We start from the raw sequence: 144,179 nt of genomic DNA, 5'->3' as shown, positions 1-144,179 counted from the left end.
TAACACAGTGAGTGGATAAGATGCATCTTAGATTCACTCAGACAAAACAGAACCGCAAATTAACTTATTACGTCATCAAACACTTCAAGAACTTATTACCTCATTAACCACCTCCAAATACTTATTATACCATTAAACAACTCCAAGTACTTATACCATTCAACAACTATTACTCATTACTTCATTAGACAACTGTTGTATTATTTCTTTGACAAGTAAGATTTAGAAATGACTACACACTGTCAATAACACTGGACCCGCAGGTCTTACTTTAACAAGGAACAAATTACCTCCTCAATTCTTGGTTATAACTTCATACTCTCAGGTATCCTTTCCTGGTCACTACCGACGAATACATAACACACTGGACAACTCCACAATTATAGTAACATACAATACCTCCTGTTAGTTCGCAAGGAACAACCTGGTACCTTGAACTCTCTTTCAGTGGTTCAATACTTAACCTGGGATGACTATATTTCTGCTAGTCATCCCCAAGCATGGATATTAATACGGCTCCATACATATAACCAAGAACAGTAGATAGACCATGATCGTACGCTCGCTCGCTTGCTCGGAGCGCCTGGCCCGGGAAAGGTTGACTCGTGGCGGTGGGCAGTGGCGTCTGCCAAGGAATCTCGCCCTGGGATTCTAATCTCGCCACCTTAAAGACATCCTTCGAGAGACATCGTGCCCATAGGCGGCTCCCGAACTTCAGGAGTGTTGCTAACCCCGACAACAGCGTCTGGAGACGTGGAAGAGAAATCGCAGAGGGCGTGAATATTTAACTTCACTATACAAAACATACGTCTGGCACCGGTCCAGACGATAGCTAGATCTCTACTTTACTCGACTCAATTGGCACGGAAGTTACCATGTTAAAACATGAACACTGATATTCACAAAATTGACTAAGTTAAACTGAATTAATATGGCGGCGTGGAACACACGTGAACATACCTGGAGACGTGGAGGAGAGATCACAGAGGGAGCGATTTTTCCTCGCTCGCCGGCATATATACGGGCCTGAGGGCATATTCCTACTAGAAAGACTAATTTTACTAACAATAGGCCCTCTATTCAAAGTAGTCGTTGGACACCTAGCTGTGACCGTCAGCGTCACAGATCAGGCTAATTATCTACATCTATATTTATGATCTAATCAGAGATTGAGTTTGTCAGTAAAGAGGTGAAATGGAGTTATATGCGTTCGCAACTCTATTGGCCTGACCGCAAACCACATCCCAGGTCAAACAGCCGTTAAGTCTTGGAGAATTTTGAGTTTGACCGGAACTGTTCAGGAGATTAATGAATTTCTTAAATAAACAACTGACACTAACTAAACTATAAACATCAGATTCTCTGATGTCGGGGCGACAAAATAATATAACTTCAGTAACGATCAGAAACTCATGGGTATCCCCACGGACGACCTAAAATACGCCACTCTAGCTGGCAAACTCGACACTAGCTTACTTGACACGTCTTATTAACAATAAGGACAGTTGAAGCATTCAACACCACTTACAATGGATCTTGAATGTTCCAACTGTAAACAGACATATCTAAGTTGACTCAAGACAAGGGTGTTCTCTCTCACACTCAAATTCATTTTATAGAGAGGTTGGTTTCAGTAAGTCAGAGAAAATGGGATAACGGAGAACTGAGGCGTCTTGAAGTGATGAGAAAACGGACTCCTCAGATGGAGGACTCAAAATAAAAACAGAGTTACATGTTTTGTGGCCTATTGAGCGTAATATGAATCATTTGATTTTGGCGTTAACTGACGTGTATGACCGTGGTCGTTACAGAGTGTCCTTACTTGGAGCTGACGGACGCTCGCCCCACAAGGGGTCACAGCTCAAGCTTGAAGAAGCCACAAGCCCAGAAAACTGTGAGGGCAAACTTTTTCGGAGTGAGAATTGTTAACTCTTGGAACAATCTACCAGAAAGTGTTGTGACGGCACCGAGTGTGAGCTCTTTCAAGACAAGACTTGACCAACACTGGAGCGGGTTCAGGTACATTGAGGAGCCAGTGCATGCCCAGTACTTGCCAATAATGCGTAACAGAGACGTGACCGATCGCCCAAGCGGCTAACGAGCCGATCATTGGTGAATAGGATAAAAAAAGAAAAGAAAGAAACCCAACTTAGTCAAGATATTTGTGTTTTTCCTGGTTCTCCTCATTGTTATGAAAGTACGCTTTCCACGTAACAAGTACATTGCTGAAGTTGTGTATATATATATATATATATATATATATATATATATATATATATATATATATATATATATATATATATATATATATATATATATATGACTTTAATCAAAGAAAATAATTCCTCAATTAATGTTGGAACTGTCAAAAATATTTACTCATGTATGAATACTTATTAACACTATTCACCTGTAGTTGTCATGACAACCAGGAGGGATCTGTCGTAAACACAACAGGTTCCACTGGCTGGCGAGTGAATGAAATTCGCTGTGATTCCTGAAATATCATGAATTAAAAAAAAAAATTTTGAAATAAATGATAGTGTAATTGCATATATTTTTCAATGGTAATACACAAAGTCTTGTAAAATCCTCAAGTGATGTGTACGACAACTTCCTGTAATGACGGCATCGAAGTCATCCAGGTTTTAACAGATGTACGCAACACCATCGACGTTTAGTGACTACTATTTACCTTCTGTACTGTACTAAGGTAAGTCTTCAATACATTTTGACATGAGTTTTGCTTCAGTTTTTTTTTATTAAGCAACGAGATCCATATTTTGTAGTTATTTTTATTTTTTATGGAGACATAAACTTTATAATGGTTATATAAATGTTATAGTGATTTTTAATGGAATGTGTCATGTAATAAGTCAAAGTTACAAATTACTGTAAGATTTTGGAGATTAAACCCAAACTAACCGATCAGTGGCGAAGAGGATAAAAGTAAAAAGTAAAGTTGTCTATTTATTCCGAAAACAATATTTCTAATGACCGTTGTTGTATATCTGACCTATTTTAATCTAATGTTCATAAATTCAGTCTACTGTATACAACACATTGGTCCTATTAGTGTTGCAAAGTTGACTTGGTTATTAATATTCACAAGATCTTTCTCAGAATTAATGTCAATGAATATTATTTCAATACCTTTTTAGGTATCAATAAGCAATAAAAATTGACTGACCTTGTATTAGAGTACAGTATTGACACATTCCAACCATGCATGCTACTCTAAAGAGTCTTAATGGTTACTATGAATTGTACAAGAGGCCAGACAAACCCTGCAGTCAATGAATCGATGAATGCCAAGCCAAAAAGTTGAATCAATCTACAGATGCTAAAATCTAAAATTAAAAATGTTTTTAATTGACTCTTTTGTCACATTTGTATATTTCCAATGCCTTTTAGAAATCTTTAATCATACTGTACGTATTTTCAATAATGTTACACAAGAACATTACTGTATCAAGAATATATATTGAGTCCACTTTTAATGTAGATCCATTTCTATGACTAAACCTGGAGGTTAGTAACCATTAAAGTAAACACTGAGCCTGCAGATCACAAGCATATCCCTAAAAGGGGTCTTCAGAAGCATCAACCACAAGGTAATGGGTCAGTGGGTATTGGTGGTACAGAAGTAATACATTGTGTCCTGGGTTCAATCCCCTGCCCATGACAGATGTGAGAAAGGTGTTATCAGTGTGATCCTACTAAACATTACAGCTTTTCTTAGGATACTCTACATTTACTTTTATTGTCTTCACCACTGATCGGCTCATTAGCCACATGAGCGGTCAGTTATGTCTCTGTTGGCAAATACTGGGCACGCAATGGCTCCTGAATATATCGGAACCTGCTCCAGTGTTGGTCAAATCTGGTCTTGAATGAGCTCACTCTGTGCCATCATAACGCTCTCTGGCGGGTTGTTCCAAGAGTTCACAATTCTCACTCCGAAAAAGTTTGCCCTCACAGTTTTCTGAACTAGTGGCTTCTTCAACCTTGAGCTGTGACCCTTGTGGGGTGGAAGTCTGCCAGCTCCAGGTGTGTACATTCAACCGAGTAATGCCCCCCCCCCAGATGTTTCTACACTTAAATTAAGTCGCCCCTCGCCCGTCTGTCGTATAAACTAGGTAGTTGCAGGCACTCCAATCACTCTGGGTATCTGAGGTACCATAGAGCAGGCACCAGTCTAGTGACCATCCTTTGGATATTTTCAATCAATTGACAGTCTCTAGCATACCTCAGGGATCAGATGGGGTGACGGTACTCCAGACGGGGAAGCACCTCACTCTTGAAGATCGTGACGAGCGATGGACCATACAGATACAGTATCTCAATGACCTTTTACGACCTGCTAGTTTCGTTGTCTGAGTCACCTTCTTTTCACAATGGTCCGAAAACTTAAATTCATTGTCGACATACACACCCAGGTCCTTTTCACATTCAGTCTCAATTAATGCAATCTCTTCTTTCTATTGGGACATGTGATACGCCTTCCTACCGTTGGTGCGACCCAGGTGCATCGTTTTGCACTTAATGACATTGAATCTTAGCAGCCATTTCCTCAGCCATTCTTGAAGCTCATAAAGATCTTTCTGTAGCTCTTCACAGTCTGCTTGGTTCTTAATTTTCATAAATAACTTGGCATCATCCGCAAACATTTGTATGGAGGAGTGTATAGCTTCTGGCATGTCATTAATGAAGCAGACAAACATCAACGGGCCCAATACACTGTCGTGTGGTATCCCGCTTGTCACTGGTACACATGATGATTTCGTACCATTTATCACCACACAATGTTTGTGGTCATGCAGAAAGTCTCCGATCCACGCGAGGACACTTCCCTGAATCCCATACCCTTCCAATTTGATTCTCAGTCTTTCATGGGGTACGCTTTCGAAAGCCTTGGCAAAATCTAGGTATATAATGTCGATATTTCTGCCTTGTTCTAGAATTTGAGTCCAAAAGTCATAACAAATTAATAAAGAACAGACTAACTGCCAGAATGTCCAGTAAGATGATAAGTGGTGAAATGATAAATAATAATACTGTACTGTAGCATGAAGGCAGCCTGTTTGTCATTCAGGTCGATCATTTTGTATGTCAGGCACAATCATTTAGTCTCAGCAGAGTTTCCTTGCTACCCACATGGAGGATGAGAGCAGGCAGGTCACTTAGCTCTGGGCTTGATCATAAAGAGAAATTTTAAGATCAATCTTCCATATATGGCTTGATGCCCCTTACTAAGTGAATTGTGTAACTGAAATCTGATTGAACATGGGAGGCAGCGCTAACACCTCCATCAGCTGATGCAATGATGCACCCTACTGGGGGAATTAAACTTACATTATTCCATGTTATTGTAAATCTCGAGGAACACTCTCTCACCTAATTAACTCCACAGTGAACACCTACATAATTATCCTCTTTGAGTACTGGAGTCTAGAAGACCTCCCAAGGATGTTCAATCATCTGATGACAATGATACTTGAGCCAGAATCATGCAGATCATTAATTGACACTTATAATAGTGATATCTCCTTTAGCCGGAACAATTGGTGCAGAGCACTTCCAGAAATGAGAGATTTCCGGGTAATGAGACTACTTCCCAGAGCCGGTAAAAAATCTCTCATCCCCGGATTTTCCAGGTAATGGAAAAATGTTCTCGAAAGTTCCAGAAATTGCCTATTACATCATCTCTCAAACCTGGAAAAATATCCCTCATCCCTGGAATCTTCCAGGCGCCGGAAAATTTTTCTCGGAATTTCCGAAAAATGTGCCTGATTTTCATCTTTCAAACCCGGAAAAAACTCCCCCATCCCTGGAATTTTCCAGAAAATATGCCTCTTAGAAAATCGTTCCCAAAGCCGGAATTTTCTGGAAAATTCCAGCTTTGGGAACGATTTTCCGAGAAAATTTCAATTCCGGCCATCGGAGAGTTCTGGGTTTGAGGGATTCCGACTAATGGAGATATCACTATCTTGTGTTAGCAAAGGGGTTGCATGACATATTTTGCTGCACCAGCAAGGATAAAGGTAGTACAGTATACTGGACTGTACTATACCTACTACTGTAGTTACAGTGCAGTTACTGTACAGTACTTGAAATATGGATGGATTAATAAAACTGTATTGACCACACTGTAAACATGTTAAATTCCAATGTTTCCATTTGTAGTGGATTGATTGTAAAGATAAATATTTACAGTATTTAATCGTTGTAGCTACCATTATTTGATTGGCTTTGATAACATTAGCAGAGTTAATGAATAAGAGATTCTGTATTCCCAAAATGTTTACTATACAGTATTGTGTTTAGGTATTGTACATGAAGTGCAAAACCTTGCTATACCCCTGATACTGCCATCATTGTCATTAATATCATGAACATAAGTTAACCTTGTTTGTCCAAGTCCTATTTTGTACAGCATCTCAAATGTAATAATTACCGTATTTGCCGGCGTATAAGAGGCACATAAAAAAAAGTATTCTAAATTACCCTGCGTCTAATGCGCCAGTATTACGGATGGGAGGCCGAGCGCCGTAGGTGGAGATGCCTAGCTAGGGAGTCTTGGATGAGCAGTAGTCCACTAAGCACAAAAATTGTTACTAATAATAAAATACTGAAAAACAAGCCAAATTATCACAAACTTAAAGCAAATTTGTCGAAGACGTAAATAATGGCTTACATTGGCTTAACGGCAGAGAGAAGCTCACAACATCTCGCTGTACCTCCTTCCCCATCATATGTAACCCACACCAGATACATGTCTTACATTATTTAACAACTATGTTACCTTTAAGAAACATTTGTTTATTATCTAAATGAAAAATGACCCTAGAAAGAATAAAGAAATGTTAACAGAAAGTTCCGCCGCCAGTCAGCCATTTGCAATGAGTCGATGACGCCAAAACAATAGCGATGGTGCTACACCCTGGTGGCCGATCGCGGCAACACAAAACATCACAGCCAAAAATATGAGTTTCACATCCTGCCGGTAATTCTCTTGACCAAAATATAAACAAGCCACACAGCTGCTCTGATCAGAGGTAGAGTTGGGTTAGTATAATGTTACTATACCCTGTATATGATTTCCTACTTGATTCCAGTACATATTGTATTTACATGCACAAAATCTTATGTTTTCCCCTACAAAACCACTTTCAATAAATGGATGATGAAACGTACTAAAAAAACCATTTCCACAAAATATCCTTTTAAAATAGGGGTGCATCTTATGCGGTGGTGCGTCTTATACGCCGGCAAATACGGTATATACACCACTGATGAGCTACATTATTTTCAGATTGCTGTTGAGAATAAAGTTCTGATACTGTATTAGTTATTTCATGCAGATGGGCCTGGGTGGTGATTTGGTTGCATTATGGGAGGTTCCACTCAATGATGGTGTCCACAAGGTGGGATTTGAACATGGCACCACCACAGGTAGAAGAGTGCTGTGGGTGGATGGAGAGGTAAGGATTACTGTATTGTGAAATACTGTGCAGAATGTGTTTAGTTCTTCTCCAGAAGAAAATGTGATATGTTTTACTGTACTGTACATTGAAAAATATATACAGTATATGGCATTTTTAACCCCTTCACTATGGGAACACCACTTTTTGAAATTTTATTTGGCTAATGCCAGATAATTTTATTCAGCACAGAGGGGATCCCAAACACAAGTGGTTTAGAAGGTGTTGCCTCATTTTGGCAACCTTTGTAATGTTACCAAGAGTAACACTCTGTCACTGAATTCTTTTTTCTTGTTGCCATTTTCCCCACTTGAATTTTTACTTCAGTGTTCTTCATTTAAATTTTCACTTTCTTCCCCATGCCTCACTTAATATTTATTAATCTTGTTTTTCCCCTTTCCTACTCTTCGCCTGTAGTAGTTGGAATTCTCCTTGCTTCACACATCATTTTTACCCCATGTGTGTATTGCCTGATTTACTGCAGCAATTTTCTTCTTTATTTGATAATTTTCTCTCTTTTTGTGTATGATTTATCATCAACATTGAAAAAAATGCAGAGGTTTCTAAATATTTAGAATACTGCACAGTACTATTACAATATTTAATATTTGCATCAGTGACCCAAGATGTTGGGAAGAGATTTCATGTGTCTTACAACGAGACTGAATACTGATACAATTTATATTGTATAAGAATGACAGAGTTATTTGAAAAAGCTTACATGTAGCTTTTATTTTTCAGGAGAGAGTACACCATGACTGGATGTTTAAATTGGTTGGAGCTGAAGTTTTTGAAATAGGCAGTACCAAATGCGTCATAAAAATTGAACCTATTGGTGGGTTTTCTTATGAATATTCCCTTGAGGTAGGTTCTCTTAGATTTTAATTTTTTTTCCAAGGTAAGAAAAGGAACCATAATACAGTACCCCTGTTGATAATTTCTGGCTATGACCCTAAAGCCAGGCTGCTCTCACACAGTATAGGGCAAATTACTGGGTGGTTTACTTACTGAGACAACCCCTTATATTGTCAGCCTGAGATGGTTGTAGGCTACAGGAGGAAGACTGGAAGGAGTGTAAGTTTGGGATGGCATTACTACCTATACTGTATTTACAATACAAGAGTGCTCTGCTAAGCACTAAGTTGGTATGAGAGATAAAGAGCCATGTTAAGACTTTTGGAACTGTTCATGGTAATACAGTAATCCCGTGTTTTTTGCATTTTTTTTTATCGCGGTTTTGACAATTCGCATTTTTTTTTACTAAAAAATTATATATATATATACTGTATATATATATATATATATATATATACTGTATATATATATATATATATATATATATATATATATATATATATATATATATATATATATATATATATATATATATATATACAGTCAACCCTCACATTACGCGGTCCCGCATTCCGCGTTCACCGTTAACGCGGTGCCCTGCCGGAACCTAACATGCTCACATTCCGCGGTCGTGAACCCCATTACGCGGAGAGCGGCTGGCAAGCCGCGCCATTTTTGGATCCAAACCTCCCGCCATCCGCCATGTTGTGTAAGAGGCGCGAAAATGGTGCGCACAAGGTCGCCCAGTCATCAAAACATTACCAGTTCTTCACCCGCCACCCACTACAGCCGGCCCAAGTCAGTGATAGTGATAATTATAGTGAGGATATGGACTTATATGAACTTTGGGGGGTTTGACAAAGAGGCCCTGCAAGCCTCTGTGGTGGATAATGATACAATTGATACAAGTGATACAGGTGAGGGCCAATAATCTGCCCTCTGCCTCGGAACCAACCGCCCATCCCCGTGTGCCCAGCCATCTTTTCTACTCATGTAAGTGTTAAAAAACCTAATATTATTGATATTTCTCTTAATTATTAATTGTGTGTGCATGCCATCATAAAGTTAAGATAATATTTTTACTACAACATAGTTGTGTGTCGTCAAAAAGTGGAGTTTGGGGGTCGGCCTGGACTCTATTTCAATTAATCCCATATGTTATGTTATTCACTTTACGCGTTCCTCACTTTCCGCGGTACCCTCCGGGTTACATTAACTGCGTAAAGTGAGAGTTAACTGTATGTGTGTGTATATATATATATATATATATATATATATATATATATATATATATATATATATATGCAAGTAAATCACTGTAGGTGCGCATGATCTAGGTATATGCTGATAACCACAAGGAAAGAAGAAAACACGAAGTTCCCAAGCACTTTCGTGTAATTCACATCTTCAGGGGTGAGTACAGACTAAAGAGAAATACAAACCAAGGTGTATATATATACAGAGGAGGGTGAGACCAGGTCCACAATGGTCAGGTATTAGGGAATGACCCTACTAATCTTTAAATAGCACACAACGGTTGGTGGTCAGGTCAGATGGTCAGGTGACCCGACCTTCTCACCTTATTACAAATCTTCTTAATTACAAAATTGTCCAGCTTGTACATGTCGTTACTCAAATTCACGTTGAATGCTTCGCTGTTCCTACTATCAATTGAATTACAGTACTGTACATGCCTCCTCAATATTACCATGTAATTCAATTGATAGTAGGAACATCATAGAATCTAGTCTTACTATCGAGGTCATATATATATATATATATATATATATATATATATATATATATATATATATATATATATATCCATAAAATTTGTTTCCGTTTATTCAAAAACATCTTCAGGAGGCAACTGAAGATGTTTTAATAAAGACGAAGCTAAGGTGTCTGTTTCTATTTTCTTCCAGTGATTTTATCAAGATATATATATATATATATATATATATATATATATATATATATATATATATATATATATATATATCCTTTAAAAACAAAATTTTCAATTTCGCGCCACTTCCGATATTTCCCTGTGTGGTGCGGCAAACAGACGCCACTCTTTCCCGCCTCAGACACCCGCTGCTCCGAGAAGCCTCAGTCCACACGTGCCTACCGTACTGTGAACGCTACTGTGATTACCTCTTCTGTTTGTCCTCCCACGTGCATTCCACATGGCTCCGGGACGTAAGCCAGCCTCATCAAAGGCAAATATTACTAGCAAAGACTCCAAAGTGACCAAGAGATCAAGAATGGTGATGACCTTAACGGAAAAAATAGTTTTATTGGACAAGCTCAGAGGAGGTATGAGCTATGGCTCGAGATGTGATGAAAACTGACAAATCATTTGTGTCTTTTGTCAGAATACAAGTCTAAAAGTGGAAGAGGACTGGCTGGCTGGCGTGACGGTGTGAGGGTGGGCAGACGCCAGGACAGCAGGGAGAGGCTGGCAATGCGAGTGTTGCCGACCTCAGCGAAATAAAAAAAAATTATTTACTTGTAAATAAATTTTTTTTGTATATAACTGTGTTTACGTTTTTCCATTATTATACTATAATATGATTAGTTTCAAATAATGATGTTAGCAAATGCCGGTACAGTGCATCAGTGATCAGTGAGACCACTGGCCCGTGAGTGGAGAGCATGGTGTGGTTAAGTGCATGACCTACCTGAGCTGTTTGGTGGCCACAGGTACAGTGATTCCTAAAAGAGTATTCGCAATTTGGTTTTTCGCAGGGATTTCAGGAACGTAATTCCCGCGAAAAACATGGGATTACTGTATCAGTAGGTTTTATAATGGTCAACATGTCAAACATTTTAGGAGGATCTTTAGTAAAGATGGACGTTTTCACACAAACTTCAAGGTTGATTAAGACTGGGGGGCATATTGCTAACTACAGTATTGGGAAAAGTAATGGAGGTAAGGAATATGGGCCAGAAGGTGTGGCAGTATAAGTTGGAAGGTATACAATTTCAGAATGACTTGGAGAATGTGAGCAGACAAGACAGTGCAAGATATGGTTATTTAGTCAGAAAATTTATCTGAACGCAATACCTGTACTGTGATGAGATGCAGCAGGAGGGATTGATGATGAATGAAAGTATATTACTGTAAAGATATAAAAATGCATGAGGAAGAAGAGATGGAGAATGACTAGAAGAGACATAGCTTTTGTTCTTTACTGGATGATAAGATATGCAGTCTTAGATATGATGGAGACTGATTTAGTAGTGTATGGTGGCATGAACAAAAATCATTTGATTTTGGGAAGGTTTTACATAAAGTTTATTGATTTATTTCATGCACTTCATTTGTAAAATGTATTAATATCTGTATCATCATAATTATGATATCTACAGATATGTTTTCAGTAGGAAGGCAAGACCTTGAATAACCTTCAGCTTATTAAGCAGATTAGATGTTGTACTTAACACTGACATGTTCAGTGTAGCAATAACTTACCTTTTATACATATATATTGTCCTTTGCTTTACTACAGTAATCATTTGGCAGGTAAATGGCAAGAGCTACAAAAAATTTACCGAGAACCAGAGTAAAATACTCAAGACTTGGTTCTTTCCACATTTCGGGTCCTTTGTCCGTGTGGTGCTTGAGAAGGACACTTTAGATGTCTGGGTCAATGGAAAGAAATTGGATACTGCAGTAAGTATGTACTGTACTTAATGTAGATAGAGGTAACACTTCAGTTAACATTAATGATCTCTCATCTGTTCTGTATCACCCCCCAAAATATTAACCTCTCCACTATGGGGGATGCCACTTTTAATATTTTATTTGGATAATGCCAGGTGATTTTATTCAGCTTAGAGGGGAACCTGTACACAAGGGGTTAAGAACATAGCATAGGTGAAAAAAGTTTAATTCCACTCCAGTTAACCCTGGGCTTTGGTTCACATCATATGACTGTGCTTACAGGGTTTCAGTTCATTTCATATGATGTTTCATAATTTTGCGGCATTGTTTGAATCACCACGTGGGCCTGGCTAGATTATGTTGCCAAGTAGGTATTTATCTTTTACTCACACATGTAAGCCTCCCAACTTCTCATCTTTTGTGATGTGGTGATCTCACCCATGGACTTCACTCTCCTCACCACATGTACGGTAGTAGAAGACTCTTGACCATCAGTAGATTTGTGATTAATTACTGGAGGCAGTAATAATAATTGTAAACAGAAATTCAAGACGTGGGTTGGGTCAAACGATGAGCAAGACAGGAGGATGTATGCAAGAGCCAGAAACCAAGCAAAGATAGAGTGTAGGAGGGCTGAAAAGGAGTTCCAAAGGCTGGTTGCACGCGAGGTCAAGTCAAACCCAAAGGCGTTTTACCGCTATGCAAAGTCGAAATTGAAAACGCGAGTAGGAGTATCAGACCTGAGGCTTGAAGATGGTAGTTACGCAGATTCTGACCAGGATAAAGCTGAGGCATTGAACAGCTTCTTTTCCTCAGTGTTCACAAGAGAGGATGCAACTAACCTTCCTGCGTTTGAGGACAGACGGTTCGACACAGCACTGACCCACATTGTGTTCACAGAAGAGGGTATTAGAAATAAACTGTCCAGGCTAAAGGTCCATAAGAGTCCTGGACCTGACATGGTGCATCCTAGAGTGCTAAGGGAGCTGTGCAACGAGCTTGCAGAGCCCCTGAAGATTCTGTTTTGTAAATGCCTGGATGAACAAATGGTCCCCAGTGAATGGAAAGTGGCTTATGTGAGTCCTATCTTCAAGAAGGGCGATAGGCACTCCACGAACAACTATAGACCGGTGAGCCTGACCAGCATAATATGTAAAGTACTTGAGAGTATTATCAGAGATGCAGCGATGGAACATCTACTACGAAACAACCTTGTAAAAGATTGCCAACACGGTTTTATGCCGGGGCGCTCTTGCTTGACACAATTGCTCAAGGTATTGGATATTTGGACCCATATTCTAGAACGGGGTGGTAATATCGACAATATTTACCTAGATTTTGCCAAGGCTTTCGACAGTGTACCCCACGAAAGGCTGAAAATCAAACTGGAAGGGTACGGAATTCGGGGAAATGTCCTAGCGTGGATAGAAGACTTTCTACATGACCGCAAGCAATGTGTGGTGATTAATGGCACGAAATCGTCATCTGTACCTGTAACAAGTGGGGTACCGCAGGGTAGTGTATTGGGCCCGCTGTTGTTTGTTTGTTTCATAAATGATATGCCTGACGTTGTACACTCCTCCATACAAATGTTTGCCGATGACGCCAAGTTATTTCGGGAAATTAAGAACCAAGCGGACTGTGAAGAGCTGCAGAAGGACCTCTGTGGGCTCCAGGAATGGTCGAAGGAATGGCTGCTGAGATTCAATGTCACGAAGTGTAAGAGGATGCACCTGGGGCGTACCAACGGTAAGGAGGCGTACCATATGTCCCAACGGGATGAAGAAAATGTACTAGTTGAGACTGTGTGTGAGAAGGACCTAGGTGTGTATGTTGACAATGAGCTGAAGTTCTCGGGCCATTGTGAGAAGAAGGTAAATCAGGCAAATAAATTATTGGGTCTTATAAGAAGGTCGTTCAGATATCTAGACGGTCCGTCCCTCGTGACGATCTTCAGGAGTGAAGTGCTTCCCCATCTGGAGTACTGTCACCCCATCTGGTCCCCGAGATATGCTAGGGACTGTCAGTTGGTTGAAAATGTTCAAAGGAGGGCCACCAAGCTGGTGCCTGCACTTCGGCATCTCAGCTACCCTGCGAGATTGGAGCGCCTGAACTTGCCTAGCTTATACTACAGACGGGCAAGGGGGGACCTAGTTGAGGTTTATAAGCATCTCAGGGGGCACTACTCAGTTGAGTGTCCTTACTTGGAGCTGGCGGACGCTCGCCCCACAAGGGGTCACAGCTCAAGATTGAAGAAGCCGCAAGTCCAGAAAACCGTGAGGGCAAACTTTTTCGGAGTGAGGGTTGTAAACTCTTGGAACAATCTACCAGAGAGTGTTGTGACGGCACCGAGTGTGAGCTCTTTCAAGAGAAGACTTGACCAACACTGGAGCGGGTTCAGGTACATTCAGGAGCGGTGCATGCCCAGTATTTGCCAACAGTGCGTGACAGAGACGTGACCGATCGCCCCGGCGGCTAGCGGACGACCTTTTTGGTGAAGAATATAAAGGAAAATTAGACCCGATCGCTAGCGGCTAACAAGCCGATCAGTGGCGAAGAGGATAAAAGTGAAAAGTAAAACAAGTGTCCTGTACCTCATATTGCCTACAAATAAATGTTGTGTACCTTATCCTGCCAATCTCAACCCACTGCCTCACACACACACGGTGGCGTTTCTAGCCTTCGGAAAGTGGGAGGGCCACTTTGGGGCCAAGGTAAATGTTGGGGGGGGGGGGAGGGCAAAACCAAACCTGTGTACAACTTGCAAGATGCAGTTTTTGGCATTATTACACCAATTTGATTGACAAATGTGAAGTGACGTCTCTCATGACGCCAGCCTAAAATAATCAGCATATGGCGATATAATGGCAACGCTCTTATTCCACTAATCATGATTCATTGGAGTTTTGACACACTTGAACATATCTCCAAAACTGTATTATTGCTCACATAGTCACATAAAGGGCGGGTGTACCACATAACAAACATTGAAAAATATAGCAGTGTCTTTACAATGTATGTACATGCATTAGCGAAAAAATGAATGATCTCACGCTTCACACATAATGGAGATTATGGAGACAACGTTTACGTTTTCAGACATGAGCGCCGCATGCAACTGTTACATTATACCCAATGGCAAATGGCAATGGTGCGGTTTCAGTTCACACGGTACTGTGACAGTAGCAGTATATTCAGTGCAGCTTAATCCTACGATTATTATGTCGGCTGCCAAACTAGTCGACAAAACAATCTAAATCAATTCCCTCAGCGCGTGCACTTTCAATCGATAGTAGCGCGATGTTACTCAGTCTGTCACTGGACATGGAATTTCTTAGGAATGTTTTCACTAATTTTATTTTCGAAAAGCTTCTCTCGCATAAAGCACTGGTAACAGGGAGAGTTACAGCTATCAACAGTAATTTATACAAACAGTCAAATGCAGCCTTATAAGGGCATATAAAAGACATAAATTGCACGAGCGATGAAGGTTGTTTACGTTCCTTCACGAGCAATTTCTTCACCAGAGGTATCTCATGTTGTAAATCACTTTGATTGACTGAGTATGTAACTGCAAATGCCTTCAAATCTTCTTCAGACAAGAATGTCTGTCCTTCTGGACAAAGAGCTGAAATCCCAAAGAAAATTGCACAGGAATCATTGGAGAAATGCCTGTCTAATTCACTAATCAAATAGTCTAGGACTTCATAGAAGATGCCAATGTGCACATGACTCACGTCAGATCTTTGACCGGTCGTTTCCAGCACAATGAATTCATCATTCTGTCGAGGTTTTCTGGTTCGCTTTCGTGTCTTTGTTGGTGAAATGCTGCATTTCTCACAGAGCTCATCAATCTTCTCGGAGTAATGCTCAATCAAGTTACAGTGGCGTTTATCAGCTTGATCTTCACGGAGCGACGAAATGAGCATTGCTGCTTTTCCTAAGTCTGCTTGCTTGTCCTGTAGCTGCTGTGATACTTTATCAACTTTTCCAAGAATCTCTGAGAAAAACTGCAATAAGTAGACAAATTCTGCATCTATTTGCGCAAGTAAACCTCGAGCGGATACGGCTCGTGCTCCAGTGTCTTCTGCAGAAGTCTCCTTCAATAGTCTTGCTATGCATTCGAGACGCAGCAGAGCATTTTCACATGAGGTGGCCCGGCACCACCACCGTGTATCACTCAGATGCTGCAGCTCTCGGACTTGTTCTCCTGGGAACATTTCTCGTTGTATAAAAATGAACCTCTCGTGAACGACAAGGTTACAAGCGAAGATATAGAGTTCTTCAAGCAGACTGAAGAATTCGGCTGCTTGAGGCACATATTTAGCATCATTGAGAAAAACCAAATTGAGCCTGTGTCCATAGCAGTGTACATAATAGGCAAAAGGAGCTTTATCACGAATCCGTTTCTGAACACCACTGATTCCTCCACGCATGACTGATGCTCCATCAAATCCTAAGCCAACAAGTGAAGATCTGTAATCCAAACCGAGTTTTTCCAAACTTTTCAAGATTACGTCCGTGATAGATGCAGCATCCAACGACACCATGGGAGTGAAGTAAATGAAGCACTCCTGAATGCAGTGTGACACTTCATCATAAAATCTGACAACTATTGCCAACTGCTCTGTTTTACTAACATCCTTTGCTTCATCAGCTTGAACAGAAAAGTAATGACATGATTTCACATTTTCTGCAATTTCTTCTCTCACCATAGATGCGAGCGTGTCAATCATCTCATTCTGTATTGCAGAATTGGTGTATTTCTCATTCTTTGAACCACTTTTGACACGATCAGCTATAACAGGATCATGCTTGGCAGTGAATCTAAGGAACTTACGGATGTTTCCAGGATTCAGTTCTTCGTCACTTTCTCTGTGTCCTCTCTGGGCAATGTCCTGAGTTACTGTCAACAGGATTATTTCTCCAAGAGTCTTTATGTAATGACGATTTTCAAGATCTTTTTTCTTATAGGCCTCACTTATACTCTGAGTAATGGATGTCTTCTCAGCGTTATTGCGTTGATAGTCGGCCCATGCAATACAGGAGGATTTGTGGCATTGTGAGTTCAGGTGCTTTCCAATGGCACCATCTTTTCCATTTGCTTTTTTCCAACGTCGGAAGCCACTCTTTACGAATGTGTTATCTGCATTGCCATGAGCTGGTGGTGCAAAATGCCTGCACGGGAAACAGAACATTGCATCACGTTCTTGAGAATATTCAGCCCACTCATATTGGTCAAACCAAGCACCCACGAATGACCGAGCATGGGACTTTCCTTCACTGTGCTTGGGATACTCCTTTAGACAGGGCTGAACAGGGTTGCTAGCAGCAGATTCTGAGATGTCAGTTGGTGCAGTGTCTTCCTCCTTATTTTTCTATTTCTGCAATGAATGTACACTTGCAAAAGTTATAGCATCAGAATCCTCCTTTGACTTCTTTGCAAAAGGGCCCTCAGATTCCTTGTTTTCTGTTGCACAGCATTTATTTTCAATACCAAATTTATCCATATTTGCTTGTGGTAATCCAACCGTTATCTGTAAAAAGACAAAACCTACAAATTAATGATAAATTATTCAAGGTAATCGTAGAAATTGTACCATAAGTCCATAACCTGCGAGGCTGCGACCTATCCGTCATAGCATAATATAGAAGCGTGTTAGCGTGCTTCTCTAGTTAAATATTATTTGCGTCATTATTATATGAATTATAAAGTATGATAACTTCAGTCATTTGCAAATACAGTACTTACTGATCAGTGATCCCTGATCACAGATAAACAATTGCGGAATATGCGTGTAGGTTACCCTATCACTGGTGACTTGGCGAGATGCAACTGACACTCGGTTTCTTATTTTAATGCAATTCTTGTACCTTATTTCATTAATATAGATAATTTTTTAACTATAGGAATATGGAGTAATATTACAATCAGTCAATCATTCAGTTCAAGTCAATCAAGTGGCTGTAGTTGAGCTGGGCTGATTTGCTGAACAGTATAAGACAAATCAGTACAGTCCATCAGTTATATCATTGCAAAATGTAGGCCTAAAGCATTCTCATGACATATTAATTATACATTCTTGTGACATATAATATGTCATAAGAATGCTTTAGGCCTACATTTTGCAATGATATAACTGATGGACTGTACTGATTTACCTTATACAGTACTGTACAGCTCAGCTCAACTACAGCCACTTGAACTGAATGATTGAGATTGACTGATTGTAATATTACTCCTATAGTTAAAAAAATTACTCGCATGTTCTCTCTAAACATACCTCACTTAGCAAGTAGAAAAACCCACAGTGGCACTGTGGCAGACGAAATAGTTCTTCTGGGTAGTTTTGGCGACAAATTCTACAATTACTGTCAGTCTGTCACCCTCCTCAGTGGAAATACAGAGTGGTACTGTTCATGACCGACAAGGCAGTTTGTTTATATATGCCGTGATGTGACCCCACCCCGCATATCTGTACCCTCCCAATTCCTGCCCTCCAGGCTTCACCTCACCTCACCCATGCCTGCATCTGGCGTGCGGTGCGCCCATTGCCTGAGTCACTTGACTCACTTCCTGGTTTTGGGAATGTTTTTGGAATTACAATTTTGAGAATAAAAACTGGGGGGGCCAACCCAGGGGCCAGCCCAAAATCTGGGGGGGGGGCGGCTATGCCCCCCCCCCCGTAGAATCTTCCCTGCACACACATGCCACTTCACGCGCATTCTCAACTCTTCCTAGTCCCTGTGATGCCAACCTGTGGTAAGAACATATATTTTTTATTGTTTATATTATGCATGCCGAGTTTGTGAGATTAGAAATGTTTTTTATTTGTTTTCAAACTTTACCAAATATACCCAAGTGCCTACTGTATCCCGTTGTCTGGGGGTTAACCCTTAAAAGATGACAATCATAAACTGATGAGTGTCTTTTGTCTTGCATTGATGGTGATCAATTATACAATCAAAATTTTCAGCACTATAATTTTTAAGTTTGGCATTTGATTTCTGCTTGAATGAGTTGTTGTAATTCATGGGAACTTTTTCTTCCCCGTGTTGGTCCCTCCGTGCACCAGTAGCATGGAGGAAGTATCTGGCATTTCCAGTGAAGTGTCATGTGGAAAGACCCCTTGTTGCAATAGTGTTCCCTTGACACTTAGAAAAATAATTAAATATTATGGGAATTAGAGAATGAGGGTTAGATCGAAGAAATGATAGATTTTCCGAATGAATTTGGAAAGGATTGCTTCAGCAATAGTGGCACAGATGAACTAGTCATTAGTGTAGGAGAAGTGCTTCATGTGTTCCATGTGGGAGATTGAAAGGCAAGACTGGGACTGGTAGGGTGGTTTCCAAAATTTAGAAATGCCAGTCAGTGGTCAACTTGTATAGTGAGTCAGCTGACAGCAAATCTAAAAGACTCATTCACTTTCCAGGTGTATTTCTTTTGTTCTCTCCCTCCACATTTTCCCTCACTTTAACCATTATATCATTTTTATAATATACAGTACTGTAATACCTGTACTGTTCTATTCAGTGTAAAAAATACAGTGACCCCTCCGTTAACGAACTCAATCCGTTCCAGAAGGTCATTCGTTAACCGAAAAGTTCGTTAACCGAAACCATTGTTTCAATGGGTTTTTGGGTAATTGGTTCCAGCTCACCGAAAATTTCCTAAATTCAACAAAAATGGTAGAAAAGTTCACTTACTTTGAGGTGTGTATGTAGAAGGCTCCTGGATGATGATGATGGGATTTAGAATGGGGGTGGAGGAGAAGGAAAAAGAGAAGGCATTGGGGTGGAAGAGAAGTCACCCCATGGCGCCATTTCACCCATAAAATTTTAGCTCTCTTGGTGTAATTCAAGATTATTTTCTTTAAATCAACACTGCACTGCATTATATATTGTCAATATGTAAAATATATTTCAAAATGACCAATAATTTGCTTGGAAACACAGAAAAAAGCATTTAGTTGAAGAGAGTCTCAAGCAAGATGTTACCTCCAGTGAAAACAGAGAGAGACTAACTCCTGTTTGCTGTGTTAAGAGGCTGGATGCTGCGCATTAAACTAGTCACTTTACCTTCAGTTATGTTCAATAATTGTTAAAATGACTAAAAAATTGAATATTAAACTTTTAAAATTATTGAATAGTATAAACTTCTTGATATTTACTAAAATAGTAAGGAATTTAAGCCCTAGAACCGATAAATGTATTGGCGGACTGATACTAAAGTTGGTTGCCCGGTCAGTGCAAGCGCAAACATGTTGAGGTCGGTTCGTAAGAACTTCGTTAACCGAATTGAAGATCCTTATGGAAGGCAGTTTGTTAATCGAAATTACGTTAACCGAGGTGTTCGTTAAACGAGGGGTCACTGTATATACAGTACAGTATACGAAAGTGTAGGGTGAAAAAGATGTTTGTTCAGTGATGATTTGTTTTCATTCATTGGAGCAGCTCATTCACTGAACTCATGTGAATTACTGTATAGCAAATTAAATGTGGCCGAGTTGTAAATAGTGTAGTGTACTAAACCTGTGTGACATAAGAAATGCTTAATTTATCTATAGTAGAGATCTTAGGATTTTTTTAAAAATATTATTTTATTATTTGATCCTCATCTATGTACAGTATGCCCAAACTTTTACCACAGTATGTGGTGTCTTAGTATACTTGCAATCGTTGTAGCTATGCCTCAGTTGAATCACACTATGTCCTCTATGAATTGGCTGCAATTTAGCCCGATTATGATGAAGCTCACACTGGAGGGTGAAGAAATTTCCTAGATGAAGGCATATAGTATACAAAACTCAGCTGATTGTATAGGAGAAACAAGCAATTGATATCTTAATTTTCTATTTTGGTTTTGACAGAAACACCTCTTTTGGCTAACCAGTCTTAAATTTAATTTCTTGAGTTGTTCCTGAATTAATTGCTCTTTACCTCCTGTCCATTGTTATTACTAATAGCATTTTTTCTTATCTTAAGGGTGAGTTTGTGGATGATGGCACAGAGACTCACTTTGACCTTAATGGTCAACCAGCATACATCAAGGCAGTGAGTAGTGGAAATCGGAGAGAAGGCATCATCCATTCCCTTATTGTTGACAATGCAGTGATTGCCGAGTCATTGGAGTAAGTGTGTGTGTGTACATATTAAGGATTATTTTAAAGCTAATAATTCAAACTAGATGTATGAGTAAAATCTGCTTTTTAGGCTAACATGTTCATACCGCATGTATAAGTCAGTTCAGCTATGTGGTAAGGAATAGGTTTATGGCTCACTTTCTCAAACCACCAACATGAAAATGAGTCATCTTCAAACCTTAGCACATCCATATTGTAAGGGTTAATGAAAAGAATAGTCAGTAGCTTATGGCAACTATGTTTTTTTTTTTTAATGTTATTAAAGCTAGTGAAAAGCTTCCATAAAAAGAAAGGAAATTTTCCAATACAGTATGTCAAGGGATCGAGTCTCAGCCCGGACACAAGTGAGAAGGGTGTTATCCAGTGTGACCCTCACTACCAAACACCACAGGTTTCCTGGTCCCCGGTTTCGTTCTGTACTAACACTGGATCAACCTACTGCCCGAAGGGCAAGTAAGCTGAGAATTGGCAAAAAAAAAAAAATAATAAAATAAATAAATAAAAATAAATAAATAAATAAATAAATAAAAAATATAAAATAAAATAAATAAATAAAAACGATGTCTAAAAAGCCATTGATTTATTTGTAGTATTCATACTGATTACTGTATTCCGCTTTATCAAAGAGTTACGCGATGCATTTTATGGTATGCAATTTGCACAGCTCATTAGTTTATCTTTGCTGAAAATGGATGATAGTTAATGTGCTGTGATTGTTGATAATCAGCATGATACTATAGTGCATTTGAACCTTTAGACCTGATGCTTCACTAAAACTCAGTTAATGTATACAGTATGTAGAAAAAGTTTGCATTGAACATTAAATATATAACTGTTCTTAAAATAAAGCTTGAAGTCCATGGTGCAGCTTAAATAACAGGGTACTGTGGCCTTGTCCTTAGACCATGGCTAAATTAAATTTAATTGGAATATCAGTAATATTCATGACCTCCTTTTACCTGTACCTTTGTCATTAATCATTGAAGCTTCAGTTCTTATGGCCTTTATGTACAATATTCAAAAAAAGAGAACAAATATGATTAAGCTGATCATTATGTTTATACACAGTACTGTACTGTGGAACTTACCTGAAATTATTATATTGTACTGTTCTCTCACTCAGTTTTCCCTGTTCCCACAACTTGAGCAGTTAACTCTTTTGTTACCAAACAACCACAACCATGGTACCGATATATGCATACCACAGCCAGCAGTTTTGATTTACTGTAAAGAAGAGATAAATGCAGTTTTACAGTTGCTGACAAATCTTAGAGAAGGAAAATTATGTATTTGAATACAGTACAGTCGGCCCTTAACATACGCGGGGGTTAGGTAACAGAGATACCCATGAATGTTAAAAATCCGTGTACTATTGCTGCCCCCCCCCCCTCCCCCTAAAAAAACCCCTGGCCCCCCATGTCCTTATTTACTATATATACCTGTGTGCAGTTCGAGTTTTTAATACCAAATTATTTGGCAAAAAATTGGGGGTCGACCTCTAAACGGGTACTAGTTTCGTTAGGTTGAAAAATATTTACCAGTAAACAATGGAAACGACGCACCAACGCACCACCAGCTGTGAGTGTCGGTACAGTTGCCAGGCCAGATCTCTGGCGTCATCATAGCAAGCCCAAAGAAGCCAAATGCATGGTATGGTATGGTATGCACAGGACCATGTAAAAAAAAGTAATCATTTTTTTAAAGTTTATTTATAGATACTGTACATAAATTTTTGTTCATTACATTTAAAACATCAATCTTTGTTAATTAAATTTGAAACACAAGAAAGCTACGATACCGTATTTTCATTAAAATATTACATCACAAGTATATTTTACCTTAACTGTGACTGAATGAATATATTCTCAGAAATAAATATGGAAATGTAATATTTTGCCTGAAATGACGTACATATTACAGTAGGCTCTCACCAATAATGTCTAATAGGTGCCTGAAAAATGCCGTTATTAGCGAAAACGTTATTTGTGTGACATTAAAATACATGTAAAAAGGGTTTATTGGTGCTGCCCCCCCAAGAATTTCACCCAATTTTTCCCCTTAGAAGCCCTGCCTAACACTTATTGTTAGCAGAAATAAAAAGAATTGTTATTCAATCCTCAAAATAAAGAGTTTGAGTAATATAACACTTAGCTTGGGGGAGTTTTTGAGGTGCTTGGTGTGATGATTGTTCCGTATCTGAGGGTCACTAAGACTTGCGCTGTCTTTCTTTCTACAAGCTAACCATTTCACAAGAAAATGCTCTGTTATCACAAACAGCCTGTTCCTATTACTTTTATCATTCATAGCTCGCCTCGCATTTCCATCACTACCGAAATATTTCTTAGCCAGCACAATACTCTTCTTGGTCTCCTCTAAGTTCCTCTTAATATTTCTCACTGTAGACTCAGGACAGTTCAATTTCCTCACAATATCAATGTTCCGTGCACCACTTTCAATGAGCTCAACAATCTATTCTTTATCCTTGACTGAGTAGGCTCGCTTCTTGCGGCTTTGTCTCTTAGCTTTGGGGTCTTTTTTCTCATTCACTTTAAAAGTTCCCGGGAATTCAGGTAGCAAATCACTCCCTCCACCACCTCCCCTAGCCCCCACAGGCACAAATGCATTATTGTTCACTGACCCTTGCAACCACTGGTTATAGAGGTGAAAATCTCACACGTGGGCGCAGCGCTGTATTCCACGGAGCGTGTGTGAGAGCGAGAGTGAGGCGGAGAGGACAACTACGTCATCAACATGGCGGCAAACAAACGGTTGATGCACTCCGACGCTTCCCGCGAAATCTCCGTTATTCATGAGAATCCAGACGTTATTATCGAAAATGGGTACCTATTGTAACTTACCGTTATTGTCGAAAACGTTATTGTGGAAGTCGTTATTGGCGAGAGCCTACTGTACAGTGGAAAGTGGGATAAAATCATGACGAAAACAATGACACGCTTTCTTTCGTTGTTCAAAAGATTTTACCGTAATCGCTTTTCGAATGGTTTTCAGTTAAAAACTGTTGTACCGTACTGTATTACAATAATATTCTATCCTATCATTAGACTCATAATCCCACAACTGAAAACCATTCAAAAAGCGATTACAGTAACATCTTTTGAACGAAAGAAAGCGAAAGTCATTGCTTTTGTCACAATTTTATCGCACTTTCCACTGTAATACGTACGTCATTTCAGCAAAAATATTACATTTCCATATTCTCAGAAATAAATAGTAGTTTTGTTGGAAAGTACTGTACAGTATTTAATATTAAAATGCAAAAAAGCTATAAAAACAATTAATACTGTACACCCGTAATGTACTAGCTGGCATCTCCACTCGTCCCTGCTCCCGCCAGTCACCACTCCTCCCCGTTCTATCCCTCCGCCTCCTCCACATCGTCACTGCTGTTGTATTACAATAATATTCTATCCTAATTCACTTGAATAAATTATAAGATACCATATTTCTGAATATTTTCCTTGTCATCATCTTAGCACCAAACAGCTCCTCCCAGTCTTCTCCTTGAACAGGGCTAGAGGGTACGTGTTTTTCGAATCGTTTTCAGTTAAAAAAATGTTACATCACATGTATATTTTACCTAAACTGCACCTGAATGAATATATTCTCAGAAATAAATACAGGTTGTACCTCTAGTCCAGCATTCTGTGGTCCGGAACGATTTTAGTTTGTCCAATAGGTAGACAGGCAGCATTTTTTTCTTTTTTTTACTTTTCTGAATTATTATTATTATTACAGGAGTATTAAATTTTTGCCCCTCAGGCCCCAATGTGGGTCAGTGACCTATGCCTGGGTGGGCTAATCCCCATAAAAAAACAACAACAACAAAGCCACGAGAAATTAAGGTTTGTTTACATCAGGCAGTTCCACTGCTCTCTCTCTCTCTCTCTTTGCTTGTCTATACAGGGTACAACATTTAACCCTTCAATATATATATGAGCAGTAAATAAGTGTTGCTTTCATATTCTTATGTTGAGTAATGACGATATGTTTTCACATGTGCGCACTTACATACGCGCAGCCTCACTTTTTTTTACCATTAATGGTTAGCTACTTATATTGTTCCATTTATTAACATTAAATTACATTACAGGTACTTCAAACAACCATATTAATTTTTTTACATTAATTTTACTACAGCTACAATCAGGGTCTTATTTTCTTCGGTTTTATATGTAGAACCAATCAGTCACTAGTTTTGTAAGCTTTAACATAAACAATGCCGGCAGCCGTCTCGTCTCATCGTGTGTTTTCATATTCCACGTATTATTAATAGATTGTATTGTTAATTTTGCACACACAAACATTAATTCAATAAAAACAAATTCAGAAACATTAATTAAAATATATATGAACAGTAAATAAGTGTTGCTTTCATATTCTTATGTAAAGTAATGACGATATGTTTTCACGTGTGCGCATGCGCACTTACATATGCGATCTCTCTTTTTCTTTACCATTATCGTTAGCTACTTCTATTGTTCCATTTATTAACATTAAATAACATTACTTAAAACAACCATATTAATTTTACTACAGCTAAAACCAAGGTCTTATTTTCTTCAGTTTTATATGTAGAACCAGTCAGTCACTGGTTTTGTAATCAACGAAAACAATGCTGTGTCATTTCCTCATGTGTTTTAATATTCTACGTATTATTAATGAATTGTATTGCTCATTTTGCACACACAAACATTAATTCAATAAAAAAGACATTCAGTAATAAACAATAATGAATCTTTTGTGCATAAGAGAAATGACGCTGTTTACATGTCGTCTGCACGTTGGCGGGCCGTTCAAACCCGTCGAAATTCAAGTTTCCGCCGTCAAAATTTTTTTTTTTTTTTTTTGTGTGTTCTAATAAATTACGTTGAATTAAAAACTCCCGAAATTTGAGAAGCTACTATACATCATTTAACCCTTCAATATGTCTTCAAAGAGACCATGATGCAGAGAAAGCGGTGCTAGTGCTTCCAAGCATAAGCACAAGTCACTATCTATCCAGGAAAAGGGTGAATTTCCATGGTCCGGCACTGGTCAGGTCCCGAGGTTGCCGGACTAGAGAGGTACAACCTGTAGTAGTTTTGCTGAAACGTGATGAATTTCAATGTAAAATAGGATAAAATACATGACGAAAACAAAAGACTTTACCTAACCTTCCGATGTTCAAGAGATGTTACTCGTTTTTTTAATAGTTTTTGGTTGAAATACTGTTATATTACAATGATATTCTATTCATACTGTGCTTGATATACTACATTCACGGAAATGTAATATTTTTGCTGAAATGACGTACATATTACAGTGGAAAGTGGGATAAAATCGTGACGAAAACAATGACTTTCGCTTTCTTTCGTTCAAAAGATGTTACCGTAATCGCTTTTCGAATGGTTTTCAGTTAATAAAACTGTTGCATCACAAGTGAATGAGGATAGAATATTATTGTAATACAACAGTTTTTTAAGTGAAAACCATTCGAAAAGCGATTACGGTAACATCTTTTGAACAAAAGCGAAAGTCATTGCTTTCGTCACTTTCCACTGTAATACGTATGTCATTTCAGCAAAAATATTACATTTCCATATTCTCAGAAATTAGTTTTGCTGAAACGTAATGTTTTTCAATGTAAATTAGGATAAACTACATGAAAACAAAAGACTTTACCTAACCTTCCGATGTTCAAGATATGTTACTCGTTTTTTTAATAATTTTCGGTTAAAATACTGTTAAATTAGTGATATTCTATTCATACCGTGCTTGATATAATACATTCACGGAAATGTAATATTTTTGCAACTACAATGCTGATGTCAACACAAGCGTGGTTACAGCGAGACTGGCTGAGTGAGGGAGAGCTATGCGTGTGAGGTTGCGGGAGCGGGCGGTGTCCTGTGTTCGGTGCCGCGCGCGATTTGAATGTACTTCAATTACTTCAATGTACAGAATATTCCTCCGGCGGGGCAATCCGCGTATTTGCAAATCCGTGTATGCTAAACCCGCGTATGTTAAGGGCCGACTGTACTGTATAATCCTTTGATCTTACTTGGGGGGATAATGGGATTGGTTGGTGTATACAGTACGCATTTATAATACTGTGTGGTATTAAAAAAAAGTTAAAAGGGTGTAAAGAGGTGATGTGATATCTTTTTGTAATCAGAATTTGGGATTTATATACTGTATTCAAATGTTTTAATGTACTGCACTGTACCTGTACAGTACTTTGGTTTATTAATTTAACATATAAAGACTCCCAAGTCCAACCCTCATGAAAAAAAAAAAAGGAAAAGAAGGGACATGAACCCTCCTCCATTAATGCTGGCAGCTGTCCCTACAGCTAACATCCACTGATGATGACCACTGTTTAAAGGTTGAAGGAAAACTAGAGGCAAATTATTTTTCTAAGCTTCACCCATAAATGTCAAGTTTGATAGTAAGTAGTAGATGTAACATAGTGTATTTTAACAATGAGAAAAATTCATTAAACAGAACCACTTTTATAATACTGTATTTAATGGATAAGTGGAAGCTGAGAAACATCACCAAGCATTGTAGAAATAAATATTTCATAATTTCAAACTCCATTGTTAAAGACAATACAGCAGTTGCCTAAATTAGTGACAGTAAATTAAATGATGTTAATAACTACTACTGTATATTTAATTATTATTAAATACATTGTCAAACACAAGATTGGGAGGGCAGTCTGGGGATATACTGTACCAGGTGACCTTGCTGGTCAGTCAGTCACCTGTCACCCATGAATGTATGTTTACGGTCACTACCGCACCACTTTGTTTTTTATCTCAAGTTTTAATATACAGAATTGTTTAATATCCATAATACATATCGATCATAATTATGGAGTTGAAATAATTTTTTACCAGTAACTACTGCAGCTTGTTTTGTTGTTGAAGTTGACGTAACATAAGAAGCAGCTCCTCTGCTGACGTCACACCGAGTACCTAAATGTTGAGTGTTACCATGGTTGTATTTTAATTTATATAGAATGCCTCAGGTTTTTTCCGAAGAGTTTATCTATTTTATATAAATAATATACCAACAGTAACAGTGAGGGAAAAATGGATTGGCATTGACCTTTAAACTTAATTAATTTATTGATTGTTCTTTAAAAAATATTTATACAATACTGTACTGTATTGTAAAAAAAATATTTGTAGTACAATGTAATGAAGAGCTGGTTTGTGATAGGTGGTTCTGCCTGTAGATTTATCATTAAACTGAAATTGCCCTCAAGCTGTGGTTCAGGTTCTTAATTCTGGTCTAATAAACATGATTCAAAGTGAGTGAAAGAAAGTTCCTTAAGTACTCTGATGTTAATAGTGTGTAATAATTTTTTCATCAAGACAGTGTTATTGAAAAATAGACCACCTAAATTCTCAGAATTGTATGTGTTCATCTTTATCCTTATAATGCGTTCTGTAGGAGATATGGCACACTAGCTTTACATTATATTATCTTTATTTCTAAGCCACATTAGATTATTTAAAAAAAATTCTACAAATTTTATAGCATTAATGCTCCAGAAATGGTTGTGAAACATGGCACAGTGTGTGTGTGTCTACTGCGCTGTGTGACGTCACGGGACGCAGCTGGAGTGGTGAGTCAGCCACTCCACACACTCACTTTCCACACAAACATCCATGCTCTTCATGTCTTAAATTATAGTTTTATATTATATTATCTTTATTTCTAACACAGAATATTGTAATGATTTTTTCACGTGTATAGCATTACTGTCGACTTTTAGTAGTTGTGGAACACATCCTAATTTTCCCCTTAATGTTTATGTACAGTATTCACTATACAGTCAACCCTCACTTTATGCGGTCCCACATTCCATGTTTCCAGTTTACACGGTGCCCTGCCAGAACCCAGGATGCTCACATTCCGCGGTGGGTGTACCCCTTTACGCGGGTGAAGTATAATTTTTATATTTAGCTCATAAAATTCATACAAATTATCCGGCCAGAATATAATCTACATTGCTGGAATTCTTACAATTTGATGATCATTTTGAATATAAACATCATAGATTTTGCATTAGACATACAAATTTTAGATGTAATGTTTACTCTGAGTAAATATGTTATCTTTTGTGCAAATTATATGACATTTATATTCAAAATATTCCTGGTCTTACAAGGAATCCAGCAATGTCAATTATATTATCCTAACTTTAGTCTGATTTATTATTTATTACTAAAAAGGTAAACAGTCTGGTATTCCCACACATTTATCTGGTAGGGAGGGTTGGTGGGGGGGAGGGAGGGACCGGGACCGACCACCTGGCATGCGTGAAGAATATTTTTTTTTTATTAACTGAAGATATTTGTTTTAGCTCATAAAATTCATACAAATTACCCGGCCAGAATATAATTTACATTGCTGGAATTCTTACAATTTGATGATCATTTTGAATATAAACATCATATATTTTGCATTAGACATAAAATTTTTAGATATAATGTTTAATCTGAGTAAATGTTATCTTTTGTGCAAAATATATGACATTTATATTCAAAATATTCCTGGTTTTACAAGGAATCCAGCAATGTCAATTATATTATCCTAACTTTAATCTGAGGTATTATTTAATACTAAATGTTAAAATCTAAATTTTTCACCCACCCTTTCTCTTGAAGGGAGGGTTGGTGGGGGGTGGGGGGGAGGGTTGGGACGGACTGACCATCTGGCTCGGTTGGAAGAGGGGGGGAGGCAAGGTGGGGTACTTTGATTGACAGATAGTGTTGTGAAGAATATTTTTTTTTTTATTAACTGAAGATATTTGTTTTAGCTCATAAAATTCATACAAATTACCCAGCCAGAATATAATTTACATTGCTGGAATTCTTACAATTTGATGATCATTTTGAATATAAACATCATAGATTTTGCATTAGACATACAAATTTTAGATGTAATGTTTACTCTGAGTAAATATGTTATCTTTTGTGAAAAATATATGACATTTATATTCAAAATATTCTTGGTCTTACAAGGAATCCAGCAATGTCAATTATATTATCCTAACTTTAGTTTGAGGTATTATTTATTAATATACCTGGTTTTCCCCCCAAAATTTCTCAGAGGGAAGAGCCAGTGATTTACGCGGTCATTGGAACCCGCGGAGGTCCGCGTAAACAATAAACGCGTAAATGGAAAAACAGAACATACGGAATTAATTGAAATAGAGACTGGGCCGACTCCCAAACTCCACTTTTTCCGACACAATACCTATGTTGTAGTAAAAATAACATCTTAATTTTATGATGGTATGCACACACAATTAATATTTAAGAGAAATACAGTAGCCAGGTTAATGTCCATTCAAATAATGGACTCAACTCCCACCCCCCTTCTTCCCACGCTCGTTGGCTCCTCCCTCTCTGAGAAATGTTTGGGTGAAAACACTAGATTTTAAGGTAAAGTAATAAATAATACCTCAGACTAAAGTTAGGATAATATAACTGACATTGCTGGATTCCTTGTAAGACCAGGAATATTTTGAATATACACATAATATATTTTGCACAAAAGATAACATATTTGCTCAGTGTAAACAAAATTCTTACATTGGATCTAAAATTTGTATGTCTAATGCAAAATTCATGATGTTTATATTCAAAATGATCATCATATTGTAAGAATTCCAGCAATGTAAATTATATTCTGGCAGGATAATTTGTATGAATTTTATGAGCTAAAACAAATATCTTCAGTAAATAAAAAAAATATACTTCACCCAGACACTATCTGTCAATCAAAATACCCCACCTCCGGCTCCCCCCTCTTCCCACTCTCGCTGGGTCCCTCCCTACCAGAGAAATGTTTCGGTTAAAACAGTATACACCTAGACCCCGACTTACGACTATGTGGACTTACGACCGCCTCAGATATAGATAAAAAAAAAAATTTTTTTTTTTTTTAAATGACACGCATTTTCTATACCGAAACGTTTCCAGTTAATGTAGTCTCCATGTATAATTAGAAAATTATGGGGGCCCCATGTGCATTCAGCTGACTACATTAAAGGTTAAGTGCTCAGTCACACTGTATCCATTCCTTATTATTTATTACTTTCACTGTACTGTATCCATTCCTTATTATTTATTACTTTCACTGTACTGTATCCATTCATCATTATTCATTACTTTTACTGTACTGTATTTCATTGTAGATTTTTTATTAAAAATTTTTTTTTATCTATGTCGGACTTACGACCATGTCGGAGTTACGACCTGGATTTGGGTCCCTAACCCCGTCGTAAGTCGGGGTCTAGGTGTATTTACATTTTTAGTAATAAATAATACCTCAGACTAAAGTTAGGATAATATAATTGACATTGCTGGATTCCTTGCAAGACCAGGAATATTTTGAATATACTCATCATATATTTTGCACAAAAGATAACATATTTGCTCTGTGTAAACAAAATTCTTACATTAGATCTAAAATTTGTATGTCTAATGCAAAATCCATGATGTTTAGATTCAAAATGATCATCATATTGTAAGAATTCCAGGAATGTAAATTATATTCTGGCCAGGTAATTTGTATGAATTTTATGAGCTAAATAAAAAAATTATACTTCACCCTCGTATATGAGTAGATGCACAGCGTAAAGTGGGAATTCCGGTTCTGGCAGGGTACCGCGTAAATGTAGAAACGCGTAAACGAGAACCGCGTAAAGCGGGGTATATATATATATATATTACACCTAGTTTATCTTACAGTACTGTACAGCAACACTGTCATATTCAAATTTTGTCCCATTCAAGCACCTTACTTTACATCCATTCCTGTGTGTCCATTTAAATTATCACATTGATCATGCATGTATACACATACAGGTATTGATGTTATTAATTTGGCTGCATACTGTTTTATGTATGGGTCTTTATGTCCTGTACTGTACCAGCATTTGATGTTTCTCAAGGATATTAATGTCTAACTAATTTAGCAGCTTTGTGAGATTCACTGCTCCTCTTTGTGTGTATTTAAAGTGTACAGTATCTTCTGCATCCCCCAACAAGAAAAGTTCTGCCCACACTCTTAATAGTACAGCCAGTTGTAAATTAGAACATTGGAGGGAAAAATTTTTGACCAATTTTTCTGTTGAAATTGACTTTCAATGGAATATTGATTTAAAATCAATTTATGAAGATCTGACAATATTTTTATAGAGATAAAAGGAGGCAGTATCACTCCACTGATGCAGTGGTATATTTTATTAACTTCAGTAATACATTGTCATGGCCTTTTCAATAATATTCAATGAATTATAATGAAAACAACTATTTTTTAGTTAAAATTGTGCAATTATGAATAATATTTGTTACAGCAAGCAATGGTTTAACAATATTTTTGCTGTATATAATTTATTTTTAAAAAATTATACATTCTTAATACAGTCTATTTTTTTTTGGTTATGCAAAATCATCTCAAAATTTGTAAAACGTCAAACCAAGACTAAACCTCTAGTATTTATTGAATTCTTTGATGAATTAGTAAGTCTTTATTACTATATGTACATGATGATATGGACTCAAAATACAATAAAACAGGACATACAGTACTAGAAAAACAATCCAGCTGCGTAGCTTTCATTCAAAATTGTAACCAGACTTACTTTAAAAACTTATTGGGTTTGAAGTTCTCAGCCTTCTGTCCTTCACCTAGAATCTAGTCCCCCATTTCATTTCCATATTTAATTTCCCACAGTGACCTATACTTATCATCCCATTTTATGGTCATCAATCCTTATTGTATTACTGTACATTACCTGTACAGTATTTATGGTCATCAAGCCTTATTGTATTACTGTATATTACCTGTGCAGTATTTATGGTCATCAAGCCTTATTGTATTACTGTATATTACCTGTACAGTATTTATGGTCATCAAGCCTTATTGTATTACTGTATATTACCTGTACAGTATTTATGGTCATCAAGCCTTATTGTATTACTGTATATTACCTGTACAGTATTTATGGTCATCAAGCCTTATTGTATTACTGTATATTACCTGTACAGTATTTATGGTCATCAAGCCTTATTGTATTACTGTATATTACCTGTACAGTATTTATGGTCATCAAGCCTTATTGTATTACTGTATATTACCTGTACAGTATTTCATTTTATCCTTGTAGGCCCAAGTGTCTCCTCCCCACAACACCAGATGAAAATATCAAAACAAATGTGGGGACAAGATGCCTCTCACTTTAGCTTTAATCTCAAACTGCACTCTTTCTAATCTCTTAAATTTTGTTACACATTTAGTTTTTTCCACTTTTGTAATTGTTTTTTCTCACATTGGTTTCGAAAATGCTAATACCTGTACTACTGGCCACTAGCCTCTGCTAATTATGGTAATATTTCCACTGTCATTCATTTCCCTTTTGTGTCTTCCCATTCATTTTTCTGTAAAATTTAAAAAACATTGTAGTTTGCTTTTTCTTCATCACAAGTACTTATGTGGAGTCATTTACCATAAGCTTATTGTATTATTTAAAGTTATCGTATTTTATGGCATATGAGGTGCACCCAACCCCCCTTTCAGTTGGGAATACTGTATTAGGAAAGAAACTTGTGTATATTTTCCTCTTGTAGCCATAGTTTTCTTAAAATAATACTGTGTGGAATAAATAAATACTGTACCAATAAATATGTTAAAACAAAAAATACAAGACTATTGTTATTTGGCTACTGGACAACAAAATTTGTCAATAGTTTCACGTGGAAGACAGCTGAGATTTCTGACTCCCCCCTCCCCCCCCTCCTCCTCCTCTTAACACACATAAAAAGTTTATTTTATGTTTCGACTTTATGATAAAAAATAAATAAAAATATGAGTAGTGCATCTACCTAAAATTAGGACTGGAAAGACACCATAACATAGCTAAGAGCTTGGCCTGGAGAGGTAGGGGGATGTGGCTATAGTGACGAGTCTTGTGTTACTACAGGTATTACAAATACAAAACTAATATGAAATACTGAAAAACAAGTAAAACTTTAAAAAAAATGTAAGGACTATGCTTATAGATGTAAGTCAAAAGGCTGAAGCAAACTTACAACTTCCTGCACCTCCTCTCCCAGTATTCATAAACCATATAACTTTCCTAGCTTATGATATTTAACACTCGTGCTACTTCAAGCAACATTTGTATATGATTTAAATGAAAAAAAAATGCAGTTAAAACCACTAAATAAAAGCCAAATGAAAGTTTAACACAATTGCCATTTGCATACACTACCTGATTCGCCACAGCAACACAGACCAGTGGGGACACAACCTCTGCCGACTCCCTAGCAACGCATCTTCCCTACACTCCGTGCTTTCCTCCCGCTCCCCCACTGAACCAGCTAACTCGAGTGCCCAAAAATTATTATTGCCCTTATGTGTTTGACTTAATGATAACTATTTCTTGCACAATTTGTGTAGGATGGCCTGGTGGATACAGTGACAACTCTAACTTGGCTACAATGCTGCCAGCAATGTTAACAGACACAAATGTAAAAAGAAAGTTATCTGTAAAGATAAATGTTACAGGTTTGACATTAATAGATATAGTGCTTGTAAGAATTCAGATATGGTTACTGCTTCGCTCTGAAGAGCTGGGTGCCTGCCATGTTGTATTTTTATGGGCATTAGCCCACCTGGGCATAGGTTATTTTATAATGACCCCCATCAAGGCCTGAGGGGCAAAAATTTAATAAAATAATACTAATCAAAATGATGATGATGATGATGATGATAATAGAATCAATACAAATAAATAATTATAAAAATAATAAAAAATAAAAAATAATAATAATAAAGACAAGTAAAAAAAAATTCAAGAGTGAGAAATGACATGTATGGACACTAATTGTCTCGGGTTATCATCAGCCTGTACAACAGTTATAAATCCAGCATTTATATTTACAATAATTGTTTTTAATAAATTAAAAGTAAACACACTGTACAATATGTTTAAGTAATAACATATAGTACTTTTAATTCTGGAGTTACGCTATGTAAAATTTGGCTTACTGGAGACAGCAACTGGAGAATTCATTAGCCTGTGGGAGACAGCAAACTTCACATTTAGGACACAGGCTGACTTTGTTTAGTAATTTTTCAGACAAAAAAGTGTCTTATATCCCATAAAATATGGCACTTCCTGTAATGAAAATTTTTAGTTGGTTACTTTTTACCAATACAGTATTTAAAAAACAAACTCAAAGCTAATACAGTACTAAAAATATTTTATATTCTGAATAACAAAAAAAGAAAAAGAAAAATTCATATTGTAACAATAATATGCATGTACAGTTGCTTCCACATGAACGTACCATGACCTAGGTGTGTGTGTGAGGACACATTAACGAGATGTGGCAATGCAGCGTCATAGGCATGAGCGTGAAACCGTGTATTACCCTGTTTGCCAGTTCCCTGTAGTTCAGTCCCAGTAACTACGTTGTATCGAAACTGCATAACACATATCACAGGGTTCACTTATCTGTTTAACCCCTTCATCATTTATATCTTATCACAAACAGACGTAATTTCACTGTTTTACGCCCATTCAATTAGCCCTGACTGGTGCTGTTTTGCCACATCTCGTATCCAAGTCCTCACTCACTCCCAGGCTGTGGTATTTTCATGCAGAGGCAACTGTACATTATGACCCATAGTAACCCAACAATACAAATATACAAATTAAAAACTTTTACAATTCAAATTACATACAATAAATATACAGTAATACATGGCATTTTTTTTAGTACAGTATACAGTACTGTAACATATATATATATATATATACAGTATATATATATATATATATATATATATATATATATATATATATATATATCATGTAAATCCACAATGAAAACGTGGATAAGATAAATCTTGATAAAATCACACGGGAAAATGGGAACAACGGAGCACCTTAGCTTTCGTCTTTATTCAAGACAGAGGAGGGTGAGACCAGGTCCACAATGTGGACCTGGTCTCACCCTCCTCTGTATATACACACCTTGGTTTGTATTTCTCTTTAGTCTGTACTCACCCCTGAAGATGTGAATTACACGAAAGCGCTTGGGAACTTCGTTTTTTCTTCTTTCCTTGTGGTTATCAGCATATACCTAGATCACGCGCACCTACAGTGATTTACTTGCATATATATATATATATATATATATATATATATATATATATATATATATATATATATATATATATATATATATATACAGTATTACCCCGCTTAACGCGCTTTCACTTAACGCGTTTTCGCATATACGCGGTGCCTTGCCAAAGCTGAACTTTCACTTAACGCGGATTTTTCCACAGCAACGCGGTGAGTGTCCGGCTCGAGAGCTATTTTTAGATTCGCACCACCCCCCACCCGCCACCCTGCCTGACTGCCTGTTTTAGCTCATAAAATTCATACAAATTACCCAGCCAGAATATAGTTTACATTGCTGGAATTCTTATAATTTGGTGATCATTTTGAATATAAACAACATATTTTTTGCATTAAACATACAATTTTTAGATAAAATGTTTAATCTGAGTAAGTATGTTATCTTTTGTCCAAAATATATGACATTTATATTCAAAATATTCCTGGTCTTACAAGGAATCCAGCAATGTCAATTATATTATCCTAACTTTAGTTTGAGGTATTATTTATTAAAATTTAGTGGTTATCCCACACATCTCCTTGGGACGGTTGGTGGGGGGTGGGGGGGAGGGAGGGACCAACCGACCGACCATCTGTTACCCGGTGAAGAATTATTTTTTTTTAACTGAAGATATTTGTTTTAGCTCATAAAATTCATACAAATTACCCGGTCAGAATATAATTTACATTGCTGGAATTCTTATAATTTGGTGATCATTTTGAATATAAACAACATATTTTTTGCATTAAACATACAATTTTTAGATAAAATGTTTAATCTGAGTAAGTATGTTATCTTTTGTCCAAAATATATGACATTTATATTCAAAATATTCCTGGTCTTACAAGGAATCCAGCAATGTCAATTATATTATCCTAACTTTAATCTGAGGTATTATTTATTACTAAATGTTAAAAACTCTTGAATGGAGGATTGGTGGGGGGTGGGGGGAGGGTTGGGACTGACCGCGCGGTTGGAAGAGGGGGGAGGCAAGGTGGGGTACTTTGATTGACAGATAGTGTTGAAGAATATATTTTTTTTTTATTAACTGTAGATATTTGTTTTAGCTCATAAAATTCATACAAATTATCCGGCCAGAATATAATTTACATTGCTGGAATTCTTATAATTTGGTGATCATTTTGAATATAAACAACATATTTTTTGCATTAAACATACAATTTTTAGATAAAATGTTTAATCTGAGTAAGTATGTTATCTTTTGTGAAAAATATATGACATTTATATTCAAAATATTCCTGGTCTTACAAGGAATCCAGCAATGTCAATTATATTTTCCTAACTTTAGTTTGAGGTTATCCCACACATCTCCTTGGGACGGTTGGTGGGGGGTGGGGGGGGGGAGGGAGGGACCGACCGACCATCTGTTAGCTGGCTGTGTACTGTAGTGTGAGAGGGGGAGGGAGTTGAGTCCATTATTTGAATGGACATTAACTTGGCGACTGTATTTCTCTTAAGTATTAATTGTGTGCATGTACCATCATAAAATTAAGATGTTATTTTTACTACAACATAGTTATTTGTCGTCAAAAAGTGGAGTTTGGGGGTCGGGCTGGGTTCTATTGGAATTAATCCCATATGTTCTGTTATTCACTTAACGCGGTTTTCACTTAACGCGGGACCCTCTGGGTTCAATTGACCGCGTTAAGTGGGGTACAACTGTGTATATATATATATATATATATATATATATATATATATATATATATATATATATATATATATATATATATATATATATATATATATATATATATATATATATATATATATATATATAAATTATTCTAAAAAGATTTGTCACAGTAAGATTATGTCCAAACATCTTGCAAATATCTTTTTTCTATTTGCATCTGAGCTATATATTTTCTAGCATCAACTTCAGTTTGGTTGTTAGTAACTTGAAGCACAGTTACAAAGGCCTCAAAAACATCCTTTGCCATGTTTTTTGCATCCCCACAAACATATATGATGGCTCCCATATTTACTAACAGAGGTGTCAGCACAGCACCATGCTTGAGGATATTGTCTTGAACATATTTTGGACTGTCACAGTTAGTATCATCTCTTGAAAAACTAACAATGAGATGATTCAAAATACCCTGCTCATGAAAACTTTCTAATTCCTCTTGATATAGAAAGTCTTGTTCTTTATGACGGCATCCAAAAAATAACCACGATTCCCCAAAGGCATTATCGGGGTTAACAGTCATAATTTTTTGTCGATGGTGAAGAAAACCCACAAATGGCGCAACACCGGTCCCTGGACCAACCATAACAATAGGAATTTTAGTATTCTTTGAAAGATGAAAAGTTTGGTTAGCACGTAAATATATATTGGCATAAATGTCAGCTTTAGCTTTAATAGTCAAATTATCAAAGGCATTGTTCAATTCCTTGGGGCTGTTTTCAAGTTCACTGTTGAGAGATGCCAACCAGCCAGTGCATATACCTTTCCTCGCAAAAGTGACTGTGTTTTTCTTTGGGATTTCAACTACATTAAAAACAAATGAGATATTCTCGGAGTCCACAAGAGGTGATGATATGATGGAGTAAGCCCTGGGTTGAAGCTGAGGTAGATGTTCCAGGAGGGTTGTGACAGGTGGTTTGCAGGACTGAAAAGTTATTAGCAGATCTAATGTTGTCAGGTTCATTTCACGAACATGTTTGGTGTATTCTGCTGCACCTTCTTTGCTTACAAGTTCCTGCAGTCGTCTTTTTTCTAAGGAATTTGAAGTGTATTCAACTAAAGATCTCATTAGAGGTTTCTTTGGGACAGCTCTAATGTCCAAACAATGTTCCAGTATGTATCTAAGAGAACTTTTCACTGGAATAAAACTGGGCACTTTGGCTACTTTCTTTTTGGTGTTTGGAACAACAGAAATTTCATAAATCTTATCTGCTATATCTGTTATTTCTAGCAAATTCAATACAATTTCTACTTCATATTTTGGGTTTTCCACAATAATCCCAATTGAATCCCCAGGTTCATATACAAATTCATTTACATCACTGGGCAGTTTTAAGGTAACTTCCAAAGCAGTTTTTATAGCATCCTGTCGGGTTAGTTTTCTTACTGATGCTATATGTGCTTGGAAAATCTTTGAGGCTGCACTAGGCAGAGGGGCACCACTCTCAATGGTGCTGGCCTCAAAATTATTAAGGTATTTTAATGTCAAATAAGGAGGGGGTTGAACTGGTAATGTCAACTTTGTACTTAAAGGAAAGGCACAAGCTTTCAAAGGAAGGCACTGGATTTCTCCTCGCGATAAAACATCAATATTGTATTTAAGAATGGTTACAAATGTTTCATTTACCCTTTTCTCCTCTCCTTGATTATCAATATTTTTTAAAGCTATACTAGTTTGATCTATTGTACTTTCACCATTTAAAATGAGCTGACTGTCACTTCCATTAATGCTACTTTTACTGACAATATTGTGTGTATTAGAACATTCATTGTTACTATCCTGTGTACTAGTAGTTCTAGTTATATCATCTACAATATCTTTACCACAAATTTTACTATCACCTTCATCCATAGTTGTATTCTGACCTTGACAGCAGCTTGTTTTACGACCAGTAATATTAATATTCCTTTTCTTGACAAGGTGATTTTTGAGAGCAGGAAAAAGTCCTTCGATCCATGGTTCTATAACTATCTCCAGTCCAGTTCCATCATCAGCCCAGCCACAAGGAAAAAACCTGCCAATAAACATACAATCAGACGTACTGTACAATACAGTATATGATTGATATTAAGTACTGTATTGTAGAACCTCGATAAATCGGACTAATTGGAGCAGACCCCAGTCCAAAAATGGGAATATATATATATATATATATATATATATATATATATATATATATATATATATATATATATATATATATATATATATATATATATATATATATATACAGTGACCCCTCGTTTAACGAACACCTCGGTTAACGTAAGATTAACGAACTGCCTTCCATAAGGATCTTCAATTCGTTAACGAACAAAAATTCGATTAACGAATTCTTACGAACCGACCTCAACATGTTTTCGCTTGCACTGACCGGTCAACCAGCTTTAGTATCAGTCCGCCAATACATTAATCGGTTCTAGGGCTTAAATTCCTTACTATTTTAGTAAATATCAAGAAGTTTATACTATTCAATAATTTTAAAAGTTTAATATTCAATTTTTTAGTCATTTTAACAATTATTGAACATAATTGAAGGTAAAGTGACTAGTTTAATGCGCGGCATCCAGCCTCTTAACACAGCAAACAGGCATTAGTCTCTCTCTGTTTTCACTGGAGGTAACATCTTGCTTGAGACTCTCTTCAACTAAACGCTTTTTTTCTGTGTTTCCAAGCAAATTATTGGTCATTTTGAAATATATTTTATATATTGACAATATATAATGCAGTGCAGTGTTGATTTAAAGAAAATAATCTTGAATTACACCAGAGAGCTAAAATTTTATGGGTGAAATGGCACCATGGGGTGACTTCTCTTCCACCCCAATGCCTTCTCTTCTTCCTTCTCCTCCACCCCCATTCTAAATCCCATCATCATCATCATCCAGGAGCCTTCTACATACACACCTCAAAGTAAGTGAACTTTTCTACCATTTTTGTTGAATTTAGGAAATTTTCGGTGAGCTGGAACCAATTACCCAAAAACCCATTGAAACAATGGTTTCGGTTAACGAACTTTTCGCTTAACGAACGACCTTCTGGAATGGATTGAGTTCGTTAACCGAGGGGTCACTGTAGGTGCGCGTGATCCAGGTATATGCTGATAACCACAAGGAAAAAGAAAACACGAAGTTCCCAAGCGCTTTCATGTAATTCACATCTTCAGGGGTGAGTACAGACTAAGGTGTATATATATACAGAGGAGGGTGAGATCAAGTCCACAATGGTCAGGTATTAGGTAATGACCCTACTAATCTTCAAAAGCACCGCAGCAGTCGGTAGTCAGGTCAGAGGGTAAGATGACACAACCTTCTCACCTGGTTACAAATCTTCTTAATAACAAAATTATCCAGTTTGTACATACCATTACTCAATTTCATGTTGACGGATTCGGTATGTTTAATAAGACTGGATTCTATAATGTTCCTAATGTCAATTGAATTACAAGGTAATATTGAGGAGTCATTATCCCAATCAATGCACTGCTTATTATCCCTCAAATGAACAAACAGAGCATTGGATTCCTGGCCTGTCCTAACACTATATTTATGTTGTTTAAGTCTAGTTACAAGATCTTTACCTGTCTGGCCTAAGTAAACCATATTACATTCCTTGCAAGGAACCTTATAAATGCAGCCACCTGTATTGTTGGGGGAGTTCTTGATTAACATTTGTTTAACAGTACATGAGTTTTTAAATGCCACATTGACGTTCCAGGTTTTTAGTTGTAAAGGAATTTGAGAGAAATTTTTGTGAAATGGTAATACTAAGAGATTCTTATGGTCATGGGTGGACTTGGGATCGGTTCTATAAAAAGATTTCTTAGTAATGTTAAGGCATTTGTCTACGAAAGATCTAGGGTACTTAAGGTTTGAGCCAATATTATAGATATATTTATATTCCTCATCAATGAATTCCGGGCTGCAAATTCTCAAAGCACGTAAAAGCATTGATGAAAATACTGACTGTTTGACTCTATTACGGTGGACAGAATAATAATGAATGTATGAACACACATTAGTAGGTTTTCTATAAATACTGAACTTAAAGGTGTTACCTATTCTGTGGATCAGACAGTCTAGGAAAGGCAATTTACAGTCTTGCTCCAATTCCACAGTGAATTTGATCGAGGGGGCTAAGTTATTAAGTTGTGGCAGGAAAGCTTTTAGGTCCTCATTACTTGGCCAGAGACATAATACATCATCTACATATCTAAACCAGACTGCTGAAGGTGGTAAAATATTACTTAATAGTTTCTTTTCAAAGAATTCCATATATAGGTTGCTTAATACAGGTGAGAGTAGATTAACCATTGCCATACCAAATTTTTTAGCATAATATTCTCCATTGAATTCAAATTTACAATCCTCAATACATAGTTTGATGAGTTCGATGAAGTCATCTTTCGAGACGGGCAATGAAATATTATCCAGGGAATCTATGAGGAACGCCAGTAAATCATCAACTGGGACCTTTGTAAAGAGTGATGTTACATCAAAACTGACCAGTTTAAAATGTGTGGTTATCAGCATATATATATATATATATATATATATATATATATATATATATATATATATATATATATATATATATATATATATATATATATATATATATATATATATATATATATATATACAGTCAACCCTCACTTTACGCGGTTAATGTAACCCACAGGGTACCGCGGAAAGTGAGAAACGCGTAAAGTGAATAACATAACATATGGGATTAAATGAAATAGAGACCAGCTGACCCCCAAACTCCACTTTTTCCAACACAATACCTATGTTCTAGTAAAAATAACATCTTAATTTTATGATGGTACATGCACACAATTAATACTTACGAGAAATAGAGTCGCCAAGTTAATGTCCATTCAAATAATGGACTCAACTCCCTCCCCCTCTCACACTACACTGCCGGCTCTTCCCTCTCAGAGAAATTTTTGGGGGAAAACCACTAAATTTTAATAAATAATACCTCAAACTAAAGTTAGGATAATACAATTGACATTGCTGGATTCCTTGTAAGACCAGGAATATTTTGAATATAAATGTCATATATTTTGCACAAAAGATAACATAGTTACCTAGAGAAAATTTTTTTATCTAAAATTTGTATGTTTAATGCAAAATATATGATGTTTATATTCAAAATGATCACCAAATTATAAGAATTCCAGCAATGTAAATTATATTCTGGCCGGGTAATTTGTATGAATTTTATGAGCTAAAACAGGCAGTCAGGCAGGGTGGAGGTGGGGCAAATCTAAAAATAAGCGTCTCGAGCCGGACACTCACAGCGTATATGTGGAAAAAATCCGTGTTAAGTGAAAGTTCAGCTCTGGCGAGGCACGTATATGATAAAACGCGTTAAGTGAAACGCGTTAAGTAATACTGTATGTATATATATATATATATATATATATATATATATATATATATATATATATATATATATATATATATATATATATATATATATATATATATATATATAGTGGTCCCTCGGTTAACGAACACAATCCGTTCCAGCAGGTTGTTCGTTAACCGAAACCATTGTTTCAATGAGTTTTTGGGTAAATGGTTCCAGCTCACCGAAAATTGCCTAAAATCAACAAAAAAGGTAGAAAAGTACACTTACTTTGAGGTGAGTATGTAGAAGGCTCCTGGATGATGATGATGATGATGATGGGAATTAGAATGGGGGTGGAGGAGAAGGAAGAAGAGAAGGCATTGGGGTGGAAGAGAAGTCACCCAATGGCACCATTTCACCCTTAAAATTTTAGTCCTCTTGGTGTATTTCAAGATTATTTTCTTTAAATCAACACTGCACTGCATTATATATTGTCAATATGTAAAATATATTTCAAAATGACCAATTATTTCCTTGGAAACACAGAAAAAAAGCGTTTAGTTGAAGAGTGTCTCAAGCAAGATGTAACCTCCACTGAAAACAGAGAGAGACTAACGCCTGTCTGGTGTGTTAACAGGCTGGATGGCATGCCAGGAACTAGTTTCTTTACCTTCAATTATGTTCAATAATTGTTAAAATGACTAAAAAATTGAATATTAAACTTTTAAAATTATTGAATAGTATAAACTTCTTGATATTTACTAAACTATTAAGGAATTTAAGCCCTAGAACCGATTAATGTATTGGCGGACTAATACTAAAGTTGGTTGACCGGCCAGTGGAAGCGAAAACATGTTGAGGTCGGTTCGTAAAAAATTCGTTAACCGAATTTTTGTTCGTTAACCGAATTTTTGTTCGTTAACCGAATTTAAGAATCTTATGGGAGGCAGTTCGTTAACCGAGGGACCACTGTACACACACACAGTGATCCCTCGGTTAACGAAATACCTTCCATAAGAATATTCAATTCGGTTAACGAATTCCTTACGAATTTTTCCCAACATGTTTTCGCCTGCCCACCAGCTGTAGTATTAGTCCGCCAATACAGTAATCGGTTTTAGGGCTTAAATTCGTTACCATTTGAGTAAATATCAAGAAGGTTGTACTATTCAATAATTTTCCAAGTCTTATATTAAAGTTTTTAGTCATTTTAACAATTATTTAACATAATTGAAGTACAGGGAACTAGTTTTTAGCACGCCAAACAGCCACTTGACTCACCCTGAATGGCGTCAGTTTGTGTCTCTGCTCAGTAGAGGTAGCATCTTGCCTGAGACTTTCTTGAACATAAACTATTTTTACATTTTTACAGTACAATTACTGGTAATTCTGAAATTTATTTTACATATTGACAATATACTGTATAGTGCAGTGCACTGCTGATTTAAAGAAAATAATCTTGAATTACACCTAGTGAACTTAAAATTTTATGGGTGAAATGGCGGCATGAAGCATGGGGTGATTTCTGTTCCACCACCACTTCCTTCTCTTCTCCCTTCTCCTCCACCCCCACTTCTAATTCCCATCATCATCATCATCAACCAGGAGCCTTCACATGCACACCCCAAAGTAAGTGTACTTTACTGCATTTATTTTAGTTGTATGTAATTTTCGGTGAGCTGGAACCACTACTCCAAAATCCCATTGAAACAATGGTTTCAGGTTAAAAAAATTTCGTTAACGAATCCACCTTCTGAAACTAATTGTGTTCGTTAACCCAGGACCACTGTGTGTGTGTGTGTGATATATATATATATATATATATATATATATATATATATATATATATATATATATATATATATATATATATATATATATATATATATATATATATATATATATATATATATATATATATATATATATATATTACACATAAAGTTGTAAATTTCCACTTAACGCTGTCAATAGAACCCAGAGGGTCCTGTTAAGTGAAATCATATGAACAACAGAACATATGGGATTAATTCCAATAGAAACCGCCCGAATCCCCAAACTCCACTTTTTGAAGACACATAACTATGTTGTAGTAAAATAACATCTTTAATTTTATGATGGTACATGCACAACAATAATACTTAAGAGAAATAGAGAAATACAGTCGCCAAGTTAATGTCCATTCAAATAATGGACTCAACTCCCTCTCCTCTCACACTACACTGTCGGCTCTTTTCCCTCTCTGAGAAATTTTTGGGAAACCAAATTTTAATAAATAATACCTCAAACTAAAGTTAGGATAATACAATTGACATTGCTGATTCCTTGTAAGATTAGGAATATTTTGAATATAATGTCATATATTTTGCACAAAAGATAAATATACTTACTCAGATTAAAAATTTTATCTAAAATTTGTATGTCTAATGCAAAATATATGATGTTTATATTCAAATGATCATCAAATTATAAGAATTCCAGCAATGTAAATTATATTCTGACCGGTAATTTGTATGAATTTTATGAGCTAAAAACGGCAGTCAGGTGGGCGGTGGGGCAAATCTAAAATAGCGCTCTCGAGCCGACACCTACCGCATATGATGAAAAAAAAACCTCGCGGTTATGAAAGTCCATCTGGCGCAGGCACCGCGATATATGATAAAACGCTACTAAGTGAAACCGCTGCTAGGCGATTTTGAAAAGATTTCGTATATATTGACAAATATATAGTGCAGTGCTATTTCAGAAAACACTTTTATTTACAGCCAGTTGTTCTTAAAACACAGGTTGCCATTATTAAATCTGGTGCGTGGCCCAAGGATCAAGAAAAGTGATTTCAATCCAAATAGTTATGGAAATAATAAAACACTAACAAGGTACAAATCAAATGCAGTGTGTTATAATATGGTAATACATGAACAACCTGTGTCAGACAATTCTCTGCAACAAAAGACAAATTTAAGGGAAGGAACGTGAGAGACAACACCCATGAAAATAAAAGTAGATCCTCAATCAGGTAAAATTGAGATAGTGTCATTATCATCTGATGAGGGAAAAAAACAGATGAAAGGTGATTCAGTTCTAAGATTTCACTGTAAAAAGAGCCAGGAGATTAAGAACATTTAAAGACAGAGACTGTCCTAGTTCTTCAGAACAGAATTTGAAGATTTCGGCCAGTGCGCTGGTTCAAAAAAATTTGGAAGAAAAAGAATATTTGGACAAAGAAAGAAGTAAAGTGAAGTTGTTAAAATAAGATAAAGAAGGGCAGCAAAGTTTTAATGAATTAAAAAACTGATGGAAGAAGAAAAATTATCTTCTCATAAGTGCGTTCAATGTTGACTAAAACTGGGCCGTTCTGGAAAAGATGCCCAAAAGAACATTCATCACTAAGGATATTTCTTACCTGGGCATAAAACCCATGAAAGACTGTCCCACTTATTGCTTGGTGCCAATGCTCAGGGATTTCGACTGAAGTTTGCGCTGTCTACCACTCTGAAAAAAACCTCCCAGGTGTTCGCTAAACAGGAAAGTGGTGGCAACGATGCTTGGAGTTTATTGAACTGTAAGGCATGGGTGACAAGACAGTTCTTAATGAATGTTATTGATGTGTTTGCCCTCTGTCAAGAGTTGCCCCAACCACCACAATAAACTTTAAAGGCTCTTTCTCCTCATGGATACAATGTCCCCGGTCATGACCCTGACCATGAAATTTATATAAATTTGACTTTGTGAAAGTGTTGTTTGCCTCCAAACACTACATCACTCCATACAGCCAATGACCAGAATGTGATCAGTAACTTCAAGAAGGTACATGAAGAAAATGTTTAGGAGGTGTCAATAGCAACTCGGCTGATCCTGAACTAACACTTTCAAACAGTTCTCAAAGACACTAACGAATCGCCCTGGAAGGCTGTAAAATTGATTGTGTCATGGCAAGAAGTTCTAATAGAACCTCACCTTCAGGTGCCAGTCCAAGTGATTTTGAGGATTTGAGGATGACATGGAGTTGGACCAGGAGATTGTGCCCATTGGTCAGTCACCAAGTGAGGAGAAGGATGTGAAGAGCTTGTGATGTCTCATGAGAGAACTCATTCTAACAGACTCTGAAGGAACTGGATGAGATGTTACGGGTAGAGGCTGACAGTGGTGAGGAGGAAATTGGTGCGATGACCATATGCGCTAAAATGTAGTTAAGATGATTTACTACTGGGAGGTTCAGGAACTGGCCTGTGCCAATCTGTGAAGTAAAAACTGAACTAATCTTTGTGTCACAAGTTGAGGAATTATGGTCTCCTTCTTTAAACATATTAATGGTGAGGAGGACAGATGCCCACAGACCACATTGACACTTTCAGTAAAAGGTGCAGAGGAACAAGATGCTGCCTCAGCCTTCCACTTCAAGAAGGAGAGAGGATGTTCATGGTGGAGAATCTGTCAGTCCAGAGGTTCCTGATATTTTCATGAAGGGTGACTCTACCCTTCCAAGAAGCTAAGGTAAAATGCTTCTCCTCCACCCTCCACTTCTTCTCTTTCTCCCTTCCTCCTGCACCTCCCACTCAAATGCATCATCATCATCATCCAGAGCCTTTCATACACACACACCTCAAAGTAAAGTAAATTTCATATTTTTGTTAAAGTGAAATTTTCGTGAGGTTGAAACTAATTACTTCCAAAAAAACCCAGTTTGAAATATTTGTTTCAAGCACTTAACGTTTCATAACGTAATCCACTTTCTGGAACGGATTGAGTTCGTTAACTAGGGCTACTTTATATATATATATATATATATATATATATATATATATATATATATATATATATATATATATATATATACAATAATAAAGAAAATTTTCACTTAACGCGTCAATAGAACTGCAGAGGGTCTTGTTAAGTGAAATCTGCTATGGTAACAAATAGAACATATGATTAATTCTAATAGAAATCAGTTCACCCCCAAATCACTTGAAGACACATAACTATGTTGTAGTAAAAAATAACATCTAATTTTATGATGCAGTACATGCAATAATAATTAATACTTAAGAGAAATAGAGAAATACAGTCGCTGTTGTTCATTCAAATAATGGACTCCAACCTCTCCTCTCACACTGCTAATCGTCGGCTCTTCCTCTGAGAAATTTTAAAACCACTAAATTTTAATAAATAATACCCAAACTAAAGTTAGATAATACACTGATATTGCTGATCTTGTAAGATTAGGAATATTTTGAATATAGCCATGGTATTTTGCACAAAAGATAACATACTTATTTTTTATCAGTACTTTTATCTAAAATTTGTATGTCTAATGCAAAAGAAAGAGATGTTTATATTCAAAAATGATCATCAAATTATAAGAATCTCAAGCAACAAATTATATCTGACCGTAATTTGTATGAATGTGTGAGCTAAAACAAACATCTTCAGTTAATAAAAAAAAAATAATCTTCAGACACCATTATCTGTCAATCAAAGTACCCCACCTTGCCTCCCCCCTCTTTCCAACCGCCAAGTCAGTCCTAACCTCCCCACCCCACCAATCGCCCCTTCAAGAGACAAGAAAAACAATTTTACATTTTGTATTAAATAATACTCAGATTAAAGTTAGGATGAAATATAATTGACATTGCTGGATTCCTCAGAAGACTGAGGGAATATTTTTAATATAAATGTCATATTTCAGTGGCAAAAGATATATACTTACTCAGATTAAAAAATTTTATCTAAAATTTGTATGTCTAATGCAAAATATATGATGTTTATTCAAATGATCATCAAATAAGAATTTGTTAATGTAAATTATATTCGACCGTAAATTTGTATGAATTTTTTATGAGCTAAAACGGGCAGTCAGGCAGGGTGGCGTGGTGGGGCAACCAGCAAAATAGCTGCCTGAGCCACACTCACTTATATGATGAAAAAACTGTGTTATGAAAGTTCATTTCATGCAGGCACCACAGATATGATAAAAACGCGCTATGAAACCGCGTTAGGGCGGGTAATTTTTGCACAAAAGATAACATACTTACTCAGATTAAAAATTTTATCTAAAATTTGTATGTCTAATGCAAAATATATGATGTTTATATTCAAAATGATCATCAAATTATAAGAATTCCAGCAATGTAAATTATATTCTGACCGGGTAATTTGTATGAATTTTATGAGCTAAAACGGGCAGTCAGGCAGGGTGGCGGGTGGGGCAAATCTAAAAATAGCGTCTCGAGCCGGACACTCACCGCGTATATGATGAAAAAATCCGTGTTAAGTGAAAGTTCAGCTCTGGCGAGGCACCGCGTATATGATAAAACGCGCTAAGTGAAACCGCGTTAGGCGGGGTAATACTGTATATGTATGTATGTATGTATATATATATATATATATATATATATATATTTAATGTAGATCCACAATGAAAACGTGGATAAGATATAAATCTTGATAAAATCACACAGGAAAAGGGAAACAACGGAGCACCTTAGCTTTCGTCTTTATTCAAGACATCTTTAGAGGCAACTGGATTACATGGACAGAGAGAGGCTTAAATATACAGGGTGAGCTTATTAAACATGAGGTCAGGTCATAATGATGTCATCCACTAATCCCCACACCAACACCAACACACACGTAGAGGAGCTTAAGAGAAGGGGGCGACGTGACTAGTCAGGTCAGGTAAAAAATAAGGGACCCACTAAATATATATCCTACATCTAGATCAAAAGTTTTCAAAGCATTTTTAACCTTGGGCCACTGACAAATAAATTTATGTAACATATTATCAGTTTTGAACTAACCATCACTAATGTTTATTGATTTTAATTCCTTAATCAAACTAGCTTCAACCAGAATAATGAAGTCTCTGGTGCACTGCACTCTAAGATTAAGAGAAAACGGATGACTCAGGCGTCCTGAAGTGAGAGAAAACGGACTCCTATGATGGGGCACTCAAATAAATAGACATGGCTACATGTTTTGTGGACTACCCACTGTACACTATTGAGAGTATCATTTTCATTACTTTGTAATGAACCTAGTCATGCCTATGTGTGTTTATGATATTCACCATAACATTATATATATATTTAGTGGGTCTAAATGGTCGTAAAATGGGAAACTTGGGGTTGGGTGCCTGGAACCACGGACGTATATGCGATCGGACGTTGTTCGGTTGGACGTTAACCGACGCATGACTGTACTAATAATTTTTATATAAAAAAATGCAAAAACATTAAAGAGCACAACTTTCTTGATATTTACTCCACTGGAAACGAATGTAAACATAGAACAGATTACTGAATTGGCAGACTAGCCCATCAGCTGATGCTCCCAACAAAACCTGTTTTTCGTAAGGATTTCGTTAATCAAAGTTTTGTTCATTAACCGAATTGAAGATCCTTATGGGAGGTAATTTGTTAGCCAAAATTTCATTAATCGAACCGTTCTTTAACTGAGGGACCACTGTATATATAAATATATATATACAGCTCCTCCCCGACTTACGACAGGGTTAGGGACCCAAATCCAGGTCGTAAGTTGAAAATGCGAAAATAATACATAGAAAATCTAAAATGGGTGTCTCTTTTTCTTCTCAGCACCACAAAACTCTCACTTTTAAGCTTGCCAGCCATTTTAAAGGGAATTACAAAAAATAAAAAAATAAAATTGTCAGTACACAGCGCAATCAATAACATCGGGACTTGAAAATACGTACGTAATTTGAAAAAAATTTGGTATGACTGGGGCGGTCGTATGTCCGGGTGGTCGTAAGTCGAGTAGGTTGTAAATCGAGGAGTGGCTGTATATATGCAGGGGTCCCTCGGTTAACGAACACAATTCGTTCCAGAGTCGTTGGTTCACCGAATCCATTATTTCAATGGGATATTGGGTAATTGGTTCCAGCTCACAGAAAAGTACACACAAAGTAAAGCCAAAAATGCATGAAGCCAGAAACATTCCTAAAATTCCCCTAAATTGCCCGAGGAAAGAAGGATGTACCATAATGGGTTATTCTAGTGTGACCGACATCCACAGAGAAACGGTGGGCACTGCGGCAAGACGAGTGTTACGAGCCCATGGCCTTGCCGGCAGTACACAGGATGTCAAATCCACCGAACATTGCCTGTAAATGAGAGAGTGAAGCAACATTGCGGTGAAGAGAAAGGAAGAAAGATTATCAACTAAAGGAGGAGAGTTAATAAGACGAAATGCCTTTGAGTCCACCCTATCTAACATTGTGTACACCAAATATTGTCATACAGCCTTCTCTTTCTCTAGATATGCTTCAATCATACTCCTTAATAGAAATATGTACAGTAACTTGACCTTTTTCTTTTCTGAATCCACGATGTTCTTCCCTTAATAAAATCTCGGTATAAGCCAAAATTCCCTAGATGCTAACTACCATGCACCTCCACTGGGAATACTAAACAAACTTGTTCTACTAAAATATTTGCAGTTACTCTTCTTACACTTTCTTTCTCTTGTTTCACCAATACACCCCAAGTGTCAGTGTGTGTCATATATAAACTAAAGCAAAAATGTTGTCTCCAGAACAAATGATCGAGATACATCAGGTATGACAGAGAAAAATGAAGGGTGAAGTAAAGGGAAGTGGAAAATAAAAATAGTAATAATCCATAATAACATTAGCTATGTTAATTATGGATGAGAGAACACATATTGAACTTCTGCTACAATGGCGAGCCAAGACATCCATTTCATTTTCTAATGTTATGCAAGATACTTTATGTTCATTTATAAATACTGTACTGCATTTTACAGTTATAAATTTTTCAGAAAACACAGTACTTTACCTGTGTCCACCAAGACTCTGGAGCTTCTGATCAATAGTCTTGCCAAAGTTACAAAAGTTAGTATAATTTGTATCCCCAAGACCAAGGACTGTGTAAGAGAGGTGGTTTAGAGTGTCACTGGGTTGACCCTTCTTGTGCAGGCGCCTCCAAAACTTGCGAGCAGTGTCTGGAGGATCACCATCACCTGGAACAACAAAGGTATTCAGAAACTTATTTCATAAAAGGTGTTATTATATACCTAATGTATTAATCCTTGTTTTGTATTGCAAATCATCCTGTACAGTATATACCTGGGATGACAGAATGCAATATAAGCTGTCCAGGTTATAAGTCCTCCACATTTTTTTGAAGCTTTGATGAGAAAATAAAGGTGAGCCATAAGATGTGGCGAAGCATGGAATACTTGAGAGAGGTGCAGGTAAATCCTAAATTTGTAATAGCAGATTTGAGATAATTTTTGGAAGAACATTTAACAAAGAGGTGTATATATTACATGAACAACACCAGTGGCATGCCTTATGCTTGCACTTCATGCAAGAATGCCAAAAAATGCAAAATGACAAGAAATCACAAGGAAGTTAAGGAACCTATAGAGAATGATTCAACTAAGGCAGCTTTTAAAGTAAATACACAATTTTAGTGACAATGAATGGTTATATAAGAGTTACTGGTCTTGGAAAATTATGGTAAGTGCAATGCAATACAGTACTGTAGTTAAACAGAAAATATGGGGCATAATAGAGTACAATGCCAGCCAGAAAAACAAAACAAAACAGTAATTTACCATAAGTAGAAGGTTCACCGGGTCAACTGCTTAAAGAAGCATGGTAACAGACACAAGAAGATAGTCCTGATGCTCGAGTCATCAAGTTTTGTTAGGTTTATAGTCATCAGTTTTTGCATGTTTTTACCCCACAGTCTTTCATTTCTTTATAAACTACTGAACTATTGTACCATTTTTTTGGTAAATTTGTATAAGTGCACCCAACTCTGTTAGAAAGTAAAAAATATGTTTTTCTAGTATATTTATGTGTGTTTAGATCGGTCATGACCTTCATTTCCACTGGAAATTGGGCGGGTTTTTTTATAGATTTTTTTTTGGTGGGGCGTTTTCCGAATAAAATTATGGCTAAGCGAATACAAAATACAGTAATACCCCGCTTAACGCGGTTTCGCTTAACGCGATTTCGCATATATGCGGTGCCTCGCCAAAACCAAACTTTCACTTAACGGGGTTCATCTACCCATATACGCGCAGAGTGTCCGGCTCGAGACGCTATTTTTAGATTCGCCCCACCCGCCACCCGCTGCTCCCGCCTGACTCGCGCCTCCTCCTCCCTCCGCCTGGGCAAGCCGCGCTGTAAGGTTGCGCAGTGTGTGTCTTTGTTGCGTTTTCACTGATGTCATATGACATATCGGACTGTGGTTGGCCATGCATCCCTACCCCCCTCTGCTGCTAGCTGTAATTGGTTTAAAGTGATATGACGTGTCCACCCGGGGAGGGAGGGAGGGAGGAAAGAGGACGCTGCCGCAGTAGTTTCATCCCTCCAGGCCACCCCGTGTATACGTGCATCCATTGTTCTGTGAAATGGCTTCCGCCGGACCACCACCGCCACCAGAGAGAAACCTTTCCTTACCTGGACCCAGCCGCCCTAAGCTCAAGAAGACACGCCGTGGCCTGAGCTACGAAGTGAAATACCAGATCATTCAAGATTTGGAGAAAGGAACATGTCAAGTTGATCTCGCTCGCCGGCATGGCGTCAACGAATCTAAGATTCGCACTATTAAGAAGGATTCAGCCAAGATTAAAGAACACATGAAAATCACAAAGTCTGCAGGTGCTTCAATGATCAAGTATTGCCAGAACAGGGTGCTGGTAAAGGTGGAAAATTTGCTGGTGAATTATTTGATTCGTCAGGCGCGACGCAACATGGCGGTGGACACACGCTCAGTGCAGGAGTACACACGTGAACTGTACGCAGCAGTGTCACGTAAGCTGGGAATTGCAGAGCCCAAACCCTTCAATGCTTCCTCTGGTTGGCTGCATAGGTTTAAGAAGAGGAACAAGATCACCAACATCAACATTGGTGGTGAGGAAGCGAGTGCTGACCGTGTGGCGGCTAGAGATTTTCCTCCGTTCTTACGTGAGGTTATGGAGGAAGGACAGTACACTGACGACCAGGTGTTTAACATGGACGAATCTGGTCTTTTCTGGAAAAAGCTACCTTCCAAGACCTTCGTTGTCCAGTCTGCCAGCAAGGTAACGGGTCGGAAGTTGCAGAAGGAATGCATCACCGTCCTCTTTACCACCAATGCCTCTGGTACCTGTAAACCAAAGTTATCGGTGATTCACACGGCCCGCAAGCCGCACGCCTACAAGAATATGGACATGAACAAGCTTAATGTCCACTGGCTAACCGCACGTAAGGCGTGGATGTCCTCTTCTCTGTCCCTCTTCTGGTTTGACGACTGTTTTGTTCCCGACGTGAAGAAATTCTGTGAGCAACAGAATGTTCCATTCAACATTTTGTTGCTCCTTGACAACGCACCTGGACACTCGGCCCTACTTATGGATCGTCACCCCAACGTAAAAGTGGTCTTCCTTCCTCCCAACACTACGTCATTAATCCAGCCCATGGACCATGAGTTGATCTGCAATGTGAAAGCTGCATACTCTGCAAAGAAGTTCAAGCTCCTGAACGACTCTACCAACACCAAGGATGAGTTGCGTAAGCTGGATGACACCGACAGCGAGAGTAAAAGCGACGAGGACAAGGAACAAGAGGTGGCGACTCAAGAAGTTTTCGTCAAACAGTTTTGGGAGAAGTTTAACGTCAAACAAGCTGTAGACTTCTTGGTGGAGGCATGGGGTCAGCTGTCTATTGCTACGATTCGTCACGCATGGAGACATGTGTTGCATGGCATACCAGCTGAGAGGAGTCAACCTGTGACTGGTGAGGTTCAGACTGTTGCAGTAGCAGTGGACCTTGCCAGAGAAGCTGCGCACAATATTACAGCTGAAGGCTTCTCCGAGACCACCAACGAAGACATCCTGGAGGTGATCAGAGATCCTGAAGTGACTGCCGACGAGATGTTGGAAGATGAGCACGTCAGTGAAGAGGAAGAAGGTGCGTCATTCTCCGAAGAACACAAGTTAAGTCATAGTGATATTAAGGGTGCCATGGAGTTTGCAGAAAAAATGAAGTCCTTCCTTTCCCGCGACAATGACGATGACCGCTATGAAGTCTTCCATACCCGGCTGGTGCAGGCTATGGAGCCGTACATCACGGTGTATCAAGACAACATTAACACTAGCCATCACAAAAGCATTACTGAGTTCTTCGCCCGCAACCCACCACAGCCAGCCCAAGCCAGTGATAGTGACAGTGAAGGTGAAGGTGACTTTGAGGGATTTGTCAGGGAGGCCCTGACAACTATAACGGATAGTGATGGTGATTCACCTGGTGATTCACCTGAGGGCCAGTAATCTGCCCTCTGCCTGGAACCAGCCTCCATCCCCGTATGCTGACCCATCTCTTCTACTAACGTAAGTGTTCAACATAACTTTTAGTTTTCCTAACCTAACCTTTATTTTTCCTAACCTAACCTCTTCTATATACTTGTTTGTGCATACCATCATAAAGTTAAGATAAAATTTTTACTACAACATAGTTGTGTGTCGTCAAAAAGTGGAGTTTGGGGGTTGGGCCAGTCTCTATTGGAATTAATCCCATATGTTCTGTTGTTCACTTAACGCGGTTTTCACTTAACACGGTACCCTGTGGGTTCAATTGACCGCGTTAAGCGGGGTACGACTGTACACAAAAAACACTAGAAATATATAAACCTGACCTGACCAAACCTAACCTAACTGACTCTCACCATATGATGGAATCACTTATTTCTTACCTTATTGGCCTGGTTCTCGTTCATTCGTTGGAGTTACCACAATGCCACAAATGTTGGTCTTGACGATATTTACATTCGTTCTTGCATTTAGGACACTTTACTGAGGTCGGGAGAACACCATAAGATAAAAAAAATGCTTTAGTTTCTTCGTTTTTTTCCCAAAAACTCTCAATCAACTCCATATAATTGACGTGATACCCATCACAGACTTCCATGGTCGGAAAAGAGTTTGAATTTCAAAATAGGAGAGACCCCAAAATAAAAATCGAATTTGATTGGGCCAAAAATACAGTGAATTAAACCACAAATCATTTTAATTGGCTGAAAAAAAAGCTTTTGATTGGCCGCGTGACGTGTACGGGAACGCACGCACGTGATGATTTATGAAGGAGACACACAGTGTGGGAGGTGAGGTAGGCGATAATGGCAGATTAATGAAAGAAAATAGAGAAAATTTTGGACACGCTATCTCCGTTATTATACATTTGCGATGGTAATGTAATAGAAGAAAATTATCTTGTAATTAGACGTCTTATTCAAATATGATAATAGATTAGTGGTAGAAATGTCAGGTGCGGAAATACAATAATACCGCTTTTTCACCAACACCACATTTTTATATTATATATCATCACACGCCATGCACACTTAGAGCAGTATGGCAGTGTTATTTTCTGTTTGACAATAGGTTCTTTATATGTAGCATTTAATTCTTAATAAATTTTCTTCTATGGTATTTCTTGCATAAGTTAATATTAATTAAGATATAAACAGTTTTTTAATTGATTAAAATCAACATTGTTAGGCGAGAAAAGTCATTTGGAAAAAGTCGACCAAAGAAACACCAAAAAAATAGATTTTTCTAGTGTTCACTAGACTTTTCTAACCCAACTTAACCCTTAGGCCCTGGGTGACGTTCCAGAACGTCTGCCTATTCCTGCCATTTTTCTTAAAGGTTAATTTTTTTGTCGATTTATCCCCGCATCGAGTGTACTACCATCAATCTTAAAACTACTTTCAATATATCTTCATTAATATTAATTTGCACAAGAAATGCCATAAAATTAAATTTATTCAGAATTAAATTCTACATAAAAAGAACATATTGTTATCCAGCAGTCCAGGTCATGTAGTAAAACAAATATTAACCTCAGGCTTGGCTTCTTTAGGTTCCTTTGTTTTTTTCTTTTGTCATGTTGGGTCAGGTCCTTCTGGTTGGGTTAAGCTAGACATATAATGTACAGTATATACCGTACAGTATATACCATACAGTATATACCATATAGTATTGATATTCGAGTCATCAGGTTTTGTTAGGTTTATTGTCAGTTTTTGCATGTTTTACTCCCTAATTTCCCTCTACTTGAAAGCCCTGCCCACTTTGTAGGTATAGACGTGTTGCTTTATGGGAGTTGTATCAATGCAAACTATCAATATACAGCTGGTGACTGTCAGTGGTTTGGTAGTTATGAAGGGTGTTTTTAGACACAGTTCTGTGTGCTGATTACTTTCACTTCTATTCATTTTCACGGGCAAATGCTTAGTTTTCAAGATATAAGCGAGTTAAGACAGCATCTTACAGTCGCTTCGTAAGCTGTGACGCGGCAGATGTAAATGATGCACTGTACTGTACTGTAAAGGGGCCGTGACGGTTCAGTAATTAAGAGAGACGTGGCCGTCAGTGATTTGGTAATTATGAGGGTGTTTTTAGACACAGTTTTGTATGCTGATTACTTTCAGTTCTATTCATATTCTTGTGTAAAAGCAAGTTAGGATATAGGTTAGATTAGGTTTTCTAAGGTTTGGTTAGGTTAGCAGACGATTTCAGCCATTTTTATATTTTTCCCAACATAATACAGTATACCAATAATAAAATAAGTGAAAACTATGTATTTTTAAACCAACTTTCAATTAAAAACCGGACGATCATTATCCAAAAAATTACCCCCTTTTCTTCAATAACATTTCCCCCTCGCAAACTATAATAGCCTCTGTTAAATATAGTGACAATAGTATTACAGGGTATATAAATTGTTTATATACAATACATTGTTAAATATAGTGACAATAGTATTACAGGATAAATAAATTGTTTATATACAATACATTCTGTTAAATATAGTGACAATAGTATTACAGGGTATATAAATTGTTTATATACAGTTCATTCTGTTAAATATAGTGACAATAGTATTACAGGGTATATAAATTTGTTTATATACAGTACATTCTGTTAAATATAGTGACAATAGTATTACAGGGTATATAAATTGTTTATATACAGTACATTCTGTTAAATATAGTGACAATAGTATTACAGGTATATAAATTGTTTATACAAAGTTCATAAATTGTTTATACACAGTTCATTCTGTTAAATATAGTGACAATAGTATTACAGGGTATATAAATTGTTTATATACAGTTCATTCTGTTAAATATAGTGACAATAGTATTACAGGGTATATAAATTTTTTATATACAGTACATTCTGTTAAATATAGTGACAATAGTATTACAGGGTATATAAATTGTTTATATACAGTTCATTCTGTTAAATATAGTGACAATAGTATTACAGGGTATATAAATTGTTTATATACAGTACATTCTGTTAAATATAGTGACAATAGTATTACAGGGTATATAAATTGTTTATATACAGTACATTCTGTTAAATATAGTGACAATAGTATTACAGGGTATATAAATTGTTTATATACAGTTCATTCTGTTAAATATAGTGACAATAGTATTACAGGATAAATAAATTGTTTATGTACAGTACATTCTGTTAAATATAGTGACAATAGTATTACAGGGTATATAAATTGTTTATATACAGTTCATTCTGTTAAATATATAGTATTGTATATAAATATACATTCTGTGACAATAGTATTACAGGATAAATAAATTGTTTATGTACAGTACATTCTGTTAAATATAGTGACAATAGTATTACAGGGTATATAAATTGTTTATATACAGTTCATTCTGTTAAATATAGTGACAATAGTATTACAGGGTATATAAATTGTTTATATACAGTTCATTCTGTTAAATATAGTGACAATAGTATTACAGGGTATATAAATTGTTTATATACAGTACATTCTGTTAAATATAGTGACAATAGTATTACAGGGTATATAAATTGTTTATACAGTACATTCTGTTAAATATAGTGACAATAGTATTACAGGGTATATAAATTGTTTATATACAGTTCATTCTGTTAAATATAGTGACAATAGTATTACAGGATAAATAAATTGTTTATGTACAGTACATTCTGTTAAATATAGTGACAATAGTATTACAGGGTATATAAATTGTTTATATACAGTTCATTCTGTTAAATATAGTGACAATAGTATTACAGGGTATATAAATTGTTTATATACAGTACATTCTGTTAAATATAGTGACAATAGTATTACAGGGTATATAAATTGTTTATATACAGTACATTCTGTTAAATATAGTGACAATAGTATTACAGGGTATATAAATTGTTTATATACAGTTCATTCTGTTAAATATAGTGACAATAGTATTACAGGATAAATAAATTGTTTATGTACAGTACATTCTGTTAAATATAGTGACAATAGTATTACATGGTATATAAATTGTTTATATACAGTTCATTCTGTTAAATATAGTGACAATAGTATTACAGGGTATATAAATTGTTTATATACAGTTCATTCTGTTAAATATAGTGACAATAGTATTACAGGGTATATAAATTGTTTATATACAGTTCATTCTGTTAAATATAGTGACAATAGTATTACAGGATAAATAAATTGTTTATATACAGTTCATTCTGTTAAATATAGTGACAATAGTATTACAGGGTAAATAAATTGTTTATATACAGTACATTCTGTTAAATATAGTGACAATAGTATTACAGGGTAAATAAATTGTTTATATACAGTTCATTCTGTTAAATATAGTGACAATAGTATTACAGGGTATATAAATTGTTTATATACAGTTCATTCTGTTAAATATAGTGACAATAGTATTACAGGGTATATAAATTGTTTATATACAGTTCATTCTGTTAAATATAGTGACAATAGTATTACAGGATAAATAAATTGTTTATATACAGTTCATTCTGTTAAATATAGTGACAATAGTATTACAGGGTAAATAAATTGTTTATATACAGTACATTCTGTTAAATATAGTGACAATAGTATTACAGGGTAAATAAATTGTTTATATACAGTTCATTCTGTTAAATATAGTGACAATAGTATTACAGGGTAAATAAATTGTTTATATACAGTACATTCTATCACCCAGAGTAATGAGGATCTAAAAATAGAAGAAGCATTGTTTATATCATGTCATATTGACTTGACAGCCCATTAACTTCCACACCAGCCTTTTGTTCATGTCAGCTGTTTTGTTAATGGCCTTTTGAAGTGAGGTTACCATCCAACTCAAAAGTTCATAGTCCAACACGATACCCCAAAAACGTGTTCCGAGACGAGCTCTCTGGGCGGTGAATGGTAATAAAGTCACAGGAAAAAAGTCACAGAAAAAGAGTCACAATTTTAGCTAGGAAAAAAGTCACAGGAAAAAAGTCACATTTTATTTAATAAAACTAAAAATATTTTAAAACAGTTATTAACTGACAATACATAGGTTAAGTTAGGTTAGGTTGGGTTGGGTTAGGTTAGATTTTTTCCGTGCCTTTTTTGTGAATTTTTATCTTGTGACTTTTTTACCTGGATTCCTCTGGGCTATACCTCTCTCTTTCTCAGCCAATTACAAGCTAACAGTTGATGCTTATTAGTCTGACAATACCAAATTATTGTATAAACATTACTATACTACTGTTAATATAGCTAGAAAACTACCATTTGTGTTTAAATTAAGTCAGGGAACATTGAGTGAACAGAAAACTACAAATTTGTCTTGTGTAACTTACAAAATAAAATAACTTCAAGTATAACTGTGGACAGTTGTGATGATTCTAACTACCAATCAATTTATGACAGTACCAAAGGTAGCAGGCCATGGGATTACCTGACATCTCACTAAGCTGCATAGATTAATATTGATGACTGAGCCACGTACGAAATATTTGTTTTATTGTTTAATTTCTAACTTTATTTTCATCAGTGAGTTCTGATATGATAATCATTTCTTGTGCACCTAGCCAGTCTTGTGCTACAGTTCTAGTGCTTATAAAGGAACTTGACTAGAAAATGCAAAGATTAAACCCAGTGCAGTATTGTACTTTTATTTATAAGTTTTTTCTAAGAATGTACTTTTCACAGAAATACTGTGAAATCGAACTGGGTTTGTGTGCAAAGTGTGTTGTATATGACGTATTTCAAAACATTCTGCCGTCCGAGCTGGATCAAAGCCAATGCAGGCAGTTGCTCTCACGTTCACAAAAAAACATAAAATTACACCCTATCATAGTAAGTTCGTTCTGTTTAATATACCGATAAGGAAGTTAGGTAAGGTTAGGTAGGTTTGTTTGGTTAGGTTGTTGAGGTCTGTTTTTTATACCACAATAAGGTTAGGTTAGGTTTAATTTAGAAATAACCACTTTTTAATACATTTGCACAAACTACAAGTATCCACTATAAAAAACAGAGAAACTGGCAATTTTTTAATCATTGGTCAATATTTAGAAAATCACACCAGGCAACTGAATATAGAGTCATATATATGGGGAGATGGAAATAAATAAATAAAAATAATTAATTCTATAACGTTTATGTTGGAAACTTATAGTTTTTGAGTAAAAGTAAAAAAAAGAAGAAGAAAAAAAAAAAGGAAAGTACAGGGTATAATATTTGTCCAATCAGAATGAGTGTTGATGTGAAATAATAGTCGTGCGTGTCAATCATCGTGAGAGCCGATGTGACATAATACTCGTGTAATAATCATCGTTCGCAGCCAGTTGGAAGATGGTGTCTGTGCGAGATGGATGTACATTAGCTAGCTGCCGCATTATTCAGCGCATTTTGGACAATGAAGCAGAAGCCGTTGTCATTTCTAGGCCTCACGGTGCTTTTGTTTCATCTGTAAAGTGTTCGAGATGTAACTGAGTGTCAATACCGTGTAGATTGCCATGCAGGGTACTGTGACAAGAGACAGTCACTGACGAAGACACCACTCTATCCTCCTGAATCTCTCACGTAAGGTAAGTTTCTTGGATAATGAGAGTTAAATTGGCTTAGGTTAGGTCGATTTTTTTCCCTCATAATTTTTTCCAATATCATCACTATGCCTCATTTCCGACGACAAAGAAGGTTATAATATTTGTATTTAACACGATGATTTACACTAGAAAAACCTATTTTCAATATTCAGTTGCCTGGTGTCATTTTGTTCAACAAGTGCCTAGCTAGAACAAAACTACCTATAGTATGCCGGGGGTCCAGGGGGTGGAGCCCCCATTAGGTTAGGTTTGGTTAGATAGTTTGCAAGGGAAGCATTATAGAAGAAAAGTGTCTTAGAACTGTATAAACTATTTATTGCAACCATAAAATTCTCAAAATTCTTGGAGTGACAAGAAGTGGAATTTTACCCGGGTTAGTGGGTAGGGACTCCTTAGATTTGTCTATGCAATGTCCAGTACAGGGTACAGTATCTAAATACAAAATACTAATACAAATATGAAGACTTCTACTCAGTACCACTGGTGTTCTGAAGAGGCTCAACATGCCCACTGACTGGTGCAACCATTTAACAGTAAATTTGATTGTTCCAAGTTTAACTAATATTGATCTTCAACATATCAGTAATATTATACATGTAAAAAAAATAGGTAAAGGTGTAGATAATCAATAAATACAGCAAAAATAAAGAAAATCAACAAACATCAGTAAAGGTGTAGAAGAGGATGACCACCAGAATGAATTGTCCGAATTGGTTGAAATTTTTTCTGCACACTAATATCATGACATTAAACACAAAAATGGAAACGACAATACATAGAACTTGACCTAACATACCCAACCTATGGGTTTGTTAGGTCAGGTTCTATTAGGTTCTGTGATTACTGTATTGTGTTAATTTATGTTAAACAGCTTACCGTAATATTGAGGTTGATATAAATCAGCAATAGCGAGGAGGAATACGTGGGAGCGTTCACCATCATTTATAGGAAACGTCTCTTGAAGAGGGATTCAGCGAGGTAAACAACAAAAATGGTGCGGGGAGGAGAATTGTGAAGCGGGATAGAGTAAATAAAATGATTGTCAGGTTCTATCAGGTTCTATGCATTGTCGTTTCCATTTTTGTGTTTAATATCATATTAGTGTGCAGAAAAAATTTCAACCAATTCGGACAATTCCTTCTGGTGGTCACCCTCTTCTACACCTTTACCAAAACAACTTCTGGTGGTAGCCGTTATCTACAACTTTACCAAAAAAATATAATAAACCAGTTAATACTTCACCTGTAGTTGAGCCAACCAGCACTAAACATGTGACATTCTCTAACTTGAAACTTTTCTCTAACTCACTGCAGCATTTCAATTCACCAGACAGGTCATGTGATTCACTTTTTTCTAACAGATCCTCGGCTATAGCCTTTGCATTCCCAGTTTGAGAGGCATACAGTAACACAAAGTCCACGGGGTCACCTGGGTCACCGTTCACCATGACGTCTTCTCACCCAGTAGGAGTGTGTAGGGTTGAGCCTCATTATTTATATTATCTGTCACGCTCACTGTGCCACTTGTGCTGTATATGCCAGCGAATAGTTTTGAGGATGACAAATATATATAAGATAACTGTTCATAGATAAAGTTCTTGTGCTTTATCAGCTTAAGAAATATTTCTCATTTACTCACCAAAAACCTATTTAAAACGCAAAGATAGATTTTGTATAAATAATTTTTGGCAACTGTACCTGATAGTTGAACATTTGTCTGTATTTTTCGAATTTAATTAATTAAAATAGAAATACATTTAGATAAACCTTTACTGCAGCTTTAAGATAACCCAGATGCATTATTAAAACATAATTTACATTGAATAATTTTTGGGGGAATGTTTTTTGTGTCAAACTATTGAGATAGTTGGTCACATATTTTACAAAAAAAATATAAATCCAAAGTGTGAAATAAACTTAATGATCAAATAATTTGGTAAACTCTCACCGTCCTGATGTCTTATATTAATGTGTTACAACAGAACCATTTATTACTAACAATATAAACAAGACTGATGACACTTCCTTCTACATTTTATCGTGACACGTATAAAATTAATATAAAGAACATGTGCCTCGGTTAATATAAATATTCTATAGAATGCTTGTAACTCATTAAAAATCTAATAAAGCTACTGTATATGTATGATGAACCCACTATTTTCACTTATTGAATTCCTAAATGCATGCATCATACAAACACGATACATAGCAAATAATGTAAATTTTAGCCTAATTTAACAACTAAATATTAAAAAAAATATTTTTAGTAAACAAAGTTAGTATAATTACAGTACGTTTCATTTAAATTTATCAGTGGTTGGTACAGATGGTGCAGGTACAGAGTGTCGTATGCCTTGCCGCGGAGACAGTTCAGAGGAAGATGTTCACTAGACGCCAGACATTTAAATAGCTAAAATCAAGCGTTTTATTACACTTTTGGCATGTTTTCCTCTGTTCAAGTGGTACTTTTGTTTGATGTGAATAGTTTTGCTGAAACCTGCAAGAATGAAAGTGAACTGGAACAGAATGTAGCCAAATTGAAATTAGGATCTTTGAAATTGTTGACAGAATTTGGCGCGCAAACCGAGAAGGGACTTGAAGTTGTTAGATGGGCCTGTAAATATTATGACTCTCTTAACTTCAAACCTGATACGAGCAGGAAAGATTTTATTGATTTTAACAAAAAGTCCTTCGAAGATTTTGAAAATGATCTTACTGATAGATATTGTAAAGCATTTGACAGAAAAGAAACTGGTAGTGAACCTAGTGCAGCCAGCCACCATACGTCAGACTCGTACAGACCTCACTGTTACATCCTCAAAAAGTGTCTCCAGGAAGTGTTGCTTGACTATAATTGGGATACACCAGACATCACTTCCCCTGTCAAGACAACTCGGCGTAAAGTTAAGGCAGGCCACAACAAGCTTATCCCTGAGGATGTCGGCCTTTACAATACTGTCATTGTATGGACCAATGTTCCTAATAATTTGAATGATGCTAAGGAATTTTGTGGTTGTAAAGGAATAGAGGCAAGTGATTTGCATATTACTGGTGATGACTTTATGGCAAGCATTGTTGATCCTTCTATGGTAAAAAGTTTTCAAGAGGATAAACGAATCTGCCTCAATTTTGTAAATTTGCGTGATTGCCTGTTGTCAAACGGAGATGTCATTGATGCTCAAGTTACAAGTGCCATCCAAGGTGGTTTAGCTAAGCTAAGTGGGGGGCTGCATCCAATATGTAATATTGTTCAGACTGTCGTCTCAAAAATTGCCAAAGATGAGGAAATTTCTGCCCCAAGTTGTGTGTTTCCTCCTCCTGCAGCATACATTGCAGGACTCGGTGTACAAGTTTCATGGTGGAAGAAGGCAAAAAGTGGGCGACCACGAAGGCCGCAGCCTGGCCCAGCCTTAATATGGGAGGACTCTGATGGCATATCTTACTTGAAGGCTCAACTGGAAGTTTTAGCTGTTCATGGAAGGTGAGTTTATATTGTATATAAAACTCATGAAGTAGAAGTTAAGCGTTGCAATGATGTAAATTTATTTCATATTAACTTAAGTGAACTTGAAAGGGTAATGCTAAAGTGGTAGTAAACAGGTGAAGAACATAACATTGTTCACAGTGGACAGATGGTAGTGTGGTAGTGAAGGAAGCATGACTAAGAGATGGAGCTTTGTTCCTGGATGTTTTGTTATATCACACTACCAGGTGAAGAGCTATCTTTCTAATGGAGATTTAGAATATAATAACTCTTAGAGCACATTAACATTTTCCTTGTCCCACACCAGGTTTTTAATTGATGTATATTATATTGATCATATCAATGTTAAAGTTTTCAAGATACAGTTTGAAGTAGCACTGCCTTTCTTCCCCTTACAATGATGTACTGTTCTTATAATTGAACATAATCTTTAAAGGTCATTTCATTGTCAAGCTTCTGGTAGCTAAGCTTCATGCTTCTTTGTAAATGTATGAAATGTACATTACAGTTATGCTTTTACCATTTTTCCTTGCTAAATTTAATAATATTTTTTGTTTCAGTTGTTCACGAGAATGGGGCAATGCTGTGGTGGTGGGTGTAGTCCGCAGCAGTGCTGTGAGCATATTAGCTATAGCTGGGGGCATGGGCCACTTGTATGTGTGCCACGCCCCCAACACCACCTTCACAACACTGGTTCATGTGCTGGCCAAATATCAGTTATCCATGGTGAGATGGCACAACTTTCTATCTTTTGTTTGTTTGCATTTTTGGCCTTATACTGTTGTCTTGGTATTGTACCCTAAAGGCTGGTCAGTTAAAATAAGTTAAATAATAAATGTTAAAAATATACCTACAGTATGTGTGTGTCATGCTAAATAGGAATGATTACATAAGTGATCATTTTTATTTTCTTTATATCAAACAAATCTGTTTATAAGGACACGCATGTTGATGATCATAATGTTGTACGAGCTTTAGATCAATAGCATTGTCACTACCCTCACCTAGTAAGGTATACACTAAAGTAGGTTAGTTATGTTCTGATAGTCAATGGTGTATTAAATAAAATCTCTGATTTATCATACAGGAGTACTGTTTAATATAAACTAGTAGTGCTGTACTAATATAAAAGTTAGGCTCAATTGACAAATACATCAGTCAAACCTTTTCCCACATTTTGCAAGCTGGCAAAAAACATGATTAAATCCATTTATTTGTTGTCATCTATTCATTCTTATACCAGTAAAATGTGTATTTGGCTTGGGCACTTCCCTTCCAGAACAAACAAACATCACCCTCTCACTTGTTTTGTGTATGTTACATTATCCTTCCATCTTGTTCTTGGTATTATCGCTCTCTTTACATTTGTCATTTTTCACTTTCACCAACTTTGTTAGCACACATGATTTTAAACTCAATCAACATTTTGTAGCTTTTCCCACCAAACAGTGTCATCTGCAGCTTTGGTGCCCTGTCCATTTGCATCCCATCTCCCCAGTTCTCAATCATTCTTATACAGTATTACTCTAGTTATCATCACACATTTTTGCCAGGGTCCTTTTTTGTTTGGGAATTAGTTTCATTTTCCTGACACACTTCCAACTTTGATGCTGATACAGAAAACAATGAAGCAAATTTGTTCTGTATTTAGAAATATAAAAGACTGAATTGTATTTAAAGAACTGTTGTTTTTCAGGTTTTAAAGTTGAGTTGTGGTGGCATAGCAGTGTTATGTCCATGGGCTGGAGGTGTTGGGTGCTTGGCTGTGATGTCTGCTTCAGGACTGGTCACTCCACCATTAAGCAACCAAGCCAGCAATAAAGAGTCTCGATATACAGATCCTCATCTTCTCAAATTCGTGGCACAAACAGTGGAAAAATGTTTAAATGTAAGAGGACAAATTTTATATTTATCCAAGATATTTTTAAATAAAGTAAACCTGTAACTTGAGATTATAACTGGATGTTATAATTGTTGCTGTAGTATGTTACCCAGTCTTGTCTTGTACATATATTTTGAAATCATGAAAAGGGAGATTGAAATACTTACCAATATGTGTATGTTAGGTACTGCTTAATTATCTATATATGGCTGGATATCTGTCAACCATTATACAATATTTCTAATTTATGACTAGTTCAAAAGTTGTCTCCCAGTCTTCCAGTATACTTGGGCTTAAAGTGCTCTTGTTTTCCTGCTAAAATTGTATCAGTTTGACTAACTTCTGAGTTCTATTTATCAACCATTTATAGCAATCCATACTGCATTAGTGTACTTTTCCATGGCATTATCACTTTTCAGGGAATTATATTTTTATTTGTGAATTTAATTTCTCTGTTTTGAGAATGGTAAGTGGTAGCTCATAAGGTTGCTTGAGTAGCTGTCAAGAACCATCAGAGCAGAAGAGTTAAAAAAGAAAACTATTGCCAATACCCACAGACCTTCTGGTGTCACATCAGCTTAATGGGTCAGCACCCACTAAGTACAGTAATACCCTTGTCTGCCTGTCCATTAACCACTGCACACCATAAGAGTGTTTACCTGCTTCTTAATTTATCTTTACCTCTTTTGATGGTGTGCTGTATTATCTCTTGAGGGGAAAGGCTCATTATAATCTCCCTGAAAAGATTCTAACCTTCATGTATTAAAGGTGCTTAATGGAACACCTGAATCTTTTTTACCAATTCTTTTATGTAATAGCTCAATTAACGCACAGAAAACAGATTAATAATTTGGAAAATAGTTTTTGTGATCAGTGAAATTTTACTTTATGAATCAATTGAAGAACTTGGAGGTCCACATACAATATTGTTGTCAATAATAATACACGATCACTGCTTTAGATTGGATCTGTTAATTATATACGGTAATGTATACTGTAATATAAAAGTACAGTAATGAGGTGGATGTGCAAACAAACTATCAAGAGGAAATTTGATTCAACCAGATTCAGGATTCACTGTTTTAGAAAAGTAACCACATAAGACCAGCAAGAACAGAGTGATCAGAAAGATAATTACAAGTAGTAGGCAGCTGTCAAACAGGGAGGTACTACCGCCTGGGAAGATATTGGAAGCATAATGTGTCGGCTAATGGTAGACTCTGCTGCCATATGGCACCACAAAAATTGTGACCAAGTCCCAGGTTGCTGATCTGACTTTCTGCCTTATTTACACAATTGCAGGGTCTCAATTGTTTCTCTTACTTTGACAACACAAAAATATATGGATTGTTTCTCACTCTTGATCTTTTTTCTTTCTTTTTTAATGATGGTCCTTTATTATTATTATTATTATTATTATTATTATTATTATTATTATCATTATCATTATTATTATCATTATCATTATTATAATTATCATCGTTATTATTATTATTATTATTATTATTATTATTATTATTATTATTATTATTATTATTATTATTATTATTATTACAACATTTTTGCCCCCCAGGCCCCGAAGTTGGTCAGTGACCTGCACCCGGGTGGGCTAATCACCGTAAAAAAAAAAATGCCCCTGAAAATGTAAAATGTGCAACACATTTTACATTTTAAAGGATTTTTAATTTAATACATACCCATGAATATCAGGTTAATATCAAATAGTAACAACAGTACTTTAAGACATCATGATTTTACAACATTCCATCATCATCAGATGGGCCTCACATGTACAACAGTATCACAGTCACAACTTATGTAAACTGTGCACAGAATCCATTGTTCAATCAATTTGACTGGCAATAGTTTGTGCATGAACAGCATAAGAAAAGTTCACACTTGTCCATTACCATAAGTGTAAAAATGTGATCCCAAATTGAAGACTAATTTCACCATCAGTGAGCCATATATCTTACACACACACACTCTGGATGTTTTGTTAAGAGACATTCGGTTCTGTCTTCAATCTGTCATTTAGCACCCGTCATCTTTATTGTATGTGCTACCTTTTCCTATTTCCCACACCTATTCATGTCTTGTTCTGGCTAAATTGTTTATAGTCATCATTTGTTCATAATGGCTTTAAATAACAAAATAGGAAAATAATGCTTCTGTTTTTATATTTGCTACCAATTGTTTGTTTCTTTAAGAATCTTAATTTTTTCTTTATTGGTTTTCCACTTTTAGTATGGGCTGGATCAGGGAAACAAAATTATGTATGATTTATTTTTTTAGCCCACCCTGGTGCATATGCAATATATTTGTATTAATGATCTGATATGCTATTCAACCTTGTATGGAGACACAGAAGCAAGTGAAATGTGTCATGTTTCTGAGAGTGGATATGTCAGTGAATGTAACAATGGTTATTGAATTATAGAGTATCTGCAGGAAAGAAAGTTTTACTATAGATACAGTATACATGGGAAAGTGAGAATGGGGACTTGTGGGGAAATAATTGGGGTAAAATTTTTGTATGAAGAAGGAAGTAAATTAGAAGTGAAAAATTATATGCATGAAAGCAGTACGTGAGGTGAATTGGGTGCAGAGAATATGAAATACAATAGCAGGAAGGAAATTCAGAATTGAGAGGACTTCAGATAGTGGGCCAATCAGATTTGCCTGGGTGATAGGGACATATTCAGGGAAAATGGAATAAAGATTGAATAAAAAAGTATAATTCAGAGATGGATGAAAGAAGACTTCACACCTCTGAAAAAAAAATGATGGAATTATGATGTGAGTGAGGTATTAGGTAGGAAGGTGATGGATATCCAGTAAACAGTGGTGAACATATACAGAGAGCATTGTATTAGGTGGTTTATGGGAAACAGACAGATTTTGAACTAGGTTGTATGAAACAGTGGGCAAACCAAATGAAAGTCTTGGGGCTGTGTTTTGTAAAGGGAACATCATAGCAGAACATATATTTGTTACAATGGTCAGAATGAATGATTGACTATGAATAATGATATAGTCTGTGTTGGTCTTGATTCCAGTCACCTTGTGTTATATGAGAAAGCAAATGGAAGAGAGTGAAACTACTGTAAATTTTTTATTTATTATTTTTATATATAATATAAAATTTATTCCTGTTTCAACACGCACTTTTCCACAGGGTGCTCCACCTCACACCAGTGGGGAGCCAAGTACCACCACAAAGAGGTTTTCTGCAAATCAGACAGAGCGGTGGTTTAAACCTCTTGATGCATGTAGTGACTCCATAAAGCAGATCAGAAAAAAGTAAGAACATGGTGATTCTTGGATGGTAAAGAATATTGAACTCCAACATTTGGTTACCTTTTGTTTCTTTCATTAATTTTCTGTTCTCTCGCGACTAATATTTCATGTCTGATCTTTTCTTCCTTTTCACCACTTCAGTATTCCTTCACCCTCATATCTTTTTGTATCTCTCTCACTCTCCAACTCTTTTGTACCTTTTTTTTTTCTCCTTAAATTGATTCTGTAGTAGGTAGTAGGCAGCTACCAAACAGGGAGGTACTACCGCCTGGGAAGATATTGGAAGCATAATTTGTTGTCTAATGGTAGACCCTGCTGCCATATGGCATCAAAATTTTTTTCACCAAATCCCAGGTTGCTAATCTGTCTTTCTGCCTCATTTATACACAATTGCAGGGTCTCAATTGTCTCGCTTATTATTGACAACACAACATATATAATCGTACTCACTCTTGATCTGTTCTATTCTTTCTGTTCTTTTATTCTCCTATGGTATCAGTTGACAATAATATTGAAGCGGGGCCTTTTCGGATGGATCCTACTGGTCGGGAAAGCTGTGGACCCCAGGGCCAACCTGATGATCATCAAACTACTGGGGCCTCAACTGACGCCACCGCGGTTGCTGGAGGATCGGCTTTTTTCACACTTCATTATTCCAACATTCGCGGCCTGAGATCCAATTTTCCTTCTGTGGAGCACCATCTATTAACCTCTTCCCTCGACCTCTTACTACTATCCGAACTTCAACTGACCAAAGCAGCTTCACCCAAACCTTTTCAAATCTCCACTACATCCTTTATACCTCTTTCCGTTCTAAGGGAGGTGTATGTGCCAACTGCAACACACTTATGTACACCTATAGTTCAACTCACGGATCTTGAATCTTCCCTTTATGATGTCATCTGACTCAAAATATCTCTTCCAACTATGACTGTTTTTTTTTTTTTTTCCTATACTGTTCTCCCAACTCTGCCAACTATTTGGAACTCTGACTATCTCACTTCTTGCTATGGGTCGTTGCTGTCCTCACACCCCAATACTGAGATCCTCTACCTTGGGGATTTTAATATACATCACAGAAAGTGGCTTGTCTCTGCAAGGGATGACCCAGGTGGAGCCAAGGTGCGCTCTTTTTCCTTACTGAAAGATTTGGAACAAATAAACACCCTACAAGCATTCCTGATCGAAACGATCAACTTACTAACATTCTCGATCTTTGTTTTACCTCTAATGCCTCACACTATTCTAACTCAATTTCTGCCCCCTTGGGGTCTTTTGATCACAACCTTATTTCTATTAAATCAAACTGGGCACGACCGCCTCCCCCACCCCCTCTAAACTGGTCCTTAACCATCTGTAATAACTTCTGCACTCCTTCTTTTCCGACCTGATAACTCTATAGCCAACTCTCCCCCTGTTAAAGCCAATCTCTTTGGCACCTTATTCTTCTCTAACTCCACCTTCGATGATTCCAACTCTATCCCTCCTACCCCTGCTGCTCCTACTGAACCTATGCACTTTCCTATAATCTCCACTCGTAGGGTTGCTGGTGTGTTATCCAGGTTGGATGTGAGTAAGGCGCTTGGACCGGATGAAATTCCCCTTCGTGTTCTCAGGGAGTGTGCTGAAGTTCTGGACCCTGTACTTGCTCGCCTCTTTCGCCTTTGCCTCAGAACCCAAATTTTCCTTTTTCTTGGAAGCATGCCTCGGTTCAGCCCATCACCAAAATAGAGTGACCATTCTAACCCCTCTAACTATCACCCCATTGCCCTAACTTCATCCCTGTTAGATTTTCTAAGCTATCTTGAACTCCCATTTTCTCCATCACCTTGAACGCCATTCTCTTTTGTCGGATCACCAATATGGCTTTCACCAAGCGAAATCTACTGGTGATCTGCTCTCCTATTGCACCCATCCTTGGTCATCCTCTCTAAGGGATTATGGGGAAAGTTTCGTCGTGGCCCTCATAATCTCCAAAGCACTTGACATGGTATGGCACAAGTCTTCGCTCTCTAAACTTCCCTCTTATGGTTTCTCTCCCCCACTTTGTTCTCTAATCTCTAGCTTCCTTGAGAACCAATCTGTGGCAGTTGTTGTCGAGGGATCGATCTATCCCTCTTTCTCTACCAATAGTGGTGTCCCACAGGGTTCTTTTCTTTCACCTACTCTCTTCCTTCTTTTTATCAATGATTTACTTCACACTACAACTAATTCTATCCATTCTTATGCTGATGATTCTACTCTTCACTCTTCTTCACATTTTCCCCTTCCTTCTAATTGTCAAACTAGATCTGTTTCTGGAGCTGATATCATTACATCTCTCAATGCGGATCTGTGCAGCATCTCCGAATGGGGAGGTAGAAACTTGGTTAAATTCAATAGTAATAAAATTCAGTATTTACCAATTACACTTTCCAAATTAGATGATCTCCCACCAATCACATTTCAGGTTGCTATCATTCTGCCAAATTCTAAAATAGATATGCTAGGCCTCACCATTTCCTCTAATATGTCATGGAAGCCACACATCCTGAACATTGCTAAAGCTGCCTCCCGAAAGCTGGGAATGCTGTACAAATGCTGTAGCTACTTCACTCCTGAGCAGTTGCTTCAAGTATATAAGGGATTCATTCATCCTAACTTGGAGTACTGCTCTCATACCTGTGGTGGCTCTTCTTCTGTCCGACTGTTAGATAGGGTGGAATCAAAGGCATTTCGTCTTATTATCTCTCCTCCTTTAGTCGACAATCTCTCTTCCCTTTCTCTTCGTCGCAATGTTGCTTCACTCTCTCTCTTTTACAGGTACTTTAACGGTCAATGTTAGTGGATTTGGCATCCTGTGTACTGCCGGCAAGGCCGTGGGCTCGTAACACACATCTTACCCGCGTTGCCCACTGTTTCTCTGTGGATGTTGGTCACACTAGAATAATCCGTTATAGTACAGTGGTCCCTCGGTTAACGAGCACAATTCGTTCCAGAAGGTTGCTCGTTAACCGAAACCATTGTTTCAATGGGTTTTTGGGTAATTGGTTCCAGCTCACCGAAAATTACATACAAACTAAAAATAAATGCAATAAAGTACACTTACTTTGAGGTGTGCATGTAGAAGGCTCCTGGTTGATGATGATGTTGATGGGAATTAGAATGGGGGTGGAGGAGAAGGGGTAGAAGAAAAGTCATTGGGGTGAAAGAGAAGTCACCCCATGCTGCCATTTCACCCATAAAATTTTAGTTCACTTGGTGTAATTCAAGATTATTTTCTTTAAATCAACACTGCACTGCATTATATATTGTCAATATGTAAAATATATTTCAAAATGACCAATAATTTGACTGGAAACACAGAAAAAAAAGCGTTAATGTTGAAGAGTCTCAAACAAGATGTTCCTTCCTCGGAACTGGTAAACAAACTGACACCAAGCTTGTTGTGTTGAGTGGCTGTTTAGCGCGCAAAAAACTAGTTCCCTGTACTTCAATTATTGTATGTTCAATAATTGTTAAAATGACTAAAAAATTTAATATAAAATTTTTTAAATTATTGAATAGTACAACCTTCTTGATATGTACTAAAATGGTAAGGAATTTAAGCCCTAAAACCGATTACTGTATTGGTGGACTAATACTACAGCTGGTGGGCAGCCAAATGCAGGCGAAAGCATGTTGGGAAAAATTTGTAAGGAATTCGTTAACCGAGGGTTTGCTCGTTAACCAAAGTGAAGAATCTTATGGAAGGTAATTCGTTAACCGAGGGATCACTGTACATCATTCTTTCCTCACACAGCCAAACTGTGGAATGCTCTGCCTTCTTCTGTGTTTCCATACTTATACAATCTGTCTCACTTTAAAAGGCTGGTTTTCCAGCATCTTCGTGGTGTAGATTAATATACTCTTTTTCTTTTCTATTTTTAATTTCTTTTTACTCTTATTTTTTACCCCCCAGGCCCCGTTGTGGGTCGATGACTTGTGCCCGGGTGGGCTACTCCCCGTAAAAAAAAAAAAAAAAATCAGGTGACTTTAACTAGATCATATAGACCTTCATAACTTATGTGTGAGTCACCACACCAGTTTATTAAATATAACCCTGTTGACTATACAGTAGTGTGTTTATGATGTACTTTGTGTATAATGTAAATTCCATTTTTTGTCCAGGAGGGTGAACAGGATAGAACGAAAAGCCATGCAAGAACGTCTCCAAAAAAGATATCGACCCCAGATCCCACGACCTTTGGCTACTGGGGAGATAGGCCCATTAGATCTAGTTGACATAACACAACCTCCAGCTGATCCTGCACCTGCAGCCAAACCCACTATGTCAAGAGCACAGCAATTAGTCAAAAAGAGCCATATTGTAACTGCACAGCAAAAAGTTAAGGTCAGTATTTCTCTCTCTTCTGGAATATGGTGGTAATCATGTGAGGAAGGAGTCATGGGAACCCTAGAGTGTCAACCTGTAGACTAGTTAACAAAGGCCTTTAAGAAACAACTTAAGAATTTTTGAAAGCTTATGATCCTGAACAGGGTACAGTGATGGAGAATTACAGGGTGTAGGATGTATTAAAATTAAAGGGTATATGAATGAAGAAGTCAAACTGTCTTTTTTGTGATCTTTCATTGTAATACAGTACAGGAAAGCTTCTGATAACGACGGCTCTACTAACGACAATTCATATTTAAGACCCTGGTTAATTTAGGATCCAATTAAATTTACACCATTATTTCTTCGTATTTATGACAAAAATAGAATAAGAAATAAAATAAAATTACATTTTCATATAAATAATAACTAAATCCTGATATGTATTATTCAAATAAATAAACACGCCTTGCGCGCGAAAGCTACCGGGCTTGTGAGTGGTGACGCCAGCATCACTAGTATAACAGTCGCAGCTTGGCAAGTCTTTTGTTTTCACGCATCTGAACAGGAAAAGGAGAAAAACTTTCACATTTCTAATGGTATTTTTGCGTACCAGTGCAACATGAGCAAGAGATGGTAGTGCTGGTTCAAAAGCTAAAAGAAAGTGCCTAAGCTTAGCTGAGAAACTAGATGTGTTAAAACGATATGAAAAAGGTGAGAGGTCTGTGGATATTATGTGGAGCAAGCAATGAACATATTTTCTGAAGTGGATCCACTAACAGAATGAAGCATTAAAATTAACAAGGATGTGAAAAATGCATATGACCCCGACATAAAGAAAGCAGCTGTGCAAGGTTCTTTTGACAGTTTTAGTATTCAAAGGCCTACACCATCAACTGAAGCTACACCATCAACTTCAGGTATAGCTACACCATCAAATTCAGCAGCAGCTTCAACAATAACTATAGTTTCAGCAACAGCTTCAGGTTCAGCAACAGCTATGGTATCTTTATGGAAAGCTACAGCTTCAGCCAGAGTTGAACCTTATGACATAGGAACTTTGTCATCTGAGTAAAAACTCGCACAACATCATTGGCTGTCCTTATGTTTTTGACTTTACCACCATTGGTGAGTAGAATTTTTTTTTTACATTCGTAAGTACCGTATATACTCGTGTATAGTTCGAGTTTTTAAGACCAAATTTTTAGGCAAAAAATTGGGGGTCGTCCTATACATGAGTAATAGTTTTGTTAGGTTGAACCCGTGCATGATGGGAAGGGCGAGGAGCAACTTTTAGCTTCAGACATGAAAAATATTTACCATTTACTGCCAGTAAACAATGGAAACATAAAATATGTACCAATTAGTAATGAAAAGTTGTGCAGTTCCTTCAGCAAATGAAGCTCACCAACTTACAATAGGCTAAATTACCTTACAACGTGTTTTCAGTAGTCTATGTTGAAGTTCTTAGCACAGACTAACTTATCGTATCATATACGGTTTCACAGTTCTCATTGATCTACAAAAAATACCGGTAATAAAAACCTTTTCGATATTTCACACTTAATATAATACCCGGTAATCTACTTCAACCTCCTATTGTTTACAACGACGCATGACGCACCACCAGCTGTTGCGTATCAGCTAGACGGTACACGTGTTTTTCGAATCGTTTTCAGTTAAAAAACTGTTACATCACATGTATATTTTACCTTAACTGTGCCTGAATGAAAATATTCTCGGAAATAAATAGTAGTTTTGCTGAAACGTGATGTATTTTAATGTAAAATAGGATAAAATACATGACGAAAAAAAAAGATTTCACCTAACCTTCCGATGTTCAAGAGAAGTTACTCGTTTTTTTAATAGTTATTGGTTAAAATATTGTTATATTACAATGGTATTCTATTCATACTGTGCTTGATATAATGCATTCACGGAAATGTAATATTTTTGCTGAAATGACGTACGTATTACAGTGGAAAGTGGGATAAAATCGTGACGAAAACAATGACTTTCGCTTTCTTTCGTTCAAAAGGTGTTACTGTAATCGCTTTTCGAATGGTTTTCAGTTAAAAAACTGTTGTATTACAATAATATTCTATCCTAATTGACTTGAATAAATACTACGATACCATAATTTTGAATATTTTCATTAAAATCCATCAAAATCATTTTCCTTGTCATTGTCTGCAGCACCAAACAGCTTCTCCCAGTCCTCTCCTTGAACAGGGCTAAAGGGTACGCGAATTATCCGGGTGTACTGTATAAACATTAATTCAATCAAATACATGTTCAGTAATAAACAATAATGAATCTTTTTTTACATGTTCTTAATAAGCTAAATGACGCTGTGTGTCCTTGAGTGCGCACGTATACGTTGGCGTTCCACTATCAGTTTCTCACTTTTTTCTTTACCATCAGTGGTTACTTCTACTGTATATACACTAAATAACATTAATTAAAACATACATATTATTTTACATTAATTTTACTACAGCAACAACCAGGGTCTTATTTTCTCCGGTTTCAGATGGATAACTGACATCATGGGTGTAAACACTGACAACAACAATGGCATCCCATCTCTTGTGTGACCATATTATTATTATTGGCTTATATTGTAGTATAAAGTGCATTCATAAACATTAAAGAATATAATTTGCAATTTTCATTAATTTTATTGCTTTATTTTAATTGTAATTAATGATTCATGATACGATGATTCACCTCACACTGCAATATTGGAGGACACATTACCGTCATTATTCGAGGCTTTACTGTACTGTATTTCTTTTTATTCTTGAGTCTTTGACTTTGTAGTTTTGAGTGCTGGTGGATTCTTTAGAAGAACTGGTACTTTTAAGAAAGAAAAGACCAGCTGCTACTATTATTATTATTATGAAATGTTCAATCCATATGTAATTATAATAGGGTTTGTAGTTTCAATTCCTCAACCCCCCCCCCTTTTTTTTTTTACTAGTATCCTGTGTTATAAATATATTTTTATTTTATTTTTTAATATACGTAGCATGAAATTCATGAAGTACAGAATTACAATCTCTTATAAATTGTGAATAATTATTGTAGCATTCATATAGTTTGGAATTGTCTTTAATTGGTGTAAACTTTTGCTTATTGTGAACTATAACTAGAAGAGTTTTGCTCTAGTAACATGAGTTTCCCTAAATTTACAAGCATGGTGTTACCTGGGTCTCCTGCCCCTATATAAAGTGCCCTTTTGATTTAAGGGGCCTTGAATCAAAGTTAAAGGTCATTGTTGTTAAAAACATAGTTGTTTTTCAAGAAGTAATGAGCTTCCATGGTACATTTATACATTCCTCCAAAGGAGATGAAATGCCCTCTTTTTTTCAGAGTTCCTAGATGTCAGCTTTACACTAAAACAAATATTAGTGTATGAACTACGTTTAACATTATTCCATATCCTGTACCAGTACTATGACGTTGTATAGATTCTTTGCCACTCGGGGATGGAAGTTTCCAGTTGATTTTGTGACTACCGAGCTGAAGGTCAAAGTTGTTTTGGTTTAAAAGGAAATCTATTCTGAACCATAACATAAGCTTCTGAGTGTCAAGAATGTGAAATTTAACATGTCTTGTGGCCCAAAAGAAAGTTCTCCTGTTATTTTAGGGTCTATTAAGGCATATGTTGCCTTAAGAAAGGTCCTTGTTTATTTCAGTCACTGGGGCATGTCAAGGTAATTTTATACAGACACTTGGTAAATTTTGGGATTGAATGGTTAATGTTATCATCACCTGATTAAATAAGCAGATTTCTGCCAATATATTAAATGCAATTTGTTTATTAATAATAATAATAAACGGTTTATTAATAGAGTTGCAGCCGGTGGCTGAAAATATACAGACTTATATTTGATTTAGACATAATGATATAATATGTGTTGAATACATTTACAGGGCTGTACAGTACATAAATCAGGAGTTGTTTATTATTTTAACAATAGATGGGATGGTGCTGTTCTTATATCTATCGGTGCGGGCTCTTATGGGCTGAATTTTGTTGTAGTGGCGGACTGCGCGAGTTGGGTGGGGGGCTGCAGATGGCAGGAGGTGGCGATGACGAGGGTGGTGCAGTAGTCCACTGCCAAACCTTTCCAGTGCTTGGTGGTGGAGGTCACTGAGGGATGGCATTTCCAGGGTGGAGAGAGCGTTGGTGTAGCCGGAGTATTCTGCGCCGAGCATGATTCTGCAGGCCCTTTTCTGTACCTTCTCTAGCTGACGTTGTTGGGTGGAGTTGAGAGAAATGGTGGTTGTGTGTCGAATTCACGATTGTTAAATTAATTTTTTTTTTCTCACCAGGAACAACGTGCAGAAGAGGAAGAAAGGGTTCAGGCAACTGAGCGACGAGCTGCACAAGCATCGGAACGTGCACGGAAGAGTCAGGCACTCGAGTCACAAGTTCTAAATACAGTATCAAATCCCGAGGTATATTTGCACATCATTTTACCTTCCCAATTATTAAGAGAGTGGGATGAAATATTTTATCCTTATTATTGTTTGTAATCCATTAATGAACACAGGTTTTTCTTCATTTGATATTTATATCAATTTCTTAATTTTTTCTGTTTTCATTTACCTTGATCATTGGTTTTTCAGATAAGACATATAGACATGAATGAAATGGATGATGATTGCTGTGGTTAATTCATACAGTTGCTAAATGTAACATGGGCGAGAGGTAGAATTACCCTATTTAGGTTGTGGTGGGTTGATTAGTGATAAGGTAAGGGGGGAAAAGTAGTGAGGAAGGAGGAGGTGAGACTGGGAGTGATACTGCTGAACCTGATATAGTACATGTCAGGAGTGGAGGAGATTACCTGAGTGATATGTAGAGTAGAGCTTGTGATGACACACAGAAAGTAATCTATTTTATATCACTTTTATATGGTTAGTGCAAAGAACTATTAACCTGAACTTTTTTTTTGTGCAGTACTCTACTAAGAAACATCACATTTATTTGTATGTTTTTATTTAATTTTTTTCTTCAAATAAACCAGCTTCCTTGCAACAACTACATACTCATCCACAGTCCTCTACAAAGACACAATATTCTGGTGTTTTGAACAACCTACCCAACCCACTCAGTCACATCCGTCACCAATTAATATCCACAACCAAATAAAAAGTTTCCTCATTGAACAGACTGGTCAAATCCCTTAAAGAGACAAGACATTCCTTATTCAGACTGAAACACAGCCACTTCTCCCTCATCCACACTGTATAGACAAAAAATCTGATTAACCCAAAATTCTTGTTGTCCAAACTGCAAGTCAACCCTGTACTCCACAAACCATCTAATAATTGCCTGTCCATCTTTAGTACAATACAATGCATAACTTCTACAAGAGATCTAGGGAAGCTGCCAGTTTTACAAGGACTTGAGACTGGGGAACAAATCAAAACACGTTTCACATTAAGTGTAAATGTTGGACATGTTTCCAAATGTTGTTGAATATGATTTTTTTTTTTTCAGGACACAGAGGAACTAGTGCAATCACTGTTGTGTTTACGTGATGGTGAGGAAATGGAGACAGACATTTTCACAACAGCTCAGACCATCATAAATCTTACCTTGTTGCATGTTAAAAACACCAGTGGAACAAATATGGAGGTTAGAAACAGTTTTTGTGTTAAGGATGTGTTGTATTACATTTTATGACAAGATTTCCTGAATGTGTAGCAAATGTGAAATTGTATATTTGTGTTTGCTTTTCTTTCTTCATTGTAGGGAAATAATTATATATAAAAATTTGAAAAGCTTCTTTCCCTGGAGTAATATATATAGCATCAATATAACAAATTATTCCTTAATGTTACTCAGATTAAATTCCCCTTCAGCATGCAGAACAGGTAGTCAGTCTGTAGTGATGAACCCGTCACTACAGTGGAAAAGGGCTTGCAGTAGTGAAAAAATATAGAATGTGTATTGTCAGTTTCATCACTTGAACATAACTCAGATATTCATATAATGAAATATACACAATGATCAGCTGTAGTCAGGGTCAAAAGTTGGTGTGAAGCAGTTCGGCCCCAAACGAGATAAAACGGCACACCTGCGCCAGATGACAGTGAGGGTATGTAAGTTTGGAGACTCATTCCCATGACTCAGTTTTACTGCTTCACACAAACTGTTGACCCTGACTGTACTACATCATAAGAATTTATTGGCAAATTCCATTTATTATTCTCTAAGATTATAAGGTATGAAGCCATAACAAAATATTGTCCATGAATTTTCTCTCTCACTTCTTACTGACTGTTCTAACATTTACCAGAATGTGTCTTATAATAATGATAATAATACATCCTGAAGCTAGGAGCCATATCCCAATCCTCCATGTTTTCTTCAGTAAGCCATAAAGAAGTCAAACAAATTGGGTTTTGATAAATCCAAATGAACTCTAAGCTGGCAACCTATTAACTTTGGACACTACATGATGAAAAAAAGATATGCTCATATGTTTCCTAAAGTTTTTAATATACCAGATTATCAAATGTTTGGGTTTGTGATCTAGGTCAGTGTTGAAAGGATTGTGTTATTGAACCTAATGATAAATAGTAGTGATATTTTTTATTTATTTTTTTCCCCATCTGAGAGAATTCACATTGTCCTTATGTACAGTCCCCGAAAAAAGTATCATTATATTTTCCGTCGCTATAATTTGAAACGCTAGATGAAATGTTTTGATATATGGTGATCCCCAGTGTATCATCATAACTTGGTATGCCTGCCTGCCATATCAACAACAGCTAGAGATGGGGGTAGGATTGGGGGAGAGAGTCATCCTTGTATGGCATTCGTGATACTTCAAAATACTGTAACAAGAAATCCATTAATCTGTATTAATGTATGTATCGTGCTGGGTGGAAGCAAGGGCGGCCTGTGGTGTAATGATCAGCATGCTCACCTCGCAAGCAGTAATTGGGGACCTGGATATTAATCGGTGTGCGGATCGTATTCCGGGGTAATGGTTAGCCAGTGCAGTTGGCGAGTTGTCCGGTCTTCTCGGACTATTCCTTGACACTGGGTCATGCAACTCCTTAACTTAGGGTGTGGTTGTTGTGTTGGCGACAGCTTCTACACCTTAAACAAATTCACGCCTAGGTGGCCCTAGGGCCCGTTATCCTCGTTACACGAGGGGCAACCATTATTTTTATTTATGTAAACAAGTTACTGACTGATGATTACAATAACACTGAAGTATACGTTAAATGGAAATGTTTTGGAACATCATAACTGAGACTGAGACAGTCCTCAAAGCAGACATTCATCATTACATTGTTGTTTTAACTGCGTTTCATCCATAATGAGTTTCACAATATGCCTACTCATGTTGTTCATGATATTTCTAATTTATGAAGAGTGACTAAGCAAATAGTACTTCATAATAGAGTGAACAGCTGCAGCAATATACAATATATCAGTCTACATGGGATCTGCCATGTTATTGATATGTAAATTGTATCGATTTAAGACTGAAATAAGGTTTCAGATCAAGAGACTTGCAGGCAATAACCCCCCGTCCACCAATGGTAAGACATTTGTGGTTGTAAGCTTCAGTGTGGCACCAGTTGTTTCATCGTGTTACAGTGGGTTTGTTCACCCCAGTCCAGCGTTACGTATACCCTCCTTGTGAAGGGCAATGATAGCACCTCTCACATCTTGCTATGTCTCCTCGATAATTCCTCACTCCATTCGATGTACGATTCCATTGATGACTGGCATGGCATTGGTATCCATTTACGACATCCACTCCAATTCTTATAATACAGCTACTCCCCGACTTACGACCTACTCGACTTACAACCACCCGGACATACGACCGCCTCAGTCGCACCAAAATTTTGTCAAATTACGTATTTTCAAGTCCCAACGTCAGTGATTGCGCTGTGTACTGACAAAATTTTCTTTTGTAATTCACTTTAAAATGGCTGGCAAGCTTAAAAGTGAGAGTTTTGTGGTGCTGAGAAGAAAAAGAGACAACCATTTTAGATTTTGTATGTATTATTTAAGCATTTTCGACTTACAACCTGGATTTGGGTCCCTAACCCCGTCGTAAGTCGGGGAGCAGCTGTATATGATCTGAAGCCTTGGAGGATTCACATCATTCAATAATGTATACTGTATACTCATTCAAGCTCAAAGGTCGCAGATGTAGAACTACCAACCGTTCAGAAACAGTTCAAGTAACATTGCTCCGGAAAGCCTCGAATCACATCAACCCAATGGCTAACTATACTTTTTGGGGAGACTGTACATTTGTTTAGGCTGTACTGAATTAGGTGCAAGTGTTGGTTAATATAGTATGAGTAGTTTCAATTACATTTCCTGTTAGAGTGTGTTATCTTTATATTATGAGAAGCTTGGAAGAACTCTTACCTTGAACCAAAAATATAGTGTATACAGTAGGTCTAGTGGAACAGAAATTTGACTACAGTATTACCCCGCCTAACGTGGTTTCACTTAACGCGTTTTATCATATACGCGGTGCCTCGCCAGAGCTGAACTTTCACTTAACACGGATTTTTTCCACATATACGCGGTGAGTGTCCGGCTCGAGATGCTATTTTTAGATTTGCCCCACCCGCCACCCTGCCTGACTGCCTGTTTTAGCTCATAAAATTCATACAAATTACCCGGCCAGAATATAATTTACATTGCTGGAATTCTTATAATTTGGTGATCATTTTGAATATAAACATCATATATTTTGCATTAGACATACAATTTTTAGATAAAAATTTTTCTCAGAGTAACTATGTTATCTTTTGTGCAAAATATATGACATTTATATTCAAAATATTCCTGGTCTTACAAGGAATCCAGCAATGTCAATTATATTATCCTAACTTTAGTTTGAGGTATTATTTATTAAAATTTAGTGGTTATCCCACACATCTCCTTGGGACGGTTGGTGGGGGGTGGGGGGGAGGGAGGGACCGACCGACCATCTGTTACCCGTGAAGAATTATTTTTTTTTTTATTAACTGAAGATATTTGTTTTAGCTCATAAAATTCATACAAATTACCCGGTCAGAATATAATTTACATTGCTGGAATTCTTATAATTTGGTGATCATTTTGAATATAAACATCATATATTTTGCATTAAACATACAATTTTTAGATAAAAATTTTTCTCTAGGTAACTATGTTATCTTTTGTGCAAAATATATGACATTTATATTCAAAATATTCCTGGTCTTACAAGGAATCCAGCAATGTCAATTATATTATCCTAACTTTAATCTGAGGTATTATTTAATACTAAATGTTAAAAACTCTGGAAGGGAGGATTGGTGGGGGGTGGGGTGGAGGGTTGGGACTGACCGCGTGGTTGGAAGAGGGGGGGAGGCAAGGTGGGGTACTTTGATTGACAGATAGTGTCGTGAAGATTATTTTTTTTTTTATTAACTGAAGATATTTGTTTTAGCTCATAAAATTCATACAAATTACCCAGTCAGAATATAATTTACATTGCTGGAATTCTTATAATTTGGTGATCATTTTGAATATAAACATCATATATTTTGCATTAAACATACAATTTTTAGATAAAAATTTTTCTCTAGGTAACTATGTTATCTTTTGTGCAAAATATATGACATTTATATTCAAAATATTCCTGGTCTTACAAGGAATCCAGCAATGTCAATTGTATTATCCTAACTTTAGTTTGAGGTATTATTTATTAAAATTTAGTGGTTTTCCCCCCAAAATTTCTCAGAGGGAAGAGCCAGCGAGTGTACTGTGAGAAGAGAGGGAGGGAGTTGAGTCCATTATTTGAATGGACATTAACTTGGCAACTGTATTTCTCTATTTCTCTTAAGTATTAATTGTGTGCATGTACCATCATAAAATTAAGATGTTATTTTTACTAGAACATAGGTATTGTGTCGGAAAAAGTGGAGTTTGGGGGTCGGGCCGGTTTCTATTGGAATTAATCCCATGTTCTGTTGTTCACTTAACGCGGATTTCACTTAACGCGGGACCCTCTGGGTTCAATTGACCGCGTTAAGTGGGGTACAACTGTAGTTTTCTTGAAATTAATTATTACTGTTGTTGTTTCAGGAAGGGTTACGTAAGGTTTTAGGAAGTGGAGTTTTGCAGACAACCGCTGAAATTAGTAATAGAGATTCTCCTGATGTTCAAATTCATCAGTACAAGCTACAGACTTTATTACATCTGGAGCTGCTCTGGGTTTTAGGTTAGTTTTTTGTTTATGTAATATAAGCACTGCACTCAAACTAAAGAATAACTATTTGATGACTACAATACTTTAAAAAAATAAGGTAAATAACAAGACAATTAGGAGACTTTTTAAATTAATATTCATGGCTTGGTTGCTACACTCAAGTGTATTGCTTGGCAACCATGTTGGTCCATGAAGCTAATGTACTGCCAGATCTTACAAAGTTAATAAACAGTACTGTACTGTACTTGCATTAGTCAGTTTGTGTCAAAATTATTGCAAATATTTCTTAGATATTTGTAATTAGCATCTGGCTACAAGAAACAATAAATTTATAATAACAGAACTAGTCTGATTTTTTTATGTTTACTCTCAACATGAATGAGACTTTAGATTTAAAAAAAAATTGATAAAAAGGTACGTATTTCATACCCAACTTTTGTACAATGAAAGACAAAAGTCGTGTCGTGAAATTTGGTGAAAACATATGCCGAAGGGCTAAATTTTTGGTGCTCACTGCCTTGTGGTAGGGGGCTCTCGTAATGTTTCACGAGTTATATTTAATCTTCAGACAAAACCGCGACACGACTTTTGTCTTTGATTGTACATTTGATGTTCATTATTGTGCTGGGTTTCATCCCTAGAGAGGCTTTATAATAACAAAATCATACAGTGTAAATCTATTAAGAATTGGGAAAATGTGATCTGGGTGCTGCTGAGATACCTGTTATTGGATGTTTTACCCTATGTCAACTTTATTAAAGCTGCATGTACTATAACAATAAACATACAGTTAAATCATAAAACAACCAGGACAGGTACTGTATAGACTATTATAAACATTAATGATTACTTTTTTTTTCATTGGTAGTGGGAAGATTAAGAGCTAAGTTTTTGTTGTCACTGATGATAGCCATTTGTATCCTGTATAAACATTCTTACAATTCTTACATAGCATTACTTGTTCACTATTATATGTGATTTAACTAAAACTTGTATTGGTCAAAATATGAATGATATACTGTACACGGTATTTGATTTTTACTACCTTACGTAAAATGCATATACAGTACCCTGTACCGTACAATATAAGTATTCTGTGCTATCTGAGTGAGGAGACAGCAGATACCTAGTGTGGTTGAGGTCACTGTTGCCAAACCATATTTGAGAATAGTTGCTAGGCTTAGTTAATACAGTATATCCACACTGTCACTAAATTCCTGAAAATATATCAATAAAAATCATGATTTGAATGAACTATAGGTAAGTTTGCCTTTTGTTTGGTAGAGTAGTGTCATAATGTTATGGGTATATATATAGGCTGATTTACAGTGCGCAAACTCGGGTTGGACAATAGATACTATAATGTATATTGAATATAATTTCCTGCAGGGTATTCATCATTAATGAACATAAATGATGATAATGAAGAAGAAGAAAGTCGGAGCAGCAGTATAAGAGAATATCATGTAGAGGAAATCATGAAAATGTTACGTGCAATATCTCTGCGTTACAACCCAGCTACCATGGCCTCCTTCCTCCAGGAGACAGTCCTTGACAAGTAAGTTGCATTGTATCTCAATTAGTAGAAAAATATTCAATTTAAAACATAGTGCAGGGAAAGTACAGTAGAACCTCGGAAAGTCGGACGAATTTGGGTAGATCCCAGTCCCAAAAATGCAAATATATGGGGGGGGGGGATAACACTGCTTATCTGAACCGTTTTAAGAAGTTCAGTTGATGTTATGTTATTACTGCACTTCAACAACTAAGGTCTTTAAGTGTATAACAAGGTTATTAAAAAGATATTACATCAATAAAAAAATATGAAACAGAACTCTCTGGGTTGAAAATCAGACATACAAGTCTGGTTGTCAACAACTGTTCTCACTGAGATGATTGTTATTTACTATAAAGTGTTATATGTAAGTAACCACAGAATTTGTCTTATGAATAAAGAGAAAACTGTATACTGTACAGTACTATAAAGATAAAAATAAGAACAATTAAGTGCTCTCATATCTGGGGTGGCTCCTCTTCTGTCCAACTGTTAGATTGGGTGGAATCAAAGGCATTTCGTCTTATTATCTCTCCTCCTTTAGTTGACCATCTTTCTTCCCTTTCTCTTTGCCGCAATGATGCTTCACTCTCTTTTACAGGCACTTTAATGGGCAATGTTCGATGGATCTGGCATCCTGTGTACCACCGACAAGGCCGTAGGCTCGTAACACCCGTCTTGCCCGCGGTGTCCACCGTTTTTCTGTGGATGTCGATCACACTAGAATAACCCATTATAGTACAGTACATCCTTCTTTCCTCACAGCCAAACTGTGGAATGCTTTGCCTTCTTCTGTGTTTCCATACTCATACAATCTGTCTCACTTCAAAAAGCTGGTTTTCCGGCATCTTTGCGGTGTATATTAATATAACCTTTTCCTTTTCTACTTTTAATTTTTTTCTATTCTTATTTTTTCGTCCCCCTAGGCCCCGTCGTGGGTCGTTGACCTGTGCCCGGGTGGGCTAATCCCCGTAAAAAAAAGGGTGGCGGGGGGGGGGTATATTTATGGAATACAAGTGTTTATCTGGGAGTGGGGGGTAGCACAGGTGGGTATGCCCTCCCCCTCTCTCCCCCAAGATTCCTTTAACACATCTTTATGCAATTCCACCATAATTCTCTTAAAATTTAGGATCATTTGGTGCCAGGTTGATAAAATATTATCCTAAAAGAATCAACTTTTCTGAAAATAGAATCCCACTTTGAACCGAGTCATTTCTTTTTAAAGAGCAAACTGCTGCTTGGCTCACCACAATGTCTGTCTTCAACAGTACAGTCGTGTATTTATCATCACTTAATAAGTAATATTGTACAGTATTATGCATCTGCATATACCCTGGTTTATTCATTAATCATTTGTCTAAGTGTACAAGTAGCCAAATTGAGCCATCATATAACACTCAAAGGTAGTAAATAACGTTTTTAGGAAGGTATTTTCATATCAAATACTATTGTTGTAAGCTCTCTCACACGAATGCATCTTGAGTAAATAACCTTCTGATACAGCTTATCCTTTATTGTCAAGTTATATTACAAATTACATACAGTATTGTATTTTTTCTGTATTATTAAAATTGTGAGTAGCGGAGCAATTTCTCCCATAAGAAATAACGTAAATGAGGGGGATACGGGCATCGCGGTGGTCACTGCCGTCAGATTTTATATGAATCTGCTACTTGTGCAATTAACCAGGCCGTTCACATATATTTATTATTTGGGTTTAAGTAACGAAACCCAAACGATAGTTCCTTGTTTTATTATAAAAGGATTGTATATATAATTCCTGAGTGTAGATCGACCGTAAGTTCCACTGTATAGGAGTGAATGAGAAAGGGACGGCGTTTATGTATTATAAACGTTAGGTCACGTCCTTATGATATAACTTCCTGTGAGTGACTAAGGAGTGAGGGCCTCGCTCTGCGGGGTTACAGATATGCTGACGATGGGTCTCTCCCTCCTGGGAGAGTTGCCCTCTCACGTGTACTACTCATGTCTTACTCATAGACAGTGGAAAGTTACAGGGTGGTGAATCTGAATATAATATCAGGTGTATTGACCCATTTATATAATATGTTCTGTTGATGAGACAGGGGCCCATTACATCGCTCGGTCACCTACCAGCTGAGCTCCGTGAGGCCTAAATAACTCACAGAGTACAGTACATCCTAGACAACCCTAACCATGTTATAAACAGATATGTAGACACTAAGCTGGGGATTCTACTACTGTAGGGGTATCAGCTACTACAGGGGACCTAGACTTTAGTGTCGTACGGGTTAGTATGTTATGAACAATGTTGAATTTGGATGACACTGCCCTGTAATAACAAAACAGGAACATAATTGCCAGAATTAACAAAATAGAGGGAATTGTAAGACTTGGTAGTGCAAATTCCCGTGACAGGTAAAATGGCAAGTTATTTTTCAAATCAGCAAAATGTGTCTCGTTCAAGAAAGCTAAAACTTTTAATTTCTCTGATACTATTTGAATATCCTTAATAGTGAAATTCATTACAGGAAGTTGAATTAAAGCAGACTTGAGGACTTGAGTTTTATATTTAAATCAAAATGCTGATGAGTAGGCAAGGTTCCGTAATGTACTACAAGTGATTTCATAGTAATCAGGAGCCTTGTAATGACCTTTCACAACTAGCTGCTTAACACCATCATGGCATTTTAAAATGACAGTAGTGAGATTTGGAAAGAACAAATACTGCACATTGTGAAGATGAGCGTGGAACACAGTCTTTAGACTAACTGGCCTATAACTGCATTGCGCTAGCGTTGTGCGTACATTTGGTTGTATGACTGCCAATTCACATATTCCCTCTGCAGCAGGAATAAATGCAAACATGTAGGCTGGACATACGTGTAGGTGTAGATAAGACGACTTACACCGTGACAGAACCTCAGAATCCTCTATTGATAACAAAGAATACTCTTCATCTACTAAGAAAAGTTCTTTAGGCCTATCCAGGGTATACAGTGTGTCGTTTACAAACCAGGGGAAGGGTTCTAAATGCCATGCATTAAACTCATATTGCCCTCGCATAGGAATGTGGATCAGAATTGCATTGTGCGTGAGGCTTGACTCCAACAGTGGGTAATAATAGTGAACCTCATTGTCATTAAAAATAGGAGTTAAATGATGCTGCAACTTGGCTATTTTTAAAGCTCCAAGAAGCGTCTGCACAGGCACAAGCTTCGCGTCCACACGTCCTATCCCGGCATCTACAATGCTATCTATTAGTTCATTTTTAGAGGTTACAATTTTATGAACTGAAATTTCAGCAGCATGCAAATATTCTGTGAAATAAAGGAGCCATTCTAATGTCGGGATTGCTTTCTGTAACCTAGTAACAATCCTCGAAACTTGGTTAGACTCCACTATGATTGCATTAACCTTTGATTCTAGAGCAGTAATCGAGTGAAAGGTTTGAGAAATAACACGATTCTGTTGAGATACAGCCTGAACGACAACGTTCATTCGGTCCCCCAATTTAGCTACATCATCGGCCGTTGCCGTGCCAAACAAGGCTCTTTGGATGAGACCCACAAAATTAAAGAGACCCCTTTTTCGTCGTGCCTGAGAATGCACTTCTTGAGCAAGATCCACTTGAGACGCAGGTAGATTTTTCCCAACATCGACGAGAAACTCGCGAAGGTTCTGGAGACGAAAGTGTGGAAGGTCTATAGTTTGTGAAACTATTGTCGAATTCTTAGAAGCTGTGCTGAGACCATGAAGGATGTCCAATACTGATTGTAGTTGGCCGTCGACATTTTCCATCTGACGCGGAAGTTGGAGTAGTGGATGTAGTTCATACTTGATGTTCACCACGTCCTCAACTATGAGAACGCGTCCGAGAGGTGCCACAAGTTCACTTGTTGAAGGCTGTGGTTCACTTGTTGAAGGCTGTGGTTCACTGGTTGAAGGCTGTGGTTCACTGGTTGAAGGCTGTGGTTCACTTGTTGAAGGCTGTGGTTCACCTGTTGAAGGCTGTGGTTCACCTGTTGAAGGCTGTGGTTCACTGGTTGAAGGCTGTGGTTCACTGGTTGAAGGCTGTGGTTCACTGGCTGAAGGCTGTGGTTCACCTGTTGAAGGCTGTGGTTCACTGGTTGAAGGCTGTGGTTCACTGGTTGAAGGCTGTGGTTCACTTGTTGAGCTGTGGTTCACCTGTTGAAGGCTGTGGTTCACCTGTTGATGGCTGTGGTTCACTTGTTGAAGGCTGTGGTTCACTTGTTGAAGGCTGTGGTTCACTTGTTGAAGGCTGTAGTTCACTTGTTGAAGGCTGTGGTTCACTTGTTGAAGGCTGTGGTTCACTTGTTGAAGGCTGTAGTTCACTTGGTGAAGGCTGTAGTTCACTTGTTGAAGGCTGTGGTTCACTTGTTGAGGCTGTGGTTCACTTGTTGAAGATGTGGTTCACTTGTTGAAGGCTGTGGTTCACTTGTTGAAGGCTGTGGTTCACTTGTTGAAGGCTGTGGTTCACTTGTTGAAGGCTGTGGTTCACTTGTTGAAGGCTGTGGTTCACTTGTTGAAGGCTGTGGTTCACTTGTTGAGGCTGTGGTTCAGGCTGTGGTTCACTTGTTGAAGGCTGTGGTTCACTTGTTGAAGGCTGTGGTTCACTTGTTGAAGGCTATGGTTCACTTGTTGAAGGCTGTGGTTCACTTGTTGAAGGCTGTGGTTCACTTGTTGAAGGCTGTGGTTCACTTGTTGAAGGCTGTGGTTCACTTGTTGAAGGCTGTGGTTCACTTGTTGAAGGCTGTGGTTCACTTGTTGAAGGCTGTGGCTCACTTGTTGAAGGCTGTGGTTCACTTGTTGAAGGCTGTGGTTCACTTGTTGAAGGCTGTGGTTCACTTGTTGAAGGTGGTTCACTTGTTGAAGGCTGTGGTTCACTTGTTGAAGGCTGTGGTTCACTTGTTGAAGGCTGTGGTTCACTTGTTGAAGGCTGTGGTTCACTTGTTGAAGGCTGTGGTTCACTTGTTGGTTCAGTTCACTTGTTGAAGGCTGTGGTTCACTTGTTGAAGGCTGTGGTTCACTTGTTGAAGGCTGTGGTTCACTGGTTGAAGGCTGTGGTTCACTGGTTGAAGGCTGTGGTTCACTGGTTGAAGGTGGTTCACTGGTTGAAGGCTGTGGTTCACTTGTTGAAGGCTGTGGTTCACGTGTTGAAGGCTGTGGTTCACTGGTTGAAGGCTGTGGTTCACTTGTTGAAGGCTGTGGTTCACTTGTTGGGCTGTGGTTACTGGTTGGGACTTGTGATTCCTTGTTGAAGGCTGTGGTTCACCTGTTGAAGAGCTGTGGTTCACTTGTTGAAGGCTGTGGTTCACTTGTTGAGAGGCTGTGGTTCACTGGTTGAAATGTGGTTCACTTGTTGAGCTGTGGTTCACTGGTTGGGCTATTAGTTCCTTGTTGAAGGCTGTGGTTCACCTGTTGAAGGCTGTGGTTCACCTGTTGAAGGCTGGTTCACTTGTTGAGCTGTGGTTCACTTGTTGAGCTGTGGTTCACTGGCTGATGGCTAATGGTTCACTTGTTGAAGGCTGTGGTTCCTTGTTGAAGCTGTGGTTCACTTGTTGAAGGCTGTGGTTCACTGGCTGAAGGCTGTGGTTCACTTGTTGAAGGCTGTGGTTCACTGGTTGAAGGCTGTGGTTCACTGGTTGAAAGGCTGTGGTTCACTGGTTGAAGGCTGTGGTTCACTGGTTGAGCTGTGGTTCACTGTTGAGGCTGTGGTTCACTTGTTGAAGGCTGTGGTTCACTGGCTGGAAGGCTGTGGTTCACTTGTTGAAGGCTGTGGTTCACTTGTTGAAGGCTGTGGTTCTTGTTGAAGGCTGTGGTTCACTTGTTGAGGCTGTGGTTCACTGGCTGAGGCTGTGAATTTCACTTGTTAGGCTGTGGTTCACTCTTTGAAGGCTGTGGTTACTGGCTGAAGGCTGTAGTTCCTTGTTGAAGAGCTGTGGTTCACTTGTTGAAGGCTGTGGTTCACTTGTTGAAGCTGTGGTTCACTGGCTGAAGGCTGTGGTTCACTTGTTGAAGGCTGTGGTTCACTGGTTGGAAGGCTGTGGTTCACTGGCTGAAGGCTGTGGTTCACTGGCTGAAGGCTGTGTTCACCTGGTTGGGCTGTGGTTCCTTGTTGACTGTGGTTCACTTGTTGAGCTGTGGTTCCTTGTTGAAGGCTGTGGTTCACTTGTTGAAGGCTGTATGGTTCACTTATTTGAAGGCTGTGGTTCACTGGATTTGAAGGCTGTGGTTCACTGGCTGAAGGCTGTGGTTCTGGCTGAAGGCTAGTAGTTCACTAGTTTGAAGGCTGTGGTTCACTGGCTGGGCTGTGGTTCACTGGCTGGAGGCTGTGGTTCACTGGCTGAGGCTGTAGTTCTGGCTGAAGCTGTGGTTCACTGGTTGAAGGCTGTGGTTCGCAGTTTGAAGGCTGTGTTCACTGGTTGAAGGCTGTGGTTCACTTGTTGAAGGCTGTGGTTCACTTGTTGAAGGCTGTGGTTCCTGCACTGGTTGAAGGCTGTGGTTCACTGGCTGAAGGCTGTGGTTCACTGGCTGAAGGCTGTGGTTCACTGGTTGAAGGCTGTGGTTCACTGGTTGAAGGCTGTGGTTCACTGGTTGAAGGCTGTGGTTCACTGGTTGAAGGCTGTGGTTCACTGGTTGAAGGCTGTGGTTCACTGGCTGAAGGCTGTGGTTCACTGGCTGAAGGCTGTAGTTCACTGGTTGAAGGCTGTGGTTCACTGGTTGAGGCTGTGGTTCACTGGCTGAAGGCTGTGTTCCTTGTTGAAGGCTGTGGTTCACTGGTTGAAGGCTGTGGTTCACTGGTTGAAGGCTGTGGTTCATTAACAGGCTGTGGTTCACTGGTTGAAGGCTGTGGTTCACTTGTTGAAGGCTGTGGTTCACTTGTTGAAGGCTGTGGTTCACCTGTTGAAGGCTGTGGTTCACTTGTTGAAGGCTGTGGTTCACTGGTTGAAGGCTGTGGTTCACTGGCTGAAGGCTGTGGTTCACTTGTTGAAGGCTGTGGTTCCTTGTTGAAGGCTGTGGTTCACTGGTTGGAGAGCTGGTTCACTGGCTGAAGGCTGTGGTTCACTGGTTGAGAAGGCTGTGGTTCACTGGTTGAAGGCTGTGGTTCACTGGCTGGGGCTTTTAATGGTTCACTTGTTGAAGGCTGTGGTTCACTGGCTGAAGGCTGTAGTTCACTGGTTGAAGGCTGTGGTTCACTTGTTGAAGGCTGTGGTTCACTGGCTGAAGGCTGTGGTTCACTGGTTGAAGGCTGTGGTTCACTGGTTGAAGGCTGTGTGGTTCACTGGCTGAGGCTGGTTCACTTGTTGAAGGCTCTTGTGGTTCACTGGCTGAGAGCTGTGGTTCACCTGGTTGAAGGCTGTGGTTCACTTGTTGAAGGCTGTGGTTCACTGGCTGAAGGCTGTGGTTCACTGGTTGAAGGCTGTGGTTCACTGGTTGAGGCGCATGGTTCAAAATTTTTGCTCGTAAGAATTTGCGAATAAACGGGGCAATCATTGCGAATAGTTGAAGTGGGTAACAATAAATTGATTGCAGATAAACAGGGTTATGAATACCGAGACTATGCATAACGGGGTTTGCCTGTAATTTGATGAATGCGTCAATACCTGATCAGCTCCAGCCTGCTTACGTACTCAAGTGTCCTAGTTCTCAGTAGGCCCATAGCAAATTGATGAGACACTGTACAGTATTCAGTAAGTGTTGTTCATTTCATAAGATTTTTTTTATTAAGCTTCCTCGATTCTTAAAGCATGGATTTTTTTATATATACTATTTCTGGTGACTAGAGCATCTCAGAGTCTACAATTCCGATATATTGAAGTCTGATTTATCGAGGTTTTACTGTAATGGTATTAAATATCACACGGGATGTCTGTTTGCTGAAGAGTATGAAGACATTGTTTTCTTGAGGCACTTAGATGTTTTAGTTTACTGATATATTTTTACTGTATAATTAGTGTGTTGTGGTGTCGTCCTTAATGTGCCTCTCCCACCTGAGTAGACTGGAATAGTCATTTAGTAAAGTAGAAAATTTTAATGAAGACACAATCAATACACTTCAGAGATATGTGATGGAGAGATGAAGAATTTGCTGTGTCATGAAGCTGAATTGCCTTACTGGCAATGTGCTGGGGCATAATGTCACAAGTTGCCATGCAACAAGGTGTCAATGTTATTTGGTGTCAAAATATGTCATAAGTTGTCACAAGGTGTCAAAATTTGTCATAAGTGTCACATTATCCCATAAAGTGTCACATTATCCCATAAAGTGACATCATATGACAAATTGAGTAAACCTCTGACACATTTTAGCACCTTGTGATACTTCACAGCACATTGTAACACCTTGTGATAAATTGTGACTCCTTACAGCATATTTTGACACCTTATGATATGACACATTGTAACACCTTGTATTCCCTTGGCACCTCATGAGACCTTGTGACACATTATGAATCTATGACACTGACTGATTGCCAGTATGGTAATTAAACCCCACTGCAATTTATGAAATTAAACTTTTAATATAACTGAAGATAATTATACTGTATTATAGTGGGTGTACTGTAGTTGAATAAGAATACATTGACCAATATGTACTGTACTCTCGAGATAATTGAGGCATCAACTGTCAGCTGTAGTGTCCTCTGTAGCTGTAAGATGCAATTTTTAGCCTGACACTTCTTACCACATGCTTATTGAAAAATATTTATGTACTACATTCATATTTTGGTATATTACAGGATATCTATATTTTCTATTTTATGGCTCAGTTATCATATTATCTTTATCTATTACAGTAGAACGTCAATATAATGTGAATCGTTCCAAGAAAGGTTCACTTTAAAGTGAATTCGCACTAAATCGAAGTGTTGTTTCATTTGGATAATTTAGTTTGGTACTTGAGAGAAACACAAAATACTAAAAAGACTGAGAGTCTACCAAGATGCACCTCAGCCCATCTCCTAGAATAAACAAAACATTGTTTTTTGTAGTACAGGTTGTACCTCTCTAGTCCGGCATTCTGTGGTCCGGAAACACCCGTGGTCTGGAACAGTTTTAGTTTGTCCAATAGGTAGATAGGCAGCTATTTATTTATTTTATTTTTTTAACTTATCTGAATTATTATTATTATTATCAGAGTATTAATTTTTCGCCCCTCAGGCCCAATGTGGGTCAGTGACCTATGCCGGGTGGGCTATCCGTAAAAAAAACCAAAAAACCATGCGAATTAGTGAGGTTTTGTTTACATCCGGCTTCGGCTGCTCTCTCTCTCTCTCTCTCTCTCTCTCTCTCTCTCTCTCTCTCTCTCTCTCTCTCTCTCTCTCTCTCTCTCTCTCTCTCTCTCTCTCTCTCTCTCTCTCTCTCTCTCTCTCTCTCTCTCTCTCTCTCTCTCTCTCTCTCTCTCTCTCTCTCTCTCTCTCTCTCTCTCTCTCTCTCTCTCTCTCTCTCTCTCTCTCTCTCTCTCTCTCTCTCTCTCTCTCTCTCTCTCTCTCTCTCTCTCTCTCTCTCTCTCTCTCTCTCTCTCTCTCTCTCTCTCTCTCTCTCTCTCTCCTCTCTCTCTCTCTCTCTCTCTCTCTCTCTCTCTCTCTCTCTCTCTCTCTCTCTCTCTCTCTCTCTCTCTCTCTCTCTCTCTCTCTCTCTCTCTCTCTCTCTCTCTCTCTCTCTCTCTCTCTCTCTCTCTCTCTCTCTCTCTCTCTCTCTCTCTCTCTCTCTCTCTCTCTCTCTCTCTCTCTCTCTCTCTCTCTCTCTCTCTCTCTCTCTCTCTCTCTCTCTCTCTCTCTCTCTCTCTCTCTCTCTCTCTCTCTCTCTCTCTCTCTCTCTCTCTCTCTCTCTCTCTCTCTCTCTCTCTCTCTCTCTCTCTCTCTCTCTCTCTCTCTCTCTCTCTCTCTCTCTCTCTCTCTCTCTCTCTCTCTCTCTCTCTCTCTCTCTCTCTCTCTCTCTCTCTCTCTCTCTCTCTCTCTCTCTCTCTCTCTCTCTCTCTCTCTCTCTCTCTCTCTCTCTCTCTCTCTCTCTCTCTCTCTCTCTCTCTCTCTCTCTCTCTCTCTCTCTCTCTCTCTCTCTCTCTCTCTCTCTCTCTCTCTCTCTCTCTCTCTCTCTCTCTCTCTCTCTCTCTCTCTCTCTCTCTCTCTCTCTCTCTCTCTCTCTCTCTCTCTCTCTCTCTCCTCTCTCTCTCTCTCTCTCTCTCTCTCTCTCTCTCTCTCTCTCCCTCTCTCTCTCTCTCTCTCTCTCTCTCTCTCTCTCTCTCTCTCTCTCTCTCTCTCTCTCTCTCTCTCTCTCTCTCTCTCTCTCTCTCTCTCTCTCTCTCTCTCTCTCTCTCTCTCTCTCTCTCTCTCTCTCTCTCTCTCTCTCTCTCTCTCTCTCTCTCTCTCTCTCTCTCTCTCTCTCTCTCTCTCTCTCTCTCTCTCTCTCTCTCTCTCTCTCTCTCTCTCTCTCTCTCTCTCTCTCTCTCTCTCTCTCTCTCTCTCTCTCTCTCCAGGTACAACATTTAACCCTTCAATTTATATAGGCAGTAAATAAGTGTTGCTTTCATATTCTTATGAAGAGTAATGACGATATGTTTTCACATGTAATAATAATAATAATAATTAGCGGTTTATTGAAAAGTAGCGCTAGAAGGCTAGAATGCCACAGTTACATATTTGGGGGAATGGAGTTGCAATTACAAATAATATACAAGTAACATAGAAGAAGCACAAATAGACATATAATAACTAGATGTGGAAAAGCTCAAATAACTAGATGTGGAAAGAAAGCTCAAGCTTCTACAGTTCATTTCAACATGGTGACAGTGTAAAGGAGCAGTGTTTACTGGGAACGACCACTGATTTATTACAAGTTATTGATAATTTTTACAATGGTTAGGTTGGGCTGTTCTTATAGCGATCGGATTAGTGCGTATGGGCTGGATCGCGGTTGTGGTGTCGAACAGCAATTCTCGGACAATAAGGGATCTCCTTGGAGTCAGTAGTAGGGCGGTGTGGGCATGGTGTAGAAGCTTCTTGCAAATTTGCAGATGAGGAGTGTGGTGATGGTCAGTGAGAGTCGAAAGGGTCAGTGTGTTGGCGCTTCCTTGACCTTAGGTAGGAAGGAGAATAATCTTGCATGCCCTCTTTTGCACTTTTTCTAGGTGTTTACGTTGTGTGGCATTTAGGGAGGAAGACCAGGTGGGGGAGGCATAGGTGAGCTTAGAATGTTGTGTAAACACTGAGGAGAGCTCGGTGCAGGAACTCCGAGGGACTTGAGTCGGCGGAGGAGGTGGAGACGGAAACTGGAGGATTTGACAACTTCACTGACGTGTGGTTTCCAATTTAGTTTGTTGTCTATGGTGACGCCGAGGAGCTTCGTGGAATCTACAACCTGGAGTGTGTTCGGACCTAGAGTAATGGAAGGAGGTGGGACAATGTCGGAGGAGAGGTTGATGTGCATAACCATGGTCTTGGTATGGTTGATGGTGACATGGTTGTTGAGTGCCCAGTTTTGGAGACTGTTCAATAAATCCTGAAGGGCGGTATAGTTGGGAGCAGAATTGTTGACGCTGATCCCAATGGTGGAGTCGTCGACATATTTCCAGCGAGCAGGGGTTTCTCTTAGGGCATCATTGATAAGCATAAGGAAGCAGAGTGGTCCCATCTTGGTGCCTTGGGGGACGCCACAGGTGAGTGACTGAAAGGTGGACAGCCCCTCGGAAGCTGCATAGCTTGGCGTTGGTCACTGAGGAAGTCTGTAAGCCATGGTATAAGACTTCTCGAAGCCCGAGGTCAATAGCTTTATTGATGATTATATTGTGGTCGACTAGGTCGAACGCTTTAGTGAAATCAATGAGGCGACAGCTACAGACGTTTTCGTTTCTCGAGATGGCGGTATATGTAATCGAGAAAGCTGACAAGACAGTGAGTGGTGGAGGAAGTTTTCATGTTGCCAAATTGCTGAGGGTCTACGACTCCTGCAATATCAGCATAAGCCCAGTCGAACACAAAACTTTCACAGATTAGGCTGGGTATTGGGGTGATTGCAATAGGTCGTAGCTGATTTAAGGATTGTGGGCTGGTTGACTTGGGCACTGGTGATACATAAGAGGTCTTCCAGTCAGCTGGGCATCTGGCTTGACTGAGAGAAGCATTGATGATGGAGCATAGGGGTTTAGCAAGCTCCGGGGAGAACTCCTTGAAGAGTTTCATTGGTAAGTCAATGGGGGTGGTAGAGCGTTTTAATTTTAGTTTGTCCAGGCGTTTTGCTACGTCAAATTCTTCTACTAAGTCAGTGGGAAGGGGGGCTGGTAGGTAAGCAGGGAGAGTGGTTGTGTCAAGCCGTGGGAGCGTCTGGCATATAGTAGCGAAATGGTTATTTGTTTGCTCAGCTGCATCAACATTAGTGAGATGGCTAAGGAAGGGGAGGGGGTGTGTCTTATTGTTTAGTCCACAGAGTTCTTTAAGCTTACCATACCATTGACTGATGTTGGTCTGCTTCAGGTGTTGTAATTTGGTTGGGTAGTGGGACTTCTTTGCAGTGCGTATTTCGCGGATGACTCGGTTGCGAAGGGACCTGTAGCGGATGTGGTCATTGAGATGAAAGGCTCTGTCTCTCTGTTGCATAAGTCTTTTGATCCGAGGTGTGATCCAGGGCAAGTCAGCTGGGTGAGATCTGACGGACTTCTCGGGGAAGAAGTGGTGGTGAGCTTGCGTGGTGGTGTTGGTATAATTTATCCATTTGGTTTCCACGTCATCCACGCTAAGTACTTCAGTCCAGGGATGGTGAACTATCCACTGCCCGAAGAGGCGCACTGCAGAGTCAGTAATCGGCCTGTAGGTCTTGATGTAGGGTCTCTGTACTTGAGTGGGAGTGGCAGCTGGGGACCAGAGCACTGATAAGTGTGTGCTACACCCGATAGGAGGCATTGGTTGAGGTGGTTGGTACTGGTCCGCTAAGTCAGTTAAGATAAGGTCGAGGGTATTCTGACCGTGTGTGGGGAAGGTCACAACTTGTGATAGTGATAGTTGGTCCTGGATATCGGTGGTGTCAATTTCATTAAAATCCCCACATAATACTAACTTGGCGCATGGGTACCTAACTCTGAGGTGGTCTGAGGTGGTGATGAGATGATTGATAAGAGTGTCTCTGGTGGGTGAGCGAGGAGGATGGTATGCCACACAGATTATGATGGAAGCAGTGTTGCGCGGGTGGGCCCGTAGCACGACACGTACCCATAATGCTTCCACATCTGCTGGGACTTGAACATCCAGGCTTGACGGGCGTAGGTCATCTTGACAGAAGAGGGCAACGCCCCCTCCGCGTCTATGTGAACGAAGGTGATGAAAGAGTTGATATCCCTCAATATGACACGTTTCAGGCACAATTTGCCAAGCCTCACATATGGCAACGACGCTCGCGGCGGCTGACCCTGACTGTAGTTGCCAGCTCGTCGAACTTGTTAGCACACTTACATACGCGCACTCACTTTTTTTTCTTTACCATTAATGGTTAGCTACTTATATTGTTCCATTTATTAACATTTAATAACATTACTTCAAACAACCATGTTAATTTTTTTTACATTAATTTTACTACAGCTACAATCAGGATCTTATTTTCTTCAGTTTTATATGTAGAACCAATCAGTCACTGGGTTTGTAAGCATTAACAAAAACAATGCCGGCAGCCGTCTCGTCTCCTCGTGTGTTTTAATATTCCACGTATTATTATTAAATTGTATTGTTCATTTTGCACACACAAACATTAATTCAATAAAAAAATTCAGAAACATTAATTAAAATATATATGAACGGTAAATAAGTGTTGCTTTCATATTCTTATGAAAAGTAATGACGATATGTTTTCACATGTGCGCACTTGCGTACGCGATCTCTCTTTTTTCTTTACCATTAACGTTAGCTACTTCTATTGTTCCATTTATTAACATTAAATAACATTACTTAAAACAACCATATTAATTTTACTACAGCTACAACCATGGTCTTATTTTCTTCAGTTTTATATGTAGAACCAGTCAGTCACTGGTTTTGTAATCAACGAAAACAATGCTGTCTCATTTCCTTGTGTGTTTTAATATTCCACGTATTATTAATGAATTGTATTGCTCATTTTGCACACATAAACATTAATTCAATCAAAAAGACATTCAGTAATAAACAATAATGAATCTTTTGTACATAAGAGAAATGACGCTGTTTACAGGATTGTGCACGTCTTCTGAACGTTGACGAGCCGTTCAAACCCGTCGAAATTCGAGTTTCCACAGCCAATTTTTTTTTGTGTGTGTGTGTATTCCAATAAAAAACGTTGAATTAAAAACTCGCGAAATTTGAGAAGCTACTGTACGACATTTAGCCCTTCAATATGTCTTCAAAGAGACCATGAAGCAGAGAAAGTGGTGCTAGTGCTTCCAAGTGTAAGCACAAGTCACTATCTGTCCAGGAAAAGGGTGAATTTTCATGGTCCGGAAATTTCCATGGTCCGGCACTGGTCAAGTCCCGTGGTTGCCAGACTAGAGAGGTACTACCTGTATTATGTTAAAACAAACACTCATAAATCAACACAGCTAAAATTAAGGAATGCAAAATGGTCTGTTTACTGGCTGGGAAGATGGGAGTGGGGGGAAGGAGGAGGTGAGTGATATGTTTGACAGTTGATGCCAAGGTCTAGTGCTTAATTATTTATCTGTTTTTAGGAGTGACTTTAAGTTTTTCTCTTATAAAATGTCACTGAACTGACATGGGAGAATATAATTAACATTGCTGGAATTCTTATAAGATACAGGTAGTTCTGCTATAACGCGATAATTGTGTTCTTGTAAAATATTGTGTTCTAGAAAATCGCGTAATAGAAATAACAGGGCTTATGGAGAAAATAGGGTTAGGTGCAGATTACTCGAAATCGAAAAAATTTAGTAGTTAGCCTAACACAAAGGATAGCACAGTCTAAATAAATGTTACATTCATATCTAATAATGAAATCATACAGTAAATGTAATACTTTACCTTGAAAAAATATGAATGTAACTTGATGGGGGAGAAGGGTGATTTTGAGGTTGATAACATCGAGCTTCTCTTCAAGTGTTATATCCTTTCTTTTACGATCATCACCGGGAATTCTATCACCAGAACGCTTCTTGGAGATATTCTTCTTTACCATATTCACAGTTAATACCACAAAATTGGAGAAATAGTAAGCAAAAATCGCGTTATAGCAAACAAGCGTTCGCGTTATACAAATATCGTTCCTAATTCATAAATCGCGTTATCAAAACACGCGTTATAGCAGAACTCACTGTAGTGATTAATTTGAATATAAACATGCTATAATTTGAATTAGACATACAAATTTTAGTTCTAATTTAAGAATTTCTTTATAAGAGCAAAAAATGTATCTCTTGTGCAAAATATGTGACGTTTATATTCAAATTTTTCGTTGTCTTGTAAGGATTCTAGCAATACAAATTATATTCACCTAACTTTAGTCTGTAACATTATATAAGATAAAAACTTTAAGCCTAAAACACCAAACCCTGGCTGGTAAGATGGGTGGGGGGAGGGAGGGAGGGAAGTGTCCTTTAGCTTGAGTTTTTGTTTTTTGCTTATAAAATTTCACAGAAGTGACCGGAGAGAATATAATTTACATTGCTGGAATTCTTATAAGATAATGATTCATTTTAATATAAACATGCTATAGTTTGCACTAGTCAAATATTTTGATAATCATTTAGTACATTAGTTTGAGTACATGTACAGTATCAGCTTTGCCCTTAGGACAGTGTAGCGCCCTGAGAAACAGGCGCAAATTTTAAAATATGATGCACCAGATTGACTGGCGCAAAATAGGAAAGATTCGCTTTAAATTAAAAGATTGTCCTTAATTGTGGGTGTCGTTTTAAATCAATAATCTTAAATTGAATTGCTTTAAATCGACGTTCTACTGTGCAGTACTGTACTATTAATAATTCTTAGATAAATTTATTAGTATCTGTAAAAGGTAGTAATGTACATTTAGTTATTTGGTGAAGGCATTCAGTAGTGTTTTATGTGTTGTCACCCCCACTTGAAAGTTTAGGTTCACTGCCCATTATATATCTATAGAACATTAATGTTTTCTTTTTTTAGTGGTCTAGTATTAAAGAACACTGTACAGTATTTATAACTGGTAAGCTAAAAATAAGTAAATCTGTTATGTTACACTTTTACTGTACGTATACTAAAAAAAAAATATTTTTATTGTGGAGCATTGATGTTTTATAATGGCAGTGTGAATATTATTATTGTTAATTGTCGGATACAGTACTGATATTCATAGGAATATATTTTCTTTTCTGCTTTATTGATTTTTGTATCCAATATAATAAAAGTAAATATTTAAGTACTGTCCTGTATATTAAAAAAATACAGTGCTTAAGGTCAACATTGCGTATGTCCTGTTGTATACATGGGGCACAAAGATATGTATTGCTTTATTAAGAAGAATATTTATTTATTGAAAAATGTTCTTAGTGGACAAATTTTTATCTACTGTACAGTACTTGTGTTTTTTGCACATACAGTGGTAGAATTGTTCTATCATAGCCCCAGCTGAAGAGTTAGAGTGATGGTTTGTCTCTGAGTTGCAGCTAAGAATTGAGGTCAAACCTTTTTTGCAAGAAACCTGTAGCTTACAGTTAAGGGCAGCTTATTATTATACAATTACTGTTCATCGTTTGTGGAATTTCTTGGTTTGATTTTAATTTCCTCATTGATTTCAGTCTCATGTTTAGGTCTTGGCAATTTTGGGTTTTCAGCGTGTGAATTTATGAACACAGTCTCCAACACAAGCTCAGTAATAAAATCAAATTTCAGGATCAGTCCTCCATTTCTTACTTTTCTCTTGGGAGGATGAATACTTCACAGTACTGTACTGCTGATTCATGATAGACAACTATTATATACTGCTGCTATTGCTGTGTGTAATTGATATTGTAAAACATAATATATAGAAGTAATTGTAAGTTTCCTGTGTGTGCTATCCCAGTTACATAGAGACAATGGGTGAATTGTTAGTGGAAATCTATGAAGAACTGAACCAGCCCTTGCCAGAGTGTCTTCGTGTTGTAACTGGGGACATTGGATCAGTAGCAGACACTAGACCATCTTCTGTCAAGTCACATGTAAGTATGGCTTAGGTTTTATTTGTTTTGTCCTTCTTAATATAATTCGTTACAAAGTAATGGCATATTTTGACTTAGACAGATCTCTCAGTCCTTGTGTATATATTCCTATCCAAGATCTGTAGTAGGATTGATCTAATAGGTGTCCTTAGGACAGAGAACCTTCTTACAAACCGTTTGCTTCATTTATGCTTCAGTGAAAGGGAAGCTTTTTTGCTTTTACTTCCCCTTTAGGTTTGGTAATAATTTTTTGACAATTATTTTGTACACTGCTGGATTGAGTTCAGTATAACCAGACATGAAGGTCACCTGTAGCCAAATCTAATAACTGTTCCTGAAGAAAAAGATCCACTAAACATTAAAGAGAAAAAAGGTAAATTTCCATGTGTGTTGTCAAGACTCCCATAGCAACTGTCAAATGTGTAATGGGTGTTAGAGAAGCTAAAAGTGACTGGAGGGTATTAAAATGGACAGTTGTTACGAGGTATACTGGATTGTGCTCTTATGGTGTAAGAAGGGAGAGCATATTGATTTGGATCTGTCTATAGTAGTCCCTCGGTTAACAAGCACAATTCGTTCCAGAAGGTTACTCGTTAACCGAAAAATTCGTTAACCGAAACCATTGTTTCAATGGGTTTTTGGGTAATTGGTTCCAGCTCACCGAAAATTGCATAAAGTCAACAAAAAAGGTAATAAAGTACACTTACTATGAGGTGTTTATGTAGAAGGCTCCTGGATGATAATGCTGATGTGAATTTGAAGTGGGAGGTGGAGGAGGAGAAGGGAGAAGAGAGGGAAGTGGAGGAGAAGCATTTTATTGCTTCTTGGAAGGTGAGTCACCTTCCATGAAAATGTCAGGAACCCCTGGACTGACAGATTCTCCAGCAGGAACATCCTCTCTCCTTCTTGAAGTGGAAGGCTGAGGGCTAGCATCTCTTTCCCGCTACCTTTTAGTGAAGAAACTGTCAATTTATGTTTGTGGGGCATCTCTCCTCCTCATCATTAACTGATGTTTGAAGAAGGAGACAACTGTGTCCTCAACTTTACACAAAGCAAGTTATGCTTTTTCCACATTAGGGTACCTTGAAGCCAGTTTCCTGAACTTCTCCCAGTAGTGAACAACATCTTTCAAATCTGAAGTAGACATATGGTCATCACTTTCCTTCTCCTCCTCACCACTGTCAGCCTCTACCTGTAACATCTCCTCCAGTTGCTGCAAGTCTTCAGGAGTAAGTTCCTCCTCATGAGACATCACAAGCTCTTTACATCATCCTCCTCCACTTGAAGGCCCGATGACTGACCAATGGACACAATCTCCTGGTCCAACTCTGCTTCTTCCTCAAATCCCTCAAAATCATGGACTACTGATGGTCACAGTGCTTTCCATGCAGAATTTAGGGATCTAGTGGAGACTTCTTGCCATGAGGACACAATCAATTTTACAGCCTCCATGATGTTAAATTGTGTTTTCCAGAACTGTGCCAGTGTTAGTTCAGGATCAGTGGAAGTTGCCTGATGACACCTCCTGAACATTTTCTTCATGTGCAGCTTCTTAAAGTTGCTGATCACATTCTGGTCCATTGGCTGTATGATTGATGTAGTGTTGAGAGGCAAAACCAACACTTTGACAAAGTCAAATTGAGACTCCACAGTGCTGGCAAGTTGAGGGTCATGACCAGGGGCATTATCCATAAGGAGAAGAGCCTTTAAAGGAAGTTTATTGGTGGTTAGGTAGCTCTTCACAGAAGGGCAAAACACCTCAACTGCCCATTCATTAAAGAGCTGTCTTGTCACTCATGCCTTACTGTTGGATTTCCAATAAACTCCAAGCTGTCCTCTTACCACTTTTTGTTGCTTGAACACCCTGGGGTTCTCGGAGTGGTAGACAAGCATGGACTTCAGTCGGAAATCCCCTGAAGCATTGGCACCAATTAATAGAGTGAGACGGTCTTTCATGGGTTTATGCCCAGGTAAAGAGGCTTCATCTCTGGTGATGAATGTCCTTTTGGGCATTTTTTTCCAGAACAGCCCAGTTTCATCCACATTGAACACTTGCTGTGGAAGATAATTTTCTTCATCCACCAGTTCTTTAAAGTCCACTAAAAATTTTGCTGCTCCTTCCTTATCAGCACTGGCAGCCTCACCATGTCTAACAACACCAAAAATTTCACTTCTTTTCTTAAATTTTTTGAACCAGCCCTTGCTGGCCCTAAACTCTTCAAACTCTGTGCCTGAAGAACCAGGTTGATCTGCCTTTAAATGTTCGTAAATCTCCCTGGCTCTTTCACAAATAAATTTGGTCGAAACTGAATCACCTTTCATTAGTTTTTCCCTAATCCAAATGAGAAGTAACCTCTCTGTTTCTGATATTAGGGATCTACCTTTAAACACTCTGGTAGATTTGTCTCTCACTTTCACTTCCTTGAATTTGTCTTTCTGTGAAAGAATTGTCAACACAGTTGATGTCGACATGCCATATTCTTTGCTAAGCACATTTGTTCTGATGCCTTCTTCATGTTTCTTAATAATTTCCTGTTTCACCTGGATTGAAATCGCTTTTCTTGGTTTCTTGGGACCCATGCTGGATTCAAAAACAATTTCAACACTAAAATTTTAAGTTTAATTGCTGTAAATAAAGAACATTTTTTTTAAATCAACACTGCACTGCACTATATATCATCAATATGTAAAATAAATTTCAAAATGACCAATAATTTCACTGTAAAAATGGAAAAAATAGTTTATGTTGGAGAGTCTGAAGCAAGATGTTATCTCCACTGAAAAGACACAGAGACTGACGCCTGTACGGTGTGTTGAGTGGCTGTTTGGCTCGCTAAAAACTAGTTTCCCTGTACTTCAATTATGTTAAATAATTGTTAAAATGACTAAGAATTTTAATATAAGACTTAAAATTGTTGACTAGTACAAACTTCTTGATATTTACTAAAATAGTAAGGAATCTAAGCCCTAGAACCGATTACTGTATTGGCAGACTAATGCGACAGCTAGTGAGCAAGCGAAAATATGTTGAGGGGCGCTCGTAAGGAATTCGTTAATCGAGGGATTGCTCGTTAACCGAAGTGAAGAATCTTATGGATGGTAATTCGTTAACCGAAATTTCGTTAACCGAGGCGCTCATTAACCGAGGGATCACTGTATTCATTTACATGTAGTCTTACTTATTTTTTATATTTAGCAAGTGCTCATCTCTCTGTCATATTATTTTTGTGTAAGTGTCTTTATAAACAGGAAATTAAAATAACCATTTAATAAAAAAATAATGGTTTGCAAGGAAAATTTTTAATTTATAACTTCTGACATTAGACTATAATTTTTGTTGTAATTAGCTTATAATATGCAGGGAAGCTCTGTCTTGAGCTACGGGAGTGCACCTGGGTCAGTGGAGAACCCAGGCTCTATTAAGTCACGAGAAGGCCGCAGGATGTCTTCCCGTCATCCGTCCTTGAAGGAAGCCAGTAAACGCAGCATTGTAGTTCCAAAGGTCACAAGAGCTTTATCACGGACTGTCAGTGATCAATGTAGGCCACTACAGGCTGCTTCATCATCAAACAAAGGTGTGTAGTGTTCTCTGGAGACAGTACTCTGCATCATGTAATGTAACCAATCCATTTTACTTTACTGATTATTTTCTCTTGCTGTCAGAGAAGTATATGATAATTTTAACTTATAGCGGTATTCATTGCTAGTTAAGAAAATATATTTTAAGGTGTTTGGTAGTATCTACAGCACCTATATAGTCTGTTCACTCAAAGCTTGCGAGTGAGAAATAGGGTCAGTTTGTAGCAAGGCAGCTGATTGGGTGGCAGATTGACACCCAAAGAATAGGTGAAGAAAAGTGCTTCAAGTAATCAGTGTAGAATATACTGTAATAATTATAATACAGTAGCCTGGTTACTTAAAATTGCATTGTAACAATAAAATGCAACATTTTCTCCTGTACATAAAGTAACTGGTTAACTTTATACTGTACTGTAGTCGACTGGGAATACAGGTGGCCTACTCTGCAGCCCTACCACTGTTCAAGCAATAATTTTTTTTTTTTATCATCTGTCAAATAACTTTTTGGATGCAAGGTACACTCACTAAACAAGATATCAAAATTATCACTGTGACTCCTGTTGTCTCAGTAAGGATGTCAAAATCCTTAGTCCATCCTGTCATATTGTCCAACAAAAACTTTTGCTGATACTTTTTATAGTGTGTGTACCTCCAGTAGAAGGGATGACCAAACAAAACCAATGTTGGTAAGGCCTATCAGAGATACTACGGTGAGCCATGAAACTTGGAAATGCTTTCACCAGCAAATGGTGATGACTCTTATAAACCCTTAAGCTCTGTCTAGTTTTAGTATCTAAAAGTAATTGCGATTGTCAGTATAGAGTCAGTACAGTATACAGTACATGAAAGTAGGCTTTTGAATGATTATTTATCTATCTATATTTTCCTTTATACAGTGATATCCTCGTTAGCCGGAACATTTGGTGCAGGGCACCTCCGTGGATGACAGATTTCTGGGTAACAAGACGACATTCTCAAACCCCCAAAAATTCCTTATCCCCAGAACCTTTTTCGGTTACTGTGAAAAGTTTCCGAGTATCTAAACTAGACGTCTTACACAGACGGACACTAGCTCGCTTCCCCAGAATGTTTCTGGGTGCTGGAGATGTTTTCCTTGAGTCTAAACTGCTGGAATCCATAAATACAGTTCTAATTAAGTTAGAAACTTCATTTCTTTACTATAATAATCCAGAATAGTTGATCTAAAAGTTTGGTTAAATAACTATATTTAAAAATTAAAAATCTATATGATATGGGCATGAATGAAGCTGTGTGTTACAGCAAAGACTGTTATTTTCCACTCCCATGGAGCTGTGGGGGATTAGTGGGTCTCGTGTAACTGACCTGACCTGATGCAATGTCAGGTGGAGGAAGGATGGGGGATTAGTGGTCTCATATTACTGACCTGATGGAATGTCGGGTTACCCTTTCTTGGGTTGGGGATTAGTGAGTCTCATGACATGATGATGTCTTGAATAAACACAAAATCTAAAGTATTTTTAGGGAGATTGTGATAAGTATAAGTATAAATGAGCAAAGTTGTATCCCTTCAACATTACATTACATAACATTTTAAAATATGGAGTGAGAAAGCAGAAAGATGTGAGTAATTAGAGAGATGGAGTGGAAATGAGTGTTGCCAAGTGCTCCTCAACAGCTGATATTTAACTCACTACCATGCAGTCACACACACACAGATGTGTTATACAATAAGACCTTCACTCCTTATGCTTGCTGTCTTAATTCCCTTGTTGGGGGTGTGTGAGTGGTGTTGGAATGTGTGTGTGAGTGGTGTTGGAATGTGTGTGTGTGAGTGGTGTTGGAATGTGTGTGTGGGTGGTTGTTGGGGGTGTGTGAGTGGTGTTGGAATGTGTGTGTGTGAGTGGTGTTGGAGGGTGTGTGTGGGTGGTTGTTGGGAGTGTGTGAGTGGTGTTGGAATGTGTGTGTGAGTGGTGTTGGAATGTGTGTGTGTGGTGTTGGAGGGTGTGTGGGGTGGTTGTTGGGGGTGTGTGAGTGGTGTTGGAATGTGTGTGAGTGTGTGGTGGTTGTTGGAGGTGTGTGGGTGGTTGTTGGAGGGTGTGTGTGGGTGGTTGTTGGGGGTGTGTGAGTGGTGTTGGAATGTGTGTGTGTGTGGGGTGGTTGTTGGAGGGTGTGTGTGTGGTGGTTGTTGGGGGTGTGTGGTGGTGTTGGAATGTGTGTGTGAGTGGTGTTGGAATGTTTGTGTGTGTGGGTGGTTGTTGGAGGGTGTGTGTGGGTGGTTGTTGGAGGGTGTGTGTGGGTGGTTGTTGGAGGGTGTGTGTGGGTGGTTGTTGGAGGGTGTGTTTGTGTGTGATGTAGGGGTGTATGTGTGATGTGTGGGTGGTGTTGGTGTGTGTTGATGCAGGCGAATCTTTTTGGGGGGTAGGGTCGCGTGGTCAGTCCCTCCCCTTCCTCACTCAAGCGTGGCTAATTGTGATAGGGAGATGAATTTGACACCATAATGATCCTTAATAAATTCTCTACGAAACGTTACCTATAAGATATCCTTAAACGGAATATTTCTATATGATATAGTGATGGGAATTCCATTCTTTTATAAAAATAAACGTAAGACATGTTGATACCGGAGTAAGTAAAATCAGTTCTAATTTCGTTGTACACCATTTTTTTATCAAAATAATCCTGAATACTCTATCTAAAAGTTTGGTAAATAAATATATTTTAAAAAACAAAAGCTCTATATGATATGGGCGTGAATAGAGCTGTGTTACTTTTATCCTCTTCGCCGCTGATCGGCTCGTTAGCTGCTTGGGCGATCGGTCGCGTCTCTGTTATGCACTGTTGGCAAGTGTTCTTGTGTGCTGTATATATTGTACTCCAGCAGATCCTGTCATCTTTAGCCTAGAATAGGCAGTCACTTCACTCAATTGACTGTAATACATAACTAATCATGTCTTAACACTTGTGATGAAGGTTGGGTGGGAGATTATTGGGTCACGATACTAACCTGACCTAATGCAATGTCAGGTCACCCATTGTTGGGAGGGGGATTAGTGGGTCTTATGACCTGAAGATGTCTTGAATGACATTTTTTACCTGTGAGGTATATACATAGTACTATACTCTATTGCATATGAAGGGTACAGGTATTAATAAGTCCAGATTACTACAATACCTGTAATGCATCTTCACTCATTAATGAAAAACAGATAAACAATATTGTATCATGAATGAGTCAGTACAGTAGACACAGTGAGGCGACCCTTTGGGGGAGGGCGGGTTGTGGTGACCTTTACCCCCCAATGGACCCTTCTCCCTCCTGCTTAGTTCACAACAAAAGTTATTATCTTTACTGTATTTGTCTTAAAGAGATGAATTTGATACCATAATGATTCTCTATGAGACGTTTCCAATATCATTTCCTTAAATGACAAGCTGAATTAGAGGGTAAAAATAAGTATTTTTCTGTATGTGAAGGGTACTGGGAGAAGAATTTATTTGAAATACTCCGTAACATTCGATACCATAATATCCTGACCAGTTTTCCCTGTGATAATGCCATAATTTTGGGTCTTGTTGTGTGACTGTGTGAAGGTGAATTAAAAGATCAGCTGTTGAGGAGCTTATCGCTTGGCAACATTGGTGCATGTTATCACTCCTTTCCACTCCATCTCTCTAATCACCCACACCTTTCTGCTTTCTCACTCCATATTTTAAAATGTTATGTAACAATGTAGAAGGGATACAACTTTGCTCATTAATACTTTTCATAATCTCCCTGAAAATACTTTAGGTTTCGTATTTATTCAAGACATCTTCAGGTCATGAGACCCACTAATTCCCCACCCAAGAAAGGATGACTTGACATCCCATCAGAAGGTCCGTAATATGAGACCACTAATACCCCACCCTTACTCCACCCCAAAAAATACTTTAACTTTCATCTTTATTCAAAAAATTTTCAGAAAATTCTCTCGATTTTCAACATCGGAAATTTTTGGTAAATTCCAGCTATCGGAGATTTCCGGGTTTGAGGGATTCCGGCTAACGGAGATATTACTGTACAGTAAACCCTCAAAGATCCGGATTTTGGAAGATTCAGGCAAAAAAAAAAAGTAGGGGTTCTGGGCTAAGAAGTATTCCCAAAACAGGGTGAAGGTAGTTTTAGGCTTAAAGTTTTTATCTTATAAAATGTCAAAGACTAAAATTAGCGGAATATAACTTGCATTGCTGGCATCCTTGCAAGACAGCGAATAATTTGAATACAGACATCATATATTTTACGAAAAAAAAAAAAATAAATAAATAAAAATTGTGACCGCTAGTGTAGTACATTTGAGTGCAAATGAGTACAGTAATATGTAGCTCAAAATTATGGCTTTTTCACAGGAAAAGTCTGTATAACCAACCCCAGTAGTCAGGATAATATGTAATGTATTTTTGGTGTTTTTTATAAAAAAAATTATCGTTTTTATACATTTAGTACATTTGACAGGAAGATTTGGACAATCGGCTTTTCCGGACAGGTGGTCCCCTCTTGTAGTTCGGATCTTCGAGAATTCATTGTATTAATTTTTGTCTTAAGAATTGTGTTTTAAGGTGAAATTTTCGTTTTATTTGCTATTTCATCTTAGTTTTATGTGGTGTTCCAGAAGTTGCTGATAATAATATACGAAAAGTACGACGTTCCCTTTTTGACTTGAGTGATGGGGCTACAACAAAGCCAAAGTTACAACGGTGCCAGACTTTTGGAGGTGGGTCAGTGTCAGAGCTGAGGCGTAGTCCTCGAAAAAAGCATAAGAAATCACTGACTGTTACCCCAAAGAAGAACAGAACGACAATGGGTCCTTCCAAAAATTCCTTTAAAACGCCTTCAAAGGGGTCATTGACACGTGATAAAGGATATACAACTCCAAAGTCAAACAAGGGTAAGATATTAATTGTGCATATTTTAATGTTTTTCGAATGTAAATTCTTTCGCTTCAAGCATCTCAAAGGTGCCAGTAATTATGCCAAGTGTGTCACAGGTGTTATAATAATGACAGGTACTCATAATGATATCAACTAGTTCCACTTTTGGCATTTCAGGAACCACACACAACTTTTAAAGGTTTAGAAAGAAGCTTATAAATTTTGGTAGTCATTGGGTAAAATATCAAAGGTCTTATAAATCAAGGTCATGAATTAAGGAAGAAATATTTCTGACAATAATTCTAATTTAAATTTTGTTCTAGGAAGATCCAAAAGAAAGTAGCCATTGTTTAAAATCTTGATATACTCTATGATGTTTCATTACTTTGCAATCATCTTGTTTGTCACTCCCAAGCAGGATGCGTTTCATAACTTAAAGCCCGACTTCAAAGTTGTGGTGTAACCTGTAATAATAACCTTGTCCATACCTGCAATGTCTTGGATCTAGTATCATCACTACCAGCCCACAATTTCTTCAGATTTTAAATGTTTAGTTTTAGAACCTAGAGATGGGCTTTCTTAAGAGGGAGTAATAAATTTGGGGGTGAAAAATTGACTGGGGCAAAAGTATCATCTATGAATGTAGCTTTTTTTTTTTTTTTTTTTTTTACTTAGCTCTCCATTTAATAGGACAATATTTTATATAATTTAGCGTGTTTTATCTTTAGCATATGAAGATGAGAGAGAGAGAGAGATGTGTGGGTGGTGTAACACATTGTGGGTGAGAGGGAGGGGTGTGCAGTCAGTTTTCTCCCCCCCTTCCTCACTCAAGCGTGGCTAAATGTGATATGGAGATGAATTTGTAATGGAGGTGTTCATTGTTGCTGTGTACCTTATCAGTGTACAGTACATCCGTCTCTTATCAATATTTAATTTTGTGTTCCCAATGTTTAGGTGGTGTTCTTGTTCCTGAAACTCCTGGGGAGAAAATTGGCCAGACCATATTTAACAAACACCGAATTCTCAAGAGCACCGGTACAACACTTGTTGTTGAAAGTCCTGATGTCAAAAGTATGTTTTATATTCTTGGAACTTTTTATGCAGTACAGTACTTGAATATGTAATATGCCAATAAGAATTATTTTTCCCTGCAAATTACATATCTTAGATATGCAGTGTTCTGCAGATAATGGGATTTTTTATTTATTTTTTTATTTGTAAAAGAATAGGTGGCAATAGTCGATATAAAGCAGAGCATAGACTTGTTGAAGCTTAATATAAAGGAGTACAGTATATGAGTAAGGCATATGTAGAGTGATTATGTGTGTGTACAGTATACGAGGTCTGACAATTTAGTTCGCGAACTCATGCGACAGACGCCGGTATGTACAATGAAAGACAAAAGTCGTGTCGTGAAATTTGGTGAAAACATATGTATAAGGGCTAAAACTCTTGGTGCGCTCTGCCTTGTGGTAGGGCTCTCATAATGTTTCACGAGTTATATTTAATCTTCGGACAAAACCACGACACGACTTTTATCTTTGATTGTACCTTACTGAAAATCGGCGCTGTGGTCCCCTTCAAAGTATTCCCCTTGCGGTGCTATACACAAACACCAGCGTTTCTTTTATCCCTGAAAACATTTCTGCAACTCACTTTCTGGAATAGCTTTTATAGCTGCCATCGTGCTACTGTGAATGTCATCCACATCTTGATGGTGTTTCTTCAGCAAAGGAAATAGAAAAGGTCACGAGGGGCCAAGTGAGGTGAATAACGAGGGTGTTCCAGTAAGGTAATTTGTTTCTCGACCAAAAACTCCCACAAAATCAGTGCCGTGTGTGCTGGGGCATTGTCATGATGCAAGATCCACTTGTTTCCAGCGAAAAGTTCTGGACATTTTTGTCTAACTTTTTCTCTGAGTCTTTTAAACACATTGAGATAGTAAAACTGGTTCACTCCTTAACCTGGGGAACAAATTCATTGTGAACTACTGTATACCCTTAGAATTGAAAAAAGTGATGAGCATTGTCTTCACTTTCGACTTTGACATGCGACACTTTTTGGGGCTCAGTGAGTTTGCAGCTTTCCACTGTGCGCTCTCGTGTTTCGTTTCAGGGTCGTATTGGTAGACCCATGACTCATCACCAGTAAGGACTCGGTGCAGCAGGTCATCTCCAGCTTCTTCTCTTTCCAAAAGTTGTGAACAAATATCTATTCTTTGTTTTTGTTTGTCACTGATATTTTTCGGCACTATTTTTGCACAAACTTTTCTCATCTTCAAATCTTCAGTTAAAACCTCAGTCCTGCTCGTTGTTGGTCGTCCTTCTCTCTCATTGCCTGTCACGTCTTCTCTTCCCTCAGAAAATCACTTAATCCACTTGTAAACTGATGTTTTATTTAGTGCTTTATCCCCCAAAACTTAGGTTAACATGTCCCAAATTTCAGGCCCAGTTTTCCCCAGTTTCACAAGAAACTTGATGTTTGTTCTTTGTTCTAAAACAAAATCTGTCATTATAGCAACAAGACCAGAAAACGCTCTAATACAATAGATGCCACTGCACACATCCGATTCGCTTGGAATCGACGACACAACTGGAATAATAAGAGAACGGATCAAAGTCACACACACACCACTCACACGCGTTACAGTGCTGCCGCCTGTTGAGCCACACGCCAAGTTCACAAACTTAATTGTCAGACCTCGTATATATAACATGATTTGAAGACTTCCTAATTATAGAATTAATTTAACAGGAGTGAGTAAATATACACCTCGCAGGCTACGAGCAAGCCTGACTGTCACCCGCAGAAATTCCTTCTACTCAGGAGCACGCTCTCGTAACTGGGAACGAGCCAAGACTCAGCTTTTAGCAGACCGCTTTCGTGGACATTCTGATAGGCGCAGTTTAGATTTAACTACTATCCAAAATGTAGGTAATGCCAACTTTCTCTTCTCTGAGATTGTACCAGCTAGTCAGTCCAGTCCACCCAAGAAGGGCATCTCTAAAAGTGTTGAGGAGAAAAGTTGCTTAACTCCAAAAAGGAAGGTGCTAGACTTTGGACTTGATGACTGTACCAAGACTACATTTGAGGAAAGGTTAGAAACAATGGAAACCTGCCATAAAGAAGTTGGTGATATTTCAAATTTGTCATTACCAGTGTTCACCAATTCCCCTGCAAAGAGCACACGTGCAAATTTAACAAGAGGTCATTTATCTTTATCTCCTGGACTAGATTTAAGAAAAACTCCAATAAAAAAGGTGAGGAGAGCCTTGTCACTGTGTACACCATCTAAAATTACTCGAAAAATAGATCAGTCACCCGGAAAAATGTCAAGTTGTAGCTCATCAAAAGATAGTGGTGTAAACTCTTTCAAAGGGTTTTTCACTCCCAGTAAAGACAAACTAAGTCAAGGACAAAATAACTCCAATGCTGTTTCACTGTGCCAAAGTCCAAACACTCCAAAACAAAATAATCAAAGTGTTCATAATTCTGATACTGGTTTGTCAACAATGACCCCAAGTAAAAGAGTCCAGTTCAGTTTGGCTCTAACCCCAAGTAAAAACATTAATCTTGCCAACACTTCTCAAACTCCAAATAATAAGGATGGATCTTTCATCTCCAATCCCCAAACTCCTAAGAGCATTCTTAAAACTCCAATGAAAACACCAAGCAAAACACCCCAGAAAAGTTCCTTCCATAGCTCTGAAATTTTTGTTCCAGTAGCAAAGGATGGGATAAACAACTATATCAAGACACCCACGAAGAGTGAGAAAGGTTTAAATACTCCTTCCAGAAAAATTAAATATTTGTCAAAATTAAATGTTGGGGAAGATCCAGACCTTCTTCCAGAGACTCCTCACACGACTCTGAAAAACAGATTTTCTCCTGTGAAATTAGATGGTATTGTTTCTTTTACAGAAAATGAAATTGAACTTGTATCCCCATCAAAGGGAGACAAAGCATCTTCAAAACCTTCAGTAGTTCTTTTTAATACACCTTTTAGAGTTCACCCAGTCAAGGAACTCTCAGAGGAGAGCACTCAAAAGATGGAGATTGGCTCTACTGCAGCTAATGAAAACACACCAAACCTTATAGATGCAGACCTATCAATGGTTCCTGGCATGGGTCCAGAAGATGTTGAAATGATGAGCTCACTTATATTTGGGGAAGATATTTACCCAGATTCTGAAATAGGAGCATTTGAAGTAAGTGAAGATGATGAGATTATGAAATTTAATCTTAATTGCATCCTCAGTACTCTTTCAAGCCCCCAGAAGAAAATAGACCAGTCTCCTCTGAAAATTGGCTGTGACCAAAATGAAGACTCGCGCAGTTCTCTGCCAGAAAAACAGATGCCTTTATTAGACTTGAATTCCATTTTTACTGATCATACTACACCCAAAAAGGATCCTAAATTTGAAAAAGAATATTCAGTCAGCCCTGAAATTTCAATGGACCCTAAAGTGAGAGCTCAAATTGAGAGGAGGAACAAAGAAGATTCCATGTATAGTGGTGTTGATGTCACAGCAACACAGGTAATAATGAAGTCACCACAGGTTAATACTGATGACAGGAAAACAGAAAGTTCACATGATTTCCTTATCAACAATGTCTGTGCCATGAGAAACAGTGAAGCACTGAACCAAAACACTGACAGGATATTAAACAAAGGTAAAAAAAAATTAATATTAAACACAGCAGAGGGACTAATGTCTGCCAGTGAAAGTAACATGTCAACATATCAAGCAAAAAAGGCAAAGCATGTCGGAGAACCAGAAAATAAATTAAAGGACATGTGCTTAAAAGAAATGAAGAAAGATACTTCTACAAGTGAAGCAGAAAAGAAAACCTGTAGGAAGACCAAACTGAGTGTATCGAAGGAAACAAAACAGAAAATATGTATAGAAGAGGCAGAGGAGGAAATAATTTTGAATAAAAGCCAAGAAAAAGTACTAGTTACAGAAAATACAACTACTATTGAGAAGTCAAAGAAAATCTCTGTAAAAGAAGCAGTAGAGAAAGTGCCCACTCGAGTAGCAGAAAATGTATTGTCTAGAAATGAATCAAAGATGGAAGTATCTGCACAAGAAGGTGAGAAAATATTGTCTGGTTGTGGTACTACAGGTAAAATGTCTAAAAAAAAATTAGTAAATAAAGATGTAAATGAAGAAATTCAAGCTGATGTCACCAACACAGTTAAAATACAATCTGAAGGTGTTTCTGCGGAACTTCATTCTACAAAAGCAGCAAAACGACATTATTCTGAGAGTAGTGATGAGTTAGAGGAAGACATAATTCAAGAGAACATGAGGAATAAAAGAGTAACTAGTAATAGAACTGACTTTAAAAAAAGGAGGTTTTCAGAAAGAATGAAGAAAAGCAAAGATGCAGAAAAGCAAAGAAACCAGAGAAGTTGTAGAAAACTTATAACTTCAATGTGTGAACTTAGTGATGATGATAATTCTGATGACGATGTGTATTTACAAAATTGTAAGCTAACACCACAATATAAAAAGAGAATTTTTGATGAGGATTCTGATTTTTTAACTCCAGTAAAATGTTTTACAGATACCCCATTTACAATGCCTTTGAAAAATGTTGAAAATTTACCCAGAATTCCATCAAATGAATCAGAAGCTTCATCCTGGCTTGAAGAATATGATAATACAAAACAAGAAAGTAATGATAAAAACAAAATGGATAATAGATTTCCAACAGGAAATTTGAGTTCTGATGAATGGTGTAAACAGCAAAAAATTGATGTGTACCTTTCTCCTGTTGGTAAACAAATTTCCGCTGTAGAGACGCCAAGCAGAGTTCATAGAGATACTATGACTCGAAGACGACCAGAAACTCCAAATGATTGGAAAATAACTAAACCTAGACGTGAGAAGAGAAAGATTTCCGAGGTGAAGGGAGATACGGAGGATGACTCTATCATTATTGTAAATGATATCAAGAATAATATAGGTGATAATGAGACTGTAGTTGATGAAAAGGGTCAAACAAAGAAAGCTAAAAAGAAGAAAAGAAAGGGAGTTAAGTTAAAGATTACAAAAAGTGGGGAACATTACCAAGTTTCAGAAACGAATATCTCAAACGAAGGATCGGATCAGAACTCGAGTGGTGATGTAAAATTGCATCTTAGTCAAAGTGATAGTGTTCGTTCAAATTGTAGCGACAACTTGGACTCCTCGCTTTCTAGCAATAACTTTGAAACTCCTGTTACAAAGAGGAAGAAAAAGAACCAAAAAGAAAGTGAATCCTTTATTACTCCCTACAGATTTACCCGCCACATGTCAAGGGATCTTAGTATAACTCCGGAATTTTTCCAAAAACTAATCACGTTGTCTCCAAAGAAAGAACCTGATGCAGTTCATAATTCTCAAAAACTAGCTGATGAATTCTTGGGTAAGAGGATTGAATTAGAAATGATGCAGGTAAGTAAAGTGGGAACAGACTCTTCCACTGCTCATTCAGAATTAGAAAATGACACAAGCACGGAAGACCAGCCGTGTGCTTCATATCCAGATTGCAAAAGAAACGAATCTTTAAACAACATTGCAGAGGGTGAGTGGTCTGTAAAGAGTGTACCTGGGTCACCTACCTTAAAAACTTTCATCCGTTTACAAAAAGAAAAACATTCCATTTTGTTGAGCCCACGCATAGAGTTGTCGCCCTTACGAGAGGGAAATATTGTACCTGTAAATGGTATTTCGAACTGCACGAGTTTGGACGACGACTCTGAAAAGAAGAAGCCTTCAGGAAGCAGCATTTCCCACAAACATTCATCACCACTTCATACAAGTAACAGAAAAAAATCAAAACTCACCGATCCAAGTCTCCTTAGTCTAGTTCATCTTTCAGTCTCCCCAATTCTCAATAATAATTTGCTGGAAGAAAGAAGCAATAGTAAAAGTACCTCCAAGTCTCAGGTTAAGCCAAAATCCAGTAGGAGATTATACAGAAACAGAAATGGTGGTCATGATGAGAGTCCTTAACCATTTTACTGTAGTCATGTTGTGGGCCAGGAAGGAAGGAAGGAAGGCGAAGTAAAACATGATCATGCTAAACCTCAGTGCAAAAGCCTCTTATCAGTACCTTTAAGTTAAGTAGATTTGTTTATTTATGGATTATTCTTTGTATTCACTCATTTATAAAGTTTATTTTTTCTTTTCCTTCTTGTGGAGTGGAGAATAAAATATATATTTTTCAACAGCTATCCTGACATGTTTTGTAATGTACTTTTGCCATATATGTGTATAGAGTAGATTTTTATTTGTTAATTTCCATTTCACATCACTCATGTGCCCCAAAATTGTAAAATATTGAAGGGCAGTGTTTCATCTTAGTAAAATTTTATGAATAATTATTTATTTAATTTGCTGTAATGTGTTGTGGTGTAAGTTTGTACTTATTGGAATAAAGAAGATAGTTTTATCCATATATGAATATATATATATATATATATATTTTTTTTATTGTTTTCAGCCCTTCAGTATAGGGAGTTTTGTGAGGTCAGTGGTTGTTTTGTAAACAGCCTTGATAAGCAATTTTACAAATGGTACATACAACTTCTTGTGTGTATCATGTATTTATCTGCAAGCAATTCTATTCATTTCTTCTGCTAAACTGTAAAATTTTTCTCACTCTATCATTAATGATCATTATTGATTTACAGCCATTTTCCAAACTTGCATAGATTAGCCGCAGCTATCTGATGGTATATCTCCATGCTGCATGGTCTCTTGTCAGGTTTCTGACTTATGTCATTACCTCTCCCCATTTATTCTTGGCCTACCATGATGGTTTCTCCCATAATGCACAAAATCAGTTTCGTTTCTGTGTTTTTTGTCCATATTATGTTTTTATACTATTTTAAAGTAATTTTGAATTTAAAACAAAAAATATCATGCTCTTACGGGGATACACTTTCTCGAGTAGTTAGCAGTTAAAGGGTTAAAACGGGGTCTGGAAATTCACAGTCCCCCTAGGACTGGGAGGTAAAAGTTGTGGCTGTCATAGAGTGCCAGAATGACCTGCTCACCACTTATTTGGGCATAGTTACAATAAGGGAAATGTGTCTAACCTCACTACCTGCCACTAACCTCTGTTGGTAAAGGTGTCTTTTTCTAATTGCCTTTTCATATGAAAGCCAAGTGCTCATTATTGCATGTGGGTTTTTGGGCTGGGCTACACAGTTCTAAGTTTTGCAACTAAAGTAATAGTATACCATTTTTACCTTTATTGCAAGTGTTTTAATGTGGTAAGAACCTAGCAAGGGGGTAGTTGCTGTAGTAGTAAGGAAGTTGACTGTCTCTTCAACACTTTGTGATCAATTTTTCACAATTTACAGTGCATAGCCCAGCACTGTTTATTGTGTGAAGCATATGTAGATGCAGTGTTTTCATTTTACTGGTTGAGGGTCCTTTATCTGAAATCCTTGAGGCCGATCATGTTACAGATTCCATAAGTTTTCTGTTTTGAGGGGCATTTTGACATATTGGGCTTGGGTCCCTCTGTGTAAGTGGTATCTCACCCATAGGGACCAAGCCAAAGTCTAATTATTAAATGCATTTTTTTCTTTTTAAGGCATTTTAACTGCATATTGAGACATACAGCCTACAAGTGAATGTCTAACTTAGTAAAAATTATATCATCCATACCAGGATATCAATGATATAAATCTGTGCAGCCAATTTACAGTGGTAGTTATAGCAGCACATCAGGTGTTTACAAACAAAGAATGACAGATATTAAATTAAACATTAATTATATCTACATAATGTTTCATTTCTTAGAGAAGTGTTAAATAAATTTAATATTGCAGGTTTCATTAAATGTTTTAAAGATATAAGAAATCAAAATCAAGAGAAGACATTTGATTAGCTGATGGAGATGCACTGGCAGTTTTTCTTGCTCTCACTATATGGCAGCACCAGCAGGTGCCATAATCTGCAAAGGCCAGCAGGCCCAACACTGCACTGTGACTCAAACATGAGTCACCTTGAATCTGAACAACTGTAATTCTGGAAGCAGGTGTTCATACTCAAGGAGAGTTAAAATTTCTTAAAAAGTGTTTTGAAATGATGGAATTGGTATTAAAGCGAGAAAGAGTGTTGTCTTAGATGTTTTTACTATATTTTATCCCTCACTTGTTCTTTATCTAACATACTGATGGTACAGAGGGTCCACGGGTTACGAACGAGTTCCGTTTTTGAGGACGTTCTTAAGTCGGAAATATAAATGAGTCGGAACACACCTTATGTGCAGTATATCATAGCCTAAGTCCTTTTATACATCTCAAATCACTTAATTTAAAAGAAAAGAAGAAATTGATTTACAAAATATAGTAAAGGAAAGTAAAAATTAAAGTTAAACACTTACACTAAAACCTTGGGCTGGCTGATCTTCCACCCATATCACTAACAGTATTTCCATTTCAGTTAACAATCCACTTCTTTGTTTTGTTAACACAGTTGAGTGCATTGGTGTAGATCCTTTTACATATTCAAGAATTTTGTGATTGTCTTTCAAAATTGTTCCGACCGTTGACTGACTGAAGCCCAACGCTTTACCAATGACTGTGGGTGTTTTGCCTTTTTCAGAGCATTTAAATACATCAACTTTCACTTCCATTGTAATTGTTTTCCTTTTCTTGGATGCACTACTATCACTTGCATCAGGTTTGCATTTGGGAGTCATGATGAAGGCAGAAAAATAGAGTTAATAAGCAAAAAACAAAAATGTTTGTACTTGATCACACACATTACTGAGGTGAGGGTAAGGCGTACTGACGCTCCCTCAAGGCATGTGGCTGGGTGACGCAGTACTCCCCACCCATCGCTTGGCCTCGCCGCTACTCTCCACGCAAACTAGTTCTTGTACGTTAATACTGTGAACCAGTTGTACCTATGTCGGATTCTTAAAACAATTGACCTTATGGGACCTCATTAATATCAGCGGGTGTTAGTACGTCGGACGTTCGTAACTCGGGGACCCCCTGTACTGTAGCTTATCCTCATCACATTTAGTGTAAGAACATTAAATATGGCATTGATGTTTCATTTCGTGTAAGAAGCATTAAATAGTTTTAATACTGTATATCTCCTGTAAGTTTTTAAAGGTTTACTAAATAAATATAAAATGAAGACAGTCAGTCAGCTGATGGAAACACACCGACAGTTTCCCCTGCTCTTAATAAAGTAGATGACAGCACGAGCAAGTGCATCGTCTGCCGACAGTTGTTTCAAAGTAGTACTGTATTCCCACATATGTATTGTTAAAGGATCAAATACAAAATACAGTATCCTAATAATCAGGCATTACTGTATTATTTAATTGTGCTCGATAAACTGTATAAGTTGTTATTAGATATGGTCATTATATAAGATCGTATGTAAACAGCAGTAAATGTCCAGATTAACGGACATGTTTGTGCTTAAAAATGTAAAATGTATATCTCCATTTATAAGCGTGCAGTATATTAATTCTGTTGACCCCAAAATTTCTATATGAACACAGTACCACTTTCTTTGCTATTAATAATGAATGGTGATATTTTCTTCTCATTGTACCCATAGGAGTATCTGCTGTTCTTTTGACATTTCAACAATAAAACAAAAGGCCAAAAGCATAAAATAAACATAAATATCAAAATAAAGTGAGAATGTCTGGCTGTAAACAGTTAAGACAAACAACTAAGTTTCTCAGACAAACCTAAACGGTTGGGTGCGTTCGGCTCGACTCAGGTCAGCTGGGTGACCAACATCACCTGTGCCTTGTAGAATTTTCTTTGGTTCTTGGTATAACCAACAATCAGGGCGGTTAAAGGAATATTCTGACTCATCACGTCAAACTCGAACATTATAATTCGGTCAAACCTGTTGAATACAATTCATTTTAGTATTTCAAATAAATCATACGTAGGCAATCATACATAAATGTTTAATCCAATATATAATTATATAACAATCATGGCTATGTAATTAGTCTAATCTTAACACTTACAATGAGTACTTAATTTGTCATATTTTTATGTCATCACAATGATAAACGATGCAATGGACACAGTCTACTTGTATACACAACAAGTACAAGTTAAACTTACGTGTTGAAAGTCTTCAGGAGAAACAGGTTAGGTGTTGGTGGTGTGATGGGGATAGCTACAGTGAGGAAGCGGTGCCCTGCCGGGCACCCACATGTCCAGGCAGGCTATTCAAACTTGCAGCGTCATGTTTATTATACGCAAACAAGATCCCTCTACACCACTCAACACCTCAACCTACTCTGGGTCTCTCATCTGCCTCCATCTCAACACTATATATATACTGTATACGGGCAGGCACACCCAATAAACTTGACATGACTTACAGCCTAACAAATGTTTGTTTATGCTGTAACACTTGGAATTTTTTGGTTTCAGGATAAGGGATTCTCAAGCTGTTGTGGGGTGTAGGGGACCTGCCTCATATTGTATTTCTAAATGGATTCATAGCTTGGTATGGATGGTGTGGCAAGATACGTATCACTGTGGAAATAAATAAAGGAGCATCCTCATGATGCCTTCCTTGGTAAATGGTCAAGTCTGATTGTAATATCCTTTTTAGGGTGTTGCAGTTGGCCTGATTGATTCAGCCGTCTCTGACAATGTTTTAGTCAATTTTGATTTTAATGTCCCAAGACCCCTTCTTACAGTAAAACAATTACTTTCAGGAACTAGAGAATCATTGACCAGACCATGATTGATTAGGAAATTGATCATTCTGTTTTGTCCTCTGCTGAAATGGTTAAATTACATAATGATGTCTTCCAGTCCATTTCAGACCATTATTGTCCAGAGGTCACAGAGAGAATTACAGTATGGGATGACACTCCATGGTATGACTCATCTATAAGTTCTCTTCATAGGGATCATACAAGTGCTGAATGAGAGTGGTGTAGGTGGCGAACAGACCATACTAGATCAGAGTACATATGACTGCGTGTAGGACTGCCATTTGTTCAGTGAGGGAACGCTTAGTTGAATACAGAAGTCAAGTAGCCTCTTGTGGCAGGGATCAGAAAAATTTTATGCAGTTATGGATGGGCTGTTGGGCCAGAGGTCTGGAACTACTATACAGTAGTACCTTCTTTCACTTCAGATGCTCTGCTTGCCTCAGATTTTTGCTGTTTTTTATAACAAAGATATCGCATATAAGAAATGACCTTGATGGTGTTTCTGTAATGGAGGAATTTTCAGTCGAATTTCAACCAAGTTACACTCTTTCATTGTTTTGTACTGTAGGGGTGAACAGCATTTCTCCGCTATACCAAGGACTCGAAGAAGACTTTTTGTTGTCTTCATAGGAGTAATATAAAGACCTCCTCCTAGATGATCTCCCACCAATCACATTTCAGGATGCAATCATTCTGCCAAATTCTAAAATAGATATGCTAGGCTTCACCATTTCCTCTAATATGTCATGGAAGCCACACATCCTGAACATTGCTAAAGCTGCCTCCCGAAAGCTGGGAATGCCGTACAGATGCCGTAGCTACTTCACTCCTGAGCAGTTGCTTCAAGTATATAAGGGATTCATTTGTCCTAACTTGGAGTACTGCTCTCATATCTGGGGTGGCTCTTTTTCTGTCCAACTGTTCGACAGGGTGGAATCAAAGGCATTTCATCTTATTAACTCTCCTCCTTTAGTTGCTAATCTTTCTTCCCTTTTTTCGCTGCAATGTAGCTTCACTCTCTCTCTTTTACAGCTACTGTACTTTAACGGGAAATGTTCGGTGGATTTGGCATCGTGTGTACTGCCGACAAGGCCGTGGGCTCGTAACACTCCTCTTGCCAACGGTGCCCACCGTTTCTCAGTGAATGTCGGTCACACCAGAATAACCCATTATAGTACATCCTTCTTTCCTCACACAGCCAAATTGTGGAATGCTCTGCCTTCTTCTGTGTTTCCATACTCTTACAATCTGTCTCACTTCAAAAAGATGGTTTTCTGGCATTTTTGTGGTGTAGATTAATATAACCTTTTTCTTTTCTATTTTTAATTTCTTTTTACAGTAGAACTTTGATATAACACGAGATAGGTTCCAAGAGAGGTCGATTTAAATCAAATTAGTACTAAATCGAAGTGTTTCAATTGAATAATTTAGTTTGGTACTTGAGAGAAACACAAAATACTAAAAAGACTGAGAGTCTACCCAGATGCTCCTCAGCCCATCTCCTAGAATAAAGAAAACATTGTTTTTTGTAGTATTATGTTAAAACAAACACTCATGAAACACAGCTAAAATTAAGGGATGCAATATGGTCTGTTTACTGGCTGGGAAGATGGGGGGAGGAGGTGAGTGATATGTTTGACAGTTGATGCCAAGGTCTAGTGCTTAATTATTTATCTGTCCTTAAGAGTGACTAAGTTTTTCTCTTATAAAATGTCACTGAACTGACATGGGAGAATATAATTAACATTGCTGGAATTCTTAGAAGATTGTGATTAATTTGAATATAAACATGCTATAATTTGCACTAGACAAAAATTTTAGTAATCATTTAGTACATTATTTTGAGTACATGTACAGTACAGCTTTGCCCTTAGGACAGTGTAACAGTGTAGCGCCCAGAGAAACATTAGGCGCAAATTTTTAATTATGATGCGCCAAATTGACTCATGCAAAATAGGAAAGACTCGCTTTAAATTAAAACATTGTCCTCAATTGTGGGTGTCGCTTTAAATCAATGATCTTAAATTGAATCACTTTAAATCGACGTTCTACTGTATTCTTATTTTTTACCCCCTAGGCCCCATTGTGGGTCGATGACCTGTGCCTGGGTGGGCGATTCCCCTTTAAAAAAAAAAAGAAAAAAGATGATGAAATGCACAGGGCATCCAGACATAACCAAGTCTGTATAGTAGGCGACTTTAACTTTAGTCAAGTAGACTGGACCAACCCTACAGGTAACTCAGAATCAGGATTTTCTTGAAACAGTTAAGAACTGTTTCCTAAGTCAACATATAGTCGAACCCACCCAGGGTAATAACATACTAAATTTAGTTCTGTCAAACAGAGAAAACTTCATTAGTACTGTTTCGGTAGGGAACGAACTTGCTAACAATGATCACAAAGAATTGAGATTTAAAGGAAAACTTAATGTCGGATGCAATGAAAATTCCATTAAGGTCCCAGATTTCAGAAGGGCAAACTTTGATAGGTTGAAAAGGCAGCTGAGAGAAGGAGTACTTATTACATTTGGGGGTGAATTACATGACCTCATACAATGTATCCACAGAGGGCGACTTCGCTTTACCTGGTGACCTGACAACGATAACCTCACAAAATATGATGGATGGGGATGACATGATCACGAGATCTGAGGCTGACGAGTTCCACAACAATTTAAATAATGAGTTACTTAATGCACAAAAGCAGAACATATACAGAAAACTCAGATCAAGCAACAATGACCCTAAATGGATAAATAATTATACTAGTTGACAAGGGTTCGGTAACATGGATCAAATACGCTGCACTTTATTAATTTTGGGGTGCTGATCTAAAATATGGCAATAAAAAATGTCAGTCATGTAACATTTTTATGATATACGTAGGTGAATATATGTACTGTACAGGGGTAGTGAAGGAATACGAGATATGTACTTGTGTTGGTAGGGATATATTAAATGCAAGGTTAGCAATATTGAACAGGAGAATGGAGAGAATATAATGCCGAGGCTGTGTTAATTCACCAAATTGAGTATCCAAATGTACTGTACCTTCGGCAATAAGGCCCGTTCCTCACGGAGAAGGCCTCCCTATGCCACTGGCTAATTTGGAAGAGTTCTCGACTTCGGATGAGGAAATTGAAGAAGAAATCCCAGAATCATCCCATGATCCTCCTTTCATTGACCAGACTTCCAATGAACCACATCTTATAGAACAAAATGAACTTAATGATCTTGTACGTGATCTCCGTCTGTCAAAACAGCATGCGGAACTTTTAACATCAAGACTGCAGGAATGGAACTTGCTTGCGAAACAGACAAGAATTTCTGTTTTTAGGAAAATAAATATTACATTATCTTCATTCTACAGTATGTAGGATTCCCTCTGTGTGTGTACTGATGTAGATGTACTGATGTCAGAGTTGGGAGAAAAACATGACCCAAAGGAATGGTGGCTTTTCATAGATTCCTCCAAGTTTAGTTTGAAAGCAGCATAGTGGGAACCATAAGCCATCAGTTCCAGTCACGCATTCTGTAGGTTTGAAGGAAATGTATGATAGTATGAAGAAAATACTGACCACTATTAAATACAAGGAGTATAGATGGCAGATCTGCGGCGATTTGAAGGTTATAGCCCTTCTACTCGGCCTTCAAGGAGGGTTCACTAAATATTGCTGTTTTCTGTGTTTATGGGACAGCAGAGCAACAGAAAAACACTACAACACAAAGGACTGGCTAAAGAGAAGAGTTTGTTCCAGGAAAAGGCAACATTAAATATACTCCCTTGGTAGACCCTAACGATGTACTTCTACCTCCTTTACACATCAAGCTGGGACTAGTGAAGAATTTTGTGAAGGCTATGGACAAACAAGGTGATGGGTTTGTTTACTTGAGGGGAAAAATTCCCAAAACTCAGTGATGGCAAAGTCAAAGAGGGTATCTTTGTTGGCCCACAGATAAGAAAGTTACTTCGTGATGACAAATTTGAAAAAAAAAAAGAATGAAAATGAGCTAGCTGCATGGAAATACTTCACATCTGCAGTCGAGGGTTTTTTGGAAACAAGAAAGAAGAAAACTATTGCCAACTTATAGAGGAACTTTTAAAAAACTACAAAACCTTAGGATGCAGGATGTCCCTGAAAGCCAACCTCCTACACTCGCACTTGGACTTTTTTTTTAAGAATCTGGGGGCGGTTAGTGAGGAACAGGGAGAGCAATTTCATCAGGACATTAGACGTGTGGAGCAAAGGTACCAGGGTAGATGGGATCCTGCCATGATGGGGGACTATTGCTGGTTTTTTACAATTGGAGGACAATACAACACATAAAAAGATGAAATAAAATAACAAATGCCCATAGTGGCTAATTTAATACTTTTTGTGTCTTCTTATGATCGTTTTCATTCTTTATTGAATTTTAGTGATGACGTGGAAAAAAGTAACAGGAGTAACAAGAAAATAGTATTTTTCAGTTTTGTATTTGTAAGATTTTATTTTTTGTATAACAAATAAACTGTATGTGGCAGAGAATTTTTATTGCCAGTTTTGAAATCGGCTCCTCAAAATTACCAAAAGGAAGCTGCTCTGATCCATGTTATGGAAAGTTTTTAAAAATTTGTTGCCTAGTATTATTTAAAGAAATATTATTGGACAAAGGAAGGCTGTAGGTAGGAGAATAAATCGTGGTGAAGTTTACCTCCGAGATTATTATGAGGTATTGGCCGGTAGGGTTATGACCGAGATAAGAAAAGCAAAGAGGAATAATGAACTGAAGGTAGCAAGGGAGGCGAAGTTGTAGCGTACTGTTGTGGCAGGTTGTCAGGCGTCAGGGTCTCTTATTTGGCCTCACAACGTACGTACATGTAATATATCCAACACTTAGGATTGAGGTAGAATAGAAAATCACAATGTGTTTCCCGTATATATATTGATGCACAGCACAGTGTTGAAGAGATACTAAGTCGGGCGAAGCTTGCTCAGAGTTCCTGTAGGGCGAGGAGCTTTTTGAGGGAGCGTGTGTGTGGAGCTGTTGAGAGATGTTGCTTGCTGGTGGCAGTAAGTAGAAAGAGGTTGATGACGGCCAGGTGAGGTCTTATATAGCGGGGGAAGGTGTGGCTTGATGGTAGGCCCCCGCTTTGTTCGGCGTCGCTGGTTACCTGACCTTGACCACGAGGGATATGCCGGTAGATTCGGGGGGGGTAGGCCAGTCAGCGACACACGGCGTTTGTAGGGGAGGAATCCACTACAATACTCCCCCTCCCCTCTGGGCGCGACGGGGATGTTAGCCGGGTTTGGTCCCACACGTGATGCATACCGGGCAGGTGTACGTACCATTCGGCTGCTGCGGGTGACAACTCCATCTAGTGACACAGAACCTGTGGGGGAATCGGGGGGGAGAAAGATGGTTTTGGATTAGAGGAGGTTGTACAGGCAATGGTTGATGTGCTTCTATCGCGGCTGGGGCAGCGTCCTCAGGGGCACTGGCTGGGTTGACTGGGTCAGGGGCAACATCAGGAGGACGGTCCATGACAGGAGCAGGTTCTATAACAGGTGCAGGTTCCATGACAGGAGCAGTTTCTATGACGGCAGCAGGGTTCACGACAGGAGGAGGGTCTATGATAGGAGCAGGTTCTACTACGGCAGCAGGGTCCAGGACAGGAGCAGGGGGTACCTGAGTGTGAAAAGAGGGTGCCCAGAAATGTCGTGGGCAGGGTGTTGCTGCCGGTGGCAACGGCGGGTAGACTGGTGCAGGCGTCGTTTGTTGGTGGTGCTGCTGGGTCGGGGGCTTAACTGGTAAGGTGGCCGGCTTGACTCGGTCTATGCTGACGGTGTCGTGTCTGCCATTCCGGATAATCGTCAGAAACTTCGCTGAACGGTTAACAACCTGGAAGGGTCCATCATAGGGGCGTTGTACTGGGTTGCGGTGAGCATCATGCCTGACGAAAACATACTTGGCTGTGAGTAGTGCAGGAGGGATGTGTTCAGGGCGCCGAGGAGGCTGACGTGGAGCAGTAGCAATGAATGCATAAACTGCATGTCGTAGCTTTTGGAGTAAGTCGTGACGAACGGCAGGAGTGGTTTGGTGGAGGTCAGGAGGGAGTGAGAAATCCCCGGGTAGGTGAAGGGGCTCGCCTAGGGTGTAGATCTGCTGGGCTACAGTCCATATCCTCCTTGTGTGAAGCACGGATGCCGAGGAGCACTAAGGGTAGCGCATCCGTTCAGCTGTAAGGGTCGTGCTGTGCTTTGAGTGCGTCCTTCAGCTGCCGGTGAAACCGCTCTTCCATGCCGTTGGATTGAGGGTGGTATGCAGTGGTGCGTTGCCTAGTTGTGCCGAGGAACTGTAGGAGGCTGTGCCAGAGTTGTGACTCAAACTGGGCTCCTCGGTCAGTGATGACGGTAGCGGGGGGACAGAAGCGGGAAACCCAGCCGGACATGAAGGCGCGGATGGTAGACTCTGCTGTAGCATTGGGCATGGGGATGGCTTCTGTCCATCTGGTGAAATGGTCGATGCAGGTGAAGATGTAGGTGCTACCGCAGGATGATGGAAGAGGTCCCACTATGTCAAGGTGCACTACTTGGAAACGTCCATTGGGTATAGGGAAGGTTTCTAAAGGCGCCCGTGTGTGACGATGTGTTTTGGAGGACTGGCAGGCCAGGCACTGGGCAGCCCATTTCTTAGTATCGGTCTTGATGCCGGGCCAGACGACACGTTGCGTGAGGAGGCGCTGGGAGGCCCGCACGGGTGGCTGAGACCATGGATGCGGTCGAAAATAGCGCGGCAGTGGACGTGAGGCATGAACGGTCTAGGCTGCCCACAGGATACGTCGCACCACAATTTGATAATCGTGCCGGGAATAGGGAGTTCTTGGAGTGTGAGGCCTGGGGGGGATGTCTTGTATGCTGCCAAGTCTTCGTCATTCTCTTGAGCCGCGGCAAGTTGCCCGTAATCAATGGGTGGAGATGAGGGGAGAATGTTGGATATACAACGAGAGAGGGCGTCGGCGATCTCGTTGTGGCTGCCTTTAATGTGTTGGACGTCACTGGAGAACTTCGAGATATACGCCAAGTGGCACAGGACGCGAGGTGTATGTGACTGGGAGGCTGAAGTAAAGGCGTGGACGAGGGGCTTGTGATGAGTGAAGATGGTGAACTGACGGGCCTCGAGGAAGCGCTGGAAATGCTTGACAGCCAGGTATACGGCCAGGAGTTCTCGATCGAAGGCGCTGTATTTGAGGTGAGGTGGTTGAAGCCGTTGTGAAAAGAATGCAACGGGCACGAGGACTCTGTTGATCTCCTGCTGTAAGACGGCGCCCATTGCAGTAGAAGAAGCGTCTGTTGTGAGAGTGGTACGGGCGTTAGGTGCGGGGTGGGCTACGAGGGTAAGGCGTGTGATGTGCTGTCTGATAGCGGTGAATGCCGTAACAGCCTCTTGAGTCCACACGAGAGGCTTGTGAGACTTCTTTGAGAGTCCCTTGAGAAGGTCGTAGAGGGGAACTAGGCCGGTGGAAGCGTTGGCAACGAAGCGGTGGTAGTAGTTGACTAAACCCAGGAATTCTCGGAGTTTCTTCGCCGTTTCAGGTTTGGGGAACTCCCTGATGGCGGTTATCTTCTGTGGTAGGGGTTGGATGCCACTAGGCAAGACTCTGTGACCGAGGAAATCAGTGGATGGGGCTCCGAAGACGCACTTAGCAGGGTGAACTTTCATGTTGTTCTGCAGGCGTTGGAGGAGGAGTTGTAGGTGGTGATGATGCTCGGCAGGCGTCGAAGATGCGACGAGGATGTCGTCTATGTAGACGGTGACAAAATCGAGGTCGCGAAGCATATGGTCCATGTACCGCTGGAAAGTCTGTGCTGCATTGCGTAGGCCAAAACTCATGAAAGTATACTCGAAGAGTCCGAATGGAGTGATGATGACTGTTTTCTGGGTATCTGCAGGTGCTACAGGGATCTGGTGGAAGGCACGCTCCAAGACGTTCTTCGAGAAGATTGTCTTGCCATGAAGTTTGTGGTGGAAGTCCTGGACATGCGTAATAGGGTACCTGTCAGGTTTGGTGACGAGGTTCAGGGCTCTGTAGTCGCCACACACCCTCCAGTCGCCGGATGATGGCTTAAGAACCATGTAAAGAGGCGATGCCCAGGGACTCTTTGAAGGACGAATGATGCCGTCTTGCAGTAGTCTGTTGATTTCCGCCTTGGCTGCGTTCAGGAGCTCAGGGTGCAGGCGGCGGGGGCTTGAGAAGACTGGAGGTCCTTTGGTCTCGATGTGGTGGAAAATTCTCGACGTAAGTGGTGGGGGTGGAGAGACTCGGGTGAGAAAAGCTCCTTGAACTCTTCGAGCAGGGAGGAGAACTCGTTGGATGGCGAAAGACAGGTGATAGTGTCGGTGTCTTTGGTACGTGGTCCCTGGATCTTGCGTGCTGTAGGCTCATGGATGAGGCGAAGGTGGCTTGGGTCGACTCCGAGCTTGTGAAAGGTGAGGAAGTCGAAACCAAGAATGGGTTGAGACACGTCTGCGACTACGAATGACCAGCGCGGAGTCTTGGGGAAACCGAGGTCTAAGGCGAGGGTGCGTGCGCCGTAGGAGGCGATGGGGGTACCGTTGGCGGCGAACAGGTCATAAGAGGGTTGCCTTGACGTGTCTTGTCATGAGGGAGGGATGATACTGACCGATGAACCTGTGTCGACGAGGAATTTCGTGCCTGAGGTGCAGTCGGTGACGTGCAGTAGTGAGACGCCTGAAGGGACAGGGTCTGAGGCGTCTACCAACCTCCGTTGTTGCCGTTTCCCGAGTAGGTGCAGTGGGGCTCACAGCGTTGAGGCCAAAACGCCGGTGATACCAGCAGAGGGTATATTCGTTGTGCTGGGGGCTGGCAGCGGTTTCTGGGGCAGGAAGGGCGCGTCGCAGATTGTAGGGCACGGTGCGTGGGTTAGGAACAGGTCTACAGGCAGGCATGGAGGAGCAGAACTGTTCAATGGTGTTCATACTGCGGCTCAAGGTTTGCAGCAGGTCCCTGATGTCTTGTGAGGTATTGCTCGGCTGAGGGGTGTTGACCCGGCTTACAAGTTCGGAGGTAGGTAATGGTGTGGTCGTTGAGTTTCCGCGGCCTCCAAGCACGCAGCCGCGCACTCGTTTAATATTCTGTCTGCTGCGGTTGCGTAGAGTTCAGGTGTCGTCTAGTAATCTACTGCGGACAGGATGGTACATACTTGTGTGGGGAGCTTTTGTGCGTGAAGCTGGCGCAGGATAGAGTCGGAAAGTCTGTGTGTGTGCCGGGAGTTCAGTCTACACAACTCCTCCCAGAGAAGTCCCGGAGTTGAGTTTCCTAGGGAGATAGACGATAGGTTCTGCAGGAGACTAGGGCGGGTCCGTCGGTAATGCGTTTTTAAGGCGTCCCGCAGGTTGGGGAATTTGTTGTTCTCTGGAGGGTTGGAAATAGTCCGTGATACATGCGTGGCGACTTCCGTGGGCAAGGAAGAGAGCAGGGCGCCGTACTTTTGCTCGTCAGTAGCTTGTGAGCCGATGAGGATTGCTTCCACATGATCTAACCAGTCCTCGACGTTGTGGTTGAAAGTCGGTAGAGAGATCTGTCCATCCATTCTTGCGGAAGTGTATCAGACGGTCGTGAGATGGTGTCGTAATGGGGTAGCACGTGGTGTGGGTGGTGTCGTCGTGGAGGAGTGGGGTAGCACGTGGTGCGGGCAAGGCGGTTGGCCTAGGCTGGCAGCAGGCAGGACGATCTTCTCAGCTCCAGGAGTAAGGCAGCAGAAAGGAGTGTAGTGTTCACGGCTCCAGGGGTCACCAATTGTAACTGTATATTTTCAGCCTTCTGGCTGCCAAGCTCTTTCAATAAACCGTTAATTATTATTTTTATTATTATTATTACTGTTGTGGCAGGTTGTCAGGGTCTCTTATTTGGTCTCACAACGTACGTACATGTAATATATCCAACACTCAGGATTGAGGTAGAATAGAAAATCACAATGTGTTTCCCGTATATATATATATTGTTGCACAGCACAGTGTTAAAGAGATACTAAGTCGGGCGAAGCTTGCTCAGAGTTCCTGTAGGGCGAGGAGCTTTCTGAGGGAGCGTGTGTGTGGAGTTGTTGAGAGATGTTGCTTGCTGGTGGCGGTAAGTAGAAAGAGGCCCATGACGGCCAGGTGAGGTCTTATATAGGGGGGGAAGGTGTGGCTTGATGGTAGGCCCCCGCTTTGTTCGGCGTCACTGGTTACCTGACCTTGACCACGAGGGATACGCCGGTAGATTCGCGGGGGGTCGGCCAGTCAGCGACACACGGCGTTTGTAGGGGAGGAATCCACTACAAAGTCAAACCCCAAGGGATTCTTTCAAATGTATCAAACTAAAACACGAGACAAGATTGGACCAATACAGTCGGATACCGGCGAGGTAACTGATAACGATGGAAAAATAAACAATAATCTGAACATATTTTTCAAGCTTTCACCACCAAAAATTTAAACATAATACCTGAGGCACTGCTTATATACAAAGATAGTGAAGAAAATAGATCAAGCGAGATAGTAGTGACTGGTAATGGTTAATAAACAAATAGACAAACTAAAGCCTTATAAGTCGCCAGGTCCCGATGAGATATTTGCCAGAGTATTAAAGGAATGTAAGGAAGAGCTTAATATGCCCTTGGCAAATTTGTTTAACATGTTCTTAAAAACGGGTGTAATACCAGAATCCTGGAGGATAGCGAATGTGCCTGCCAGCTAAATTGGCACTGGCTCAAGTAAGGAAGGCTGCCAAAAAATGGAAGAGAGAGTCCGTGCCAGTACACATCCTTGATTTACTCATGTTTGGATGGGGAAGAACTCAGACTGGGTGCTTTGTGTAGGACACTGCTGTTCATGCCTTCATAGAGTTGCTTTACAATGGCAATGAAATTTGGTGGCCAACCAAAACACCAGAGGGCTTCCCTGTTGACCGAGTCGAAGGCCCTAGTAATGTCAATGAAGGCCATGTACAAGTCCCAATGCTGTTCTCTGCACTTTTCCTGCATCTGGCAGACAGCAAAGATCATGTCAGTGGTGCCATGTGATGGTCTAAAGCCACATTGAGATTCTGGGATGAAGTTTTCTGCCTCGGGAAGAAGTCTGTTTAGGACTCGGGCGACAATCTTGCCAGCTACGGACAGTAGTCAGATCCCATGGTAGTTGCCACAGTCTGTCTTGTTCTTATAAATATTGACGATCTAGGAGTCTTTAAGGACTTGGGGGATTTCCTCCTCCATCCATTATTCTCCTGGAGAGAGTGGAGATGGCTGGTATGCAGAGGTCCTTCTGCTTTATACACCTTGGCTGGGATTCCATCAGGCCCTGTAGATTTGTTATTTTTCATGTGCTTGATGACAGTAGCTACCTTATCCAGATACAGGATAGCTGAGGTGGGTCAGCTCCGGATGCTGAGAAACCTGCTGGGTAGTCAGGACATCCCACAACAGTGTTTTGGTTGAGCAGTGAATGGTGTTTATCTTACCAGTGCTGACGGATGCCTTTTTCTTTCATTAAGGAGTTACCATCAGTGCCGGATTTAGACCTGTGGAGGCCCCTCTCATTAAAACTACCCAAGAGGGTGGGGTGGCGAGTGAAGCGAGCCTAAACATCTGGGAGTTCCGGGGGTGGGGGGGGGGCGCTGTAAGCTCCCCGGGAAATTTTTTAAATTTGAACACTTCTTTGGAGAATTTTGAAGCCATATGCAGTTATATTGAGGAAATTAGAACATTGAGAAATTTTTAATTAACTGTATATTTATTGATAGTGTACAAATTCCCAACACACACACACACACACAAAAGTGAGACATGACTGGAGTCATTCATGTGGTTTCAAGTCGGTTCATAGGAAAACCAGGTATTCGTGAATTTCCAGGAGTAGCTAGCCTAATTTCTATCACGCTTCTTGCTGAACATAGTTTTACATGATGGAATAGATAAATATGAATTTTAAAGAATGAAAATAAAAATAATCCAAATGAATGAACAAATAAATAAAATATTGTAATTTGTGGAGGCCCCTGGGCAGCTGCCCACTTTGCCCACTCCTGAATCTGGCCCTGGTTACCATTGGATGAGCAGAGGGGGACCATGCCATGAGTAGTTGGGCCATATCTTGTTTTAGCAAATTGAAAAATTCATGAATCTTGTGTTGATCTGCAAATTTTTGCATTTCACACACTTTATTTTTCCACCATCGTTTTCCACCGTTCATTAATTTGCAAAGTTCGCGCTGGACCGCCTCTCTTCTAATGGAAAGTATCAGCTTTGGTCCAAGACTTAGGGTTGTTTTGCCAGTCAGTGAGAGCAGCACATTTGCTATTGACCAGTACTTTGATTTCCAGGTTGTTTTCATCAAACCAATCCTGGTGTTTTCTTTTGTTCTGATCGAGTGTCTCGTTGCAGGTTTTTCCGATGATAGCTTTGATAAGACCCCATTCTGCACTGGCACTTTGGTTGTTTGTTGTTGGGTTGCTATTCAGCCCCTCATTGAGGTGCTCTCTGAAAGTATGTACTACCGTTGGATCCTCCAGTCGCTTAGTGTTAAAGCCTCTTCTAGAGGGTTGTTGCCTTCGCCGTTTTGGGGCAACTTGAAGGGAGAGTTTGACTCTGACGAGCCAATGATCTGTGTCACAGTGGTCTGAGCCACGCATGGCTCAGGTGATGAGGACATCTCGGCGATCTCTTTCTCTGACAATGATGTAGTCAATGAGATGCCAATGTTTGGATTGCAGGTGTTGCCAAGAACCATTGAACTTGTCGGCCTGCCTAAACCAGGTGTTGGTGATAATGAGGTTGTGTTCAACACTCTTGCTGAGGAGTAGGTCGTTGGGATTACACTTGCCTGCTCCGTTTCTCTTTATGGTTCCTTGCCATATGTCAGCATCTCTGCCAACTCTGGCATTGAAGTCACCTAGAAGCACTGATGAAGAAGGCATGACGTGAGTGTTTTTTGGGGGGCAGAGGGGCGGTTAAGGTGGGGAAAGGATAAAAGGCATGCTGGGGCTCAAGGCACAGCCAGATATGAAGGATATAGAAGTCATGACAAATAGTCATGGGAGAAAAGGTTGGAAAAGAAGTTTAATGAGTTAAACATATTACAGAGTTCACTGACCGAGGGTCCGCTCACACTTGCAAACCTGCAGTATCCTTTCATATCTGCAGGTAGGACAACTTCCAATCCCAAATCCGGTCTGGCTGCTCCAAGAGCCGAGCTCCAGCCGGAACCACCAAACAGGCCGCCTACAGGCAAAGGCCCATGTCGGACTAGGGTCCGACAATCTCAACAACAACAACAATGGCTGTGGAGCTCATTCTACTCTACTCTCCAGAACCAGCAAGACCTCCCAACAAGCTCCTCACCAACCAGCTCCCTCAGCAAGCTCCTCACCCAACAGGACCTCTGAGCACTGCACTGTACATACATTATATATATACAGAAAACGATTTGTGAGTTTTTATTCTTACCTCCATCCTGAGTGTGAGATATCTTACATGTACGTACGTATGTGAGCCCATACAAAGAGAAATAGACAAACAAAGAGATCTTGACAACTGGCCACATACAGTACGCTACACTGTCACGTGTACTGTAGTATTGCGTGCACTGAGGGAATGGCACTCTGTCAACACACTACCTTAGAGTAGCCTCCATCCACGTCTGTCTGTTTCACATAACACTCAACATTTCTTGTTTTATTAATATAGCAATTATTATTACGTGCGATCACTGTGTTCGACGGATTATATAGTAATAATAAAAGAAGCATCAACAGTGAAGGAGCCTTCACATATACAAGTACTACTGGTTCCTGCTGATTCAAGACAACAGGTATTAACGAAAACTACATCTATTGGATTATTTTATTTACCAATTGATTATTCCGTACTTACCAGCTTACTAGTCGTTCGGACATTGACGTGCTCTTTGTTACTTTGTTATGACCTTTATTGTCCAGTGTTAGCACTGGTGGAAACCGGAGAAAACCTAAATGTTTGGTCGAGTTACACCGGATAACACCTTTCTCAAGGTTCATCGGGGCCCTCATGAAAGATACTTTTTCAGGGGCGGTTCCAGGAATATCAAAGGGGGATGGTCCAAGAAGTTTTGGGTGCTGGAACATGGCGAGCTCAGCAAGCCCACCCAAAAAGCAACTGGCCATTTTGAAGCCATGCGCACTTGATATTAGGAGATACAGTATTTTTACTATATAAAAATGCCTGAGTACAATACTGCAGAGTGTACGTCAGCACAATTCTAAAACTATTGTCTACAAAATCCGCCATCTCAAGTTCCTGAAACTTACTACTTCTGAGCTGATTTTTTTTTTTTATTTTTTTTTTACACGACGTTCATAATTATTTACTAAACTACCCTATGCGTCCCATGCTTGGTCTTCTTGCATAACTGTAATACAGCGAGGGCTCTAGAGAGAGTGCAGAAAGGGGCGCCAATACTATTCTCTCCCTCTTACACAAGAGGCTTTCAGTGCACTGGCCCGCTCAACTCCCTCCAATAATCATTGACATCATCTGTCAGTTTGGGACAAGTTGCTATACCATCCTCGCCACTGCCACTTGCTACCACCTGAGATTACCCATTCCAACCATTGTAATATTCTTCAACAATTCGCAGATAATTTGTGTTCACTCTTTGCAAATCTCCCTTTTGTACTGTAACTAAGTTGAAATTCCTTGTTAAATGACCCTTTCCATAATTTCAATATATGTTCTATAAGTACCCCTTATGTCTTTTGCATATTTAGTCCAGTCAAATTAGCACGAAAACCAGTAAATAGCAGAAAAATATATAAAAAGTCTACATTTTACACACATACTCCTGACGGTTATGCAAATAAAGATCAAAAGAGTTCCCCTCCGTCCGACTGCAGCAACCCCCCTTTTGGGGGGCCCAACCCCCTCTGAGGAGGGCTTTTTTTATTACATTTCCGTATTGTTTGGAAAACGGTGCATCGGACGAGAAAAGTTTATATATAAAAAAATATTGTAAATAAAATTCTGCACAAGATTGTTAATATGCATTTTTTTCCCAAAGAGTGCTAGTTTTTGCATAAACAAGACCGGAAGTGGAAGGCAAGTTTGAGCGTAGATAAAGATATTTCCGTCTCTCGCTCAGTTTCCCATCAATAACTCTCAAACGATTAATATCATTAAAAATGCACATAAATGAAATTGTAGAGTAGGAACTACTCTATTTGGATAGACGAGATATAAGTTTTATGATGTTTTAAATGTTTTCCGATTCATCCTTATATAACGGAGACTCATTTCCACACCACCCATGAGGTAGAGTCTTTGGTGCGTGTTTTCTTTTTCTTTTTTCCGAGTGGTGTCTCCAGTAGACCTAATCCACTAATTTCTTGCTTAAGATGCTTTCATTAAAGGGCAGTAACTTCCTCATCCTCTGATAAAATGAGGTCATCCGTGGGATTTTCTATGGATGTGGAATTTAGGCAGGCCTGACCACTGCGATTAGTGCACATTGCAGAACAGCGTAAGCTAGCTTTTGCACAACGACACCGCTTCCTACACCCTCATCTGCAACCACATGAAATAAATTTTAAGACCTTTACTGGCACTGGTGCCTCAGTTGTGTAGATGGGTGACAGAGAATCTTTTTTCCATTCCCACAACTCTTTACTTTTATCCTCTTCACCAATTGATCGGCTCGTTAGCCGCTTGGGCGATCGGTCAGGTCTCTGTTACGCACTGTTGGCAAGTACTAGGCATGCACCGGCTCCTGAATTACCTGAACCAGCTCCAGTGTTGGTCAAGTCTTGTCTTGAAAGAGCTCACACTTGGTGCCGTCACAACATTTTCTGGTAGATTTTTCCAAGAGTTTACAACCCTCACTCCGAAAAAGTTTGCCCTCAGTTTTCTGGACTTGCGGCTTCTTCAATCTTGAGCTGTGACCCCTTGTAGGGCGAGCGTCCGCCAGCTCCAAGTAAGGACACTCGACTGAGTAGTGCCCCTTGAGATGCTTATACACCTCAATTAGGTCACCCCTTGCCCGTCTGTAGTATAAGCTAGGCAAGTTCAGGCGCTCCAATCTCTCAGGTTAGCAGAGGTGCCAAAGTGCAGGCACCAGTCTGGTAGCTCTCCTTTGAACATTTTCAACCAACTGACAGTCCCTAGCATATTTCGGGGACCAGACAGGGTGACAGTACTCCAGATGGGAAAGTACTTCACTTTTGAAGATCGTTACGAGGGACGGACCGTCTAGATATCTGAACGACCTTATAAGACCCAATAATTTATTTGCCTGATTTACCTTGTTTTCGCAATGACCCGAGAACTTCAGCTTATTGTAAACATACACACCTAGGTCCTTCTCACATTCAGTCTCAACTAGTGCAGTTTCTTCATCCCGTTGGGACATATGATACGCCTCCTTACCGTTGGTACGCCCCAGGTGCATCCTTCTGCAGCTCTTAACAGTCCGCATGGTTCTTGATTTCCCGAAATAAATTGGCGTCATCGGCAAACATTTGTACAAGTGTACAACGTCAGGCATGTCATTTATGAAACAAACAAACAACAGCGGGCCCAATACACTTCCCTGTGGTACCACGCTTGTGACAGGTACAGAAGATGATTTCGTGCCATTATTCACCACACACTGCTTGCGGTCATGTAGAAATCTTCTATCCACGCTAGGACATTTCCTGAATTCCGTACCCTTCCAGTTTGATTTTCAGCCTTTCGTGGGGAAACTGTCAAAAGCCTTGGCAAAATCTAGATATTATTGTCGACATTACCACCCCGTTCCAGAATATGGGTCCAAATATCCAATATCTTGAGCAATTGTGTTAAGCAGGAGCGCCCCGGCATAAAACCGTGTTGGCAATTCTTTACAAGGTTGTTTCGTAGATGTTCCATCGCGGCATCTCTGATAATACTCTCAATTACTTTACATATTATGCTGGTCAGGCTCACCGGTCTGTAGTTGTTCGTGGAGTGATGATCGCCCTTCTTGAAGATAGGACTCGTATAAACCACTTTCCAATCACTGGGGACCTTTTGTTCATCCAGGCATATACAAAACAGGATCTCTTAGCACTCTGGAATGCACCATGGCAGGATCGGGACTCTTAAGGACCTTTAGCTTTGACAACTTATTTCTAATACCCTCTTCTATGAACACAGTGTGGGTCAGTGATGTGTCGAACCGTCTGTCCTCAAACGCAGGAAGGTTAATCGCATCCTCTCTTGTGAACACAGAGGAAAAGAAGCTGTTCAGTGCCTCAACTTTATCCTGGTCAGAATCTGCGGCTGTAGCGTTTCTCCTCGCTACGTTTGAACTTAGTGATAAAAACGATAACCTGATTTGAGTGACTGACAGATCTGTTAAATGATATAAATCTATAATAATTTGACTGGACTAATTATCAGCTTATGGCCGCAGTAATTTTCAGTAAACCGTTGAATATTATCATTATTAATGCACGCTTCAAATCGAACACACACACACACACACACACACACACTCATCTTAGAGCACAAGGAAGACAGCGTAACGCACTGAACGAAAGTGGCATCAGTAGTAGTGCGCGTTAGTAAACAATAGCGGGGCAGTGGCAGTGCCGCTCTCCACTTCATCTGGTACACAGCTACCGCTCTGTCCCTGGCCGCCTCGCTTATCGTTGCTTGTTCGTTGACGAATTCTGCCACGCCATATCGCATTCCTAGACTACAGGGTCTTAATGTACTATTGTATAGACATTATTCTCCTCGGTGAATGAAGAAGCGACAATCGTTAATTGATAGTTCGTGAAACGATATGTTACAAGTGTTGTCTAATGATGAGGATGGTCATGTCAACCTAGCAGTAGTTACTCAACAAAGCTCAACAGATTCCCATAAGAAACGTAAGTATGGCTTCAGTACTGGGTGTTCTCCTTATTTATACTCATTTTCTAACACACGCAAATAACAAACACAGTAGTTGATACTTGAAAAATTTCTGACATTTGGCAGACCCATAAACTTTACCTTCGTCCTTCGCGCGCCTAAATAAAGGAAATTATTGACAAACTCAACCAGTCTCTCGAGTTTCATAAAAGACCATACATATTTTTTTAATATAAATTAAAGCTCAGGCTACATTTTAATAATATATTCAGGTACATACAGTATAATTTCACCCAGCCATATTATAAATAACATCGGTAATTTTAATGAAACATATGTCTGTCGCATGTTGGCCGACTTAGAATAAATTAGGCAGGGGTTATTTGACCGATATCTAAAGTAAAACTAAGTACAGTGCTTCCAGCTCCAAAAAATCTGCACATATCATTGATAATTTCAAACTAATAGAAAAAAAAAAATTAAATAAAACCTATATACAAAATTAAGGTTAAAGGAAGATAAAATCAGATTAAATTCAGTTGCCCGTATCATCATTGGGTATGACTTTGCTTGGGAGATTGGTATCCCCGCATCCTGAGCAACGCTCTTATTATTATGCAGAAGACGACAGCAGCATATCCTCTACCCCTTAAGATGTCCCCACACACGCTTCCGTGACGCCTGCTGGACCACCACTCACGACTGACAGACACGATGATCCTCCCCATACTGGCCAGATATTTTGTAAATAATATTGATTATGTGTTAAAGAATATCCTTCCTTCCTTAGGCTTGTAAGCCCTTTATAAAATTTATACTGTATATACTTGTCACACTTGTCAGATGCTTCTGGTGTCATTGTACAGGGGTACCTAGTGACAGCACTAGGATCCGCCTCTATCAAGGAATAAACAATTGAAATTGAATTTAATTGAATAAATTCGAAATCAATTTGTTGAAAAAATAACATATCAATGATTAACAGTTATGAAACCGTTTTTGGGTGTCAGGTATAGACCTAAAAAATGTTGATGTAACCTAACCTTATCTAACTACATTATAATATAAAGTAAGCATGTAGTCCGTGAGAGAAGTGGACAACTCGGAGTGTCAAGACGATTAAAGAAGATCGTGATGAAGCATTCAACATTTAACATAGTGTAATGCCTCCAGCCAGCCTGACCAGAATCCCATTAAAATCATAGTCCCCGCGGACCCTGGTCAAATAGCAGGTGGTTATTCGGCCGGGAATACTGGTCAAATAACCACTTCGAATAAATTAAACTAAGGTGAAAGCTACACTGTCGGGTCAAATTTAAACGGTGCTGTGAAATGAAGACATATATATATATATATATATATATATATATATATATATATATATATATATATATATATGCGAGCATTAACCAACCACGATAGGGCATGTACCTTGCCCCACACTGTACTGTACTGTACATTTCACCATATAAAATAAATCTCGAGACCTTTTTTCCAGTCTCGGTCTCGGGAGTTTAGATATCGGTCTCGGACATTTTGTGGTCTTGGATTTTCGCTTGAAATTTTTCGCGACCATAAATTTATTTGTTAATTTACAGGTGTGTTGGGAGGGAGTTGTCGACCTATTAAGTTTAGGTTCAGGTAGGGGCGGTAACTCACTAATCCACTGTAAGTAAAGGTTTCCTGGGTCACGGTCAGTTTTCTCAGGAAACAATGTGACTCCAATTCAATCCTGGCAACAAAACAAGTTTTCACC

The 144,179-nt window shown here is 38.6% G+C and overlaps 4 protein-coding genes and 1 long non-coding RNA gene across 6 annotated transcripts in view; 3 read left to right on the top strand and 2 right to left on the bottom strand.

Moving 5' to 3' along the window:
• The first annotated feature begins 2,441 nt into the window (after positions 1-2,441).
• LOC121863729 (fas apoptotic inhibitory molecule 1-like) lies at positions 2,442-22,527 on the top strand. Of its 2 annotated transcripts, none has more exons than XM_042362478.1 (5): positions 2,442-2,713; positions 7,352-7,484; positions 8,226-8,348; positions 11,869-12,018; positions 20,998-22,527. In XM_042362478.1, exons 2-5 carry the CDS (start codon positions 7,359-7,361, stop codon positions 21,145-21,147), a joined length of 549 nt encoding a protein of 182 aa, XP_042218412.1. In that variant the 5' UTR covers positions 2,442-2,713; positions 7,352-7,358; the 3' UTR covers positions 21,148-22,527. The 2 variants fall into 2 exon arrangements, with proteins under 2 accessions (XP_042218412.1, XP_042218413.1); XM_042362479.1 differs by having other exon boundaries at positions 2,444-2,713; positions 7,365-7,484.
• A 10,454-nt stretch (positions 22,528-32,981) lies between these two features.
• LOC121863730 lies at positions 32,982-35,979 on the bottom strand. Its single transcript, XR_006088447.1, has 2 exons — positions 33,320-35,979; positions 32,982-33,074 (listed from the first exon to the last, which is right to left on the bottom strand). It is a non-coding gene; the product is annotated as an uncharacterized LOC121863730 (long non-coding RNA).
• A 2,190-nt stretch (positions 35,980-38,169) lies between these two features.
• Positions 38,170-64,035, bottom strand: LOC121863726 (methionine synthase reductase-like). Its single transcript, XM_042362475.1, has 3 exons — positions 63,616-64,035; positions 52,260-52,443; positions 38,170-40,099 (listed from the first exon to the last, which is right to left on the bottom strand). The coding sequence occupies exons 1-3, from the start codon at positions 63,818-63,820 to the stop codon at positions 38,206-38,208; spliced, it is 2,283 nt and encodes a 760-aa protein (XP_042218409.1). The 5' UTR covers positions 63,821-64,035; the 3' UTR covers positions 38,170-38,205.
• Positions 64,036-64,677: 642 nt separating this feature from the next.
• Positions 64,678-121,935, top strand: LOC121863725. Its single transcript, XM_042362474.1, has 14 exons — positions 64,678-65,856; positions 66,420-66,585; positions 67,556-67,747; positions 70,920-71,044; positions 75,191-75,413; positions 79,737-79,862; positions 80,911-81,048; positions 85,510-85,645; positions 87,023-87,191; positions 104,208-104,343; positions 107,705-107,918; positions 112,554-112,829; positions 113,767-113,883; positions 115,567-121,935. The coding sequence occupies exons 1-14, from the start codon at positions 64,817-64,819 to the stop codon at positions 119,814-119,816; spliced, it is 7,308 nt and encodes a 2,435-aa protein (XP_042218408.1). The 5' UTR covers positions 64,678-64,816; the 3' UTR covers positions 119,817-121,935.
• Positions 121,936-142,125: 20,190 nt separating this feature from the next.
• LOC121863724 (monocarboxylate transporter 13-like) overlaps positions 142,126-144,179 on the top strand; it is a 46,344-nt gene continuing 44,290 nt past the window's right edge. The window contains exon 1 of the mRNA XM_042362473.1: positions 142,126-142,440. The gene's annotated coding sequence lies outside the window, so the exon portion shown is untranslated. The remainder of the gene's footprint in view (positions 142,441-144,179) is intronic.

Source organism: Homarus americanus, unplaced genomic scaffold (assembly GCF_018991925.1).
Source record: "Homarus americanus isolate GMGI-L3 unplaced genomic scaffold, GMGI_Hamer_2.0 scaffold48354, whole genome shotgun sequence".
Classification (NCBI taxonomy): domain Eukaryota; kingdom Metazoa; phylum Arthropoda; class Malacostraca; order Decapoda; family Nephropidae; genus Homarus; species Homarus americanus.
This window is presented reverse-complemented; position numbering and strand designations above follow the sequence as displayed.

What these genes read in the sequence shown, in the direction of transcription:
- LOC121863729 (XM_042362478.1), top strand. Translation starts at nt 7,359, where the DNA reads ATGCAGATGGGCCTGGGTGGTGATTTGGTTGCATTATGGGAGGTTCCA. An exon ending in TGCTGTGGGTGGATGGAGAG is followed by an intron (nt 7,485 to 8,225) that starts GTAAGGATTACT and finishes TTTATTTTTCAG; the next exon opens with GAGAGAGTACACCATGACTG. An exon ending in GAAAGAAATTGGATACTGCA is followed by an intron (nt 12,019 to 20,997) that starts GTAAGTATGTAC and finishes TCTTATCTTAAG; the next exon opens with GGTGAGTTTGTGGATGATGG.
- LOC121863725 (XM_042362474.1), top strand. Translation starts at nt 64,817, where the DNA reads ATGTTTTCCTCTGTTCAAGTGGTACTTTTGTTTGATGTGAATAGTTTT. An exon ending in GTTTTAGCTGTTCATGGAAG is followed by an intron (nt 65,857 to 66,419) that starts GTGAGTTTATAT and finishes TTTTTGTTTCAG; the next exon opens with TTGTTCACGAGAATGGGGCA. An exon ending in GGAGCTGCTCTGGGTTTTAG is followed by an intron (nt 85,646 to 87,022) that starts GTTAGTTTTTTG and finishes AATTTCCTGCAG; the next exon opens with GGTATTCATCATTAATGAAC.
- LOC121863726 (XM_042362475.1), bottom strand. Translation starts at nt 63,820, where the DNA reads ATGGTGAACGGTGACCCAGGTGACCCCGTGGACTTTGTGTTACTGTAT. An exon ending in GCTGGTTGGCTCAACTACAG is followed by an intron (nt 52,444 to 63,615) that starts GTGAAGTATTAA and finishes TTGTTGTTCCAG; the next exon opens with GTGATGGTGATCCTCCAGAC. An exon ending in CAGAGTCTTGGTGGACACAG is followed by an intron (nt 40,100 to 52,259) that starts GTAAAGTACTGT and finishes GTTTATTGGCAG; the next exon opens with GTTTTTTCCTTGTGGCTGGG.